We start from the raw sequence: 116,193 nt of genomic DNA on the forward strand, positions 1-116,193 counted from the left end.
TTAGATAATCTGTGAGTGAAAAAAATTTCTCCTAGGGTAACTATTGCTTTACTCTCTTATTTTCTTTCCATCTAAGATACATTTAGTGTAAAGAATAAATAGAAAGCTGCCTTTTATTTTCACTGATTGAGATTACTATGTATGTGAGCTCTCTGAGACTAAAACCTCCTTTGAGAGAAATTGATTTCATGGTTGCAGTAGCCATGAAAGAAAAGTGCTCAAATGAATTTTGTCATTGAATCAGCTCCACATCTTCAGATCTCTTACCACAACCTTGTCTACAAGTCTGAAAGGTAAGGGACAAATATCTAAGAATTAGTGTTGAAATCAGCCTTTTTCTGGATTAGAGGAAAGGATTATGATCAGATCTTCATTTTATCTACTTTAAATTGTCTATTTCCTTGATCTTGACCTTTTGTCCTAAAGTTTAACTGTCGTTTATTCAACAGAACGTGAATTAGGAAAGAAGAACAGAAAGCAGAATTTGAACAGTTTTGTTTGGTTTAATTTTTTAAAATAATTCTAACAAAGATCTCTGGGGAGATAAATTTCCAAATAATAAAACTTCTTAACTATGAGTATTGTATAGTGTAAGGAATAATTGACCAAGAATATTAGACCCAAACTCTAGCTCTAGCTCTGCCACTCATGAGAAGTGTGATTTTAGCGAAGTCTTTCCATCTGTGCCTCATTCTTTTTAGTTAGGAAGTAAGTTGGATTAGATGATTTCTAAATTTCCTTCCAGCTCTCAAATTATTAATTGTAATTACTTAAGGCAATTCTCCATTTTTATATATTCAGTTTTCATAAATTAATACCTGATAATTGCCTATTATATTCCAAAGATAAGTTTTTTATATCAGGAGGCAAATATCTCAAGTTATTTCGTGATAGCAATGTCTGTGAGTCAAAAGTTCAATTCAGCAGAGTCACACTGTCTTTGTACAGAACAATTCTTGTAATCACTGTAATAGTTATTTTTGCCCTCAGTTTGTAAAAATGAATAGAAAAAGGGAAATATAATTATGACTAAGGTTGGAAATCCAGAGATGTGGCAAATCAGATGCTCATTGGACTCGAGTTGATGTGTTCAGTTGATGGTGAAAGAATAAAATTGCTAAGTATTTGCAAAATACTTACCACCGAAGAGTTTTTGCTTTTGGGGAATAACTTCTCCCTCTTCTCCCCAAAAAATGCAGTGTGGTTCTTTGCCCATTTAACTGTAGTCTCCGTTTTTAGGAACAAATAAATTTAATGTGAGGAATTGCCTTTTAAGGTTGACTATATAATAGCAAAAGAGAAAGTACTGAGACTGTCAGTATTGTGTAAAATCTAACAGATTAGGCTGACTAGAAAAGTGTAGCACAGCTCTTTACACTTTTAAAAATGAAAACCTGGGGCCGACGCAGTGGCACAAGCAGTTAAGTGTGCGCACTCCGCTGCGGCGGCCTGGAGTTTGCAGGTTTGGATCCCGGGTGCGCACCGACGCACCGCTTGTTAAGCCATGCTGTGGCGGCGTCCCATATAAAGTAGAGGAAGATGGCCATGGATGTTAGCTCAGGGCCAATCTTCCTCAAGAAAAAAGGGGAGGATTGGCATCAGATGTTAGCTCAGGGCTAGTCCTCACAAAAAATAAATAAATAAAAATGAAAACCTTATAATTTTGAAAAACATCCAGTTATGGAAATTGTACTTTATTTGTTACTAGTTATGCTTTTTTTCTGAGTAGAAAACAAGCCATAGCTTTCTGGCTAATTTCTTATTTGTGTTTATTGTTTGGTTGTTCTCTTTTTCAGTGAGAAGTTAAAGATTATTGGTTACCCTCGTTTGTGTTGAGGAATACTCAGTTTTGCAGATAATAATAAACTTGCAATAAATCTCAGAAATAATCATTTTTTGTTATCATTTAAACCCAAAAACCAGAAACTCATTGGTAGAAACTATCTTCCTGTTTACAGATCCAGTTCCCTACAAAGTTTACAGATTCTCTAAAAAATAATCAATTATTGTTGTAATATTGCTGAGATACTGCATCTTGAAGCAATGGGTGACTTAAAATTTATGAAAAGGAACTAAAGGAAAGTAGTGGTAGGGATGATCCTGGTCTTTCAATATTGTAAAAATGTTGATTCGTTATGATCTGTACTAGTACTAATAGACTGTAACCTCTACCACTTGAACCATCTGGAAAGGAAGAGCTTGAATGAATGAATGAATGAATGAATGAAAGAAAATCTGGTGTGAAGCATATGATTTTTCATCTTTCCATTCTATTGGGCAACACACTTTTAAATGTCTTTTTCACAGCCCCAGTATTTCAGCATTGGCATTGTGATATATTCTAAATGGAAAAAGCTATACAGTTAGGTTTATATCAGAGCAAATGGAGCTCCAGTTAGAGCTCTAGCTGTTCAATGGCTGGGAGAACCAAGTTGTTTCAAACATGACATAGCATCCAAGGTGGTGGTGTCATGCCTGAATCTTGGGCATAAGTCTAGGGTAAAAAGCCATCAGTTTTGCCTTGTTTGATGATTTAGTGATGGGATTCCCACTGAGATTTTTTTTTTCAAGCTACATTGAGGCAAGAATGGAGTTATTGCTTTCCTGCTACTGTCTTGCTTATTGCTAGGCAACTAGGGACCTCACATGTTTGGGAGAAATGCCTGAGACTTTTTTTTTTTTTTGACTCACTAAAAAGTGCTGGGAAATTATTTACTTAGAGATCTGGTTTACAGATTCTGGGGGCTTCTAGTGCTACCAAAGAATTGGAAAGTTGCCCCAAAGGCAAGAAGAAAAGAACACCCATGTTCAATATTTCTTTTGAAGTAGAGGATTACAAGTAAGAACATTCTTTTAACCAATTTATTCAGTCTTACTGCCCCCAAAAGGTAATAATGTGCTTGTACTTAGTGTACTATATTTTTAAAATCCTTTTCATATATAAGAAACAGATTTTAGAAAAAGATCCTACAATCCTAACCAGAATTCCAACTGGAAGACTTTGAATAGTCATTGCATTGTAATGCTTTTCACAATAGGTTGATGCTCTCAGACCTTTTGTTGGACTTTAGATGTACAGATTCTCTTTCTGCCTGCCATGTTCACAATTTCCCAACTTCTTAAAGTTCAAATAGATTTCAGGTATTTAAGTTTTCACTATGTAGCTTCTAGCCACTGATAGTTTCAACACAGCCAATCAGAAATCTTTTACAAACTTTTCTAAAATTACAGTATTTTGTGTTGTTAGTTTCATAGCAGGAATCTCAGTTTTTGCTTCTTAATATTCCATTACCAGTTCCCAGTCAGAGTATGGAACAGCTTGCATTCAGGTAAGCTTTCAGAAAGGTCTGTTTCACTTTGTGAGGTCATTTATTCAGGTCTCTGGTAATGTATTATCCTGCCTCTCTTTTAATGTACTTGATTTGGTCAGAAAGCTGTGGGGCAGTGATTGTGTAGGGTGTAGAACACACCTATGTGGTGCTGAGCATGCAGAGACCTGACTCTGTGACTCTGGAAATCAGGTATACCACCGCTAAGGCTTTGATGGCAAGTAATTTTATCTTTTGTGAATTTTTGTACTAGAATTTTTTTTTAAACTTTTTTTCCTGAACAAAGCAATGGAAATGCTTTGGAACAAAATCTCTTATACTTAAGGGTGGCCTGGTATACAAGAAAAAGAACACTGGGCTCAAAAGACCCAGGTTCTATTCTTGATACTTTCATTACCAGTAATGTCACCTAGGACAAGGATTAGTATTCTCATCTGTTAAGTGAGGAAAATATTTGCTTTCTGTGATGATTACATGAGATATTGTATATGTGAAGACTTTTAAAATTATAAAGTACCACACAAATAAGAGCTTTTCTTTTTTTTTTTTTTTTAATTTTTTGTTTATTGCAGTAACATTGGTTTATAACATTGTAAAAATTTCAGGTGTACATCATTGTACTTCTATTTCTGCATAGATTACATCATGTTCACCACCAAAATACTAATTACAACCCATCACCACACACATGTACCGAATTATCCCTTTCACCCTCCTCCCTTCCCCCTTCCCCTCTGGTAATCACCAATCCAATCTCTGTCTCTATGTGTTTGTTTATTGTTGTTATTATCTACTACTTAATGAAGGAAATCATGTGGTATTTGACCTTCTCCCTCTGACTTATTTCACTTTGCATTATACCCTCAATGTCCATCCATGATGTCACAAATGGCTGGATTTCATCGTTTCTTATGGCTGAGTAGTATTCCATTGTGTATATATACCACATCTTCTTTATCCATTCGTCCCTTGGTGGGCACTTAGGTTGCTTCCAAGTCTTGGCTATTGTGAATAACGCTGCAATGAACACATGGGTGCATGTACCTTTACAAATTGGTGTTCTCAAGTTCTTTGGATAAATACCCAGCAGTGGGATGGCTGGATCATATGGTAGTTCTATCCTTGATTTTTTGAGGAATCTCCATACTGTTTTCCATAGTGGCTGCACCAGTTTGCACTCCCACCAGCAGTGTATGAGAGTTCCCTTCTTTATTTCTTTTTGATTTTTTTTAAAACAAGAATGGAGAGACCATTTTGTGTAACCATCTGGGCACTGTAACAAGAGCTCATATTCTAAGAATTAAGTGGCTTGGTGTTGAAGAAAATTTTTTTTTAAATCTAAGATATCACATCACAATTTGAACCCTCAAATGTTTAGGAGTAGCAGTGCACTGAGGGAAAAATACTAATTGCCCTTAATCAATGATACTTTCCTAGGAATGTTTTCTCTTATTACTTTCTATGGTAAAATTACAAATTATGCTAGTGGAAAAAAATGACCCACTCTGAATTTCCAGCCTAAACTCAGCTGTTGCTCTTATGTTAGCTACATATAGAACATGGATTGTGATATCTGCAGTCTTAGGAAAGAGGAGGTGGAACCCCTCCTTCAAATCAATGAGAAAACAAACTTGGTTCAAGACTACCCAGCTACTTAGTAGCAAAACTGGAATCAGTCACTTTCACAAAAATATGAGGAACAACAGTTATTTAAGTGTTACAACTTACGTAGTACTGTTCCTTCTTCCCTAGGCTCAGTCCCCTTGGAAATAATATGTGCTCATCGTAGGAAGATGATCACTAGAAGGAGGAGCTTCGGTCCTTGGGGGCCTATGTGTGGCCTGTGTGTGGCTGTCAGGCTTAGAGGAAGCTCTGAGATTAGTTATGCAGGAATAGCTTTTATCTAACTCACATCTGGATTGCCAGATCTCTGCTGATTCATTGTATCCAAAATTTGATTTCTGGAAGTAAGTCAAAACCTGACTTGTTGGGCCGGCCCCGTGGCTTAGCGGTTAAGTGCGTGCGCTCCGCTGCTGGCGGCCGGGGTTCGGATCCCCGGTGCGCACAGACGCACCGCTTCTCCAGCTATGCTGAGGCCACGTCCCACATACAGCAACTAGAAGGATGTGCAGCTATGACATGCAACTATCTACTGGGGCTTTGGGGGAAAAATAAGTAAATAAAATCTTTGGAAAAAAAAAAAAAACCTGACTTGTTAATGAATACCAATTGAGCAAGAAACTTGGTAAAATGACTAAGCCCTTCCAAATGGGCCTCATTTCCAATAATTTTTGATACAATCATGAATTTGTCAGTACTTTGAGGGTCATTAGATGGATTTGGAGGAAGCTTCATCTTCCAAAGGCAAAAGAAATGGCCTAAGCCCTCCTGAAACTCAGTAGCTACTTGAGTAGAATTTGTATCAATTGAGAAAAGGACTTGTGTATTTTGTGTTGCAAATCAGATAAGGAGTACAGTGTGATTCATAGAAGACTGCCCCTGGGTTTTCCTGCTCTTCATCTTAGCTGAGTCCTTCATCTCTAGACCTTCATCCTCTCTTGTAAAATGAATGCTGCAGTAATATCAGTGTTATAAGAGAATAACTCGAATAATACATCCACATAGATCAAAAGCCCTAAAAGGCTAATTCAATATGAAGATGTCGCACTTTAGTTGATATCAACTGAGAGAAAACAATTGACTACAAAAATCCTAATGTTTTGTTGGTAGATAAACCCCTTGAAAACATGGTGGTCCTGAGATTTGTATTTCTAGTTCAAAGTGTCTTGGACTTAGAGTCAAGTTGTGTTACAACTCAGATAACCATACCTTTGAGAAAATATGGCTTCACTGCTGTAAGCTTATTTCCTCATCTACGACTTCACAAGGCTATTATTGAATTAAGCCAGAATATATGTGAAAATGAAGCACTATACAAATATGAGGCATTGCTTTTATGGGAGGTGATGAGTAAATAACCTTCAACAGGTTGAAAAACTGCTCTTCAGTAGCTCCTACAAGTTTATCGGCTCTCTCTCTTCACTGTTAGAGGTTAAAAACAAGCTCTTACAAATTCAGAGATCTCTGCTGACACTTCTGCTTTTACCACACAAGGCTTTCTGGCTTGACCAGTTAGGATTCCCTTCTAATCTTATCTTAGCTTTTTTTTTGCTTCCTCTACTGGGATAGACCAGAAAACCCAGTATAAAATAAGTTTCAAAGAAATAGAATTGGGAAGATCTACCCAAAGATCTTGCACCGACACTTAGACTTAATGTGTGTCTCTTGTTTTCAAAGTTTATTGTTTCCTCTGCCTTATAAAGAACTATCCTTTGTACATTCTGACCATGTAGTATTAATAACTGGTAGCATTTATTGAGCGTTTGCTAAATTGTTATATATACAGTCATGTGCTGCATAATGATGTTTTGGTCAACAATGGACCACATATACAATACTGATTCAGTAAGATTAGTACCACATCGCCTGCTTGTGTACAGTAGGCTATACCATCTAGGTTTGTGTAAGTACACTCTGATGTTCGCACAATGACGAAATTGCCTAACGACACATTTCTCAGAATGTATCTCCATTGTTAAGCGACACATGACTGTATATGCATACACATAGTCTCATCTATCCTAGCTCCCCTATAATGTGGGAACTATTCTGATTACTAATTTACAAAAACAAATTTGAACCAATTTCTGTGGGCCTGATTTGTAGGCAATTTCCATGGCGTAAGTGTTCCCACCACGGCCAACGGCAAACTACCAATGTGATGTCACTGAACGTGGAGTTGGGAAGATACACATATAATGGGTTCTTACTGAACTAGTGCAAACCAGATCCAGCATATCACTGGGCTTGGGGACATTAAGTGACTCACAATCTAGGAACTAAACCCAGGCAGTCTAATTTTAGAGCTGTGTTCTTAAGCACTATACTACACTGCCTCTATGATTTTAGTCAACCAACAGGTCAGTTTTTTGTTTGGATAAGCCTACATACAGTGCCACATGCTTAAACCACCATAAAGCAACTCTAAGAAGCAGAGGAATTAGGATTAATCTTCTGGCTTCTAGGAACCTACACAGTGATTATAGAACTTTCCATTATTCTTCTGGTTGACTCAAACTGCTGGAAGAAACAGGTTAGATACGGGAATGTAAGTTTCCACTGGCTGAAGAAGATGGCAGTAGCCATACTTACCTACAACTGAGCAGGACTCCCTTGTGGCATCTCTATTAGCAAGGACTCTGCCTGAAACCCACTTAGAAATCACTACCTTTTTCCTTCCTAGGCCCTCCCCTAACATTTGCAGGCCCTGAAGCAATAGGTCAAAATATTTCAATGTTATAAAATCAAGCTAACAAGCTATTAAATTATGTTTACAACATGCAAGTACAGCTTGGATTTTAGAATTTTCAGACGTCTCAGAATTCCATGTCAGAAGGTGGCAGCCAGGGGAGAACCAGCCCCCAGCCCCACTCCTCTCCTCTTCTAGCAGCTCCATCTGTTCTATGACAGGCCTCAAAGGAACACTTGTGGATTCTTCGGCCTAGGTGCCTAAGTTCTGTTCCCCTGCAAATAGCCATCTCTTGGCCACCCCTTAGATTTTGGGGTGTATTTTGGGGAAGATGGACCTGGTTGAAGAGGCTCATGCAGGCCCTGAAAGCTGAGCTGTTTAGGCAGGAAATTTGAGTCCCGGGTAACTTGAACATGATCTGGAATGGAACGAAATGGGCTCCAGGTGGGCATTTCCTGTTGGCCCTGCAGATTCTGTGCCCCTTAGAGAAGGGCACAGCTACAGGAGGACCGGGGCATAAAATTCTTGATTTAAGAGGCCCTCTGAAATGAGGCAGCTAAGGATAGTGTTGGGCCTTTTCTCCTAAAGTCAACTGAGTAGTTTTTTTTTTAATTTGTTTTTATTGAGGTATAATTAATGTATACTATTGTGTAAGTTTAAGGTGTACAACATTAATTTGATACATTTATATATTGCAATATATAAGTAGCATGTAGCATGATAGAGGTGTAGCATTATAATAATTTTCCATTGTGTATATATACCACAACTTCTTTATCCATTCTTCTGTTGATGGACACTTCCATATCTTGGCTATTGTGAATAATGCTGCAATAAACGTAGGAGTGCATATATATTTTCCATATCCTGTTTTCATTTCCTTTGGGTATATAGCCAAAAGTGGAATTGCTGGATCATGATAGTTCTACTTTTAATTTTTTGAGGAACCTCCGTACTGTTTCCCATAATGGCTGCACCAATTTACATTCCCACCAACACTGTACAAGAGTTTCCTTATTCTCGCATCCTCACCAACACTTACGTCTTGTCTTCTTGATAGCCATTCAAACAGGTATGAGGTGGCATCTCTTTGTGGGTTTGATTTGCATTTCCCTGATGATTAGTGATGTTGAGCACTTTTTCATGTACCTGTTCGCCATCCCGATGTTTTTGGAAAAATGTCTATTTAGTTCCTAAATGTCTATTTAGTTCCTAGCCCATTTTTTATTGGATTATTTTTATTGGATTATTTGGATTTTTGTTATTGAGTTGTAGGAGTTCTTTATACATTTTGGATTTTAACCCCTTATCTGACATATGGTTTGCCAATATTGTCTCCCATTCCATAGGTTGCCTTTTCAGTTTTTCGATTGTTTCTTTTGTTCTGCAGAGGCTATTTAGTTCCATGTAGTCCCACTTGTTGATTGTTGCTTTTGTTGCTTGTGCTTTTGCTGTCATATCCAAAATATCATTGCACAGATCAGTATCAAGGAGCTTTTCCCCTATATTTTCTTCTAGGAGTTATGCTGTATCAGGTCTTATGTTTAAGTTTTTAATCCATTTCAAGTTAATTTTTGTGAATAGTCTAAGTTGGGGTCCACTTTTCATTTTTCTGCATGTGGTTGTCCAGTTTTCCCAACACCATTTGTTGAAGAGATTATTCTTTCCACATTGAGTGTTGTTGGCTCCCTTGTCAAATATTAGTTGACTTTATCTGCAGGGGTTTATTTCTGAGCTCTTTATTCTGTTCCATTGGTCTGTGTGTCTGTTTTTATGGCAGTACCATACTGTTTTAATTACTATAGCTTTGTAGTATACTTTGAAATCAGGAAGGGTGATGCCTCTGGCATTTTTCTTTCTCAGGATCGCTTTAGCTATTCGGGGTCTTTTGTGGTCCCATATGAATTTTAGGATTGTTTTTTCTATTTCTGTGGAAAATGCCATGGGAATTTTAATAGGGATTGTGTTGAATCTATAGATGGCTTTGGGTAGTATGGACATTTTAACAATATTAATTCTTCTGATCCACAAACATGGGATATCTTTCCATTTGTTTGTGACTTCTTAAATTTCTTTCATCGAGGTCTTGTAGTTTTCATTGTACAGATCTTTTTCACTTCCTCGGTTAAATTTATTCCTAAGTATTTTATTGTTTTTGATGCTATCATAAATGAGATCGTTTTCTTTCTTTCTCAGATGTTTCGTTGTTAGTGTGTAGAAACGCAACTGATTCTATGTGTTGATTTTATATCCTGTAGAACTTTGAGCATGTATGTCCCTTAAGCTGAAGTGAGTATTTTGTAGGCAGCATATAATTGGCTCTTTTTGTTTGTTTTTATACATGCAGCTACTCTGTGCCTTTTGATTTGGTGAATTCAATCTATTTATGTTTAGAGTTATTATTGATATGTAAGGACTTACTAATACCATCTTATTAATTGCTTTCTGGTTGTTTTGCATTTCCATTGTTTCTCTTTCCCTCTTTTTCTGCCTACTTATGTAAATTGGTGATTTTCCATGGTGGTATATTCTGTTTCTCTTTTCTTTATCTTTTGTGAATCTACTCTAGGTTTTTGCTTTGTAGTTACCATGAGGCTTACATAAAACATCTCATAGATAAATCAGTCCATTTTAAGCTGATAGCAGCCTAACTCCAATCATCAACAAAAGCTTCATCCATTTGCTTCCCCCTTTTATATTTTTGATGTCATTGTTTACCTCTTTTTATATTGTGTCTTCATTAACAAATTATAGTAGCTGTAATTATTTTTAATATCTTCTCCTTTAACCTTTATACTATAGTTAAGTGATTAACAAACCATCCTATTACAGAATTAGAGTTTTCTGACTGTATATTTACCTTTACCAGTGTATTATATACTTGCTTATGTTTTCATGTCACTGATTAGCATCTTTTCACTTCAGCTTGAAGAACTTTCAGCGCTTCTTGCAAGGCAGGTCTAGTGGTGATGAACTCCCTCAGCTTTTGTTTAGGAAAGTATTTATTTCTCCTTCATATCTGAAAGATAACTTTGCTGGATAAAGTATTCTTGGCTGGCAGTTTTTTTCTTTCAATACTGAATATGTCATTCCACTCTCTCCTGAACTATAGGGTTTCTGCTGAGAAATCTGCTGTTGGCTTAATGAGGGTTCCTTTGTAGGTTACAATCTTTTTTTCCCTAGCTGCTTTTATGATTCTCTCTTTATCTGTGATTTTTAACAGTTTGATTATAATGTGTCTTAGAGAAGGTCTTTCTGCATTGAGATCATAGGGTGACCTGTTAGCTTCACGAACTTGGATGTCCAAATCTCTCCCCACGTTTGGGAAGTTCTCAACTATTATTTCTGAAATAAATTTTCTGCCCCCTTCTCCCTCTTTTTTCCTTCTGGAACCATGATTATTCTAATATTTGTTCTTTCGGTGGAATCCCATAGATCACGTAGGCTTTCTTCACTCTTTTTCATTCATTTTTCTTTTTTCTGCTGTGTTGTTTCAAAATTCCTGTCCTCTACTTCACTTATTCTGTCTTCCATTTGCTTTATTCTGCTGCAGAAGCTCTCTGTTGCATTTTCCATTTCATTCATTGAATTCTTCAGCTCCAGAATTTCTGTTTGGTTCTTTTTATGATTTCTATCCCTTGGGTAAATATCTCATTTTGTACATGTATTTTTTGTCCTGATTTATTGAATTCTTTGTGAGTTTTCTTGTAGCTCATTGAATGTCTTCAAAACAGCTATTTTGATTATCAGCTAGATTGCAAAATTCCATACCTTTGAGCTCAGTTATTGGCAAATTATTTTTTAGTGATATATTTCCTTGACTTTCACATTCCTTGTAGAAAGTGTTGCTGCTTTCACATTTGAAGTAGCTGACATCTCCTTAAATCTTTACTAGTTGCCCTCAGACGGGGTATGCTGTTGGTTGGTGCTGTTATCTGGGGTTTTCTCTGCCTTTGTATATGTATACCTGCTGCACTCTTCTTGCTCCCTCTTGTGGCAGAATTCTTAAGCTTTTTTGTCTTTGGTTCTTACCAATCATCAGACTGGCTACTGGAAGGCCCTCTTTTGTTTTCCAGAATGTGGTGCTATAGCTCAAGTTTGTGTTTCTCCTTTGCTCACCTATCCTGGTCTATTTTTGTGATAATGTTTACTGGACTTGCTCTTGCAGCCGCACTCTGAGCGCGCACAGGGAGCTGGCCACTGAGTGAGGGGAGGTGTGGGTTTAGCATTTGGGGCATTGGGGGTGCCTGTGGACCTGGTGGGGTGATCTTTGTGTGAGGCACTCCCAGAAGCTCATGGGCAGACTTCCTGCTAAAGTCCTGAGCACCATCAGCAGGAATTGCATTCCTTTAATATTCTTATCTGCCTCTTTCCCACTCTCCCCCTAAGTCATGGAGGTCCCATCTCAGTACTCCGGGTGCCACTGGAGAGAAACAGGTTTCTCCAGCTGCGTAATGGCTACCTCACCACTCTCCTTTTCCCCCCTGGAAGCAATTGCCACTGCTGGATAATTCAGCCCTGTGCAGTGTTGCCTTGGAGGTGGGGGGACAGCCCTAAGAAAGTTGCTCTTACCATCTGTACTGCAACCAATCTTGAATTTTTTTTTTCTGCTCTGATGGTGTGCTAGAATTTCCCCTTGGGAAATCTGGATTTCTGCAAATTCTTTCTTATGCATGTGTATCTGCCCAGGTCTGCACTCTCCAGGATTTTTCCCAACCACGGCAAGATAGTTTGGGGCAGCTTCACTGGTTCCACAGCCTATACCAAGGTCTGTCTGCCTATTATTGGATGCATAGGTAGGCAAGACTCCTCCTGGGTCCCTTGGCGTATGATTCTTGTTCCCACAACAGCACTTTTGTTTGTAGATCGCAGTCTAATTCGTTGTTTAAAAAGGAGGAACATTGGGGCTGGCCCAGTGGTGTAGCAGTTAAGTTCCCACGTTCTGCTTCAGTGGGCTGGGGTTTGCCGGTTCCGATCCTGGGCACAGATGTACTCACCGTTCATCAAGCCATGCTGAGGCGGGGTCCCACATAGAAGAACTAGAAGGACCTATAATTAGGATATGCAGCTATGTACTGGGGCTTTGGGGAGGAAAAAAAAGAAACAGAGGAAAGATTGGCAACAGATGTTGGCTCAGAGCCAATCTTCCTCAAAAAAAAAAGAAAGAACATCTTATAGTGCCATGATGCTGACCAACTGAGTAGTTTTTAAGATAGCTCTATTGTCCCTAATCTTTCAATGCAAATAAAATAGGTTATCACTGAATACTATTTTATGACACTTAAGAGTATTCACTGATAGGAATTGCTGTTTAGTATTGATAGGTTCATCACAAAACTGCATGTTAGGAAGCAGAGAAAAGAGCTGATATTTCAATCACTGCTTGTAAACAATACTTTCTGTGAATGTCTAGTAGTACAGCACATTTTGTAACTATAGGACAATCCCAGGAGCCACTGCAACACTAGTTCTTTTCAAGGAAATTAACTGGAACAAAGGCTGGGAATGAGTTTTTGTTCTGTTTGCTTGAAGTGGTATTAGTGAGACTGGATCAAGATGGCAGACGGAACAGAAGCATCTACTATCTCTCTCAACCCTAAATCCTGTAAGGTGCTAAAGCAGAAGAAAAATAAGAAAATATGCTACAGCACTGAAAAATGAGAGGGCTAGCAATGGAATAAAAATTTTGAGGAATGCCAGAAAGATAGAAAGTAGATGAGATCAAAGCTATAGACAAATAAAACGAAATCACAACACAAAACAGGTAACCATCCCATCCCCCAACAATGGGCCAGGTGGCAGGCAGAAGGGGTGTCTATACCCAGCCCGTAACATAACAGTAAGTGAAGCCACTGGAGCTAGAGAAGAAGGGCAGTGTCCCCCAGGTACTTGCTTACCCAGAATCAAAATATTGGCATATCCTCACCTGGCAGCACAGGCTGCCACCCCTCCCATCACAGGCTTTGATAAACAGAACTTCCACAAAAAGAGGCTCTCGAATACAAAAATGAGCAACTAAATAAGCAACTAAACAAATTACAACTATGAATCACCAAACTATTACAAGAGTGCCAATAATATGAAAAGCCAAAACAAAAAACTTCAAAAATGAAAAATCCACAGAAGGCAGTAAGTAAAGTTTATTTACTATCCCAAGGGCATAGTAGAGGATACAGAACCATAAAATTAAAAAAACAAACAAACACAGGCTGAGTAGTAGAGGGATAGAGTTGAAGAGCAAAGCTGTGAGCAGGATGATCACAAGGTGAGTCTCCCATTACTCAACCTAGAAGTATAGATGGAGAAAGTATCAGGGAAAGCTAAAAGATACAGAGATAGGTCCAAAAATTCCAATCTCTTAACTAAACAAAAAGGAGATAAAAGAGGGAATGTAGAGAGACAAACAGAGTAGAGTAGATTTCTCTGGTCTGAAGAGTGTTAGGATTCAAGGGTTCAATCACATTCAGCATAGAACCAGATGAATTTTTAAAAGGCAAAGTTTCAAAATACTAAGGATACAGGACAATCCTAAAAGCTGTCAGAGGCCAGAAAACAAGTTACGTACAAGTTAACACTATTGGCATCAGGCCTCTCTTTGATGATGCTGCATGAAGACAAAGCAAGAACCAAGCATTCTAGACTTTCAGTTTCCATTCCCGCATGTAAAAAGCTTAGAAGTTGCCACTCTGCCCCGACAGCAAGAAGCTGAACGAACTGAAAATAACTCTTCCTAAATCCATAAGGGAAGTAAGGTCACAGGGCAAATTCTAGGGCAAAATAAGAGAGACCGACAGGCAAATACAGAGAATCACAACACACTGGAGCAGTAACCTCGTGGGAACCAGCGCCAGGGGAGGAAAACCTGAAATGTAATTGATAAATTGCTGGAGATTCAGTGTAGACAACTCAGTTAAAAACTCCAGGGGGACTCTATCATGTGGGCAGGGGAGGAGGACACTTTTATTTATGAGTTTTACTTGCTGCATTTCTACCAGTTTCTCACAGTGACTATCTGTGAGTAGTCCCCTCGTGGTTCCGGCAGGAGGAGGGGAAAAGCCACCATTTTGAAATATGCCAGAGCATTCTGTTTTACTTAATAAGGTCTGCCCTCAAAAGAAACTATTTAACCAGAGCCTAACTTGCTGGGGTTTTATCAGAGCCTAACTGACCTGGGGGAAAGGAAATACCCAACTCCAGCCTACTTTAGTCATCCTGTCCCACCTAAGGAGGGTGGGATGGGGGACTAAGAAGCACATGTGTAATTCACACTCCAGAGGCATAGGCTCACTAAAAGACTGAGATCTGATCACAGGAATATAAAATACTTCTCCTTCCACACTTCACCACCACATTACCAAAGGCCTATTTACAGCAATTCCTTTGCCTGGTTCATCATGCCCAGTTATCAGGAAAAAAAATTACAAGACACACTAAAAGTCAAAAAACACAGTTGGAAGAGACAGCGCACACGTCAAAATTATGTTATATGGCATCTATGTCATATGGCAGGGATGTTGGAATTATCAGACTGGGAATTTAAAGCAACTATGATTTAATATGTTAAGGGCTCTAATAGAGACAGCATGCAAGAACAAATGGCCACTGTAAGCAAAGAGATGGAAATTCTAAGAACGAACCAAAAAGAAATGCTAGAGATAAAAATACTGTAACAAATGAAGAATGCCTTTGATGGGCTTATTAGTAGATTGGACATGGCTGAGGAAAGAATCTCTGAGGATATCTTATTAGAAACCTCCCAAACTGATAAGCAAAGAGAAAAAAGACTGAAAAAACAGAACAGGATATCCAAGAACTGTGGGACAAATACAAAAAGTGTAACGTGTAAAGAGAATACCAGAAGGAGAAGAAATAAACAAAACAAATATTTGAAACAATGACTGAGAATATTTCCCACATTAATGTCAGACACCAAACCACAGATCCAGTAAGCTTAGAGAACATCAAGGAGGGTAAATAGCCCCCGAAAAATAATAGTAAAATAAAGTAAAAACAAATAAATAAAAACCTACAGCTAGGCATATAGTTTTAAAACTACAGAAAACCAAAGATAAAGAAAATTCCTGAAACAAGAGGAAATAAACACCTCACCTATAGATGAGCAAAGATAAGAGTAACATCCAACTTCTCAGAAACTATGAAAGCAAAAAGAGAGGACTGAAATATTTAAAGTATTGAGAGAAAAAAACCCACCAACCTAGAATTCTGTATCCTGTGAAATTATCCTTCAAAAGTGAAGGAGAAATAAAGATTTTCTCAAACAAAAATTGAGGGAATTTGTTGCTAGTAGCCCTGCCTTGCAAAAAAAATGTTAAAAGAAGTTCTTTAGAGAGAAAAAAATGATAGGGACAGAAACTGTGATTTACATAAAGAAAGGAAGAGCATCAGAGAAAGAATAAGTGAAAGTAAAATAAAACCTTTATTTTTCTTATTCTTGATCTATTGGATAAGTTCAAAATAACAACATTGTATTCAATTAATGTATGTATGCTTTATGTATGCATGTGTGTGTGTGTATGCATATGTGTGCTTATGCAAGAGTGAAATGAATGACAGCAATGATACAAGGGATGAGAGGGAGAAATTAGGATTATTTGGTTATTATAAGGTACTCTCACTACCCATGAAGTGACATATTACTTGAAAGAGGACCTAGATTAGTTGTAAATTTATATTGCAAACTCTAGGGCAACCACTAAAAAAAGTAAAAGAAGAAGTATAACTGATATGCTAAGAAAGGAGAGAAAATGGAATAATATAAAATGCCCAATTAAAGCCAAAAAGGCAGGAAAAGAGTAGAAGATAAAAATAGGAACAAAGAAAAAGGGCAAGAAATAGAAAACAGTAACAAATATGGTAGATATTAATCCAAGTATATCAATAATCACTTTGAGTGTCAGTGGTCTAAATAAACCAATTAAAAGACAGAGATTGTCAGAGTAGATCAAAAAATAAGACCTAACTATAAGGTGTCTGTAAGAAACCCACTTTAAATATAAAGACATATATATTGGGGCTGGCCTGGTGGTTAAGTTTGCGTACTCCACTTTGGTGGCCTGGGGTTCACAAGTTCAGATTCCAGGCACGGACCTACACACCACTCATTAAGCCATGGTGGGACAGCATCCCACATACAAAATAGAAGAAGACTGGCACAGATGTTAACTCAGGGACAATCTTCCTCAAGCAAAAAGAGGAAAATTGGCAATGGATGTTAGCTCAGGGCCAATCTTCCTCACGAAAAAAAAAAAGACACATAGATTAAAAGTAAATGGGTAGAGGAAAATATTACCACGATAACACTAATCAAAAGAAAGCAAGAGTAGCTATATTAATTTCAGACAAAGGAGACTTCAAAGCAAGAAAAGTTATCAGGGATTAAGAAGGGTATTTCATAACGATAAAGGGGTCAATTCCCTAAAAAGACATAACAATCCTTCATGTGTATACACCTAACAAGAGAGCATCAGACTATGTGAGGCAAAAACTGATAGAACTGCAAGGAGAAGTAGATGAATCCACTATCATAGTTGGATACTTCAACACCCTTCTGCAATGGCATAGAATCAGTAAGGACACAGTTGAATTCAACAGCACCATCAATCAACTGGATATAATCAATATCTATAGACTAGTTCACCCAACAACAACAGAATACACATTCTTCTCCAACTCACATGGAACACTCACCAAGATAGACCACATTCTGGCCATAAAACACACATTAACAAAATTTAAAGAATAGAAATCACAACAATGTCTGCCCTCAGACCACAATGTAATTAAACTAGGAATCAATAAGAAAAAGACAACTGGAAAATCCCAAAATATGTGGAGATTAAACAATACACTTCAAATAACACATGGGTCAAAAAAGAAATCTGGAAAATTTTTTAATATTTTGAATTAAATGAAAACACAACTTACCAAAATTTGTGGGATGCAGCAAAAACAGTGCTCAGAGGGAAATTTATAGCGTTGAATGCATTTATTAGAAAGGAAGAAAGATCTAAAATCAGTCATCTAAGTTTCCACCTTAGGAAATTAGAAAAAGAAGAGCAACTTAAATCCAAAGTAAGCATTAGAAAAGAAATAATAAAAATTAGAGCAGAAATCAATGAAACTGAAAACAGGAAATCAATAGAGAAACCAAAAGAAAAATCAATGAAACCAAAAGCTGGTTCTGTAAAAAGATCAATAAAGTTGATAAGGCTTTAGCCAGGCTAAGAAAAAAAGGGAGAGATTATTAATTACTAATATCAGAAATGAAAGAGGGAACATCACTTTGGATACCAAGGACATTAAAAGGATTATAAAGGGATACTAGAACAACTCTATGCTCACATATTTGATCACCTAGATGAAATGGACTAATTCTTTGAAAGACACAATTTGTCAAAACTCACAAAAGGAGAAATAAATAATCTGAATAGGTTTAAATCAAAGAAATTGAATCAATAATTAATAACCCTCCAAAACAGAAAGTGCCAGGCCCAGAATTGTTCACTGGTGAATTCTACTACACATTTAAGGAAGAAATTATACTAATTCTCTACAATCTCTTTCAGAGGATAGGAGAAGAGGGAATATTTCCTAACCCATTCTGAGGCCAGCATTACCTTAATACCAAAGGCAGACAAAGACATTACAAGAAAACTATAGACCAAGTATCTCTCATAAACATAGAAGCAAAAATCTTAAATAAAATATTAGGAAATCAAATCCAACAATGCATGAAAAAATTTATACACTACAACCAATTGGGATTTATCGCAGGCATGCAAGACTGACTCAACATTCAAAACTCAATGTAATCTATAATCACATCAATAGGCTAATAAAGAAAAATCACATGATCATATCAATAGATGAGGAAAAAACATTTGACAAAATCTAACACTCATTCATGATAAAAACTCCCACTAAACTAGGAATAGAGGGAAATTTCCTCAATTTAATAAAAAGAAAACTCCACAAAAAAACCCTACAGCTAACATCATACTTAATGGTGAGAAACATGAAGCTTTCCCATCAAGATGGAAGAGGAAGAGCTTTACTACTAAGAGGAAGAAGGCAAGGATGTCCCCTCTCACCACCCCTTTTCAACACTGTACTGGAAGTAGTAGCTAATGCAATAAGACAAGAAAAGTAAACAAAAGGAAGGAAGAAATAAAACTGTGTTTGTTTGCAGATGACATGATTGTCTATGTAGAAAATCTGAAACAAGTGACAAAAAGACAACTGGACCCAATAAGTGATTATAGCAAGGTTGAAGGATACAAAGTTAATGTACAAAAGTCAATTCCTTTCCCATATTCCAGCAATGAACAAGTGGAATTTGAAAATAAAAACAATGCCATTTACATTAGAATCCCCCAAAATGAAATATTTAGGTATAAATCTAACAAAATAGGTACAAGATCTATATGAGGAAAACTATAAAACTGATGAACAAGATCGAAGAACTAAATAAACAGATATTCCATTTCCATGGATAAGACGACTCAATATTGTCAAGATGTCAGTTCTTCCCACCTTGATCTATAAATTCAATGCAATCCCAGTCAAAATCCCAGTAAGTTATTTTTTGAATATCGTCAAACTGATCCTAAAGTTTATATGGAGAAGCAAAAGAAAAATAGCCAACACAATATTGAAGAACAAAGTTAGAGGACTAACACTACCCGACTTCAAGACTTATACTATAAAGCTACAGTAATCAAGACAGTGTGGTATTGGTGAAAGAACAGACAAACAGACCAATGTAACAGAATAGAGAGCCCAGAAATAGACCCACATAAACACAAAGTCAATTAATCTTTTATAAAGGAGCAAAGGCAATACAATAGAGCAAAGATAGTCTCTTCAACAAATGGTGCTGGAACAACTGAACATCCACATGCAAAAAAATGAATTTAGACACAGACCTTATACCCTTCACAAAAATTAACTTAAAATAGATCACAGAATTAAATGTAAAATACACAACTGTAAAACTCCTAGAAGATAACATAGGAGAATACCTAAGTGACCTTGGGTTTAGTGGTCACTTTTTAGATATAACACCAAAGGCACAATCTGTGAAAGAAATAATTGATAAGCTGGACCTCATTAAAACTAAAAACTTCTGCTCTGTGAAAGACAATGTCAAGAGAATGAGAAGATAAGCCACAGACTGGGAAAAAGTATTTGCAAAAGGCACATCTGACAAAGGATTGTTATCCAAAATAAACAAAGAAGACTTAAAACTCAACAAAAAGAAAACAAACAATCCAATTTAAAAAATAGTCCAAAGACCTCAACAAACACCTCGCCAAAGAAGATATACAGATGGTAAATAAGCATATGAAAAGATGCCCCACATCATGTGTCATCAGGGAAATGCAAATTAAAACAACAAGGATATACCACTACACACCTATTAGAATGGCCAAAATCTGGAACACTGACAACACCAAATGCTGGTGAAGATGTGGGGTAACAAGAACTCTCATTCATTGCTTGTGGGAATGCAAAAATGCCACTTTGTGGTGGTTTCTTATAAAACTAAACATACTCTTACCATATGATCCAGCAATCATGCTCCTTGGTATTTACTCAAAGGAGCTGAAAACTTAACGCCCACACAAAAACTTGCACATGGATGTTGATTCATCAAAACTTGGAAGCAACCAAGATGTCCTTCAGTAGGTGAATGGATAAATGAACTGCGGTATGTCCAGACAATGGAATATTATTTAGCGCAAAGAAGAAATGAGTGCTCAAGCCACGAGAAGACATGGAGGAATCTTAATTGCATATTACTAAGCGAACAAAGCCAATCTGAAAAGGCTACATACTATGCGATCCAAATATATGACATTCTGGAAAAGGCAAAACTATGGAAACAAAAACATCAGTGGTTGCCAAGTATCGGGGGGAGAGAATAGATGAATAGGTGGAGCATAGAGGATTTTTAGGGCAGTGAAAATACTCTGTATGATACTATAATGATGGCTATATGTCATTATACATCTGTCCAAACCCATAGAATGTACAATATCAAGGGTGAACCCTAATGTCAACTATGGACTTTCAGTGATTCTGATGTGTCAATGGAGGTTCATCGAGTGTAACAAATGTACCACTCTGGTGGGGGATGTTAATAATGGGGGAGGCTATGCATGTGTGGGGACAGGGGGGTATATGGGAAATCTCTATACCTCCTCCTAATTTTGCTGTGAATCTAAAACTGGTCTTGAAAAAAATTAAGTATTTTTTAAAATAGTAAAAACAAACAAAGGAATTAAAATGGTACACTACAATGTATCTATTTGACACAAAAGAAAGCAGTAAAGGAGGAAGAGAGGAACAAAAAAAAGAAATGAGACATACAGAAAACAAAACTGAACTATCAAAACTAGCAAGTGAGTTCAGCAAGGTCATAGGACATAAGATCAATATAGAAAAATCAATTATATTTCTATGTACTAACAGTTAACAATCTGAAAATGAAATTAAGAAAACAATTCCATTCATAAAAACACCATAAGCAACAAAATACTTAGGAATAAATTTAACAAAAGAAGTACCAGACCTGAGCCAGCCAGGTGGCCAGCAGTTAAAGAGCATGCGCTCTGCTCCGGCGAACCAACGCGTTCTTGTCAAGCCATGCTGTGGCAGCATCCCATATGAAGCAGAGGAAGATGGGCATGGATGTGACCCCAGGGCCAATCTTCCTCAGCAAAAAAGAGGAGGACTGGCATCAGATGTTAGCTCAGGGCTGATCTTTCTCACCAAAAAAAAAAAAAAAAAAAAGAAGTACCAGACGTGCATACCAAACTACAAAACATGGCTGAAATTTTAAAATACCTAAATAAGCAGAAAGAGATTCCAAGTTTATGAACTGGAAGACTCAAGATTGTTAAGATAGCAATTCATCCCAAATTGATCTACAGATTCAACAAAATCCCTATCAAAATACCAACTGGTGGGAGTGACGTCAGCATCATGGTGGAGTGAGCTTTCCCGTGAACTCTTCCCCCATAAGATACAACAAAAGGAATAGTCACAGACCAACAAGGGAATCCTAGACAGTGAAAAGCAGGATCGGAAAGATCCACACTGCCACACATCTGAGAGTGGAACGTGCTGGGCCCCCGGAGGAAGTGGGGAGAGGTAAGGAGAACTCCTCTCCCTCCCCATCAGATCAGCGATCCATGTCCCCAGGGCTCCCAGAGAGGGAGGAGGGGCGGCCCTCTGCAGGGAAACCGTAGCTCATCGGGCTCTCTCAGCCAGTGGGAAACTCCCACACAGAGGACTCAGAATTGCTATAGGGTACCATCAACATCTGAGCACCCCAGAGAGTGGATTACAAGGGGCGAACGAGAGGCCCCCCTCGCCAGGGACCCAGCAGGCAAAAGACATTCAAAGATTTAATACCCATCCTTCTCAAACTATTCCAAAAAATAGAGGAAGATGGAACACTTCCTAAATCATTCTATGAGGCCAACATCACCCTGATACCAAAGGCAGACAAAGACAATACAAAGAAAGAAAATTACAAGCCAATATCGCTGATGAACATAGATGCAAAAATTCTCAACAAAATATTGGCAAACCAAATACAGCAATACATTAAAAAGATCATACACCATGATCAAGTGGGATTTATACCAGGGACGCAGAGATGGTTCAACATCTGCAAATCAATCAACGTGATACATCACATCAACAAAACAAAGAATAAAAACCACATAGTCATCTCAATAGACGCAGAGAAGGCATTTGACAAGATACAACATCCATTTATGATAAAAACCCTCAACAAAATGGGAATAGAAGGAAAGTACCTCAACATAATAAAGGCTATTTATGACAAACCCACAGCCAACATCATACTCAATGGGGAAAGACTGAAAGCCATTCCTCTGAGAACAGGAACGAGGCAGGGCTGCCCACTGTCACCACTCCTGTTCAACATAGTACTGGAGGTTTTGGCCAGAGCAATTAGGCAAGAAAAAGGAATAAAAGGAATCCAAATAGGTAACAAAGAAGTGAAACTCTCACTATTTGCTGATGACACGATTGTATATATAGGAAACCCTAAAGAATCCATTGGAAAACTATTAGAAATAATCAACAACTACAGCAAAGTTGCAGGATACAAAATCAATCTACAAAAATCAGTTGCATTTCTGTATGCTAATAACGAACCAACAGAAAGAGAGCTCAAAAAGATAATACCATTTACAACTGCATCAAAAAGAATAAAATACCTAGGAATAAATCTTACCAAGGAGGTGAAGGACCTATACAATGAGAACTACAAGACATTATTGAAAGAAATCGATGATGACATAAAGAAATGGAAAGATATCCCATGCACGTGGATTGGAAGAATAAACATAGTTAAAATGTCTATATTACCTAAAGCAATCTACAGATTCAATGCAATCCCAATCAGAATCCCAATGACATTCTTCACGGAAATAGAAAAAAGAATACTAAAATTTATATGGGGCAACAAAAGACCTCAAATAGCTAAAGCAATCCTAAGAAAAAAGAACAAAGCAGGAGGCATCACAATCCCTGACTTCAAAACATACTACAAAGCAATAATAATCAAAACAGCATGGTACTGGTACAAAAACAGACACACAGATCAATGGAACAGAATTGAAAGCCCAGAAATAAAACCACACGTATACGGACAGCTAATTTTCGACAAAGGAGCTAAGAACATACAATGGAGAAAGGAAAGTCTCTTCAATAAATGGTGTTGGGAAAACTGGGCAGCCACATGCAAAAGAATGAGAGTGGACCATCTGCTATCACCAATCAAAAAAATTAACTCAAAATGGATCAAAGACCTGAAGGTGAGACCTGAAACTATAAAACTCATAGAAGAAAATATAGGCAACACACTATTTGATATTGGTCATAAAAGAATCTTTTCGGATGACATGCCTACCCAGACTAGGGAAACTAAAGAAAAAATAAACAAGTGGGACTTTATCAGATTAAAGAGCTTCTACAAGACAAACGAAACCAGAATCAAGATGAACAGACAACCAACCAGCTGGGAGAGAATATTTGCAAAACATACATCTGACAAGGGGTTGATCTCCATAATATATAAAGAACTCACACAACTGAACAAGAAAAAAACAAACAACCCAATCAAAAAATGGGCAGAGGAAATGAACAGACACTTCTCCAAAGAAGATATACAGATGGCCAATAGGCACATGAAAAGATGTTCAACATCATTAATCATCAGGGAAATGCAAATCAAAACAACACTAAGATATCACCTCACGCCCGTTAGAATGGCTATAATCACGAAGACAAAAAACAACAAATGTTGGAGAGGATGTGGAGAAACAGGAACTCTCATACACTGCTGGTGGGAATGCAAACTGGTGCAGCCTCTATGGAAAACGGTATGGAGATTCCTCAAAGAATTAAAAATAGAGATGCCCTATGACCCAGCCATCCCACTACTGGGAATCTAACCAACGAACCTGAAATCAACAATCCAAAGAGGCTTATGCACCCCTATGTTCATTGCAGCATTATTCACCATAGCCAAGAAGTGGAAGCAACCTAAGTGTCCCTCGACTGACGATTGGATCAATAAGACGTGGTATATATATACAATGGAATACTACTCAGCCATAAAAAAAGACAAAATCGTCCCATTTGCAACAACATGGATGGGCCTGGAGCGTATTATGTTAAGTGAAGTAAGCCAGAAGGAGAAAGACAAACACTGTATGATCTCACTCATATGTGGAATATAAACCAACACATGGACAGAGAAAACTGTATTGTGGTTACAGGGGCAATGGGGGTAGGGGGTGGGCACAAGGGGTGAAGGGAGACATATATATGGTGACAGACAAACAAAAATGTACAACCCAAAATTTCACAATGTTAAAAACTATTAAAACATCAATTAAAAAAAAATACCAACCGGCTTTTTTGAAGAAACTGACAAGCTCATCTAAAATTCATATGCAAGTGCAAAAGATCCTGCCAAAACAATTTTGAAAAAGGACAAAGCTGGAGGATTTACACTTTCCTATTTCAAAGTTTCATATGAAGTTACAGTAATTAAGACCTTGTGGTACTGGCATAAGTACAGTCACATAGATGAATGGAACAGAACTAAGAGTCTAGAAGTAAACCCTTACATGTATGGTTAATTCATTTTTGACAAAAGCACCAAAGCAATTCATTGGGAAAAGGACAGCCTTTTCAACAAATGGTGCTGAGACTATTGGAAGGCCACATGCAAAAAGATGAATTTAGACCCTTCACACTATACACAAATTTAACTCAAAATAGATCATAGATCTAAATGTAAGAGCTAAAATATAAAATTTTTCAAAGAGAACATAGGAGAAAATCTTGACCTTGATTTAGGCAGGGTTTTTATATGACATCAAAAGCATGATCCACAAAATTAAATAACTGATAAACTTAATCAAAATTTAAAACATTTGTGTTTCAAAAGACACCAGTAAGAAAACAGACTAGGAGAAAATAATTGCAAATCTGATATAAGACTTATTCTAGAATATATAAAGAACTCTCATAATTCAATAATAAAAGGACAAACCCCAATTAAAAAATAGGTAAAAGAAACACAAATGTCTAAGCACATGGAAAGATGCCCAACATCATTAGTCATTGGGGAAATGGAAATTAAAACCACAGTGCAGCATCACTTCACATCCACTGAATATAAAATAGATAATAATATAAAGTGTTGGTGAGGATATGGAGAAACTATAACATTCACACATGACTGGTGGGAGTACAAAATGATACCTTTTACATTTAGGGAGGTCATGGAAATGTACTAAAATTGGATTGTGGTGATGTAAAAGAATACTCCGTAAAAGCTGCTAGAAAGAAAAATTAACTGTACCATTAGACTAACTTCAAGTTTATGGTATTGGGACAAGTTAGACAATACCACAAGGAAACAATCAGATAAACAAAGTGGGACATTCTGAAAGACAAATGACTTACAATGTTAAGGGCAAACAAACAAATAAAAAAGCAGGGACTATTGCAGAATTAAAGACTACAGATGCACAACAAGCAAGCATAATGCATCAATCTTGATTAGATTCTGCATCAGAAAAACAAAGACATTTCTGGGGTAGTTGGGAAAGTTTGAACTTAGACTGATGATCAGATGATATTATGAAGTTATTGTTGATTTTTATGTGGGATAGTGGTATTGCTTGGTTGCAGAATGTCCTCTTTCCTAGGAGATGTATGCAGAAATAGGTAGGGATGAAGCACATAATGTCCGCAACATACTTTCAAATGATTCAGCAAAAGTAACTGTGTATTCATAAAGATAAAGGAAATATGGAAAAATGTAAATAAGTGAACCTAGTTGAAAGGTATTCAAACAGTTCATTTTACCTCTTCAAACTTTTCTGTAGGTTTGAAATTATTGAAAACAAAAAGTGGGGAAAAACTCAATTATACTCCTGTATACCAGGAACGACATTTTTAAAAAAGATATAATTTATAATAGTATCTAACTATATGACATACCTAGGAATGAATATGTGTATATATATGTACACAATGTACAAGACCTCTTTGGTGTCTATAAAATTTTATTAAGACATTAAAAAGACTTAAATAAGGAGAGAATCGTGTTCATGGATTAGAAGTCCCAATATAATGAGGTAAATTCTCCCCAAATGGCCTATAGAGTCATTGCAACTCCAATCAAAATCTCAGTGTGTTTGGTTGGTTTGTTTAGTTTTGGGGAGGAAATTGATGAGCTATTTCTAAAATGGATAAGGAAGAGCAAAGAACCAAGAAGAGCCACAAGCTCTTGAAGAATAGCAATAAAGTGAAAGGACTTGATATACTATATATCAAAACTTTTTTAAAAGATAAGACTATTGAAGAGAGTTTATATTAGCACAGGAAAAGACCAATAAAACAAAATAAATAGATCCAGAAATAGATCTTTGCATATATCAACCCTTAATATAAAACAGAGAAGGTACTTCAAAGCAGTAGGGAAATAAAGGTCTTTTTGATAAACAGTGCTGGACCAACACACTAACCATATAAAGAAGCAAAAATATTACCTCATACCATGCCATGACAGTTCCAAGTAGCATGAAACTTCAATATAAGAGGTCAAACTATAAAGCATTTAAGAAGAAAATATCAACCATATTCATGACCTAGAGAGAGAATAATTTTTGAAAACATGAAATATAATACACGCTAACCACAAGGGCAAAATTGATATATTTGAACATATTAAAATTAAAATGTTAGTATATCGAAAACATTATGGAAAGACAAGCCACAAATTGGGAAAAGATTTTTCAACACAACTCATACAGGAGTAGTATCCCAAATATATAAAGAACCTCCTGCAAATTATTGAGAAAAATGGACAAAAGACTTTAACACATACTTTAGTCACCAAAGATGAAATCCAAATAGCCAATAAACATATTGGCATTCTCGTATGCTGTCAGTAGGAAAGTAAATTAGTAAAGTCTTTTTGACGAACAATGTGGCAATACATATGAACCTATGAAAGGTGATCAGCCTCATTTGATATAAGGAAAAGGCTAATTAAACCCACAATGAGCTAACATTACACACCCAACAGACTGGTAAAAATTTAAAAAGCCAATACGCCCTTGAGGAAATGTAAATCAGTACAAGAATCTCTGGAAAATAGTTTGGCATGACCTAGCAAAGTTGAATCTAACAAACTCTGTGCCTCTGTGGCTCTGCTCTTAGGTGTATATCCTCTTAAAAACGCATACTCCAAAATATGAGTACAAAATGTCCAGAGCAGCACTGCAATATCCCCAAACTGGAAACAACCCAGGTGACCAAAATAAAATGGAAAAATAAATTGTAATATATTCATACAATGGAATAAGCAAACTATAGCTACATACAATTATATGGGTGAATCTTATAATGTTTAGCAAAAGAAACAAGTCTTAAAAGTATACAATATCATTTGATTCACATAAATTCAAAAATGAGAACTAAATATTGTGTTTAGGGATGTATATATGGGTGGTAAAACTATACAAAAAAGCAAATAAATGAGGATTAGTGACGGTATTAAGGAGGAAAGAGGGGGTTGTGATGAAGAGGATCATATGGGGAACTTCTGAGGTGTTAGAAATATTCTATTTCTTGACCTGGGTGGTTACATGGGCGTTCACTTTATGACTATTTGTTTAAAATATATATTTGCATGAGTGTGTGTCTGTGTATACATACATACATATACGTTTCATGTACTTTCTGTATATTCCACAATGATAAGAAAATACACAAATGGCCAATAAATATGAAAAGACATTCAACCTCACTAGTAATTAGGAAAATGAAAATTAAAACAATAGTGATCACCTATCATGATTTGCCTAAAATGTAAAAGACTGATATCTATTTTTTGTAAGGTTGCAAAAAAATAGGCATTCTCATCTGCTGTCAGTAGAAAAGTAAATTAGTAAAGCTTTTTTGAAGAACAAGGTGGAAATATATATTTAAAAACCCCATATATCCTGTGAATTATCAATTCCAATTTTAAATACCTATCCTAATGAAACACTAGCACACGTACTCAAAATGTGCATGCAAAGATGTTTACCATTCACTACAGCATTGCTTGCAATAGTGGGAAAAAAAATGAATAACTGTCAATAAAGGAGTATTTATGAAATGTGTCATAACTCATACAATAGAATACTATGCAGCTATTAAAAATTAAGATAAATCTATGAAGTGACACGGAACACCCTCAAAGACATTACGTGAACAAAAGCACGTCACAGAACAACACATAGCACAATCCTGTTTTTAAAACATGACCATGTACATATATTTATATATATATAGATGTATGAAAAACAGACTATGACTTGTTCTCTAACCTCAACAGTGATTACCTCTCAGACAGGGAGCGGTGAAAGGGGAAGCAGGGTGAAGAGGGCACTTTCACATCTTACTCTACAGACATACATATTATACGAATCTTCTATAAGAACATAGCCATGGACTACTTGCAGATTTTTAACAGGTGGTAATAGCAAAACAACTATATTGCTCTTTATTCCATTCCAATGAGAACAACTGAATACATTTGGAAATAACTTGCTTTCAAAGCTAATTCTTTTGTTCCTAGAGGTCCCTGAGAGAACCTATAATTGTGTTACAGGGCTGTCAGCCATCAACTGAAGAGCGTTGTGTAGGATACTAAGTGACTAGGTCCATCTCCAGGCTCTCCCCTTGAAAATATTTGCATATGTTCTCATATCCCGGCTCACTGGCAATAGAAATAATGTTTTCCCAAAGCACTTTGCTAAAGTAAATAAATTCTGATGCTACACATCAAATCACAACCTTAGCAAAGTGTAGACGTGGCTGTCAAGATGCATGTTTAGATCTGAATTAGTAATCACACCCTTGGTGAGTGACTTTTCGAATAAGTAGTTTGTATTTGGATTCATAAGGAAGAACCTAGACCCACTAAATCACAAGATAGAGCTTTTCTCTTTCTTCTTCCCTATCTCACTCCACCATAGCCCTTTCCAAATCACACTGTCCATCGCCTATAAAAGTGGGAGAGAGGGAAACCTGATCATGAGTTATTTGGAATCGGTGGTGAATCAAAACAAAAAGTTCTATCAGTATATTGATGAAGGAAAATCCGACTACATGCATACATTTTGGTGTGCATTTTATTTTTGATTGGAATTATATCCGTATGAAGGAAAATTGCCAAAGTATCCTTTACTCTTGAAAGCTAGGCCCTTGCCTTGCTGTGTCAGAAGAAGACAAAAGTAAGCCAGTAATGCTGGAGACGTCCCTGTTTCCATAAGCACACTGACAGGAGAGGAGCTGTCTAGGAAATGCTGTTTGATTGACGAATAGAGGAAGATCTACACACACTTAAATAATACAAATGGAAACACATCAGCACACGCGAGTCACGAGCCGGGTGCCCCGGCATCCACGGGCATGCGTCTTTTCCAGAGGATCTCTTACTCGATGGTGTCAGCACTTGGTCTCGTTATGCCTCTTATCAGCAAATACCTTTTCATTCCAGAATGGAAAACAAGCTAGCAATTAAATACATACAATATTGATGCTTTATTTCCATAAGTCACCAATAAAAGAATGGATTTAATTTTAATACATTTATTTTCGTGTGATTCTTAATAAAACACTTTCAACACATTCTGTACATTTCAAGCCACTCAGAACTGCATTACATTCTATAAATGTGATTTTTTGGGATGAGGTGCCAAGATGTCTCTGTACAAAGATGTACAATATGTACAGTCACTGTAAGTGCAAGCTGTGCAAAGCAGTCTAGAACACTAATTCATGCCAAGGCTTAGAAAACATTTCAACACATAAGACTAAAGCTTGAAACTGCGTTGTTTTTTTTCCCCCCGGGCAAATGATTACTTTATAAACAAATATATGTATATGTCATAGAGAAAGAATAGTTTGACTCTGCAGCTCAGTCAGCACCATGCAGCTGACTGGATACATTACAGGTCTGCTCTCCTAGGCCTCTCTCCTCAGGGAGCCATTTTGCCACACTCAACGGTCTTCTCATCACTGAGCTGCTGCTGCTGCCTTTGGCTGAACCACAGCAACACCAGGAGATTTAAATTTGGGGAGATAAAGGCCAAACTTGTTTTCAATGCCAGCAAAAGTGGCTGTGGCGAGTCTGTATCCACCGATGTGATCAGGATTGGCAGGAGGAAGGTCTGCAATGCGTGACTTAGGTGTTGGTTCTGAGCCAGAGGGTTTGCTGTTGACAGGAAAAAACCAATGGTTAACGTGCTCAAGATTGACGGGGATGGCATACAACTAAACGTTTGTAGTCTGACTCATGCGCCACAAAGAAGAGTGTTTGTCCAACTACTTCCTTATCATCTATGCTGCATTCGTCATGATTTATAGCTGCTTTGCAAGCAACACATTCACATATTTGATTTAGAAGAGAAATGGCCTCAATTTCAATGCTTGTATACATATACAAATAGATCCACAGAAACAAGATCAGAAGAAAACACACTCAAATATTAACACTCTCTGGGAAGTAGGATGATGGATGATTTTCTCTTATACTTTTCTGATTTCCAAATTTTCTGCACTAAGCATAAATTAATCATAAGAAGTTTACATTTTTCTTTTATTTTGACATAATTTTAACAGCTAACTTTTTAAAGAGTAGACAGATTCATGAAGGTTATTACTAAAATTATTTAAAGAAAAATAGACGTAATTCTTACTTTTACAAAACGTGAAAGCGTAGAAAAGCCTGGCTTTGCTAGATTGCTGTTCTTACTTTGTTTGTCTAAGTCCTTCCACCTCTTGGTTCAACAGCTAATTTGCTACTTGGCCTTTGAGCAGGAAAGGGGTTCACAGGTTTATGAGCTGAAGACTCAGATACGGGCTTTGACTTTCTGCTGCAAAGCTGATAATTGCCTGCTTTGGGTACAACCTTTTCCACCCAGAAAATTCAACAATTCCTCTTCTCCCCAGCACAAGCTTCAAGTACCAAGCTTCAAGAGGCCCGGTTTCTGGCCTAGCTCTCACCAGTGATTATGTCCATGGGCATAATCTCTCTTTGAACCTCTTTTGGGGGCAATAAATTAGCTCTAAGCACATCTATACCTATCTAATAATCAATTATGGTGAATAATGAAATCTCGGAGGTGTGAAAGGGCTTGATTGAGTCTTTGAAAGAAAGTTCACAAAAGTGTTACTAATACAAATTTACATCACTTCTGGCAAAAAGGCCATAGAATAAGAGCCAAATGGTAAGAACCTAAATCCGTGAAGCTCAGTATTTGCTTACACTAAAACAATCATTCACACCACATTTTAATTTGCTGCCTCCCTAACCCTACCCTAAGCAGCTGCATATCCTGTGCACGGCGTCACCCATCGAGGTCGTACTCTGCTAACCCTGAAGCTTCTCAAGCCCACTGTTTGATCTAAATGCATTGGTCCTGCAGGATTCTCTGCCCTATCCGTTTCTGAGAGTTCCAAAAATGCCTCTGTAGGCTGAACGAAGACTTGTTTTGGTTTGGGTGCTCTCCTTACAAAGGAATTGAATAGCTGCACTTACAGGCCTCCAAAATCAATGTAAAACCACCGCTGGAGAAGTTCATAGGTGACCAAGGTAACGCCAAACTGGGGAGAGGATCGAAACACTCGAGCTGAAAAAGAGAGACAGGAGTGGGGGCACTTAACACCAGGATGACTGTGGCAAAGACCACAGGTGAGTAACGGGAGCAGGACCCTAATGCCAGCCGGCCATTCCCTACGACCTCAGTCCCTACCTGCAGCCCCTTTCCAAAACGCTGAGGGCCCCTCTTCCCGGAGTATCTTCCAGAAACAGTCGATGACACCGCTGTATGTCGTCTGGCCGGCGCGGGCGGCCACTTGCAGTCTTGTCTTGATGACATCAGCAGGAGTCACCAGAGAAGCGGCAGGCACACCTTCCAGGAGAAAGGCACGTTCAATTCACCCAAAATACCTTAAAAAGGCTAGAAATACTGCTAACATGTAACAACACAATTAGCAACTTTGCTGAACTCAGAGCTTCTTAAATAGATGCCTGGGCACTAATGGGAAAAAAAGATATATAAGCCTGCTAGCTGCTTCAGTGTGGTCACGGCAAAATTCTTTTGTCTTTCTGAATTAGGAAGATCACCCACATTGCATGATTCCAAAGAACTGTGACAGGAAAGAAGTGCAGCAATATCACTAAGACAATTCCCACGTGTTCCCTTTTAGCATTCAATGATTTTACCTCCTTTTTTTTCTTTCTTTTTTCTTTTTGTGAGGAAGATCAGCCCTGAGCTAACATCCACGCTAATCCTCCTCTTTTTGCTGAGGAACACCAGCTCTGAGCTAACATCTATTGCCAATCCTCCTCCTTTTTTTTTCCCCAAAGCCCCAGTAGATAGTTGTATGTCATAGTTGCACATCCTTCTAGTTGCTGTATGTGGGACGCGGCCTCAGCATGGCTGGAGAAGCGGTGCATCAGTGTGCGCCCGGGATCCAAACCCCGGCCGCCAGTAGCGGAGCACACGCACCTAACCGCTAAGCCACGGGGCCGGCCCTCTCCTTTTTTTTCTTAAATAAGATACAAACATTTTCATGGACAATAAAAAATAAGAATGATGTCAATTTAATGAGCTGCTAAAGGCATCTGACACCAAGCTGTAGCGTTTTTTTGCTGATTCTTGTCACCTCACTGTGCGAGGTGACTATCAATACTCACCTGCTTGAGGGGCTAACGAGAGAACTGACTGTGACTCCTTTCAGACAGAAGTCAACACAACCAGAGCAGAGGAGGCCAGGCAACCAGTGAAGGAACAAGAAGGGAACTGATCATCAAAAGGCCTTATCTCCCATCCCTGTGCCCAGCAGTAGGACAAAGAAGATGGATTTCACAACCACACCTTTTACTTATAACCGCAAACAGGGAACACAGGAGCAAGATAACCTTTCTGGGGGGTTGAAATTCCATTTGGCCTGACTATCACTGAATCATCACTAGGCAGACAGAGCTGGCGGACTTGGGGTGCTGGGGTCTGCCAGAGAATGAAGCAAACACCTCCCCTCCACACAGCCTAGCACCTTATTCAGATGAAACTAGGTAAACTGCCTGCCTTTGGAATGTTCTGAATTCTGAACGTTCTCAGTACCTGCCAGCAAAACTTTACTGGTAAAAATTAGAAAAATTCATCTCTCATTCTGAAAACTGACATCAAACGTCTGTGGGCAAGAAGTTGGTGCTGACAGTTCCATGGAAACATTTACTCGGTTCCACCAACCACTGCCAAAATGCCTGTCCATGGTTAGACTGTTCTTTGGCTGTTTTTTTGCTGCTGGTTGGAAAGCACAGACAAGGACTAGAGGGAAAACGTGCTGGCCCCCATTTAAAACTGGGAGATTTTGGAGTACTAGAAAGGGGCTGGACGAGCACCCAGTGCCAAGACTGAGCAGGTAGCTTTATTGGCTTTCAAATGTGCAACTGACTTAAGGTACAGATGCCAGAGGACAAGGGATTTTCAGGACCCACAATAAGGGCTTGAAGCTCCCTGAGAGAATTTCTTAATCATCACAAGTCATTCTGTCCTCATGGGCAAGAACAACAACGTGGTCTACCCCAACACCCTCAGAACCAAAGGCTCCTGCCACACACCACACACACCACACTTCAGGAAGTGCTCAGGATGTCCTGCTATGTTTAGTCAGGGCACCAGAGGAGAAGGAACCCAGTGAGAGCTACACAGTACCATGAGCCCAAGTGGTCAGAGCTACACCAAGCATTTGGGGAGAGCATGTGGGTTTGTGTTCACCCTTCACATTTCTATCTTTGACCAGATGTAATGGAGAGCAAACACGTGCCCTTTCCTTCCTCTGTCATTTCGGAGTGCTGGTGCAGCAGGGACGCCTGGCTCTCCCCTTCTGTCCCAAGTCAGCTCCTTCACAGCTTAAGAGACAGGCCAGACCCGTGAGATGAGAAGGAAACATCTTAGCATCTTCCTGCGTTTGTTAGGCTCCTCTTTCAGATGGAATCCTTTCTGTGCCTAATTCGGTATCTTAGACCAGATGAAGGTCTTCATTTGTTCCATTGACATTTAGTGAGTTCCTATATTACTATGCTGGCCACGTAGGGAAGGCAAGGACAAATGGAATGAGCTCCCAGCCTAGTACAGAGGATAAAACTGATGCAAACTACCACGAATAAAAGACAGAAAGTGTTAACAGACAGAGAAGAGATGCCAGTGAAGTACAGGGTGATTTGCTGGGCAAGTATCGCTTACGTGGTCTAATGAGGACGAAGGTAGAAGGAACGCAGCTTCTTTTCATGAAGAAACCTCAATTTTTAGCCAAATCATGTAGATTCCAATATACAGAAATAGAAAGTGAGGGCATGCTAGATCTGTGCATCAGCATGAGGTATAACAAAGCAACTGATTTGATGAAGAACTTTTTCACCTTAATGCTTAGCTTGGCTGCACCCAAAGTTTCAGGGGCACAGGAGGCTAAGAAACACGTTAATGATGAAAGCCCAATTTAGATGGGCAGATCTAATTTGGCTCTGAGTTGCTAAGCTGCATTAAGCTGTTTATCCACATTATGCAAATGTAATTAACTCTCATCAGAATTACAGCACATCCCACAAAGGAGAAAAAGCGATCATATTTAAACTAAGTCAGATACAAACAATAACCCTTCCAGAAATAAAGGGGAGAAGTACATAGAGATTCTGTACTTCTTAAAGAGAAGGAGGGAAGGATTCTTTTGGTTTAAAAAAAAAATTCTAATTACCTGCCATGGCTCCAGCTGCAAGGAGATTTAAACCTCCCACGTGTCCGTTTTCATCAGCCAGAAGTAGTTTGCAATGAGCATAAACAGGAAAATAGATTGCAGAGAAGGGAATGTCTCGGAGGAAACACGCTTTGGCACCCTGTCACACAGTGAGGAAACAGTACAAAACGGTTGTGTAAACAGTGTGAATGCCCGCTAGGAAGCCAGGGTGACACGCCTGAGGTATCCCTCAAACAGCATTGGGACTGGTATGGAAGGGAAGTGGGGAGAACAGAGAAATATACATGGCTCAAAGTTTGAGAAAAGCTGGTGGATCCTGGAGTCCTAGAGTTGGTTAATTGGGTAATGATGTTATTCTGACAACTAAGAATTTTCTGGTATTTCCAGTATAGATTCAGTTTTTAGGGTTAATAAAAATTCAGTTCTCAAACCTCCAGGCTGCTTATTCTGTTTGGCTTTGGTGGGTGTGAGGGAGATGATGTGTGGGTGGGAATAGACTTGGAAACCCAAGATTAATAGCTTGATTCTAAAAGCAACCAGCAAAGGCAGGCCAAAACATGAACAAATTACCAACTCAAACCACATCAGCTTAGAGGCCCTGAAGTGTCAGGTCAGAAGCTATAGGCAGTGGCAGTGGAAAAGGAGGTGACTATTCTAGGGAAGGGGAAAAAGAAACCATCAATCTTCCCTCCTCATTCCCCATATCCTAAGTAGCAGAGGACTGGGGGGAACCCAGACAAAATATTTTAGCAGGAGGTTCCCATGGGAGTAGAAAACCACCCAGGGACAGCTTGTCTCAGTGACTGAAGCCACAATGAACACCTTCCTCAGCTGGTCAGGAGCCCAGGCCGTTTTACTGCCCAGGGCTTTACCGATCCAGGCGAATACTCCATCTTTGGCACTTGTTTCCCTAATGGCTCTGTTTTTAAAAGACAAACTCAAACATTAAAAAAAAAATTCCAAGGACTCTCTGAAGGATGATACAGAGAGAAACAATATTAATAATTTCAGCTCTCAAAGGGAATTCCAAAAAGGATGGAAAGTGGAGGTGGAGGGGAGGGAATGTGTACAAAACTCTCTCAAGATAGGCATCAGTGGTTTACTGGTCTCCTAAGAGCCCGGTAGCTGTGTGATTCTAATCTAGAGAATTTCTAATTTCTAATTTGCTGCTACAGAAGCCAATTTACACAATTCTACAGTGAAGGATCTATAAATAAATCAGAAGATGCTGTGGAAACACAGTTGTCTATAGCAGCTAAATTTACGTATTCTCCCCTTATACCAAGCAGAAGAATGGAAAGAAATACTCTTGCTTGTTTAAGAATAATAATAGCTTCTGCTCCATTACATCCGATCTGTAATGACGGGAGCAAGTATACCTGCAGGGAAGGAATCTGTTGACTGGCATTTTGCTAAAGTACAGTAGTACACTCTGGTTTTTTTTAATGGAATTCATTATTGACAAATCCCACCACTTAACTTCTTAAAGACCTGAATCCTACCAAACTCAGCTACTGTTTCACTGTGGTCAAATTATTAAGACAAAGAGAAGCCCCTGCTGGGAAGATAACAATAGAGATAACTCAACTCAAAATAAACATAAGACTATTTTGAAGTCCTAAACCAGTCCAAAGAGGACACCAAAGAAACTTTTCCCAAACCCACTATCAAATAAAAGGCTGTGAACCTGAAGCCAGCAGGTCTGCAGTGCCGGCCTCCCTGCTGGCAGCTTTATAAAAGCCTGAAGATGACAACAGGAGAGCCTGTTTGCATATCCCACTGCCTCTAACAGAAGTGTCCTGATTGTTTCTCTTTGTTTGATTTTCTACTCCAGAGACTACCCTGCTGGACAAGATTGCTTTTCCATTTGCCAGGGAGAAGTCTGGTTTCCACATTCTTTCACATTTCTATTGAGTACATTACAACCTCTCTACCGAGACAACCCGAGGGAATCGACTCACCTTATACAGACCGAAAAGGCCCAGGTCCCGGAGCACGTTCAGGGCACTGACCCTGGGTCCTGTGGTGATCTCTCCAGCTACCTGCAGACGAATCTTGACTATCTCCAGGGGGTTAGTAAAGATGACCTGAGAGCCGCCAGCCTGCAGGCAAGGGAAGAGAGACAGAAGATTTCCAAATCAGAGCCCAACTGGCAGCGTAACCAAGAAAAATCCGGAAAAGCCTCCACATTATACCACTTTACACCTCCCTCTTCACGGGGAATGACAGTCTGATGCTTTGGCTTGGCTGATGCTGGAGGGGCTCACAGGGATGGTCCCAAACTCTGTCTCAAGCCAATATGGCTGGGTGTGTTTCTATTTGAAATGTCAAGAGTATTTCTCAGACCAGTCTTTCCAGGGTCAATCCAGCCATATCCAAAATGGCAAAACTAATAAACTCATTTGGAAAACAAAAGTGAAGCCAGATGTGGCAGTGTGGAGCTATCCAATGAAAGGGAAAGAGATGGCAGAAGGTTGGTTGGTATCTTCTACACTCTGGACCTAAAACTCGGATCGACGATGGTTTCTTTCCTCTTCTTAACAAGCGTTCTCTGTAGTTCAGCCAACTGCTGCCGCTTCCTTGGACTGTAGAGCAATTAACACAGCTTTGCCCCACAGAGGTGCCTTAAGTAAGAGGGAAGAAGTCTCCTCTGGTTCAAATTTTAAAACGTATTATCCTGAGCAAAACTCTGAGACAGATACACAGCTACACCCACACAAAAAGAGAGAATTTAGAAAGACAATTTCAGTATCATTTTAAGACAAAACCAGAAAAACTCTTCAAGGCAGAGCTGAGAAATGGAACATCTAGTTACCATGAGTATAACACCAACAAATCACAGCCACACTCCACACTCTCTACTGGTGAGTGACAGAGATTTGAATTTGGATAATGAGAGTGTATTTGCATCCGAAATCTGTTAACTAGTAGAGCGAAAAGAAAAAAAAAAAAAGAATGTTTAACAAAACTGCTACCAACTCCAACTCCTTTTTTGGTTTTTGTATGAAAGAAAAAAATGTGTGTTGGTGTGTATGCGTGTGTGTATATGGATACATAAAAATAAATAATTTTTTTAAAACATATACATATATTTACCTCCATTCATGAAGTGAAAAAAATCTCATTTGCACATCTTCATCTCAACTGTAGCTGTTTACATTATATAATCATAACCATATTCACATAAGCATCTTCATATTATATAATTATAACTTCACGGCAATAGCATGTCACATGTGTAACAGGAAATGTGTGCCTCACTGGGGCTTTGTAATTCCACAGGTATAGAAAGACTACAAACAATACCCATAAAACTCACGCACAGCATTCAATGCCACTTCAATACTTGGCCCTCGCCCAAATCCCTGTTCACTTTTTTAAAACCCATAGTCCTCCTAGACCCCCTTCCAAGGGGCAGCAACAAGTTCCAGCCCATTCTCCTAACAACCTGTGGCTATAACCCCCCACTACTCCTGTTCCAATCCTGACCCTTTACTCCTATCAACATCCACAACTGCCAACACTGACACAAGATTCCTCTTGTCTTCGTGGGAAGCCTATTGTCCTGGGTTCCCTAGGACCCTAATCCGCTTTTTGTCCACCAAGCACAGGGGTGCAGCAATTTGCTGTCTCTCTCCGGGTTTCCTGCAACTCCCAACTCCAGACCAGGGCCACACGGGTCCCCAAATGACGACTGACCCAATTTTACATGTTGATTTGCCTGTGTTTCTCTCCCTTTTAATCTGTTGCACTGCAGGCAGGAGGAAGCGTTTCAATGTTTCAATCTAAGCAAACAATACTTTCAAAAGGATTGCTGGGTGAAAAATTATGTTAAAATGATAATCCAAGTAATTGCTCCTGTAGCTAGTATTAAAGACCAAACCAATTGAAAAAGTTTACTACTTCCCTGAAATCTCTTGTTTGAATAATGGTTGCAAAGACTATCTTTGGGAAAATATGCTTTATGTTCTAAACTAAAGCAGATTAAAAAAAAGAATAGAACCACAAATTTTGATTATAATCCCAAAAACTTGCCACCACCAAACGATGTCAACCCCTGGGTGCTACTAGTTAAATGTGGATATTATGTTTAAATAAATGCAAAGTTCTTTCATGTTTTTAATCATTAGTAAATTATACCACCCTGCAGAGCAGAAGTACCCAACCAGCATCCCCCACCCCACAGTTCTCTCCGCCTTCCTTCTCTCACGGACCCTTCTGGAAGCAGTTGCCAGTTTATTGAGATGTACTCCTCTAACAATGCTTCAAATTTCTTTCTGAGTGTACACATAACAGGCTTTCTATTAAAACAGTACAATTGAGAGAAGTAAATGACATTTTAAAACACAAACACACTGACTGCTGTATGCTTTAACGATTTGTTACCCCGCACACATACTAAGTCCCAACAATGCACTGGACATAACCACAACACTAAATTTATATATATATCACATATCATATATATCAAGTGAGAGTGTAAACAACACAACAATGACACTACAGCAAGGCACATTTCTCTGAGTTTGTTTCACACGTATGTACTCTACTATATTTGAAGAAGGAAAAATCCTAGCAATTGCATAATCTATATATGCTTTAAATATATTTTTTTAAAACTTTATGATAGGCCTATGAATATGTAGGTAAATACTATTCAGAAACACTGAGTAATTTTAGAAAAAATAAACATTGCTATTTAATTTGTCTAAAACTTGGACTATTTTATAACACTTAAAGGGAATATACATGGCAAATATGCACTGCCCTTTTTGAAACTCTGAGGTTGACCACTATCTCACACATATTAAACTGGGGAAGAGAGAATAAAATTGGCAATTAATTCAGTCATTCTGGTAAGAAATCTAGCGACATAGAACAAGGATTATGATGTTATCACATCCTTAACTGAGTGTTTTTCCTCTGAGAATAATACAGGAAAATATCATTTCTCCACTATTTTCAGACTCCATTAATTATAAGTGATATCATTAATTTAATAACACCTTTTCAGAGGGAAAAAACACTGCTTACAGTAAATATAATCATTGAAGATACAGAATTTCTGAAGTGCTAAACTGTGAAATAAAAATATGGTAACTTTTCAATGAAAAAAAAGTATCTCTAATTTTACAAATATGCTAATGTTTGCTATTTTAAAAAGCAACAAAATTAAACAGAAAAAAATTTTAAAGGCCCAATAAGGAAACAGTTAAGTGAAACAATTATATGCTCTGTCAGGCAACAAGATTAGGTAATAAAATCATGCCAAGTGACATAAACGGAACATAAAATATTAGGTACTCATTAATCACAAATACATCAAAATTTACCTAAGTTTATCAAAATCAAAATGGCTTAGAGATGAAAACATTGGTTGCCTCCTGGAAAGAGAAATGAATAGCTAGGAGAAAAAATTTTCAAAGCATACCCCATTGTACCTTTTAAATTCTGAATCATATGAATGTATTAACTACTCAGAAACAAAAACAAATTTAAAACAACAACAACAAGAAATAGCTGTGGTCTTAGAAACAGTGGCTTCTTTCACAGACTAGGTCCTCTCTCACACATTCTTCCCCATGGTAAATTTGGTAATTTATATAGTTTAAGTGCATTTTTAAAAACCAGTTAGCACTAGTTATCTACGGATCCAAAACTTTAAAAAGGCTTATCTACCTGTATATACAACTAAATGAACATCAAAAACATCTAACCAAATATATCTAGTGATCTGAAATAACAGACACAAGATATATAAAGGTTCAAACTAAACCGTGATGATACACAGCTATATAGTCTTAAACAGACACTGTCTAATTTGACATCTTGCTGTTTCTTGTACTGATGCTTATTTTAGATAACATACCATTCCATACAATACCTTTGGTGAATTTTTTCACTCACCAAATCACCAAAATGAGCTTCTAACCCTCTAATTGCTCAATCTCCCTCTTCAAATTTGCTTTTTATTTTTAAAGAGAGGCAAGCATTAATATTATAACTGACTTAGATATTTTTATTTGTCAGTATTAAGTTGTCATTTCTTTGTTCTAGAACTGAATTACAAATGACACAATAAAAGGGAACAAATCTCATTTTGAACAAGGGTTACCTATATACAACAGAAATGGGGAGAATGTAAAAACTTCCATTTAATCTTGTGTCACATAAATTTTTTTTTTAATGAGAAAATAAACCAACTAAAGCTGACAGCAAAAGTTAGGAGAAAAAGGGTGTAATATTGAGATGTCACCACGCCTCCTGATGTGCCTGAGGCCAAGGGGCTGCACACAGGATTAGGCCTGTTGAACCTCCTGCCCTCACAATCCCACCTCAGGGGTAGAGTCCACAAAAGGGCTGGGGACCCGGCCCTGCTTGCACCAAGTCCCCTGTTTATGTCCTTTGATCTGTTGTCTCCTGTAGCTTGGAACTATTTCCCTTTAACCACAAAAAGTCCAATCTGAACAATTCATTATAAAAAAGTCTTCTCTTACAGAGACTTATGAAAATCTAACTTAAATTTAAGGCCACACCAGCCCACTGAACAGATGTACAAAATAGGTGCATTTAAAACAACCAGACAAACTGATAAAAGTCACAGAATTAGTTGTCACTAGGACTGACTCAAGAGGAATGGGAACAGACAGTGACTCTGCCTCATACACCATCAACCAAACATTCTTAGATATTTTATAAAGCAATGGGAAATGCTCTGGTTCTTTCTAAAATAGTCTAGGATAGTGACAGTTTAAAAGGAATCAACTGCAATTTTCTCATTGCTGAGTGATGATATATGCCAGGGTGTAAGGATGTGAACAGATAGAACCACACATACCCTCCACTAGGGTAAGGAAGAGTCAAAATCCCTGTGTACCTATCATAAGCCACTTTGACATAAACATATATGGACTTTTTACTTGTGTTCACATTAGTATGCAAGCATAAAGTCAGGACCACACTGACTCCTGGGGATGGGAGTTGGAGAAACTATTTCCAAACAAATCTTTAGAGATGTGTGAGCTCAGCTTGCTGAGGAAGACATCGCATAGGGAGCTGCTCAGCTAATATTTCTTGGCTCCCAGGGTTAGTAAATGCTCCAACTAATAAGTCGGCCTCTTGCTCACCCAAATAGGTGTGTGTGTGTACGTGTATGCGTGTGTGCATGCACACACATGGGCTGAAGGGAGGAAGCATGGAAGAGTGGAAACATTCTAGGTTTGGAAGGCTGTTGACCTATATTGTCACTAACTTTGTAACCTTGGATAGGTCATAACCTTTCATTCCTTGGTTTTGTAATGAGACAATAGGGATCCCAACAACTGCCCTATCTACCTCACAGAACTCTTGTGCACTAATGCAAGACACTAGGCAGATTGAGAACAAGACACCAAGAGAAGGGATGTGTTCTCCAGAAGGTATGCTCACAGAGGGCCAAGGAAACACCTACAACACGATGGGATTACATTAGCCCTTTGCTGAGAAGTAAATATATTTTGAGTTTTATGACTTCTATCCATTCCTAAATATATACTCTCTGAAAGAGGTAATGTAATCAGGTAAAAGTGCTCTGGTTAGAGTTTAACATAAAAACAGGTATCTACCAGAGTGATGATTAGAAAATACATGTAGGTCAGTCCTATAAGTATAGACTTTTAAACTTTCTCCTTGGTTGACTTGGAAAGGCAAATTTTTTCTCACTTAAGTTTATGGATATGTCTAAGAAACTCTACATAATCTTTTTCTTTTAAAAAACTACCAAAGACACCATTAAGATAATTAATAGAAAAGTCACAGACTAGGAAAAATATTCATAACACATATATCTGACGAAGGACTATATCCGTGATATATTAAGAACTCCTACAAATCAATAATAACCTAATAAAAAACAGGCAGAAGACGTGAACAGATACTTCACAAAAAAAGATATATTAATAGCCGATAAACACATGAAAGGATGCTCAATATCTTTAGGCACCAGGGAAATGCAAATTAAAACCATAAAAAGATATCATTTCACACCAATGACTAAATGACTAAAATAAAATAGCCTAAGACTTTAGACTAGAATGACTAAAATAAAATAGACTAAGAACATCAAACATCGATGAGGATGCGGAGTTCCTGGAATACTCGTACACTGCTGATGAGACTGTAAAATGGTCCACCCACTTTGACGAACCAACTGGCAGTTTCTTTTAAATTGAACATACATCTACCCCATTCTACTCGTAGATCTTCACCCAAGAAAAATAAAAGCACATGTTGACGAAAAGATTTGTACAAGAATGTTTATAGCAGCCTTATTTATAACAGATAAAAACTGGAAACAACCCAAATGTCCATCAACAGAAGAATGGATAAGCAAATTGTGGTTGATTCACACAATAGAATAATGCTCAGTAAAATTAAAAACAAAAAAAAACAACTACTTGATACCCACACAACAATAAGGATGACTCTTGAAAATGTTATGTTAAGCAAAAGAGGCCAACCATGAAAGAATGCATTTTGTATGATACCATTTATATGAAATCTGAGAAGAAACAAAACGAGTGAGAGAAATCAGAACAGGGGTTGCCTGGGGGTGCAGAGGAGTGATTGACTGGAAAGAGGCATAAATGAATTTTCTGGAGTGAAATGTTCCATCTTATCTTGGGTGGTGATTTCATAGTTGTGCACAATTGTTAAAACTCACTGAGCTGACATCTAAGATCTGTTCATTTTTTTATATGTTAATTATACCTTAATAAATTAACATAGATATGTTAAATTTTGATTATATATACATCTATAATAAAAAAAAAAAGAAAGAAAAGCCACTACAAAGTTGAACGGGCTCATCTAGATTTATTTTGACACATGGAGAAGGCCCTGATTTGGTTCCTTAAGAGAGCATTATAGAATAAAAGAAGCTGGTCTTAAAATCAAAATACTTGGGCTCACATGAAACCTGCAGCATATATTAGCTGGGTCACTTAGAGTGAGTTAGTCTTTCTGAGCTTCTATTCCTCATCTACTTATTTCATAGGAGGTGACAATAGTGAATATTAAAGTACTTTGGATATTCTAAGTTGACATTATAGTATTATTCCTGCCCAAAACAGATATCATAATTAAACAGTCAATTATATTTATGTCTGATATGGACATGTAATATGTGTGTATATACATATATTTATGTATTCATACATATATAAAGAGAGACTTTCTAATAGAAAAATAAAAACATGTGGCCTGATAAGAATGGCTCAGCTCTGAGAACGGGAATAAATTATTTGAAACACTACACATACGGCATTCATAACAGATATTTACTGAGTAACTATATACACACAGATACTCTCTTACCCCATCTCCACTTAAAGAAGGGTCAAGCAATTAATAAACCTAAAGTTCAATTTATAGATACCACAACAAAAAAATTTATGTTAGCACATCTAAATTAGCATAAATTCTGAACTAGTAAGTCTTCTTTGAGAAGGTTTTGATATAAGTATAAAACAAAAGTTTGGTTAATGTTCACAATGAAGATTTAAAATCTGAAAATGCACACCCTGTTTATACTTGTATTCCCAAAGGTTATATTCTATTTCTAAAGTGAAAAGTTCCACTGTGATTCTCTGCTGCCCTTAGAAAGTGAGAGCTGCTTGCATTTCCAATCAAGAAGTCAGAGTCAACAAAACTTCCATCTGGTTTAAAAAAGAATGTATGCGTGTCTGTGTGTGTGCACATGCCTATGCATACGAGCATGTGCACATGTGTATGAAAACATTAGAAGGTAATATACCAGAATGTTGACAATGAAAAAGAAAAGTGTCATTTAGTAATATCTCTGTTCAAGGCAAAAGACTCTAAAAATTTTAGGTTAAAAATTTGTGTGAAAGATCAAAGACCTAAATGTGTAAGAGCTAAAACTATAAAACTCTTAGAAGAAAACAGAAGTATAAATCTTTGAGATCTTGGATTAGGCAATGATTTCTTAGGTACGACACCAAAAGCACAAGCAACAAAAGAAAATATAGATAAATTGGACTTCATTAAAATCAAAGTCCAATTCTTCAAAGGACACCGTTAAGAAAGTAGAAATATTTGTAAATCACATATCTGATAAGAGACTAAATATATAAAGAACTCTTGTAACTCAATAATAAAAGACAAACAATCCAATTAAAAAATGGGCAAAGATTCTGATAGACATTTCTCCAAAGAAGAGATACCAATGCCAATACATTCATGAAAAGATGCTCAACACCATCAGTCATTAGATCACAATAAGATACCACTCCACACCCACTAGGATGGCCATAATGAAAAGACAGATAATCACAAGTGTTGACAAGGATGCGGAGAAGTCAGAACCCTCATACATTGCTGGTAGAAATGTAAAATGGTGCAGCCACTTTGGAAAACAGTTTGGCAATTCCTCAAAATACTAATTAGAGTTACCATACGACCCACCAAATTCCACTTCTAGGTATATACCCAAGAGAAATGAAAGCATACGTCCACACAAAACTTTTTACATGAATGTTCATGGCAGCATTATTTATAACAGCAAAAACTGGAAAACAACCCAAATCTTCAACAACTAATGAATGGATAAACAAAATGTGGTGTATCTACATAATTGAATATTATTCAGCAATAAGAAGGCCTGAAGTACTGATTCATGCTACAACGTGGATGAACCTTGAAAATATTATGCTGAGTGAAAGAAGCCAGACACGAAAGACCACATACTGTATCATCCCATTTATATGAAACGTTCAGAATCGGTGAATCTGTGAAGATGGAAAGTTTATTAGTGGTCGTCTAAGCCTTGGTGGCGGGCGGGAGGGAAGACTGTGGCAATAGTCACAGGGTACCAGGTTTCTTTTTGAAAATAAAAATATTCTAAAATTGATTGTGGTGATAGTCACACAATTCTATGAATACACTAAAAACTGCTGAATTGTTCACTTTAAGTGGGGGGAATTGTATCGTATGTGAATTATATCTCAAAAAAGCTGTTATTCTAAAAGTTTTCCTGAAACATAGCAGGCATTCAGTGAATGAGAGAATGAGTAAATCAAAGAACGAATGAATAGAAACATATACCAAATATGAAAGAATATGGATTTGGAGACAGAAGTGGTTTGAATCTCAATTTTTCCATTTACTAAGTGCTAGATTTCACTGAGCTTTTAGTTTCTTCAACTCTAGCTGAGAATAATAATGAGATAATGCCTATAAAGTGTTCAATTCAGTGCAAGATGCTCAAGAAATGGTAGCTATTATGATGAATTATAATGATAAGCAGATATTTTCTTTGATGATATGTAAAATGAAGCAAATCACGATAACAAATTCTACTTTCAAATTACCACAGTGGAATAAGATTAGATTTAAGATTAAGTTTTATCTGGTGAGTATGATCAGAAACTGCCCCTTTTCTATGAGATACAAACATAGCCTAAGTCTGGTTCCCTTCACAGGAGGAAAAAAACTCTAAATTCTTCTCAGCCTTGACAGCTTGTTCAATGAGAATGAATAAACGAAAGAACGAATGCATGGAAACATACCAAACATGAATGAATATGGATTGGAAGACAAAAGTGGTTGAATCGCAACTTTGCCATTTACTAAGCCCTGGCTTAGTAAAACCTCACTGAGGTTTTATTTTCTTCAACACTACTTGAGAATAATAATGAGATAATGCCTATAAAATGTTCAGCCCAGTAGGAAAAGTCCCTACTGCTCATTAGCAATCTAGCAGATTAGAGCTACATTAAAGTAAAAATCAGTGTCAAGGATAGTGCTAATATTTTAGCTAAGTTGAGCAGTAGGTTCATACATGTTCATTTTATTATTACTCTTTATATCTATATAGTGTATACTGTTTTGCACGTATCAAATATCTCATACTTGTAAAAATGAATCATAGGGGCCGGCCCCATGGCTTAGTGGTTAAGTGTGCGTGTTCCGCTACTGGCGGCCCGGGTTCGGACCCCGGGCGCACTCGTGCTGCTTCTCCGGCCATGCTGAGGCTGCGTCCCACATACAGCAACTAGAAGGATGTGCAACTATGACATAGAACTATCTACTGGGGCTTTGGGGAGAAAAGGAGGAGGACTGGCAATAGATGTTAGCTCAGAGCCAGTCTTCCTCGGCAAAAAAAAGAGAGGAGGATTAGCATGGATGTTAGCTCAGGGCTGATCTTCCTCAAAAAAAAAAAAAATGAATCCTAAAACAAAACAAACAACAACAAAAAACATATAATGTCTAAGGAGTGGATATTTTTATTTCTTGGTCACTTCATGATCTAGTCTGTGCACACCATTTTTCCTAAAGGGCAGCATAGTCATTTTCATAGCAGTAGAATTTCCCTCCCTTACATAGGAAACTCAAAGCCCAGGACCTAGCTGTTCTTTCTGCTGAGGAAAAAAAACCTATAAAGCCAATACTGACTGCTCAGTTTGAGCTTTTCTTCTGAATTAACCTGCATTAGGTTAGCACACTAAGTACATCTTTAAAATGGAGTGATCTTTGGAAGAACAGCAGCACTCTTGTCACCTGGTGGCTCTGACAGCATTCAGCCAAACACCCACAGGGACACTGCGCATTACATCACCACCACCGCCCAGGACGGTGAGGGTTCTCGTGAGCAGGCTCATGGGCAGCCACTCTTCCCAGTGTTTACCTGGTGGCTGCCTACCAGGCTTCACTCAGTAGAGAGAGTATTCCTGTACTCCACAGTGCCTGACGGTCCAGAAGCAGAGACGCATCCTTTCTTTAAGGTTTTATTCTATGTTGAAATACATAGAATACATAGAAACTCAATAATTGCATATTTTTTTCCTCCCTGAAGGAAGAGGTTTAGAGGGAACAGGGAAGCAGAACATGTTCGAGGTGCAGGACGGCAGACAACCTAATCGTTCTGCCTAGAGCCCAATCTGACTATTTTTCATGCTGTCAATTTCCTGCTAGACAATCCATCAAAGCTTCCAGAAATGCGTCATGATTAAGGAAGAGATTTAGAGTGTCAGCACAACCCTCAAGGCACCCCAGACTTCAAAAGAAATTCCCAAAGTTCAAACCCAGAAACAGGGTCCATAACTAGGAAGAACAAAGGAACCACATATCTGATTATGGTTTAACGACTTAGGTCACATGTCAGACATGAGAACAGGTCAGCTTCATGGGCAAAAACCTCTAGATATTACAAATGGAAACAGAAATAATTAGCTACACAGAAGAGAAAGAACATCACTTAGGAAATGTTTGGCAAATTTATGCACGTGCTGTGGCAAAACTGAATCAGGAAACTTCTTAACCAAACTGAAACTAAAACCAAGGAGAAAAAGAATAGTTATGATTTGAAAAGCTTCTCTCATTAGAAGAGAAACAATTACAACGTCTAATTGGCATAAAGGAAGAGGAGAAACTACATTTTTGGTGATCTGCTGAAGCAAAGGTTTTATTCTATGTCTATTATTTGTCCTTCACGAACAAAGCAAGTCAGCCAAAGAGGTGAGTTTTCCTCCTGAGAATGCACGTGGGGGCATGCATGCAGGCATACACGCAAATGCATGTACACACCCACACCCCCACACCCACACCCACACACACACACCTAGCCACCTCTTATAGGAACTTCGGTTACAGAAAGGTGAGGACGCAGGTATGTGCCAGGCTGACAAATCTCATCAAGGAGAATCCAGAGCAGCCTCTCTCTCTGACCCTGAGGGCATCTTCTCCGAACTAAAAGCTGCAAAGGTTATCGACCTCATCACCTCAGGTTCCACAAGCAACTGAGGAGGGTTTAGCCAAGATTGTCAGCCAATTCAGCTGGAAGTTATTAAGGGTTTCAGGGACAAAATAGACTAAGTCAGGCTTAAACAAATCACATATTACCAAACGTGAAATGAACACCACAAATAAAATTAGTTGAGCAGCACACTTAGATTTAAGAATTGATCTAAATCCAACGTCACGCTCACACTTTAAAGATAGAAACCTTTGTGCTCTAAGTAAATATAATCTGAATCTCTGCATTCAAATTGTCAATAGCCTCAACATAGTTATGGTTCTTTGCTATACCTTCTGGTCCCTAAAGAAGGAAAATTATAATTATAACACAATGGCTTACTCAGTCCTACACCTAAAATATAAGGTCCAAATCAGCCATCTCACATTTATTTTAAAGTTCCAGTCAATATAAATGTAGGGTAACTCTACCTACTACTCTATTTTCTGTGATATTTAAGAAGAATCAGAAGTAGAACTTTAAAAAATGTGGAAGATAAGGGATCAGGAGCTTCTAAGAGACTAAGCTGACAAAAATACTACTTCTTTTCTGCACTCAGAAGCACTTAGATGATGCAATGAAATTAAAAAATCATTCCATATGATCACTGAGAAAATCTGCTTAGAATCCCTTGAGTTCAGGGAGAATGTCACTCAGATATTATATCTAACATGTATAAAGGTTAAAAGAACATATTTGCCACAAGAAATGCCCAGAATTAATACTTACACAACCTCCAGCAAGAATTTCTGCTAAAAGTGGAATGGAGCCATCTCTTCTGGTAAATTTGTCCCGGACAAAATCATTAACCTAAATAGAAAGACAACATCAGTTAACCAGAATTCCCAACCATTTCCTCTACTGGCATGTTATTAGTTTTCCAAGTCAGCAAAATATTTGTCTCATGATAAAATTAAAAATTATCAAAAGTTTACATATAAATTTAAAATTTTACAAATGCCTTGATAGTGGACCAGTCTCAGTAGCATCATTTTTCATTTTTGGCTTAATGATAATCTAAACCAATGACATAAATTCAATGAGAAAGACACTTACAGTCAGTTTAATGGCCTTTTCTGGAGCAACCCCTATAAGCTGTGGTATCAGACCTAGGTAAACAGAGAGAATCGTTAGCAACATAGATGTACTAGACATGAATATACAAGCCCAACAAGGGATGGTTTTCCCCATATTATTTACCCATCAAACATTTTAGAGTTTTCATTAAAATGGGAAAAAATGGATTATCCTAAACACTCTGTATATGTATGTAATAATTATTTACGTGAAATATAATGTTATGCTTCCTCAAGGCTAACAATTCTTTTCTTAAGTATGCTTCCTTTAAAGCCTAGTTATCTAACACCTCCCAAAAAGTACATGAGGAAGGAATGGAGCCCATGGATCTTCCCTATTCCAGGAACACTGTCAATAAAAATGTAACCAAATTCCCTCTCTTTACAACCAACACCATACAAACATACACAGACACTTTAAAGAAGTCAGTGTTATATGCTTGGAAAAGCTCTGCAAAGCGTGCTGTAAAGTAGACCCAGATTTTGCCACAGATGATGCTACCTGTGTAACAGCATACAGTTGCTTTGTTATTACAGAATACCAACTCCCATAATTTTCTCCTTAGAGAAACTCAGAATTCAGTACTCATTTATTTAAAAGGAAGCCAAAACTGCAAAGAAAAATGCAGTTTAAGTATCATTTAATGGGTATCTTCTACAAGCAAAAACATATGCCTATTGTATTATTTACTAATATATGTCAAACTTAAGACATTTCAAAAGAACCCTCTTAAAACAAAGGAAATCATTATTCTTAGAAAGTTAAATTTCCCAGGCTGGCTGCAAACTGGAAAAGAAAAAAACATATAAACAATTCAACATCTGTAGATATTCATAGAGCTCAGCTTTCTAAAGCATACAGATTATCCAAATTGTTAGCACGTTTCTTGCATAGATTTTTTTAAAGATGCTAACAATAAACATTTTATATCCTTTAAATCACCCAGCCAAGGGGGAGTTATGTATGTGTTTGCACGCTCACTGCTGATCTTAAGCCCTACTTTGAGGATACTGCTGAGTGATTTTCTATGAGTTGAGAGCCAGCAAGTAATCATACATACAGGCTACTGTCAGTCAAACTGAATTATCAATGACAAACACAAATCTGAACACACCTTTAATGGGTAGCAGACTGTTAAAAGAATAAATCAGCAGATGGCAGTCTTAACTTGCTAACCCTCATGATTATCAGGCCCTATTACTTTTAATCTAACTCCCATACAACCATGTCAGCATGTGTATTTGTTTTACAACTTGCCTCCATAAGGCTCACGGAATTTTAATAAAGTACTGATTTATGTCATTTTATCATTATTTCCTGCAAAGAAATTTAGGCTAATCTGTCAACAATTTTGTCAATCAACTGACAGAATAATGGACCAGTTCTAAGCAATATATGACAATCTCAATAATCATAGTGTTCACATACAGGACTCCCACAATCTTCTCCCTAATACAAGAGTCTCTCATTTAAAGGACTGATTTTATTAGCTCACATCCTGAATAAAGCTAGCAATCCCTCTGCCTCTCCTCACCTCCTCCCACCAAAATCATTACACTGGACCCATTTAATTAACATGACATTTCTCCCAAATGAAATCTTCTGTAAGCATCCATCCATTGAGAAGGCTAAACTGTGCAGTATATATCTAGGGTCCTTCTAATAGATGACATTCTCTTTAAAAGTACACCAAGGAGGAAGAAAGGTCATCATTTGACAAAGAAAGATTAGAGATGTCAAAGAAAAAAAACAACCTTAGCTCCACTCAACGAGCAGATTCCCTATTAAATAAAATCTAGATATGCAGGGTTTAATACAGTTTAAAACAAGCATTCACATGACAGATCTGCATTCTGGACAACGCACACTTCTTCCCACGGAGTACACGCTGTACAGCTAGAATTTAGAGAGGCTAGAGCTCTGAATATTTGAGCACAATTAATTACTTTCATTCTCAGGAGCTGAGTATTTGAGCCTAGTTTGATTTCAGAACCACCTTCTTCTCTTATGCTACACATACTGCCAAAAATAAACATCCTCATGACCTGCTCCTTCACATATAAGTGTATCCGAGCTACATTTCTCACTTGAATATCTGCACATAATGCTAACCAGAGGTGTTTTTCCTCCTGTCCATGAGCATAAAGCTTTGTTCAGGCCCAGTCTTTCTTTCCAAGGAAGAGGTTCTAAGCCAAATAGTTCAACAGAGCTCAGAAAGAGCTAGGGATTAATGAGACCGTGTGTGCAAACAAACAAGTACAGTAAATTACATAAATGCCCTGGACTTGAGTACGTATAGAGTATTTTCAAAGAATTCCAAGTGGCGCCCAAAGAGATTAAAAAATTAATCTCCCTCCCAAAGGAAACCCTAAATTCTAATGTGAAAACATGTACATGAAAGTCATTCCCTCTCCAAAGAGAACAAGTTGCTACAAAGCCAACGGGGGTGGGGAGAATTCTGCATGGGGCCGCTGCCTCTGATGCCGACAGCACTGTGCTCAGCCAGAGCTGGTGGTAACATTCCCAGCAGAAGAAAATCTCTCTGCTTTCACTCAGTGCCTCTGAGCCAAGGGGAGGAAGGAGCAAGAATTAGACTTGGAGCCAAAAGGTTTTCTTTTATTTTTTGTAAACTTTGGATGACTCACTGGAAAAGACTTATGAATGGTCTCCTTGGAAGAGACAAAAACATTTGATATTTCTTTCAGTTGAAACAAGTGGGTAGAGGGCAAACTCACCTTCGAGTGGCAGCCTGGCTTCTATTTCACAGAGAAGAGGTGTATTTCTCCTCTCTAATTCTTTGAGAAAAGAAGCTCTCTATTTCTTAGCTGTCGTCCTTGATTTCTACCTGCAGACACGTGCCTTAGTTTGTAAGAGCACGGTGACCACAGACCCATATTGGGACACACAGGATTTGGATTCCAAGAAATATAAATAGCAGGAAGAAGAAATGAAGACCTTGTTTGCAGACTAATATTGCTAGCTATTAGCAAGAATGTAAAAAGGGAAATGAGCAATGAGAAAATAGAATGAAACAGCCCTAATCTGACTGGACAGGCTACGCATTGATTTTCATAACGTGCAATTTAAAAGCTGCTGCTGGTGAGATAAAATCACTAACTTCAGCAGCTGAGATTTGCTTACTCACCCCGGTAGAGTCCAAAGAAGCCCTCATAACGCAAGACTTTCTTAAAGCAGTCAAAGCTGTTTTTGTACATCAGCTCCCCCACAACAGAGCCAGTGCCACGTTGGTTTTGCATGCGGGTCTTCACCAGATCTATAGGATATACTGCAGTAGCTCCCACAGCTACAAATAAAACAATTTTTAGGCTTAAAAGAGAGCACAATTAAATGGAGAATCAATAAGGACAACAAATCCCGTCTCAAAGGACTAGAAAATAAAACACAATATCTATTCTCACAAAAGACTATGTTATTTTTCCTTCTCCCATACACAGCTGAAGGATGACAGGCTTGCAACTGATGGGAGCCATAAATACAGCTGTTTCAGAGAACAACTGTAGTGGATTTTCAAATCATCACCAACATTAGATAATCAACACTCAATTTTCTATGACAACATTAAACTATTATATATAAAACTTATTTCTTTAGATTTTCCATTAAATGCCTAAATATTATACAGTTATCCCTTAAAATGACTATATATGTATACATAGGTGGCTGTAATTTTAAAATTTAGTTTACTAAATTATTTAGATAAATGAATCTTAGTTGCAACCATAATATTGGAACCAAATCTCAACACGACCCTATCCCTATGTACAGAATTTGGTTTCAAAAAATGAAGTCCAGGCTTTAGAACTTCTCAGGGACTGAAAAATTTATAACATGAACTAGAGTATTATATTTTTCAATGTTGAAAATCAAAACATGCTTTGCAACTTCTAAAACTGAGACTCAAAAGAAAAAAAATAATAGTTTCATCAGTTCAGGCTTGTTTTGAAAACTCCTAAGTATTTTAATCACACCTGCTAGGTTCTTCTCAAAAAAGCAACTTCAGATTCTACACATTTTCTATGGAGAGATTTAAGCAAAAACAGTCTCAAATTTTGCCCAGGAGCAGGGAGGGAAGGTTCATTTTAGCAAATAAACTACAAGTCTCGATACTCTTCAACCAGTAAAAGGGGAGAGGAAAAAATACAAGCAGAAAAGCAAAAGTGAATCACTTTGAGAGGTTGTTTTATTTCATAAGGTTCTGGGATTTGTACCCCAAATCTTGATTTCCTACCTGCCCCCACCCAACACCATAAACACAGTTTTATTCTCCATTTCCTCCACCGGCTCTAACCAGCATAATTAAGGTGAGTGCAGCACAGCATCCAAGACTGTCACCTTACTACAGAGGTTTCGTCCTGAAGACAGAGTGGAGCCAGAGGGGCCATGGCCATGCTGGGACAAGTCCTCTGATCACAGGTGAAAATAAAGAACACTTCAGAAAGCCCCGTAGTCGTGACCCGTGCGAACAACGAACTGCACCTTTGCTGATCTGTCCCGGTCTAGTGAGATAATATTACATTAACACAAGCTTGAAATAGCACATAGACATGTCACTCACCTCCAGCAATTGAGCCCAGAGTGAATCTGTAAGCGGACTCGGCAACCTGGAGCCAGACAGTCCTGCCTAAACCGAAAGATTGCTGTGGGGAGGAAGAAAACGTAAAAAGTTTTGGAAAAGCATACAGCAAATGAAAAAAGCTACAATTTGGCTATTTTAAGATTTCTAAATAGATACCTTTATTATTAGCATTGAAAAACCATATCCAGCCAAACAGACGCAGCAGCTTTTCTCCCCCCACTTTTTTATAAGCCTAGTAATGCCTCATTTATCTGCTACTATTGAGAAAGACACTATCATTCTACAGAAACAAATCTTTCAGGTAAATAAACATTTCAGATATAAAATCTTTCCCTCTTCTTTACTTTAACCAACTTACAATTTAAAAATCTTTCTCAAATGTACAAAAACTATCTTGATTCCTAAATCAGAGAATGTTGATCATAATCTACCATTTCTAATGACTACAGGTCATCATATTCATATGTCCATCAGTTACTGCACCAAGATCTAACGCAGCTGTTTGTGCTATTTTCCCATGCCTGACAGCTAGTACTTCTTTTACCAACAGCCTCCTAGTTTGATTTTGCTGCCTCTCATCTTTCAGGGCCTGAAAAATCACATAACTAGGATTGTTAGGACTATACGTAAAGCAAAGTCAAAGGCTTCTCTTTTGGTCTAAAGTGAATAACTTTAATAACTACTATTTCAAGGGTTCAGAACCTTTGTCCCCTTATTTCTGGCTTTGCAGCTCAACCACTGAGGATATCGCTAGTATCTGTGACCGAAGCTACTGAGCATTTGCTCTCCTAGAACTATGTATTCCCCAACTCTACCCGGGCAAAGAAAACAGCTGAAGGGCTTTAAAAACTAAATCCCTAGGGCCTCAGGCTTATACATTTTTAAAAGGCTTCAAATCATTCTGCTATGTAGTTAGGCTGAGAACCACTGTCCTAGCCACATTTATAGTTCTAATGTAAAATCTATTATGATACTAAAGCACAGGGGAAAATCTTATTGTGATTCAGAATGTTATTCCATAGGTATCCCACAGCATAAATGATCTGATTTGCTTTCATTTGTACAATCTCTTCAAAGCTCAATTAACCAAGTTAAACATGGCAAAGCCAGATATTTACAATTTGGAAAGGAACCTATAGAAATGTTTTATCTGCCTTCCTGTTTTGTAAATTTTGCACCACAATAAGCATCATTTCTGTTTTAACCAAAGCATCTGATATCTAAATATTTAATGTTTGATTGTGATCTCTGTAGGCAGAGATCTTTTAAAAGCTCATTATGTTGTGGTTCAATAAATTGTATAGTAAAAAGGAAAATAGGTAATGTTTAATGAAAAGTCAAGATGAAATGCTTGGAGAACCTGGCAATTAGTAAAACATCATTACTTCAAAAAATATCACTACATATTTTATAAATCTCAACTATCCCAATATACCAACTTTATTATAATCTGATTAGGTGAAAGTATAGATCTATTACATCCAAAACTGTATTTAATATATGGGAGAAATCATCATACAAAGGGTGGAAAATTACACGTAGTAGGACATAATCATGGTCTTGTAGGGAATACATTTTTTCCTATCAAGTTAGCCCAAGCAACTGCCTAGCCATCTCTTATGCCTGATTTACATGTTGTAACAAAAGTGAGTAATTAATAATTTGAGATTGGTACTTTTATTTGAAATCTAATAAGGGAAAGAGAAGGATATTTTAACAAAACCTTGAGTATAAGCCTAATTTTGATTCATTCACAGAACTGCAAAAAATGTGTCATCCAAAAAGATAACTACTTTTTGTTCTGTTTATTACTATAGTAGTTATACTAATTTTGGACTGTTTAGAGATTTGCTGTCTCCCAAAAGGTGAAAGTACTTTACCAAGCACTCCAGGACCTGCACCCTAATGCAGCCCATAGGAGTCCTATGTTTTTCAATCTTCTGGAAATAAATTCCCCTGTGAGACCATTAGGAGGATGCTGACTCTTAGCAATTTCTACCCACAGTGAGACCACACTGTACTATTTTGTCAGTCAGTCTACTGCACATACAAAGGTATGATGGTGATACTATGGACAGGACAGGTGACTTGCCAAAGGTCTCACTATGAAATGGGGAAGAAGCAGAGTGATGGCCCTGGTCACCCCAAAGCATTCTCTATTGTTCTTTAAGTCAACAGTCTCCAACAGCTGTTTATGACTGAACACTCCTGCCAGGCAAAGATTTTAAGCACCTAACCCCAATATATGATTTCATTTATAAACTATATGCATGTTTCACAGTACTAATTATATATATATATAAATCTAAATAATAAATATTAGAAAATTACATATAATATACACTTTAAACATATACAAAAATAGAAATTATAAAAGAATGAGATGAAATGAAATGATTTTTTTAAATTTTATTTTTCATTTATTAATGCAAAAATTTGGTATCACTTTAAGGTATTATATTGCCTGAATATGCTTCAGTTAGTTTTTTAAATGTTAATTGAACACAGTGAGGCTAACCAGCTAATTCTGATAACTCTGTTTCAAAGACAACATAGCTGAAAACAAACACAATCTGTACCTTCAAGGTAAAGATGATGTTTAACATCACACATTTTGAAGAAATTCAAGTTATGGCATTTTGCTTAGATTTAAAAATCTTTTAAAATTAACGTGGCTGTTATGCTACCTACTAAACACAAAACATATACTTTTTAACTTCTCAAAACATGCACGTAAAACTTTTTTCCAAAACTGGAGTTTCTCAATCATAAAACTGGGTGAAAACAAACCTCAATCTCATAGATTATGAATTATTTTCAATCATGTCTCCTTCCAAAAAAATATGTTGAACTAAAACTAACAGAATAAAAGGGTGATCCCAAATAAGAATCAAGTAACCACTAATTCCCTTATTCATATAAAAGATCTCTCCTGTGTTCAACTACATATATTTTCTTTATACTCTCTTCCTTTAAAGAATGTTTATAAGCCCTACAAAATCCTATGAAAACTGAAGGATTATATTGTGCTTTAATTCTTAGCTAAAAACATCTCTAACTATAAATACCCAAGTGCCGTTTGAAAGAAACGTCGCCTCTACCCTTATTAAACAGCATTTATTTTAAAAAATACATGTAAAAAAATATATATGGTTACTAAAGGTTTTTTTTTTAGGTTTAGCTATCACTATAACTTATGGTTCACTTGTATTCGGGTATGTAAATTAATATAATTAATGCTATGGATTTCACCTTATGAATATTCATAAGTAGAATGCCACTGTAGCTGTCATCCCTATTAATGACTGTGTACTGAATTTTTAGCATTTAGGCTGAAAGAAAATACTCAGCACTAAGAAGATCGCCTACCGAGAGCAAATAGGCCAAAGGAAAAGGTGCTCTTTCGTTTAAGGTTATGATTATGATCATGAAGGTGATATTTAACAAGATTAATTAAGTGTTTTTCAAAGCAAAATAAGAGCTGAGAATCTTAAATGATTTTTAACCTGCTCTCTTAGCATATGTGTATGAGAGGAAATGACCTGAGATCTCATTTGGAGAGGAGAGACTTCTTTGGCTTTTGTTGTCAAATGTACCTCATCCGATAAATAAGAATTAGATAAAGCAAGGTCATGTCAGTTAACAAGTCAAGTAACTTGCCCAAACCACGCTGCTTCATGCAACATGCCAACCCGATAAAGAGAACTGCCTCTTCCGAACGGCATGCTATTCATGGATAGAAGAAAAGGAAGGAAAAGCTGAAGTCTTTTATACTGAGCATAGGAGGGGGAAAAAAAGGCTAGATTTCACATCAACTAAAACGTATGATTGGAATGGCAAAATAAGGCTAGGGAAAGTAAAACAAAATTCTTTTGTCAGCAAATCACATCTATGAATTTAATATGCCTGGATTCCAATTCAGTCTTCTTGGCTTTACAAAACAAGATTAAAACCCAAAGCTGTGACAGTCAAAGAGACGAGGGTAAAGAAAAAGAAAAAAAAATTCTCCCTAATACTAAACAATACATACTTTTCTCTCAGTTAAGAGGGGAGTTAAATTGTGTTCAAGACTGTAATACGTCTTTAATAATTTAAATGCCTCAATGGCTAATAAATAAATAAAACTCCTAAAATGGCTAATAAATAAATAAATAATATATAAACCCAATTTCCTCCTCTTTGAGAACAGACTTCCATTGATGGTAAAACTATCACAGGTGACAGAGGTAAAAAGTTCCCAAAAAAAGGAACTAGTAAGTGGATTGTAATGTTTTCTCTTTACTCATGAATCCAAAGTTCAAAGAAGATCCACGAGAATGCAAAATACACAATAGAGACAAAGTCCTATGTCGAAGGAATGCTATACACACAATAGAGAGAAAAATCATCTAATCATATTTTGGCAGAATCCAACCCAGCTTATATTCCAAAAGTTCTTTATGTGAGCGGTCTGTAGCTTGAATACATGTTCCCATAGAAACAAAAACTTTTTTAAAAAGTACAAATATGCGCAAGCAGGTCCATTATAGATTTTTACCAAATTTAGCTGAAAAAGTAATTATGTGATACACAGTAAAGAAAAAGTTTGTTTACCCATTCTCATACAGGGCCAAAATTGTCCTTTAACCTGGTTTTAACCTCCAAAGTGCTTCAGGCTCCAAAAACGTCCCATCCTCTTCTCTCTGCAACCCATCTCCTTTTATTTAATTCACTTTCCCCAAATGAAAATTTCCAAGTTTCTCACTGTTCATCTCTATACCACAACATATTTACCCATTCTACTGTTGATGAATATTGGAAAATCATTTCCAGTTTTTTACTATAGCGAATAATGCTGCTATATACATTCTTGCAGGTGTCTTTTAATCAACATATGTACTCGTTCCTGTTAGGGACTACACCCAGGAAAGGAACTGTCAGGTCACTGGGCATGTCTCTCTTCAACTGTAGTTGATACTGCCAAATAGTTTCCAAAGTTGTGATAGAGCTTTATGACAGTTACCATTCCTCCATCTCCTAACCAACACTTGTCATTGTCCGGGTATAATTTGGGCCAATCTGGATAGTATAAAATAGCACTGAATTGTAGTTCTAATGTGTATTTTCTCTGTTTACTAATGATACTAAACTTTTTTTTCTTTCTTCTTTTCTTTCTTTTTTTCTCTCTCTCCCTTCCTCCTTCCCTCTCTCCCACTCTTTCTTTCACCATTTGGATATCCTTTATCTTTACCTTTTGTGTAGCTTGTCTTTTCATCCTTTCAGTGATACATTTTAATGAACAAAAGTTCTTAAATTTAATGAAGTTCAACTTATTAAGCTTTTTCTTCACGACAGGTATTTTGTACCCTGTTATGAAATCTTTGCTTATCTCTTGATCATGTGTTTCTTCTGTTATCTTCTGTATAATTTCATATGTTATCTTCTGTAAGCTTTTATCTTTCACATTTAGAATATGCCAACTGAAATAGACTTTTGTGTATGGTGTGGAGTAGGGATTTTTTTTCTATATGAATCCATCAATTAAGTTTTTAAAAAATGTAATGTAGAATTTCAGCCAGCACAAAAAATTTAAAAAGTTAAATATTTCAGGCAATAAAGAAGAAAATATGAAGATATAATTCTTCCTCACTTCCCATCCCCTCCCACCTAAGGAAAATAGATGAGGGTGGATGAAGGAGTTATGTCATATATACATTTGAGCCCAACTTGGAGCTTGCTCAGATAGGCTTCTCATATTCAACAAGAGGAACAACCACAACAATAATAGTGGTTAACATTTATTGCATGCCAGTGTAAGTGCATTTTTCATGTAATTCTCACAATAATCCTATCAGATGGATACTAGTGTCTCTATTTAATAAATGAGGAAACTGAGAAAGGAAGGATCTTACATTATCAGTGCCCAAGTTCTTAACCTCTGCCTCTTTCATAACTTCTATTTCTGAGCTCACAGATTCTCTACCATGCACATGTGTTTTCACAACTTTCATAATTTGAGATAACAACAAAATATGCCGTCCTTCCTATTTTATACCTAAGTTTCAAGTAGATTTCTATAGGGGAATACTCTACATATGAAATGTAAATAATTATGTATTCCTAGTTTGGTAATATAGGAAAAATTATAAGAGAATAAAAAATATCTTCCGGAAGTGACATGAAAATAGTTATACTTAGCATTATTGTAATTCTGCGGTCTAGAGAATTTAAAAAACTGAGTCACTGGGGCTGGTCCGGTGGTGCAAGCGGTTAAGTGCGTGCGCTCTGCTGCAGCAGCCCGGGGTTCGCCGGTTCGGATCCCAGGCACGCACCAACGCACTGCTTGGCAAGCCAGGCTGTGGTGGCAACCCATATAAAGTGGAAGAAGATGGGCACGGATGTTAGCCCAGGGCCTGTCTTCCTCAGCAAAAAAAGAGGAGGATTAGCAGATGTTAGCAGAGGGCTGATCTCCTCACACAAATAAATAAATAAATAAATAAATAAAAACTGAGTCACTAAATTTGTAGTCTACATGGCTGCCTTAGAATGCTTGACAAATCTAAAATATATTAACTGAAAAAAGTTTTTTCTAAAAATTGCAGAAAGTTTATTACTTTGGTTGCTGTAAGAACTTAGGCATATATTTATATTATTCTACTTGGGTCCTAGCCTGTATTCCTTACAAAGTTTTAATGCTACAAGGAAAAAGGAGGACACATTTAGAATTTTGAAAGAAAAATAAAAATAAAAATCTCTTGATTCACACCATTTTTACAGAATGCAAGAGCTTGAAGGAATCTTGGAAATATTTAAAGGTACTCACTTTACTGTAGGAGAAACTGAGGCCCAGAGAAACTTGTACCAGATCCCAAGGATAGAGAAGGTCAGATTTTACAGTGGATGTAACTAGGGACATTAATTTGAATCCCTCTTAAATAATCTTCATAAATCTGTTTCTATGAAATTCTAAAAATTATTTATGATTTCTACTGAGTTTTATTTTCTTAGGTGTTGTTTTTACAGTAATTTATAGGGGAAAATAGATTTTAAATCTTCATTTTTATTTCTCTACTCCTAACTCTCAGCAATAAGACTACCCAATCTAGCTGATATGTGAGAGGAAAAACAATGCAAGCTCTGAGGTTTCTCCTTTGGGGACAATGCAAGAATACCCAGGATCTCTGTCTGCTCTTTGGAGATTCTGGATCCCTGTGCCATCCTACTGGTTAGGGAAAAGGCAGAGAAGGCACTCCACCACCACTAGACATGCCAATCAGAAACCCAGGGAAAGAGGAAAAAGTGATGGTTTTTATTACTGCCCATTTCCTAAGTATGTGACAAGAGCTTTGAGGCCATCCACGCCAGCATAAAGCATCAGTGCTGCTACTGAAGGCAGGCAAATCATCTTCGAATCCGTCTTCAAGAAAATTTACACCAGTAAATTACATCACCCTCCTAAGGACTAAGAAACATGAGAGATGTAGACTTCAAGGCACCGAAGATTACAAAGACAACTTTCAGATACAGCCTCTAGGAGGCGGGTGAAACGAAAAGTAAGAGCAGCAGAAAGGCTGAGAAAGGAGGAAATGAGTTGGGACTTTTAAATTCATTACATTGTTTTTAATAAGCTAGATGAAATATTCCCCAATTACAAAATTAAGGACACTCCCAGCGAAAGCTATATTAATAGACATGTAACACTGAAAAATACCGCCTTCTGAAATGCAATTTTTCAAACTTCAAGAGCAAATTTTTATAAATGTATACTAAAAACTATAAAATTAAATTCAGTAAGAGCTCTTTAAATATTTCAATATGTCTCAAATTTTTAACTTTATTAAATTTCATTATAAATCAATGAATTGGAATAAATGCATCTATTTTTTAAAGGCTCTGAGAACTTATAATGGAAATAAACTTTGATGGCCACAGATAAGAGTCTTTTGCTACTTAAGAAGCTAAATTGCAAGCTAAATTACATTTTAATCTGCAGGAAGCTCTATTACACACCAAGCAAAGTATTAACATAAAATACAGATATAAAAGCAGTATTTTCCATTTTCAATTTACACACCTGACTACAAAAGTTCTCGTTTATTATGTAAAATAAAACTGGAAATTCTAATTAGTTTCAGAGGCAGAATCATCATTCCATGGAGCCCAAGTAGAAGAAAGATTTCCTACCGAAATTTCCCAAAGTGAACCACACTATGCAACTTGATTTTTCACTAGCACATTTGGGTATTCACCAATGTGGCAGCAATGAAGAAAAAGTAGACTTGGGCTCTTTCCATGGCACACTCATTTAGCTTTTTTCCCTCTCTCCTTGTCTCCTGTCTTCTTCCCTCCTCTCCCCATGACCTCCCCATGTCTCCTAAACTCATAGAGCATCAGTCTCCTAAAGAATCATAAGAGACACAGGTCTCATGTCTATTGAATATGAGAGGTCTCGGGAAATACCAGGAGGACGAGGACTAGTCCTCTTAACCCTCACCCACCCACACAAAGCTATGTGACCATCACTACAACTGAGGCTTCCTCCAAATGCTACAGAAATAGGGGTTTCAGTTTAAAACAAGATTTTTAAAAAACCGTTCCATTCCACTCTTCAAAGTAACATCATGAGGTTTATTTTCCTACCAAAATGGTATTTTTGAAATCAGAAATAGGACTGCATTAACTTTATAGGACTCAGAAGCTATCGTTTAGTCATCCTTAACATTAAAAAAAACAAACTAATATTTTATCAAAAAGGTAATAATAGTTAAGATTTTCTTTCTGGTTCATTAATTAGTTTTCCTGTGTTATTGTTGTATTCTATGAGGAACAATCTCAGTGAAAGATTTATTTCATTAGAGGAACGTTTTGTATCTTAAAAAACCCTATAAATATCAGTTTAATGACACAAAGTGAACTTAATACTAATCTTTAAATGTGACTAGACAAATGAAAGGAAAAGACTGCTAATTCCAGGGGGAAGGAAGCCAAGCCCATATATGTCTGCCCTCTTATTTTCCTTATCTTAATAAGCTAAAAGAAAAAAAACACAAACATGAATCTAGTTACCCCATAAAAATATTCTATGAGGACAGGGGTAATGATTCTATAAAGGTAATTTTTGAGCTAAGTAAAGTCTTTTTCTGGAAAGTTGTTTTAATTTTCATAGCATTTGGAAGCTCTAGGCTGTCATGTACATACTATTTCAGCATTTTTGAAGGTGATTCTATTTATGAGACTCCTCCTACCTGTCTCTGAAGTTCTGCCAGGTTGTAAGGTAAGGCCCCCTCAGCCAACGGGGCTATTCTCTCAATATCTGCCAAAGTCAAGCGTCTTCAGGCAAAAATATGGGAAAGAAAGAACTGTCAGACACCAACAAATTCCTCATACCAAGATTATCTTTCTTTACAAAAAAGGGGGAAAAAAAGAACTATGATTTAAAAGCAGTATTTCCCTATTCACACAAATCATTTTAGTAAGAAAAAAAATCATTAGACTCTGCTTGCCACAACAAAAAGCAAAAGATTCCAGAGAAATAATGTGGAGTACACAAATTTAATAAGACTCCAATGATAGATATTAAAAGTAAAAAACTAATTTTTGCCATAAGCAAAGTATAGATGTTGACAGTTCATACATACTAAATGTATTCCCTCAGCACACATATTTAATGCATAGGTGCAAAGTATCTTGAAAAGGATAAACACAAAACTGATAAATACTGGTTATCTTTAGAAAAGGCACAAGGGTAGACGGGAGACTTTTTTGCAGTATGCTCCATTAAACTCTTTAAATTTTGAACCACATGAACACACAAATGTTTCAAAAAAATTTACTTAAAAATAAGTACATTCCATGAACCAGCTAGAAGGTCACATCAGATCCAGTTCTGAGAATCATTTTTTGAAAGCATTTAATATTATGAAGGAGACTCAAACCTTTTGCTAAAAATGTGAATTCTACATGGATGAGGCACGGCCTGATATTTCATATCAATCACCAAAGATGGGCTGGTATATTTAGTATCATCTCCAGCTCAATTATGTAAAACAAAAGCAATATATTATCCATGTACACTCAACTTCTATTGGCCCTCAGTTCTAGGGTTAAAAACCATTTTTCTGATATTCCTACACTTAAATAACTACTAGAGACGACTGGAAAAAATATGATCACTTAATAGATCATAAGTTCCCTATCCCACAGGTCCTGCTGGGTGCCCATAGATAAGGGTTTTTCTTTTGTATTTGCATAAGATTTTGCAAATTAACTACCCTCTACGTGCTTTGGTTATTTTAGTTTATAAAACAGAGGCATAAAACATCTGAGCTTGTCTGTGACAGTAACTATGATGATAATGTCACAGGCATATTTCAAGAAAATGATACTCTCCAACACAAAATGGTATATACTGTTTAGTAAAATGACCATTCACAATGAACCAAAAAGATTACAAGATTCCTGAACATGTCCTCAGTTTATTTTATAAATTTAGGCAAATTTCCACAAATCTCTAAAATTCCTAACACCTCCACACAGTCCAGATTAAATTGATTTTTTCCAACCCTCTCTTACTTCTCACTTCCCTCCCCTTCTCTCTCATTTTTCTTCCTTCCCCCATTTCCCTCTCTCATGCCCCCCAACCCCTTAATCCCTTCTTTTACCTCTCTCTCCATCTCTTCCCTTCCTTTTTCTTCCTCTCTTCTCTCTCTTTTTCCCCCATCTTGTTCTTTCTCCATTTCCCTCCCTCCATCTCCCATCTGTCTTCCTCTGTCTCTCCCTCCTCCCCTGTTTCTCCTATCTGCCTGTCTCTCTTGGAATTTATATACTGAATAAATGATTGTTAAAATGAACTGAAAGCACACCACTGATTCACATGTTAAAAGAACTGTCTTATAATAAATATCATGAAGAATTATTGGAATAGTTACCCTGTAGCATTATATAAGTCTGAAAGCTGGTATAGGATATCAATTTCTAGTGGGGTGACTTGTCCATAGCGTATGGCACTCTGGGCAAATTCCTCTGAAAGAAAAAGAAAATATTTCAAAACCTTAAAAGATTCTAAATATACAACAAACTTCTACCTTAATCAATTATAATCTGAAAGCTAAAGGCATTTTAATACTATTTTAGAAATCTAAAACTGAATTTAAATACCTAAGTTCAACTATATAAGAATAACTACCAAATTCTGAGGGCTGGCAAAAGATAAAATGTTAAGATGATAAAACAGATAAAGATAAATTAACTTTAAAGATGAAACAATCTCTTTAGAATCCTCTCGCTTATCTTATTTATTCGCTTTGGTCTCCAGAGTCACAAGATAAAAGAACTGGCTATTCTCCAGTCACCTAAAACCTCCTACTACAATTCAACGAAAGGAGTGGGCTTGCCCATCCTTCTGTGGCAACTCCTTCCTAGTACAAACAAGCTGCTGCCACAGTGCCACTGACCTGTTTGACAGACTGGGCCAAGGTTCTTTTCAAAACTGTCAAAGCCATTTTTTCATTCCTGACCTCAGCATCCCATTAAATCCACCTGGATTTTGGAGACCATTATGGCCAAAGTGAAGCATATACACATGGTAACATGCTTTTTAAATCTGGCGTCAGAGTAGTAAACTTAGATCAACCTCATGCCCTAGATAAAGAAAAGTGAAAATGCTTAGATTCAAATCAATATATATTTTTTAAATCTTACCCTTTGTGACTTCAACATCTTTCCTCGTGCCAGCTAGAGTGCTATATATCTTACGAACAAGCTCCATGTTATTCAGTAAGGAGTTAAATGCATTGAAGTAGGAGAAGCTAACCTGGTGTGAGATGCTTCCTCCAGCTGCCTAAGAAATGACAACACAAAAAGTTAAAAAATCAAACAAAAACAAAAAACACGTTTACGGACACTGCACTTTTCTCAAAGAAGATCCAAAGGAGTCTTCATTATTAAAATGATTAACAACCAGTCAATAAATAGAAGGAAAGAATCGTATGAAACACTCAGTGCATTTCATGCCCTCAGGGAGGTCTATGTAATTTAGGTTTTAAGGAAGAAAGCAACATCTGGAAGTTGGACTTCATGGTTCATCTACCTATAAGGTCAGAAACAACGAATATAATTATCACAGATCAAAAACAATGGTTATTTAAACAGGATTTTCAAGACCCTCAACTATGGAACTCCTGATAGTTCTGGATAACCCAAACATCAATGTACAATATAAAGGATGTACAATATAAGGAGCATTTTTTTAAAGTTGCTTTTTTCCCCCCCCACACACACAAAAACCAGTGGTAACTTTGAATTTTAAGACCATTTTACTATATCAACTTTCCTAATCTTTTTTTTTAAGGCCATTGTTATAATTAAGATATTTAACAGCCTGTGCTAGGCTCTAAATCTGTATCATGAAAGATACAACTACCAAAACTCCAAAAAGGTAGAGAAAATCTAGGGAGGATTTATTTGCTATAAATTATGTCTTTAGAGGAACAGTGCAAAAGAGGCTATCTCATGCCTGGAGAGGGATGGCAGGCAATGTGGCCTTCATGACCTCCACAGGGTGAAGAGGTAATTTCTCCCTCTGCCCACCACTTGGACATAAACTCAAAAAAGAATATTTTTCATAGTTTGCAAAAGCCTAATTTCTAAGCCAGGAGTCAGAGGAACCCATATGATTAAAAGCATTCTCTATTAAAAAAGCAGAGAAATATTTATGGAAATACCAGTGTGACAACCTTAATCATAAAGGTCTATTAGGAATAGTGTAGGTAATGATGGGCAAATGTACCCACCCCCACCACCTCTCACACACATGCCTTAGGCCCAAATACACATGATATTTGTATTAGCCTGAATTTGGATACCAGTGTTCCAAAAGCAGGACTCAAATTATTTAATATATTCCTCCAGGGATTGAAATGGCATTTGGTAAATTGAGGCTATAATAGGTCTATCTAACCCAATTGGAAAGATTAAATGGGTCTTTTAATCACCCAAGGCACTGAGTGAGACCTTCTCTCTAGGATTTTCTTTCCTTCTTCCTTCCTTCCCTCCCTCTCTCCCTTTCTTTCTTTCCTTCCTTTCATTTTCTGGCTGGGGTATGAGGTGAGGGTAGGGGAGTGGGAGATGTGTGTCAAGGAGGTGAAATGTGTAGGAGAAAGTGACATGCTCCATGTTCAAATTCACTGAAGAAAAAGAACAGAAGTTGATCTTTCTACCCCAGTCTAAATCAGGGATAATGATCTTCAGCTGAAACAACAAAAGCACTCATTGGCTTCCCTCCATTTAAAACAAGCAGCAATCAAAAACTTACACATAAGTACAACACATGAACAAGAAAACTGGTGAGGAAAGTTTCACCACTCTTTGTGAGGAAGTGGATGACATCAGTTTGCTATTGGTCCAGATGATTACTTTACAGAGATTTGCAGTTTGACAGAACAAAAAACTCTCTGGTCCATGCAGACTGAATGCACAGGTGAAGGGGCAGAGAGAGAAGTGAGCCACAGAGGCTGATGCCCTCATATTTCCTCCATACCTTCTGCCACTGCCTTGGTTATTAAAAGAGTGTAGAGGTCAGTGATGATTCCTCTAGCAAACAGCACCCTGCAGGCAACAAAGGGAAAGAGCCATCCTTATAGCAAGGCTTTGGGAGCCTGGTGGGATGGAAAGAGGCCAAGGTGAAGGCAGTTGTGTCTGGGAGAGGTACTGCCCACTGGAAAAAGTAACTGCACACCCTTGTCTACAAACTCCCTTGTTTTCTTTAGCTGGACTCTGTAAATGGAAATAAACAATTTGGAAAAATACATGAGAGCAAGACGGCGGCTCTGAAAAAAGCTATGATGTGGGGAAAGACTATTCACCATCACTCCCACCTCCCTTATACACACACCTATTTACCTTCTACCAACCAAGCATAAAGTTAGAATAGTTGAGAGTCAGATGGGTCCAGGGAGGCAATCCAGGACCCAATGGTTCAAAACGTTTAAGGAAATAAAAAGTTGAAGTACTTGCTTTTTACTTACTGAAACTAAGTTCTCCTCCACAAAGGGAGTAAGCATGTGAGACCTAATGGTAACCATGATGTCACTGAAATCCAGACCAGAAATCAGGCCACTTTTGTTTTTGTCTTTCAGTGCAAAGGCTTGTCTTGCATGTTCCAACTGTAGCTCCTGGAGGGAAAAGTTAGAAATAGGGCATTAGATTGGTTAAAGCACATCCCAAGTGTAAGTTTTAGAAAGGAGGGACAGACCTCCTTCCCCTACATGCACTTACTACAGAAATGAACAATGTACGGCTCTGACTTTACAACAAAACTTTTAATTTCTTTTAAAAAGCACGTTTTCTGAGAAAATGCATTACATACTACTCCTCACGAAGAAGAATGAATCACAGCATGGCAACAAAGAAAAGGGAGGAGAAAAACACCACTTACTTGAAAAGTTTTCATCACTGAAGAGTATGTTTTCAGTGCTTTATTTCAACCTTTAGAATAAGTAGTAATTTATTCTCTCCTGTTTGGAGGCATTCTTGTCATCTAAAAGTACTTTCTGAATTATAAGTTTAGATTCATTTTCAGTTTTCAATTTTTAAATGTTGCAGTCAAAGTGTTTCTCGCTCTCACACTCTCTTTCTCTCAATGAATTAGACATCATTTTTCAAGCAATTTTTAAAAATGAACTTAGTGAGAAACTCTACTGACTAGCAAGTGCAATACTTAGTAATCATAACATGAATGTTATGAACAACAAACTGCACAACTAGTGTTCAGCTAGCACTCCGTCCAGCTTTGGGCACAGTCACTCATAAACTGTGAAACAATCCAGATCTCTGAACTTTTGTCAGCCAAACTTTGTAATAAGTGATATCAATAAAAACAACAAAATATGCCAATAATACCCTAAGTACTATACGAAAGACAAAATCAGAGTATTTCTGCCCTGAGGACCCACCACATAATCCAAATAAATCAGTTATCACAACAAAATAATAGTGCTATTGGATGCCATTTTCACACTATTTGCAACTCTGGAAATAATATTCATATCTAAATATATAAATATTATTCACAGATAAAATTAAATATTGCAATTTTCAGTACTATTTATGAAAGCTACAAATCAATGTTGCTTTACCTTTGTCTGACATTTAAAATAGTTTTTGGTGGAAGTCTTACCATTTTACTAATTTATTTAATTATATTTTCCTATGGACTTGTGATATATCTCAATGGTAATTCAAAGACATTCAAATTACCTCAGCAGGAGTTCGTCTTATAATAATTCATTAAGCTATACATTTGTTTTACATGGCTTTCTGTATTTGTATGATATTTAACAATAAAACAAGTTTTTAAAATATTTTTTCTTAGCAGGTTGATAGGCTAGAGACAAGTATATCAAACCTACTAAATCTTTCAACAGTCTTAACTTAAAAAAATTAAATGATAACATTGAGGAAAACATCTAAACATTTTAACATATATCATCAAACATCTAAATATTTGGATTTTCTTGAAAAGAGCAATAGAAGTGGAGAAACTAAAACCCTGGTTTTAGCTGGTAAATATGTATGAAAGATAAAGAGTACAAAACAAACAACCAGTATGATTTGACAAAGTTTTCTCACTTCCCTCCCCTTCTACTTTTTTAAATTTCAATTTTATTGAGGTATAATTGACAAGTAAAATTGTAGTGTACAACGTGATGATTCGATATATGTATACATTATGAAAGGATTCCTACCATCGAGTTAAGACATCCATCATCTCACATATTTATCTTTTTTTTTGATGAGGCCACTTAAGTTCTATTCTCTTAGCAAATTTCAATTATACAATACAGTATTATCAACCACAGTCACCATGGTATACGTTAGACCCTCAGACCTCATTCATCTTATAACTGAAAGTTTGTACCCTTTTTCCAGCCTCTTTCTATTTCTTCCACCTCCCAGGCCGTGGCAGCCACTATTCTACCGTTTCTATGTGTTCAACTTTTTTTTTTTTTTTTAGATTCTACACATAAGTGATGCCATGCAGTATTTGTCTTTTTCCGTCTGTCTTATTTCACTTCATCCATGTTATCGCAAATGGCAGGATTTCCTTCTTTTTTTTTAAGGTGAATAATATTCCATTGTGTATATATACACCACATTGTCTTTATCCACTCATCTGCTGATGGACACTTAGGTTGTTTCTATACTTTGACTATTGTGATAATGCTGCAATAAACATGGAAATACAGCTATCTCTTTGAAATACTGATTTCATTTCCTTTGGATATATACCCAGAAGTGGGATTGCTAGATCATATGGTGGTTCTATTTTTAATTTCTTGAGGAACCTCTAAACTGTTTTTCATAGTGGCTGTACCAGTTTACATTCCCACCAGCAGTGTACAAGGGTTCCCTGTTCTCCATATCCTTGCCAGCATTTGTTGTCTCTGCCCTTTTTGATAATAGACATCCTAAGAAGTATGAGGTGATATCATGGTTTTGACTTGCATTTCCCTGATGATTAGTGATGTTGAACAACTTTTCATGTACCTGATGGCCATGTGTATGTCTTCTTTGAAAAAACGTCTATTCAGGTCTCTTGCTCTTTCTTTTTTTTTTTTTTTTTTTGGTGAGGAAGATTGACCCTGAGCTAACATCTGTGCCAATCTTCCTCTATTCTTTCTATGTGGGATGCCGCCACAGCATGGCTTGACGAGCAGAGTGTAGGTCTGCGCCTGGGATCCAAACCCGCGAACCTCGGGCCACCAAAGCACAGTACGCAAACCCAACCACTATGCCACCAGGCGGTCTCTTGCCCATTTTTTAATTGGGTTATTTGGGGTTTCTTGCTACTGAGTTGCGTGAGCTCCTTGTATTTTTTGGATATTAACCCCTTATCAGATACAAGGTTTGCAAATATTTTCTCCCACTCCATAGACTGCCTCTTCACTTTGCTGATGGTTTCTTTTGCTGTGCAGTTTTTCAGTTTGATGTAGTCCCACTTGTTTATTTTTGCTTTCGTTGTCTTTGCTTTGGCTGTCAAATTTAAAAAATCATTGACAAGACTGATGACAAGGAGCTTACCCCCACTACGTTTTCTTCTAGGAGTTTAAAGTTTCAGGTCTTACATCCAAATTTTTAATCTATTCTGAGTTAATTTTTGTCTATGGTATAAGATATGAGTCCAGTTTCATTCTTTTGCACATGGCTGTCCAGTTTTCCCAACACCATTTATTGAGGAGACTACCTTTTCTCCACTGTACATTCTTGGCTCTTTCACCGAAAATTAATTGAGCATATATGCATGGGTTTATTTCTGGGCTGTCTATTCTGTTCCATTGATCTATACGTCTGTTTTTATGACAATATCATAGTGTTTTGAATACTATAGCTTTGTAATATAGTTTGAGTTCAGGAACTGTGATGCCTGTTCTTTCTCAAGATGCTTTGGCTATTTGAGGTCTTTTGTGATTCTATACAAATTTTAGGATTGTTTTTTCTACTTCTGTGAAAAATGTCATTGGAATTTTGATGGGGATTGCATTCAATCTATAGATTGCTTTGGGTAGTATGAACATTTTAACAATATTCTTTCAACCCATGAACACAGAGTATCTTTCCATTTATTTGTTTCTTCTCAATTTCTTTAATCAATGTCTTATAGTTTACAATGTACCAATCTTTACTTCCTTGGTTAAATTTATTCCTAAATATTTTATTCTTTTTGATATTATTGTAAATGGGATTGTTTTAATTTATCTTTCCAATAGGTCACTGTTAGTGTATAGAACTGCAACTGATTTTTGTATATCGATTTTGTACCCTGCAACTTTCCTGAAGTTGTTTATTAGTTCTAACAGTTTTTGTTGTTGTTGTTGTTGTGGAGTCTTTAGGGTTTTCTATATATAATATTATGCCATCTGCAAACAGGGACAATTTTACATGTTCATTTCCCATTTGGATACCTTTTATTTCTTTTTCTCGCCTAATTGCTCTGGCTAGAGCTTCCAATGTTGTGTTGAATAAAAGTGGTGAGAGTGGGCATCCTTGTTTTGTTCTGGATCTTACAGGAAAAGCTTTCAGTTTTTCACTATCAAGTATGATGTTAGCCATGGGCTTGTCATATATGGCCTTTATTATGTTGCGGTACAGTCCATCTATACCTAGTTTGTTAAGAGGTTTTATCATGAAAGGATGTTGAATTTTGTCAAATGCTTTTTCTGCACCTCCATCTATTGAGAAGATCATATGATTTTTATCCTTCATTTTGTTAATGTGGCTTATCACATTTAATGATTTGCATATGTTGAACCATCCTTGCATCCCAACAATAAATCCCACTTGATCATGGTGTATGATCCTCTTAATGTACTACTAAATTCAGTTTTTTGTTGATGATACTTGCATCTACCTTCATCAGGGATACTGGCTTGTAATTTTCTTTTCTTGTAGTGTCCCTGTCTGGCTTTGGTCTCAGGGTAATACTGGTCTTGTAAAATGAATTTTGAAGAAGTATACCCTCCTTTTCTGTTTTTTGGAAGAGTTTGAGAACAATTAGTATTAATTCTTCTTTAAATGTTTGGTAGTATTCACCAGTGAAGCCATCTGGTCCTAGACTTTTGTTTGTTGGTAGGTTTTCGATTACTGATTCAATCTAGTAATTGGTCTGTTCAGATTTTCTATTTCTTCATGATTCAGTCTTGGTAAGCTGTATGTTTCCAGGAATTTATCCATTTCTTCTGGTTATCTCATTTGTTGGTGTATAACTGTTCATAGTAGCTTCTTATGATCCTTAGTATTTCTATGTTATCAGTTGTAATGTCTCTTTCATTTCGATTTGAGTCTTCTTTTTTTCTTAGTTGGTCTAGCTAAAGGTTTGTCAATTTTGTCATTTCAAAAAAACAGCTCTTAGTTTCATTGATCTTTTCTATTGTCTTTCTAGTTTCCATTTCATTTATTTCTGCTTTGGTGTTTGTTATTTCCTTCTTTCCACTGACTTTGGGCTTCGTTTATTCTTCTTTTTCTAGGACCATGAGGTGTAAAGATAGGTTGTTTATTTGAGATCTTGTTGTTGTTGTTAATGTAGGTGTTTATCACTATAAACTTCCCTCTTTTGGAGGGGGCTGGCCCTGTGGCATAGTCGTTAAGCTCACACACTCTGCTTCAGCAGCCCAGGGTTCGCAGGTTTGGATCCTGTGTGCGGACATATGCACCACTTATCAAGCCATGCTGTGGCAGCATCCCACATGTAAAATAGAGGAAGATGGGCACAGATGTTAGCTCAGGGCCAATCTTCCTCAGCAAAAAAAGAAAAGGATTGGTAATTTGCTGCATCTCATAAGTTTTAGTATGTTGTGTTTCCATTTTCATTTGTCTCGTGATATTTTTTGGTTTTCCTTTTAGATTTCTTCTATGACCCATTGATTGTTCAGGAGCATGTTGCTTAATCTCCACATATTTGTGAATTTTCTCCTCTTCTACTGCAGTCATTCTCCCTAACTCACTCCATCCTCCTATCACCTCAGCTCTAACCCTATCATCCTTCAAATAAAGCAGGAATTTTTGGCCTTTATTTCAGCCTTAAAATATGGTTGAAAGTGTTCTCTATGGAAAGGATATTCCTGAGCAGCATCAGAAGCAGACACAGGTCCACTCCCTCTCTTATATATGTTTTCCCTTCCTCATTCCTCCTTTTTTTCTCCTTCTTTATATCTTTCTTATGTCTTTGTTTTCTCCATGCATATGTTTTAGCCTCTCAGAAATATCCAGTGGCAACCATGGGCATGATTAAGCCTTATTAATGACATTCAGTATGAAAAAAAATGTGAACCTTTATCTTAAAGACAAAGCAGAATCCTCAATGCAAGAGTAATGTTAGAAGAATATATTTTCTATTAGGTCAAGAGTCAAAAGACTCTTACGTACCTTTTAAAGATATATATTTGAATTATCACAGATGAAACTATAGGGTATAAGAGATTGGCTTCCAAATGATCCAGTAAGGAACGGAGTGGAATATACAGATAAAACAAGATTGGCCAACAGTTAATAATTGTCAAAGCTGGTTAATGGGCACATGGAGGTTCATTATACTATTCTATTTTCAAATATATTTGAAGTCTTTCAAGATAAAAAGCTTGAAAAATTAAAATTAAGGACTTCAAAATGAGAAGCAAAACAAAGAAAAAAAGAAGCTCCATATTTAAAGCTCTCAATTCACATAGTATAATTAAAACATCAGAATAGAATAGATATTATAAAATATCTTCAATAATGCAAGGGAAGCAACAATGAGAGTGAGCCATCTTTAAAGAAATCTTAAAAAAACACTAATGGGAAGGACATTTCCTTTTTTAAAAAATCATCTCTCAAATGTATAATATTTTCAACTTTTTAAGTTTGAGCATTTTACAAGGTCAGTCAGGTAGCACTAACAGTGAGAGTGTTAGAACAAGCACTGGGTTCTACAAATACACACATCTAAAGGATATAGTTTTCAAACTGTGATCACACTAATGAAGAAAAACAATATTCTGGGCTTATAAAAGATAAAATAAATAAAGATACTCTAAAGAAAGACTTTGTCGATAAAGATACTCTAATAAATAAAAGATAAAATAAATCTGCTTCTGGATTGAAAGGGTGGGTAGGGGAACTGAGGGAAAGGGCAAAGAAAGGAAGTTATGCTGAAGTGAAAGATCTTATGTACTTGGAAATACATTTCACCTAAATATGAGATGAAAACAGCAGAGCTTCAGAAATAGCATGGCTTTGGATGAGACTGAACTAGTACATTTAACTCTGTCTTCCAAAACCCCATTCTTTATTAAAATCACAGTAAACTCAAGGACAAAGAGAACAGAAAAGGAGAAGAGAGCAACTACATTTTTAAGGTTAGAGAGCAGGAGGGCAAGTGACAACTGACTTAGCAGACCCAAGAAAACTAGAAGTGGAGAAAGCCTAAAAGCAATCCAATGTACATGACAGAACCCCTCAAAGACTCAGGAATTGGCTACACTAGTACCCCTGGAAGTGACAGTAGAGGTGGAAATGAAAACAGGAGGCTTAGATAGAAATCTGTTTTTAAAAAGCAGGTAGTTACCTGTCCTACTCCACCATAACCAGGCCTCTGCCCTTTCCCAACCCTGGCAGAAGACTAGAGGTTCACTGTCTGGAGAGTCTAACAGAGGATCTCTGGACTAGGGGAGACCAGGCACAGTTGAAAAGAGGTAATTAAATGAAAGTCCATCTCCATACTGAACGTTGAGACCTCCAACCTTCCTGTCTTACTCAGCAACCAGAATGTCAAAAGACAGATCTAATACTCCAGTGGGAGGCCAGATAATTATTCTCTGATTCTCCAATCCAAAAGAAAAGACCTGACCATACAGACATTAGAGGGTCCCCAATAAAACAGCCCAGCCAGAGAACTTTACAGTAAGGTCCAGAGTTAATAAGTCCTACCATGATCCCAAAGCTCCCAATAAGCCTCAATCTTAAATATGAACAGAGGACCAAGGACCATCAGACATACCAGAAAAGCATGAAAACAGAGATCCAAAGAAAGAGAAACTTGGAAGAAATAGGCACTTTTCAGGGAGAAGAAAATTAACAAAAACAAACAAACACAAAACTCTGTCTTGAACATCTTTGGAGAAGTAAGAGAATATAGTACATCCAAGAAAGAAGAACAGTATGCTATTTTTAAAAAAGAAATATTCAGAAACCAAAAAGAGGGCCGGCCCTGTGGCTTAGTGGTTAAGTGCGTGCGCTCTGCTGCTGGCGGCCTGGGTTCAGATCCCGGGCGCGCACCGACGCACCGCTTCTCCGGCCATGCTGAGGCCATGTCCCACATACAGCAACTAGAAGGATGTGCAACTATGACATACAACTATCTACTGGGGCTTTGGGGGAAATAAATAAATAAATAAAATTTAAAAAAAAAAAAAAAAAAAGAAACCAAAAAGAGCTCCTGAAAATTAGAACTACAACAAAAATTAAAAACTTAATAGAAGGTTCAGAAGGGAAACAGGAGAGAAAAGAAAACTAAAGGATCATATATTTAATATACTTACTAGTTCTAGGAAGGAAGAAAATAGAAGTAAATAAGAAAAGTAATAAGAATATTTTCAAGAATTAGGGCACATAAGTTTTCAAATTAGAAGAGTCCACTGACTGTCCAGCATAATGAATAAAAATAAACATATATCAAGGAATAACATTGTGAAATTTCAAAACATTAAAGAAAAGAAAAAAGTCTTAAAACCCTCCAGAGTGGAAAAAAAAGTTTCAAAACAAAATCAAGAATGAGAATGGCACTGGACTTCTCAGGGGCAATACTGGAAGCTAGAAAACAAAAGAGAAATGTTTTCAAAATTAGGAGGAAAATAAATTCCTACTAGAATTCTATACCCAGCCAAACTAAGTGTAATGATAGAGGTTTTCAGATATGAAAAGTCTCACAAAAAATTATCTTACTTTCCTCAGGAAGCCCCTGTAGGAAGTATTCCACCAAAAACAGAAAGTAAACCATAATAAAGGAGATTCAACATAACAGAAAGGCAAATGGATTCCCCAGGATGAACGTGAAGGGAGATCAGACTGACAGCCATGCAACCAGTATGAAATCCAGCCTCCAACCATGAAGCAGGTCAGAAAGTTTCAGGAAAATGGTGCAGGGGATATGGAAAACAGTCTGGTAGTCCCTCAAAAAGTTAAACATAAAATTACCATATGACCTAGCAATTCCACTCCTAGGGATATACTCAAAAGATCTGAAAACAGGTATTCAAACAAATACTTGTACACCAATGTTCATAGCAGCACTATTTACAGTAGCCAAAAGATGAGAACAACTCAAGTGTCCATCAACTAACAAATGCATAGACAAAATATGGTATATCCATACAATGGAATATTATTCAGCCATCAAAAGGAATGAAGTACTAATACACGCTACAACACGGATAATCCTTGAAAACATTATGCTAAATGCAAAAAAGCCAGACAAAAAAGTCATATTGTATAATTCCATTTATATGAAATATCCAGAATAGGTAAATCTATAAAGATAGAAAGTAGATTGGTGGTTGCCAGGGGCTGGGGAAAGGCAGACATGAGGAGTGACTGCTTGATGGGTACAGGGTTATCTTTGAGAGAGATGAAAAAGTTTTGGAATTAGATAGAGGTGGTGGTTACACAACACTGTGAATAGTAAATGCCACTAAATTGTGCACTTTTACATGGTTGATTTTATGTTAAGTGCATTTTACCTCAATTTTTACAAAAAAGAAAGCTCCTGGAGAGCTCCAAGAAGATGAAATTGATAGAATACCTAATGTGTTTTAAATATATTAAAATGAGATTTTAATAACTGAGGCAAAGTTTGAGAATGAATTAGCATTAATACATAGAAAACTAAACAAATAAGAAAAACTAGAAACTCTAAGTAATCATTTTAGTCATGCATAGTGTTTAAAAAATTATAGTAATTCAAATATGATTATTGACCTAAGCAGAATCATGACATAATTCTATGGGAGGTGGGGACAGAAAATGTCCAAGTCTGCAGTAGAGAGGGAGAGGTGAAAGAACTAGCTCCTAATCTTCCACAGTTAGAATTCAATCAATAATATCTAAAAGTGAAAAGTTAAAAAGTAGAAGTGCGGGCTGGCCCCGTGGCTTAGCGGTTAAGTGCGCACGCTCCGCTGCTGGCGGCCCGGGTTCGGATCCCGGGCGCGCACCGATGCACGGCTTCTCCGGCCATGCTGAGGCCGTGTCCCACATACGGCAACTAGAAAGATGTGCAACTATGACACACAACTATCTACTGGGGCTTTGGGGGAAAAAAAAGAGGAAGATTGGCAATAGATGTTAGCGCAGAGCCGGTCTTCCTCAGCAAAAAGAGGAGGATTAGCATGGATGTTAGCTCAGGGCCGATCTTCCTCACAAAAAAAAAAATGAAATAAAATAAAAAATAAAAAGTAGAAGTGCCAGCACAAGTTTATTATTTAAAGCTATGGAAGTAAACACCAAAAGAAAGAGTTTAAGGAAGTTCCCCTGAGAATGGGAAATGAGAAATGGGGGTGAAATGCTACAGGGGATTGCTATTTTTTTGTAATAAACTTAATAAAAGTAAAAGGGAAGGAAGTCGAGGAGGAATGGTATATATTTACACCAATTATGAAAACCAGCGAGCCCTGGTGGTCTGGTGGTTAAGATTCGGTACTCTCACCACTGCAGGACGGGTTCGTTTCCCACTCAGGGAACCATACTACCCATCTGTCAGTTGTCATACTGTGGTGGCTACATACTGTTGTGTTGCTGAGACCTATGCCACCAGTATTTCAAATACCAGCAGGGTCACCCATGGTGGACAAAGTTCAGCAGAGCTTCCAGACTAAGATAGTGTAGGAAAAAGGACCTGGCCACCTACTTTGGAAAAAACTGGCTATGAGAACCTTATGGATAGCAGCAGAGCATTGTCTGACCTAGTACCAGAAAGCGAGAGGATGGCGAAAAGACTGGGCAGGGTTCAGTTCTGCTGTACAAGGAGTCAGAGGGTCACCAGGAGTCAGAATTGACTTTGACAGCACTAACAACAACAAAAATGAAAACTAAGCTCACCTGGAGAAACTGTGTGAACTCTGTGTAGTTAAGATGCTTCTTCCGATTATGCCCAAAATGCAGTCGGATAAATTCACAGTCCCAGTTAAAAGGGATATGATGATGAATAATAGTCTGTCCAAAAATTTCTTTGACATTTTCTTAAAAGGGAAAACAAAACAAAAAAAATTATATCTGGAATAAGTAGTTTAGTCCACTGCAATGTTCCTACAGAAAGAAATTAAGAGAAATTTTAAAAGTCAATATTATCTGCTTCTGTTAAGATTAGCTGCAAATTTTTTTGTGCCCAGAAACCCATGCACAGGAACACAATTGATACAAAATATAATTTTACACTTAAGATTGTGTACCATTACACATAAGGCCATGAGATTCTTAATTTCTCTTGATTTAGTTTTAATTAGGAAGTGATTTATATCTTGCACTATAAATGGCTGCTACTTTGCATTCCAGTATAAAATCAATAGTGTTTTCCCGGTTCCTCAAGGAGTCGAATTAAGCCCTTTATCAGAAGCATGAATACCTAAATTACAGTATAATGCAATATTTGTCATACCAAGTATGGTTTGATTGAGGCTTGATTATTACATTCACACTAGCCTGAATATGTCTATTGAAGATAGGTATAAGACATACTACCAAAAGCATATCATTAGCTCAGCAGCAAGCACCTTATTAAAAGCTTCTGATATTGTCAAAAATACGGTCTTGACACAAAGCTTCAAAATCCCCATAAAAACCATGATTATTAGTCTCAACTATTAAAATATTTTAAGATAAGTGAAATTAGTGATTCACTTTTAAATAAAGAAGGACTAAACACGGTGTACTAACTTTTAGATAGGAACCAGTCACACTGTGTAATATACAACCAAAACCCTCTGACAGCTGGTCTTCATGCACTAACAATGTCATTCATTTTCTTCCACAGTTCTACGCTTACAATAAAAGTCAATTCACAAATGACTGGTACTTTAACAAGCATAGACTGGATAGACTAATTTAGAAGCTCATGCCAAAAAAAAAAAAAAAAATTTAACAAAGTTAAGAAAGCAGGAAGCCTGTTTTACCGATGTCTTAAGAACAAAATTATTTTCAAATTTAAGCCAATTATATTAGTGAAAGGGTTTTACCATTGATAGCTATCAATTATACTAGGGAATTAGTAAACAGAAGTTTAATGTTTTATAATCTCCAACTATGCTACTTTCTCTAATTTCTGCAAATTCTGTGAATTAGATACAGATCTCATATTGTAAATGGTTTAATGGATTCCCTTTAGTTTTATATACCTTTTTTTCTTGATAAAAGCATTGCTATGGGGGAGGATGCATGTGAGTGTGTATACGTGTGTCTGTGTGTGTGTGTAAGAATCCTAATCTAGAAATCCTACAGTCTGGACTCAGTATAACAGCTCTGAACAGGTCACAGCAATCAGTAAGTTGGAAGAAGGCTTTGGATGTCACTGGGGAGATGGGATTCTCATCTTTTCTTTTAAATGGAATGTAGCATTTATTTCTTGCTTAAGTAGCAACAGTATTTCAGAATTTTCAAACCATGTCAAATTATTTTCACCTCCCATAAACACAAATTAAATATATATGGGTTTTTGTTTCTAAAAGCAAAGAATTAACTCAATATCAATTCATGAGATGCTAGCTTCTAACCAACACAAAAGAGTGCCCTTAAATCTATATGAAACTTCAACAAGTTGTAAAATATGTTAAAGTTTACAAGAAAATTAAAATTATAAGGGTTGCAAAACATATTTAGAGCTAAAATATTATGGCAGATCAGCAAAGATTTTTTAAGATCCTCCTAATTAATTAGCTGCTTCTATTTCCAAGTTAATTAATTTGATTTCTTATTTTTAAGGTCTAACAAATAAAGTGTTAAACTAAGGAAATATGAAGAAATTAATGGAAAGTAGAATAGGATAAATTACTATATATATTTAATTTAAGTAATATTAATTATTAAAAGGAATAAGTTATTTTATGATAACCTTCATTGTAAAGGTCACAACTCCCAAAACTCAACTATTTGATAAGAAATATACATATTGCTACCTAGATAAGTTTTATATAATGGTGGAATAAAGCTGAATTCCCTCTATATGATCAGAAAATATCAGAATCTCCAGTGTGAAACTATATCAAATAAAGTTAAAGATTCAAAAACTTTCAAACTATGAAAGTTTAATTATCTATGAAAATTGTTTTTTATTATCACAAAAAAGATATTTATAAACCAAAATTATAATGTATAATTTACATTCACAGAAATGGCTCTATAATAAAAACTGTAACTGAAATCCTATTTTGTAAACTTCCTAGCAACCTCTAAATAAGATCTTAGAATATCTTTGAAACAATTAAAATGATGGCCTAAATTATGCATAATGGGCCGGCCCCGTGGCTTGGTGGTTAAGTGCACGCGCTCCGATGCTGGTGGCCCGGGTTCGGATCCCGGGCGCGCACCGAGGCACCACTTCTCCGTCCATCCTGAGGCCGAGTCCCACATACAGCAACTAGAAGGATGTGCAGCTATGACATACAACTATCTACTGGGGCTTTGGGGGGAAAAAATAAATAAATAAAATCTTTAAATTATGCATAATAATATCCCTAAATATTGAAGTATCATTTTCCATAAGTATTTGTTTGAAGGTTTCCTACTTCTCTCAAAGTGGTCACCTGACAGCTTTGTATATGGTTTTATTATGACCATTATTATGTGCTGTGGTTTATTGATTACCCCCAGACACTTTCAATTATTTTAGCCATGTCACAGGCTACAACTATAGTTATTAGGACTAACAAAACTTCAAACCTACTTTGGCACCTCTTGATGTACCCCACTTCCCTTCTGTTGTTATTTACACTACAAATTGCCTACAGATAATTCAGGAAGCTTACAGAAATAATTTGTACAATTATTGTCTTGAAGTCCAATTCATAATTACCACTTTATTTTTACCAGGATATGCTTATCAAAGAAAAAGTTATACAAAAGCTGCAGAACTGGAGAGCTTATCCTTGTGTGAGGCAATAGCTCAAACAGCTGATGTTCTTCCTATCAAACACGGTTTTATCAGATTTTGCACAACATGAAAAGGAACACCAATAATCTTAAACATATCCAATACATTTAACTGAAACTACATAGCAAGTTTTCCCCCCAGAGAGAATCCCGTCTTTCCAGTGGCAAACAAGGGTCTTTAGCTTTAAATAGCACTCCCCGGAGTGCTATTTTAGTGGCCACAGTTCTGGCCTGGATGAAAGGGATATGACAGTCACATCTTATTGGCAGCAAGATCATGATCTAGTGTTTTATAGTAGGTTGGCATTGCTAAGGGAAATAGGAATCCATTTGTTTTCTGACATATAGAAAACAAAAGACCACTTTTTCACTTCCTGCAGAGCATGGGCTTATGAAAGAGATGGTTTATAATTCCTTTGAAGAGGGAACTGGGGCCAGATACAAAAGTAGCCTGTCATTATGTTCTCTTTGCTCAAAGGAGAGGAGTACAATGATTTGTCAGGAAGGCAGGTAATGGTGACAACTGTGATTAAGTAAAAATGTTCACAGACGTACAACATTAGTCAGTTTAGCTGTATCAGTCACTTATGATGATTGGACTAGATGAAATACACATTGAAGCATATATATTATGTAAATATGTCTTAACAGAGGTTTTAATTTCCCCAGCAGCCCACACTGTGTCTCCCCATCTCATCCACCCTCATCCCTCCCCTGGTCCTTATGGGAGCTTCCTACAGGTCTCGTTCACCTTTCTGCAGTACAAAATTACCTCTGACCGGGGCTGGCACTCTTCTCCAAGACTGCCGCCATGCCTGTTCCATGAATGAGCCTGGAAGGAGCTGCTGTACCAACGGTGTGGCCAGAGAACTCCTCCTGTAGGTATACAAGCCATCAGCCCTGTGACACAGCCCACCTACCATCAGCCCAATGACATCCTGATTCCAAGGATTCCAGCCCAGCAGGAGCCACTGCTTCCAACTTATAGGCTTGAGAGCAAACATTTTTATTGTCAGGGGAAAAAACTCCTCAATAGCTCAGTTTCACCAGCACAGTTCTCAAAGTGAAGTCAGAGAGGCTTTTAGAAGGACTCCCATCATGAACAATGAATATCCTTGTGCATAACTGAACAAAAACAATGGCGAGACTTGTGGAAGTAAAGAGTTTTTCAATGAAGGAAAACTTGGGGGGAAAGAAGAGGAACAACTAAGAGACCAAAAAAGAAAACAAAGGAAAACAAACAACAACAACAAAAAGATCAACATCAGGAACTTGCAGAGGAAGTCCCAACCAACATAGCATGTTGACTCAGGCCCAGACTTCCAGGTGGGTATTAGTTTCCTGGGGGGCCTCTGTTTTTCTGAGGAAAAGTATTCTATTAACCCTTTACCTACCTCCAGAAGGGACTACTGTACAATTAGTTAACAAAGTGGTTCTGCTGCCAAGGATGTGTAAAGGTCCATTTCTCAGGAAAGATGAGTTTGCATTTAAAGAACATCTATTACTATAGAAGCTAAAGGCTTCAACAGTCTACCACCAAATAGCATAAAAACTAATAACACCATGTCCCTTTTTTTACCTCAAACTATAAGCTACTCTCGTAGTCTTGAGTATTAAAATGACCTTCTCTGCAATATCTGAAAAGAGTCTCAAAAATTCTTCCTGATTTCATTTGAATGCCCAGGTGAAGCTCTAATTCTTACCAGAGTAAACTAAGTATTTATTACCATTAGAATTTCATAATTTGCCATATCTATAGCTTTGTTTCCACTGAGAAAGGTACGACATTTTTCACATCTACACTTCCATCTCCTGAACCTTTTAATAACAGCAATGGTTATGCCTAAATCATCCCAATCTATTCTTCTGTTTAGGGAAACAGAGTCTATTTTAGAGGCACAAATGGAATACATTTTTATTTGCTGTACATATTGATGGTCAAACACAGTATAAAATCAAAAGGAATGCCTGCTTTTTAAGGGTTCTACAGTCAGCGGCTGAAGATGTGCCCTTGGAAAAGTTCACTTTGGAGAGTTCCCATTCCTAGGCAAACACTTTGGAACACAATGTTGATGAGATTTTAATAGAAAACTTAGAATGTATAACATGTTTTATATTCACTTAGTTAATGGATAAGGGTTTGGGTTTTGTTTTGTTTTTATTTTTTAGAATGATTACATCTTTGTTAAAGCAAGAGGCTTTTATTTTTTTAATTTGCGACACATGCATGGCAGCTATTGACAACACAATGTAGTATAACTGGTTATTTAGCTTACCTTAACCTAATTCTATTGAGCAGAATATCCAGTATACCAGTGGATAATAGTGAGACTAAGGCAAGTTTATACTGTATCTAGCACACACCAGTCATGCAAGGGCCTCTACAAGGCTCATGCCACCAGGCAGTAACAGATACACAAGCCATCAAGTAATTATCCACAGCATGCATTAGAAGTTTTATTAAAGGAACATCAAAGAGGAAACAATTAACTAATGGCTCTATTCACTCCTTTAAAAACTCCAGAATCCTCTCCTGAGCTTGCACATTCTGAAATGGATTACCAAGGTCTCAATGGTAAGTCCTCTCCTCCAGAGTAGAGGCATCCCTAACAATAAAAAAAAAACTTGTCCAGCACTCAAGTAAATGTTGTTCAATATTGCTATTTATATAAATACTTGTAAAGATCCACACAATTTAAGTATATAATTTGATGCGTATAAAAAGCATATCTAAAAAAACAAAGGCATAGATGAGAACAATAGATACAAGTACACAGATAACATCATCATCATAGTCCACAAGAGATACCGATGACATAATAGTCTTTCCCCACCCTATTACACTTTGTATCCAATATTCTCTCCCACCTTTCTCTCCTGATGTACACAAGAGAAAATTACACTTTAAATAAGCTCCAAACTAGAAAACATAAGGCCATTTGGTGAAAAAGATTTAGAGTTAGAATGGATCTAAAATTTCCTTTTACCTAAACATATGTCTATAAATACATAAGCACAATTCATGTTATTAAGTGGGTACAAACATGAAAACTGACCTTTATCACAGATCCAAAATCCTATAAAAATAAACTCCAAGTTAATTATTTCCTTATGCTGAAATTCTGTAGTCTTGAATATGGCCTGAAATGAGTGAGTCTTAGAAATCTTGTTAAATTGCACTTGTAACAGTTTCAATATTTTTCCTCTTTTCTTAAGAATATAAAATTAAACCTTCCTTCATTATGATTCTTTTCATTTTAGCTAAGAAAATTTATCTAAAAATGGATCCTCAAAACTAAGGAGGCAGGGCAGAAAGGGGAAATAGTCAAGGTCCTAGGAAATAGGCGAGCACCATCAAGAGAACCATCCAGCTGGGCAGGGACCCCAGGAACAATGTTGAAAGTGGGGTCGGCTTTATCCTATTCAGTAAGAATTGTCCTGTCTTTAGATTATGGAGCAGAAGAATGAAAGCAGGATTCTGGAGGATTTACATGTTATTCAGTTCATACCAGGTGCTTTAAAAACTAAAACTGATTTGTTTTGCTTTCAATTCTAATTCTATTTTCTTGAAATTCTAACTCATAAATCATAGTCTGAGGGAAAAACAAAAGATCTATGAAATGCTCAAGTTGGGGTTTAACTACAAGCTTTCATTTGCATGAAATAATAAGGTGTGTATAAACCACTCAGCTACTTCCTACACTCATTTTAATCTATTAATCAACAATGGCATGAGTCTCTATTGTTAGTCTGTTTGGTGAACTGACTTGAGGAACTTACTTCTAAAAATAGAAATTGGGAAAAGCAATCAAATGGAGGAGACACAAAGAACCATGATACCAGGGTAGGAGGAACAAAATAAATTAAACTTTGGTTTTGGGAAATCTAATTCTTAAACACTGGACACATGATAGAAGCACAGGTATACAGTCACTAATGCAGATATTTGTATCAAGTTATTTCCCAAGCATTTCTGCACCACATTTGGAGGTGAGATGTGAGCAATTGAAACTAAAAAATGCAGCATTATGAGGAGTAAAGAATTAATGTTGAATGATGCAATGATAAAAGTTTTATGCTTTAAACTATAGAATCTAGGTTTTTCTGAGAAAAGTCAACATTCTTTAGGAGGCAGAATGGCCAGAGCTTGCTCCAAAGCAGGGAGAATGACAAGATATACACAGAAACCTATAGAGCTCTGCATAGGTATTTATTTGGGAAAACCTTCTTATACAGAAGACAACTGGGTCAATGGGCAGAAGGAAGGAAACAATCAATGCCAAGCTAGAAAATGTGCCCACTAAGAGCCCAGCAAAGGCACCACTGGTCCTTCCAAATACCTGTACTCTCTCATCATTCTTACCATGGCAATGATACTTTTTCCTTTGGGTTTAACTAAAAGATATTTGTTTTATAACAAACACTACAGTGAATAAATATGTAGCGCTGTGACTCAGGGAAAGCCTGATTTTTAAGAGTTTCTCTACCACATATTGATGCTGATTCACACCATAAAAGGGGCTCAAGTTCAGACTTACAAGACAAAAAAGTTCTGGAGATCCGTTTCACAACAATGTGAAATACTCAACACTACTGAATTGTACACTTAAAAATGGTTAAGATGGTAAGGTTTATGTTATGTGTTGTTTTACCACAATAAAAAAAATCCAAATGTAAAAAAGGGAGGAGGGCTCAAGGTCCTTGAAAACACTACATTGTTTTTAATGACAAGCCTGTTGCAGGAAAAATTAGCTGATACTTTTACTAAACATAAACTAATTTCTACAAATAAGCATCTTTAAAAACTAATACATGGCTATAAATAGAAATCCTAGTTTATATGCTTGTGAGACATGACAATGTGCTAGATTACATGGCTACTGAAGGATTTAAATCAATTTCTACATCCAACTCAGACGGTAATTTTAATATTCTAGCCTTGTTTCCTAAAGCCAAAAATCTAAAACGGGGGTTCAGAGAATGCTAACCATTCTTGCCTTAACTCCCTCCTTTAGTTCCATTCTTGGTGTTAAAATGACATAGCGGCAATTTTCCAAAGATGCTACAGAGAAGCTCTGAACTCTACTCAAAAATCCCTTAAAGAATGAGATTATTACTCCACATTGTTCACAGTCTATTTCATAAAGAATTTTGCCCAGGCTGGCCCAGAACAATAAAATTTTACACTACCTATTTTAGGAATGTGAAAGTGTCAGTGACTCAATGAGCTGAAGCAACAGCATTCCTAGATTCCTTCATTTTTTCCAATAGTCTAATGCTTTGAAGAAAATAAAACCGTTTTAATTTTATCTGTGTAAATCCTTTTAGGAAATTAATACTTTACTTATTGACGAGCTCTTAAATAAGAAGCAATCTATATGCAGTTGCTAGATTTACCAATTAAAGATTGGACCAGCCTCACTAACTTCACTTATCACTTAGAATCTTTTTTTCTCCTTACCAAATGTCACCTCTCCATTTCCACTCTTGTCAAACAATTGGAAAGCCACTATGAACATGGAATCTGGAGCACATAAAACAGATTCAAATGCCAAAAACTCTTGATAGGAGATCAACCTGGAATAAAATATAAAATGTTATTGGCTGGTAAAGAAAGCGAAAACATCAGGCACTTAACCTGTCTTTACTGTATGAACTGTAGCTCAGGGTAACCAAATAATTGATGAAGGGAAGTTCTTCTTTATAGAGGTATTCCAGATAATAAAGAAAGAAAGAAGGAATGACAGAATTAGAATATTACCCTTTGGTAAACCCCTAACAAATTAATGGATCTGGGCAATAATCAATAGCCCCTCACATCAAAAAGAGAGAGAACAAGATCAAAAATAATTAAACCTGAATCTGATCAAGTCTCTGAATCAGAGTTTCTCAACCTTGGCACTCAACAGTGCCATTTTAAGCTAGATAATTCATTGTTGTGAGGGCCTCCTGTGCATTGTATTAAGTTTAGCAGCATCTCTGGCCTCTACCCACTAGATGCCAATAGCACCTACCACATTGAGAACCGCTGCTCTAGTTGTAATCAACAATTTACAGAAAATTAAAAGGACAAAGGAACACAGTAAACATCACCACAGAAACACAATCAGCAAAAATGCAGTCTGTAGGAAACCACAGGGCAAACATTCTATCGTTGCAAAAAAAACACAACTTGTAAAGATATGGAGCAGGGGCCAGCCCCATGGCTTGGTGGTGGAGTGTGCGCGCTCCGCTGCTGGCGGCCCGGGGTTTGGATCCCAGGTGCGCACCGACGCACCGCTTCTCCGGCCATGCTGAGGTCGCGTCCCACATACAGCAACTAGAAGGATGTACAGCTATGACATACAACTATCTACTGGGACTTTGGGGAATAAAATAAATAAATGAAAATTATAAAGATATGAAGCAGAACCTCATTAAAGACATAAGAGATATAGCAATTAAATACAAGACAGATCTTATTTGGATTCTGATTCAAAGTAAAAGAACAATTTTTTTTAATTTATAAGGAAATCAGGAAATGGACATACTGATAAAACACAAATACTTGATGATATTAAGAAATCAATGTTAGTGTTCTTGAGGAGGTTTGTTTTGCTTTGGGCAATTTTTCTTATCTTTTAGAGATACACACTGAGACTTTTACAGATGAAATATGTCATCTAGAATTTGCTTCAAAATAATCCAGGGGATGAAAGAATGGGTAGAGGAGTAAATGAAACTTACTTTATAATTACTTTAATAATTATTAAAAGTGGGTGATGAATTCACTACACTATTCTCTGTTTTATACATGTTTGAAACATCAATAATAAAAATTTTTAGGGCGCGCCCGGTGGCACAAGCGGTTAAGTGTGCGTGCTCCTGTGCGGCGGCCTGGGGTTTGCCGGTTCGGATCCCGGGCGTGCACCGATGAACCGCTGGTCGAATCATGCTGTGGCGGCGTCCCATATAAAGTGGAGGAAGATGGGCACAGATCTTAGCCCAGGGCCAATCTTCCTCAGCAAAAAGAGGGGGGATTGGCAGATGTTAGCTCAGGGCTGGTCTTCCTCACAAAAAAAAAAAAAAATTTTTAAAGGAAACTTCAAAACAAAAAGGGGAAAATTAAAGCTTATTGAGTCCTATTATACTCAGGGTTGTGAAATTAGCCAGTGGCCAAAATTACCTTCACTGACCTTATGGAGCTGTCATATGCTAGTTTAGAGTCATCTTCCATAGCAAGCTTGCTGCAAAGATTCCATACCATGTTGCTGCTATTGGTAAGCGACTAGTATCCAAGTAACAACATTATAAAAATCTGTTTGTATATATATAAATATAAAGTATTATATATATATATATATTTATATTTATATATTAGTAGTAGTCTTGCCTTTTATTTTCAAATGGCCTGGTTTGGACAATACATTTACAGTCACCCTATCTAAAGGAACAGACCTAATCCTTAATGTGGCTTCTAGACTCACAGGATTGGACCTTTACACATCTCCTCGTTGCTCTCTGCACTCCAGCCTACTCATTCTCAGATCCTAGAATGATCCATCCTCCTTCTGCTCAGGGATATCACTCAGCAATTCATTTTCCTTGGAATGATCCCACCATGTTCAAACCTTTGCTCATTTAATTGGCACCCAATATTTATATAGCTCAGCTCAAATATCACTTCCTCAAGAGAACCATCTCAGAGTCCCCAGATGACTTCACATCCTCTTTATACCCTTACGGCAGCACACTGTAATTTTTTAGTGCCCCTTGCAAAATTCTTATTAAAATAATTATGTACCTCATTGTTTAAAGTCTAATTCCCCACCAGAAGGTAGGCTTGTCACAATGCACAGGCTTGATTCAGGGTAGGAACTCATAAATATTCTAGAACAAACTCAATTTAGGATATACGACTTTTTAGAGAGACATGTTTCTTAACACAGTATTAGGAAAACGATATTTTACATTTCATTTTATGCCCCCATTCATCTAAGACATATTTTACATTCAAAGCTACATTTTCTATTACTTAAAACACTTTGAAATATGTTTAAATGACACAAGCTACATTATATCCAAAGCAATGATGTATACTATGCCTTTGCCCTTTATTGAAGGAAAGGCTTTTGTGGTGGTGTTATTCAGGGCACTGAAGACTATGCCCCCACTATGCCCACGCTGAAGAATCCTTCGTGAAATTAGGAACTTCAGTGCCTAAGGAATCCTGGGAGGAATAACCCAATAATCAAAACTGTTTATCAGGCCACATGTCATAATACACCTTATACACTGGTGTACTACTAAAAGATATAGTAAAACTCAAAAGTGTGGTTATCATTACACAAATTTTAGGGTAGTAAAAACAAATGAAGCTGTAACATATCAGGTATCATCATGACCATCCACAAACTCCTAAAAAGCAGTGAGTAATATGTGGTTTTAAGCTCTGAACAAAACTAAAGCTGAATGGCATGGTATGGTCTGAAAGTATGAGAACGTATAACACAAATTGAGCAGCAGTCTAGGGGAGGAGTTAGAGAAGACCTTCACTTTCTACATTATATATTTCTGAAATGTTTGAAATTTTTATAATGAAGAATTAGCATTATTTCTTCTGATTATAAGAATAATTTTAAAAATAAAAAGTAGTTAGGCTGATTATGGGTAAAAATTAAAAAAAAAAAACCATCATAACATTTTGGTTTTTCCAAAACAAGTCTCAGGAATTAGACATCAAAAATACAACTACCCTGAAATACAGAATATGTAGCTTTAAAACACATTTCATGCTCAGTAGTAATACTTTCTGTATTTACGAGAAGAGGTCAAAGCCTTCCTCCTTAGCTAGCAAAGGTCATAAACGATCAGCTGGCAGACTGAATTTGGCCCACACATATGTTCTCTTTGGCATGCACAGGATTATTTTTTTAGTTACATTAGTTGTCAACATTAAGAAATTAAAAGATTTCACATAAATATCCAGTTTTCTGGTTTTTCTAGATAAACTGCAAGCTTGGGCAACAGGTTTCTGGTCCCAAGTAACACCAGGCCCCTGGAGCCAAGCAGAAGTTGCCTCCTTCAGAAGGACCAGGGGCTCATCAGTTATCTACACCCTGCCCCTGAGGATTTGAGACTCTTGTTGCATAGGTTTCCAACTAAGCAGCCCTTTGTTTAAAATATAAAGTCTATGGATTTTATTAAATATCTACATTTTGTCTATCAGTATACTTAAAATGGCAAATCCTATATTCACGCAACTTTAGATCCAAAAGGATCTTTAAAAAGTCCAAAGAAGTGATCTGCTTCAAGACATCCAGGAACTCAGTGGGCCTACTCAAAGACTTGCAAATCCTGCCTTCACTTTAGTGTACACCTCTCTGCCCCCCACCCCAAATTTAAAGTTATAGTTGAAAAATAGAACGGGCATCTGGCATCTATAGTAGGCAGACAATTATTAGAAGGTATTGGGGGACTACTCTGCCAACTCTCAATACTCAGAGTTACCTTTGTCATATAGAGTAATTTATTTAAAGAAAGAAAAGTCAATTAAGAAACACAAAAGTATCGGCAACTTAAAAATAAGTCACTTCATATTATTCAGCCTTAAAAATGAATGAAATTCTGATACATGCTGCAACATGGATAAATCTTGAAAATATTTGCTAAGTGAAATAAGTCAGACACAGAAGGACAAATATTATACTATTCCACTTATATGAAGGACCAAGAATAGTCAAATTCATAGAGACAGAAAGTAGAAAAGTGGTTACCAGCAACTGAATGTTGGCAGAGAATGGGGACTCACTGTTTAATGGGTATGGAGTTTCAGTTTGGGAAGATGAAAAAGTACTGGAGATGGATAGTGGTGATGGTAGTACAACAATGTGAATGTACTTAATACCACTGAACTATACCCTTAAAAATGGTTAAAATGGCAAATTTTATGTTATATATATTTTAATACAATAAAAAAAAATGCGTCACCTGAGGTTACCCAAGTGTGCGCCATTTGTCAAAACTCAGCAAATATACCTTTAAGATTTATATTTTTCACTGCATATAAATTTTACATCCAAAGAATAAAACTCAAAACAAATATTAAAATCCAGTTAATAATATGCATGCTAAAATATTTAAGGTGAAGTTTATCAATGTCTGCAATTTACTTTGAAATGTCTTTTTGTAAACAAGCTTATTTTGTAAAAAAATAAGATGGATTGATGCAAAGATAGAGGGACAGATACATAGAAAGGAAGTATAGAAAGATGTTAACGGTAGGATCCATATAGTGGGCATATGGGTGTTCACTGTAAAATTCTTTCAACTTTTCTGAATGTTTGGAAATTTTCATAAAATATTTGGAGGAAATATGCCACTCAGTCTCTCTGATGTGCTCCTTACCTATTTTTAGCCCACAGGCATTTTATACCACATTATAATGTAATAATACTTTTCATAAAGCAAGAAATAGTCTGCTTATCTGCTAACATAAAGCAAACACGTTCCAGAATAGTTTGTAAAGCTCTTTTTTCTTCATCTTGTCATGGATTCCCCTATTGATAGAAGGACCTGATCAAGACTTTAGCAGAACAAATGCAAACTATAAGCCACTAACTGTGGAGTGAATAAACCATTTAATAGTTTGTCTTCTTCTGAGGATGAGGGGACACCTTCACTTTTTACCATATCTGCTGTTTGACTTTTTACAAAGAACATGTATTCATTTTATAACTTTGAAATAATATATTTTATGAATTTGATGTGTTTTTTAAATTTTTTACAAAGTTCCTTTTTAATTTACTGAATGGAAACTAATAAAATTTCAAAATATTAATATATTAATTTTGTAATTTTAAAATAGCCAAGATATCTGCATAAAAAGTTTTTCTATAAGCATATAGAATATTAAAGGAAAACACTTGTGAAAAAGTAAAAGAGAGGAAAACTATAGTTTTCCACATAATAGGAGAATAGAGCCTGCAGATGAAATTCTGACTAGAGCTAAACATAGAAACTACAGTTCTAGAAGTTAGTTTCAAGCAAGCAACTGTCTAAATATTTTAGATTAGATCACACAATAACAGTCCCCGAGATCTGCATTTAATGCATAAAATCATTGTGCTTTTCATTATATTACCAGAACTTCAAAGTTTAAGCCACAATCTCACAAACAATACTTGGTTAATGGCTTTTACTTTTAGACAACCCATCATGCTATTTATACCCTATAATGCTGCTTCTACATGGCTTTCCACAACAAGCACCTGCATCAAAACAGTCCTGCTTCTATATACTAATAACGAGCTAGCAGAAAGAGAAGTCAAGAATATAATCCCATTTACAATTACAACAAAAAGAATAAAATATCTAGGAATAAATTTAACCAAGGAGGTGAAAGACCTGCAAACGGAAAACTATAAGACATTATTGAAAAAAATTGAAGAAAGCATAAAGAAATGGAAAGATACTCCATGCTCATGGATTAGAAGAATTAACATGGTTAAAATGTCCATACTACCTAAAGCAATCTACAAATTCAATGCAACTCCAATCAGAATCCCAATGATGTTCTTCACAGAACTAGAACAAAGAATCCTAAAATTTATATGGAACAACAAAAGACTCCTAATAGCCAAAACAACCCTCAGAAGAAAAGAAAAAAGCTGGAAGCATCACAATCTTGGACTTCAAAATATACTACAAAGCTATAGCAATCAAAACAGCATGGTACTGGCACAAAAACAGACATACAGATCAATGGAACAGAATTGCAAGCCAAGAAATAAAACCACACATCTATGGACAGCTAATCTTCAACAAAGGAGTCAAGAACATACAATGGAGAAAGCAAAGTCTCTTCAATAAATGGTGCTGGGAAAACTGGACAGCCACACGCAAAAGAATGAAAGTAAACCATTATCTTACACCATACACAAAAATTAACTCAAAATGAATTAAAGACTTGAATGTAAAACCTGAAACCATAAAACTCCTAGAAGAAAATATAGGCAGTACACTCTTTGACGTCGGTCTTAGAAGGATCTTTTCGAATACCATGTCTACTCAGACACGCAAAACAAAAGAAAAAATAAACAAGTGGGACGTTGTCAGACTAAAGAGCTTCTGCAAGGCAAAGGAAACCAGGAACAAAACAAAAAGACAACTCACCAACTGGGAGAAAATATTTGCAAATCATATATCCAACAAGGGATTAATCTCCAAAATATATAAAGAACTCACACAACTCAACAACAATAACAACAAAATAACCAGATCAAAAAATGGGGAGAGAATATAACAGGCATTTTTCCAAAGAAGATACATAGATGGCAATAGGCACATGAAAAGATGTTCAATATCACTAATCATCAGGGAAATGCAAACCAAAACTACACCAAGAGATCACTTTACACCCATTAGAATGGCTATAATCACCAAGACAAAAAATAACAAATGTTGGAGAGGATGTGGAGAAAAGGGAACCCTCATACACTGCTGGTGGGAATGCAAATCTGTGCAGCCACTATGGAAAGCAGTATGGACATTTCTCAAAAAATTAAAAATAGAAATACCATGTGACCCAGCTATCCCACTACTGGGTATTTATCCAAAGAACATGAAATCAACAATTCAAAGAAACTTATGCACCCCTATGTTCATTGCAGCATTATTCATAATAGCCAAGAGTTGGAAGCCATCTAACTGCCCATAAACCAATGAATGGACACAGAAGATGTGGCATACATATACACAATGGAATTATACTCAGCCATACAAAAAAGATGAAATCTTGTCATTTGTGACAACATGGATGGACCTTGAGGGTATTATGCTAAGTGAAATAAGTCAGACGGAGAAAGATAATTACCATATGACTTCCCTCAAGGTGCAAAATAAACAAACACATAGATATGGAGACCAGATTGGTGGTTACCGGTGGGGGGGGCAAAAGGAGTAAATGGACACATATGTATGGTGATGAATGGCAATTAGACTTTTTTGGTGGTGAACATGATGCAGTCTACAGAAAAGTCAAAATATAATGATGTACCTCTGAAATTTATGTTATAAACCAATGTGACTTCAATAAAAAAATTTTTTAAGCATTAAACCACCTTAACAATGATACTTAACCTTTTTGAAGTCATAGACCCTTTTGAAAAAATGGGATTTCTCCCCAGAAAAATGCAGATACAAATCCATTCATTTTGCTTTGTGTTTTAGCAGGTTCAGGAGCCTCTGAAGACCATCCATGAATAGGTCATGAATCACTGTGTTTCTAGAAACTTCCTCCTTTCTCTGCTTTTAGAAATAATCTATATGTTTCATAAACTTGTTTATAATTTTTATGACCTAACTCTATGAATCAGATTTCCTACCCAATCCTAATCTGACTCATTCCAAAGAGAGAGAAAAAAGAGAAGTTTAAGAAGTTCTTAAAATTTGAAATAGAACACATTTACCTTTTAAAAAGAGGAAGAGTTTTGTGCTTTTTAAAAGTAAACACTATTCAACATCATTAGATTCTTTACTAGCCAAAATTCATCTTTGATCTATTCTACTTGGGCAACTTAAACCCTTCATTCCACTTGACCACACTTTAACAATGCAACTGAGTCTGGGAGAACTGCATGAAGCTTCAAAAAAAGACACACTACTGAGATAGACCAGAGCAGATGGTCACAAAAAAGGAAGCATCTGAAAAGATATGGATCTGAGACTCTGAAAGCAGGTCTGAGATCAAATTAATGACAATAAATACTTTGATAGTTTCTAAAAGAGCTAAATGTAAATGTTACCTTTAATAAATCAGAAGAAGTTCTGATTAAATATAATTAATTTTCATATGCCTTACGGTCTAATCACTATTGAGAGACCCAATGGCTGAATGGTCCACAGTAACTTATCAGCTGATTTTACTTTTTTAGAGACTAGACACAAAATGTATACAAGTTCCCCAAGATCTGCCACTGATAAATCAAATAAAATCTTTCTAAGATATAAAATACTCATAGTAAATTTCATGCACTGTGCTAGATTCTGTGGGAAAATATAAATTTATACAACACCAACCCTAGACTCAAAGAACTTAGATACCAACATTTCCACTTTAACTATTACAATAGCCTCCTAAACGGATTCCACTGCATGCAAGTCTTGTCCTACTCCAACCCATCATTTTTATAAAATCTGATCCCATTTGCGGTAATGGAAATAACTTTTAAAGATTCCATATTGCCTAGTTTTTCAAAGTTTTTCACACAAACAGCTCTACAGGTAGGAGAAAGAACCTGGGCCCTTGAAGGCCTGGGGATGTAGCTTGGAACTCACAAAGCACTCAAATTTTTCTTTATAATGCATGCAAATATTCCATTCACTCTATAACACAGTCATTTTTGATTTTAATATAAAAATGGTGTGCTTTCCCCCCGATTTGAGTAAACGGGCACTCTAGTAAGATGCTTTTTGTTATTTCTGTGACTGCACACACCCATACACTGCCAGGCTAAAAATACCTCCAAGACAGAGAGTCAGGGGCCTACAGGACACAGTCAAAGCTTAGCACACAAGGTTCCCAGCTCCACTCCAACCACAACTTAAACAGCAACAAAGCAACACCATAGCCACACCAAAAGTACCTGTAACACAACCTTCCCACTGTCGCTCCCCAAAACACACACACACACAGACGTACACAGCTCCATGATGTTCCATGCCAGAGCTGTTCCCTTTCCTGGAATTCTCCTCCCAACTTGTCCAACTAACAGCAAGATCCTATTCATCTTGCCAGATTTCACTCAAGCATCACCTCTTCTATGATACTGTCCTGACCGCTCAAAACAGAGTTAACCATGCTTTCTTGGGTGTCCTATGTACCTTTTGTATACATCTATTTTAGCACCTTAATCCTGAAGTATTACTTCTTTTTCTTTGTTTACTCATCCTCCTTCTCACTAGGCCATGAGCTGCTTCTTAAGACCAGGAACTCCATTTTATTCATGTTTGTATTTCTAAGGCCCAACAGTGCCTGGCAAATGGTGGTTGTTCTATAAATGTTTGTCAAATAAATGAGTAGACAGATAAATGAATAAATAAATACCACTCTCTAAATTCTTCCCTGATTTATTTTTCCTCATAGCACTTTACAAGGAGGTTACAATTTACTTTTACTCTGTTATAGTTTTGTAATTTACTTTTAAATTTTGTTTATTGTTTTTGCACAGTTTATTCACTGATGTAATTCTAGCACTTAGAACAGTGCCTAGTAGGTACTCAATATTTATTGAATAGATGAATGAATGAAAGAGATACACTTAGTATGTCTGAATGAAATGAAATGAAAGAATACACTTAGTTATCTGAAAAGAAATACACTTAGTTATCTGAAAACCATTCTGCTCAGATTATTCAATATAAAACATGGCTTTTCACAAGTAATTTTTTTTCAAAAAAAAAGAAAGAAATGCTAGTATCCTTGATAATGGCAGTAAATAATACTGTTTTTATAAACTTCTAAGAAAAGATATGATTTATTAATATTAAAATTCCAGATGGCCATAGGTAAACTTAAGGTTTTCCTATTTTTTTAATAAGATATTGCAGAACATTAGTTTTCAAAAAATGTATAAAGGTTCTTACCCATCCTTGGTTTGATCAGCTACTCCTGCCAAGAGCTGCACAATCTTCGGATTGCTATTTGGATCATTATACAGTCCAAGATAGCGCTGGACAAAGTCTTCCGGCGTCATGTAACGTTCTCCATCGACCTCAGCACTGGCATACTAAAAAATACATAAATAATGTATACTTAAAAATTAAAATTATTCAATATCATTTTGTAGCCAACAAATGTTTTGTGAAAAGGTAAACTAAAGGCCAGTATCAAAATCAAAATAAGGATGATAAATGAAGAATTTTTCTCTGGATAGTGAAAAAACAAACACCCAGAGCCTGATTTAATAACATTGGTAAAGTACTGATACACGCTACAAGCTGGATAAACCTTGAAAATATTATAAGTTAAAGAAGCAAAAGGCCACATATCGTACGACCCCATTTACATGAAGTATCCACAACAGGCAAATCCATAGCAATAAAAAGTTGAAGAGTTGTTACTGGGAGGTGGGAGGAGCGGGGAAAGGAGAGTAACTGCTTTAACACGTATATGGTTTCTCTTTGGGGGTGATGAAAACTCTCTAGAATTAGATAGGGGTGATGGTCACACAACATTGTAAATATACTAAAAAACACTGAATTGTATACTTTAAGATGGTTAAAATGGCAAATTTTATGTTATGTGACTTTTATCTCAAATATATATTTAATTATAGAATATATATAATGTAAGATATGTATATATATTATGTAACATAATATATATATCATTATATATATGTGAGAGGAGAAAGATGAAGAAAAGTGAAAGGGTAGCCAAGGAAACCAAGACCTGAAAGAGAGAAGATAACATCAGTAGACTCCCAGAGGCTTCCTGCCTATGGTGGGGGTGGGGGGATGACACACATATAACCTGCCAAATCTTAAAAGTAAAGCGAATGAGAAAAGCATAACAAACAAGAACTTGCATCACAGGTCTGTGTTCTAAGTTCCAGTAGCTGGAAAAAAGAATCAAAAATATTCTACCTTTTATGTTGATAATTTTTAAAAATACAATAATACCTGCCTATCAAATAAATGCCTCATTATTTTAAGGGTTTTATGTACTATGGCATGACCAAATATGAACCAAAGCCCTCCTCTTTGGGTTGCAGCTGATCAATTTAGCTACTTCAGTCAACTATTAAAGTAGTAATATCAGAAAATTTCCCAGAATTGAAGAATACAAGGGCTCACCAAGTGCCAAACACAATAAATTAAAACAAACAAAACAAAAACCCACATCAGGGCCTGGCCCGTCATCATAAAATTATGGAACATCAGAATAAAAAGAAAATCCTAAAAGTTTTCAGAGAGAAAAAACAAGTCACATATAAAGAATTATGAATCACAGGCATCAATGCTTCCTCAACAGAAACATTGGCAGCTTGAAGACAACGCAGTAAGGCCTTGAAAATTCCGAGAGAAATGATTTCCAACCTAGAATTATAAACTGAGCCAAACTTTCAATCAATTGTAAGGGTGTGTTAAAAGTACTTGAGGTATCCATGTTCTCAATACTTTTCTCTCCCTTCATGTACGCTTTCTCAGGAAGCTATAGGAGAATTTGCTCCATCAAAAAGAAGACACGAACACCAAGTGAGAGGAAGATGTGAGCTCCAGGAAACAGATGATCCAACCCAGGAAAGTGGCCAAGGGAAATCCCAGGACAACAATTGTGCTTCAGGCTCTAGAGTACCTCATCCTGGCTGGGGCACACAGAGGGCTCCAAGAAGGAAAGCCACTGGGGAAAATGGATTGTCAGATTATCCACGGCATTTGGCTACGTAGAAAATAACATTGGGAGGAGTTTAAATCTTTGCTCAAATGTCACCTTGTCAATGGGACCTACTCTTATCACCCTAGTTACTGTTACAACTCATGCCTGTATCTGTATTCTCAATCCCCTTAACGTTGCTCTGCTTTTTTTCCCCTTGGCACCTATCACCTTCTAACCTACTATACATTTTACTTCTTTATTATGTTCAATTGTTTATCTTTCAACTAGAATATAAGCGTCACAAAGGAAGGAATCTTTGTCTAGTTTGTTCACTGGTGTATCCCAAGCACCTAGAATAATGTCTGGCACATAGTAGGCACTCAGTAAATATTTGTTAAATTAATGAATTGGTAATAGGTACACAAATTACTAAGTAAATAAAAGAGTAATTTTTAACTCCATGAAAAAGTATTTTTGTTGTACAAAAATAGGAAATATTATCATAATACATGATTTGGCTCAAAATACACATTATAGTCATAATAATGTAGATATTAAATATTAATTTAAAAACAATTATAAATATACTGAGAGGAACGGAGGGAGAATAACGGGGAAAGAAGTAGTATAAGGAAGCTAAGTTCTCCACTACTGTAATAGAAAGTCAATAATGTCTAGAAATAGCAGTAAAGAAATATGAAGGGAAATACCCAAAAAAAAATAGCTGAAAGAGTTACAAGTGGTTGCTCCCGGGAAACAAGACAGGGATGGGAAGAATCAGATCAAAAGACTGTCGATTTGCTTTCTGATTAAGCATTTCATACATCCTCATTTGTGACTCTGACTAAATCAAGCCACCAGCTCTTTCAACAAGGAGAGAATTAAATCAAAAATGTTTCCTTTGTCATACTCTGAAAAACACCACAGAAGCTATTACAGCCAATGCTCTATCAGCCTACACAAGAAGTAGCCCAAGGCAGACATATTTTTACTAGCCGGTGCTACCAAAAGCACCTAATAAATATTACCCCAAAATAAAGTCATGTTCTTTCCACATGCTATAAAAGTCATTCCTGATAGGGTCCTGGTTTTAAATCTTTGCTGTACCGCTAACTTGCTTTGAGTCCTTCAACAACTCCATTCTCCTCCCAGGCATCTAGATATATCATACATCTATAAAATGAAGACTAAATAATCTTTGATGCTTCAAAACAATAGGTATGCAAACAGGATAAAGAAAAAATAAACTGTATGGTATTGATACTAATAGTGAGTGGACTCTACCAATTTCTGACAATTGCTTCTTCTCCTCCTCATTCTTCAATGTATGATATAATCTGACATGTTTTACCAAGACCAGAAAACCACCAGAGTTTAAGGACAGGCAGGCGCAGGGAAGGCAAAATGTCAGAGAGACTACTGCAATTAGAAAGAGGAATCAACACAAGGAAGTCTAAAAATAGAATTTAAACGGACTGACAAGTCAACCACTAACCAGAATATGAGTGCCAAACAACAGTATGAGAAATGTGCCATGGGAACCAAAAAGCAGTGGTTCAATCTGAGGACAGGTGGGATGGGGTCTGCGGGAGGAAGGAGAAAATTTGGAATAGGCCTTGAAAGTAAAATTCAATTTCAACTGCAAATGGAGAGAAAGGGTATTTCAAGCTAAAAAAAAAAAATGTGAACAAATATAGAAATTAAAAAATAAATTTTTTTCTCTTTTGGTGGGGTGGGAGAGTTAGTTGGAGAGAGAGATGGTAACAAAGAGAGGGTATACAGGGCCGGCCCCGTGGCTTAGCGGGTGGGTGCACGCGCTCCGCTGCTGGTGGCCTGGGTTCGGGTCCCAGGCGCACACCAATGCACCACTTCTCTGGCCATGCTGAGGCCGCGTCCCACATACAGCAACTAGAGGGATGTGCAACTATGACATACAACTATCTACTGGGGCTTTGGGGAAAAAAAGGAGGAGGATTGGCAATAGATGTTAGCTCAGAGCCGGTCTTCCTCAGCAAAAAGAGGAGGATTAGCATGGATGTTAGCTCAGGGCTGATCTTCCTTACAAAAAAAAAAAAAAAGAGAGAGAGTGTATACAAAGATAAGTAGAAGAAGGTGAAGCTGAAAAGGCAGTTTGAGACCAGATGGTGCAAGACTTTGAATGCTAAACTGAATAGTCTGAACTTTATTCTGTGGGCCATGGGATATCACTAAAAATTTTAAGGGAAAAGAGAGACATGATCTGACCTGTGCTCTCTCGGGTGGCAATGTGAAAGATGGATTGGAGAAGAGAGAAACTGACTGGGGGCAGGGAGACAAAGTAGTGGCTACTGCAAAGATCCAGGTGAAAGAGGCTGAAGCCTAAACCAAGGCAGTGGGAGGGAAAACCAAAAACCAATGGTTTATCTATTTCTCTTTTTTACACAAATGATAACATACTATTTACATCATTCTGTACATCTTGCTTTTTTCAAATTCAGTCCTTTTGAAAAGCGATTTAGCAATATATATGTACATATGCAAATATACATATATATCATATACAAAAAAACATAAAAATGCTCACATCCTTTGCCAAAGAATCCTGGGCCAGACTCCTATGAAAAATTTAAGATAAGGAAGAACTAAACACAAAACACAAAATAAGAAAAATACAAGACATGGGTTATGGTGATCTTTGTTTTCTCTCTTCACAATTGTTTGAGTGTTTCTTTCTTCTTTTTTTTTTTTTTTGGTGAGGAAGATCAGCCCTGAGCTAACTAACATCCATGCTAATCCTCCTCTTTTTGCTGAGGCAGACCGGCTCTGAGCTAACATCTATTGCCAATCCTCCTCCTTTTTTTCCCCCCAAAGCCCCAGTAGATAGTTGTATGTCATAATTGCACATCCTTCTAGTTGCTGTATGTGGGACGCAGCCTCAGCATGGCCGGACAAGCGGTGCATCGGTGCGCCCCCGGGATCCGAACCCCGGGCTGCCAGTAGCGGAGCGCGAGCACTTAACTGCTAAGCCACGGGGCCAGCTCTGAGTGTTTCTTTAATTAGCAGATGTCAATTTTCAAAAGAGAGCGAATATGAAAACATTTCAGTTAGTGTTAACAAAATTTAGCAACTAATTGTCCATTTCTTCTTGCCACAGAGGTGTCAAATATCTAATACCTGAATTTGATTGCCAAGACTACCATCACTACACACACATAACACACACACACACTGAAAGTATACTGTACTTACTGAATCACCAGGATTTCCCAACATTCTGACTTTCAAACTATCAGGAAATAGAGCAGGCTTAGCACAACTGCCAAGGACACAGCAGCCAACAAGAAAAACGAATGCTTTTGTTGTACTAGAACAGACTGCCAGTATCTGCGGTTATAAATGATGCCAGAGAATCACTTACCCTGAGGTATTTTGCTAGTGTTTTCCCCAACTCTCCCAGTCTATTTTAACTTGATTTTAACTGAAAGATAAAGTGTATAGCTCAGAGGAGAAAAACACAAGTCTTTTCATCCACAAGGAGTCAGCACTTGACTTCTGCAGGAGACAGTTAACTAATTAACTCATTAAATTAGAGACAATTACTTGGCAATGCCAGTGAGCCTGTTGCCTGAACAGACAGAACAGAAGAGGGAGTTTAGAACTGAAACTAGAATCTACCCACAGTCAGTCAAGATGCTAAAATATTTTAGATATTATGTTAACAAAGAAAAGCAGTTACCTCAAAAACAGGTGATATATTTAAACCGAAAGTATTTTTTGAAATACAAGACCCATTTATTTTAAACAACTTCATTACTTTTAATGCTTCTTATTTTAACTGACTGGATAATAAAGTTTCAGACAGACAAAAAAAAAAAAAAGTAAACATGGCCCACAGTAACAGATAAGGCTAGAAATAAGAAAAGATTAAGTGGTCTTATTGAGACCTTCTCTTTCTGCTAATCAAAACAACTCACGTGTTTACACTAAAAATGATAAAAGGCAATTTAACAAAAAGTTTTGAGTTTCCTAGGCTAGCACTTATGCTAAAAATTTAATATCTCAAGTAACTTAGTAGTTTCACAAAATCGTTTCCATTTTATTCCTATCATTTCAAAGGGTGAACTAAAACGACTTTAAATGAAATTAACCAAATATTATATCCATACTCCAAATAACTTTAAGAAAAGCGATTAAGATGTTAAGATGATTAAGAGTTAATCGTTTGCAATTTCAAAGATGTCTCTTATGCAGTTGTAAATCCCTCTTGCGCAAGAAGTCAAGGACGCATGAAAGACATAGACAAGAAGAAGCTGACAGTATCTGAACAAAAATAGGTGGTCTATTTTCTTGATTAAACTTTTTCCAAACCCAACTCAAGTATCTAAATGTAAAAGTACACATACCTTTGACATTTCCAGAAATATTTAAATTTACATTGAGTATAGTTCACAGGTGCTTGAAAAAGCCTTGACATTTTGAAGCTTGAGAAATAAAATAGATCCTAATGGAAGATTAGAATCTTTATACATTTAATCAAAATTATTGCCCATAAAAGATGTAGGGTTTCATATACAGATATATATTGTACTTACACTGAACTACCTCTAGCTCCAAATAACATCATGTTGTTTAGAAATGTTTTGCCTATCAAGCCAACAGATCAACATACCAAGGCCTCACTTGACTGGAGTAAATTGGATAGTAGTAACGCCTTTGCAATTTACCAAATTTAACCTTACGTGACCTTTAGAGTGTATGCAACCTATATCACAGGTTACCTATAAAGTAGACTTTACAAAGAGTTTACCCACAACCCTAAATTTCCATTGAGTAAGGAAAAAAAAAAGTTAACTTAAAATTCAATGACATGAAAGAGTAAAAAACCCAAATAGTTTAAATGATACAAATTACCTGTTTAAATGGTTTAAGTTCAAAAACAGATCCTTTTATGTTTTATATTTCTAAAAGATTTTCCAGAGATTATAAAGGGAAAATTCTGATTTGCTATGACTAAAAAGCTGGTTGCTTTTAAAGTTATTTATTTATTTCATTTAGTGTGTATGTGTGTGTGTGAGAGGAAGATCAGCCCCAAGCTAATATCCACACCAATCCTCCTCTTTTTGCTGAGGAAGACTGGCCCTGAGCTAACATCCGTGCCCATCTTCCTCCACTTTATATGGATGGAACGCCACCACAGCACGGCCTGACAAGTGGTGCATCAGCGCACGCCCGGGATCCGAACCCAGGCCGCCAGCAAAGGAGCGCGAGCACTTAACCGCTACGACACAGGGCCGGCCCCAAAAGCTGGTTACTTCTTAAAAACTATACAGTGCATCAAGATCAAGAATTTTCTTTTTAAGTATGCACACTGAGACCAAGGTAATATATCCAGAGGCACTACTTTTTTGTGTGTGTGTGAGGAAGATCAGCCCTGAGCTAACATCTGCCAATCCTCCTCTTTTTTTTGCTGAGCAAGACAGGCCCTGGGCTAACATCCGTGCCCACCTTCCTCTACTTTATATGGGACGCCGCCACAGCACGGCTTGACAAGTGGTGCGTCAGTGAGCACCCGGGATGCGAACCAGCAAACCCCGGGCCTCCGCAGCAGAGCGCGCGCGCACTAAACCACTTGCGCCACCAGTCCGGCCCCAAGTACTACTTTTTTTAAAAAATTATTTTATTGAGGCCATATTGGCTTAAAACATTGTGTAAATTTCAGGTGTACATTATTATATATCAATTTTGGTATAGACTACATTGTTTTCACCACCAATAGTCTAGTTTTTATCCATCATAGAAGCACTACTTTTTAAGCCAAAAATCTGCTGAAACCAAATCTTTCAGGTTATTTTGCTTTCATTTAAAAATATTTACTAAGCACCAACTGTGTGCTGGGCACTATGCCTGGTACTAGGGATGCAGAGATCAAAAACACACAGTTCCTGCCCTCAAATAGCTCAGAGATGATGCTACCACAGACACCGAAACCAGGATCAGAAAATAGGTTCTAATCCCCTGTGCCATTAACTAGTCGAGATTTCCGGAGCGAAACACAGCTTTTCTGAGTCTCTTCTCTAACAAGAGGTTCCAGAAAGATAGGTGTCTTGTTGTAAGGGAAAAAATGAAATCTTAAACGCCAAAATACTTGGAAATTGTAAAGCTAATGCATATTGAAATAGTTATTCTAAAATGCTTAGAAGCACAGAAAAGCACAGGATCTCAGTTTCCCTCCTTGTCTATTGAATTTTTCTGCTTTTGCCCAAACGTGAAGGAGTTATTGTTCTAACTCTCCTTCTTTCTCCAAACCAAGGTCTCCTTGGGGTTGGCTTCCACTGTTTTGGATTTACCAGATCGGGCCTGACTGGTCTAGGCAGTTTCATCTCTGCTTATCCAACACGTGGCTGTAATATGAGTCAAAACAAACTGTTCTTCCATGACTTTGTTCCAACTGAGATGAACTGACATTTTCAGAGCTTAACATCCTTTCAATTTCAGTAACTCTCAAATGACAATGTCACAAAGTTTGGTAACTATAGATAACACATACAGCATTTCCTATATAGAAAAATTAATTACATGAACAATGGAAGAGGAAGACATGTACCAAGGCAAGAGCTGAGCATATGAAGCTAATCTTCTTGCTGTCCTTCACTATTACTGCTCTTACTCCTAATGGAAGCCAAATTTAGTCAGGAATGCATGCCCTTTCACTACATAAGCACTCTGCATAATGAGGAAAGACCACAACAGACCTGACACACAAACTCAGTTATAGCAGTACAAAGTGGAATTCACCTATCATAATACTATTTAAATGAGAAAAAAATAATTTTTAACACATATGGCCACATTAATTTCAACAACTTTATTGAGCCACACTAATTTTTTAAAACAGAGATTTTAATTAGTGATGCAAAATTTTTCTGATATTTCCTAAAATCAACTACACATGCATTAGGAAAGGCAGTTTTATGCATCTAATTTTAATTAGCACTTTCAGTTGCATATTTCACATACACTAGAAACAAAACCTTCTATTTAATTTTGCAAAGAAAATTCTCCAGAAGTCTGCGTTTCTAATTCAGGCTTATCCCATGAAATACCGTGTGCTTATTTTTCTTTTTGCCTTAACATATATATTTTTACTGTCAATTATGGCAGCTAAATCCATTATATCAGCTACTAAATAATGCAATTCCTAACAGAGCGAGGGTGTACAAGATCCTTGTTAATCACTGAAATCAACTGAAGCTACCATAATAAACTAGGTCTACCAAAACAATTTTCCCCTCAAAATGGCCAAAAACCTTGGAAATAAAATAATGACCCCAAAGAACTCAATAACTGGAACTAGAATGCTTCTCAGGGCAGATTAAGTTGAATAATTAATTTGCATTGTTCTTAAAACAAGTAGTTCAATCTCTTGGTTTAAGTAACCATGGGAACATACAAGCAGCATATATATATGTATAAGCCTGGGCAAATCATGTCTTTGACAATCAAGGTGCAGCTCCTAGGGGGATGCGATGCTTTAATGTTGGTAAGCCTTGATTAAATACCAAGATTTCTGCCACAGAGAAAAGAGGACCTTTATCCTGGTAGGGAGTGGACACTATTAAAAGATTTGAGAGACAGATCAACCATATGTAATGTATGCACCTGGCTTGGATCCTGATTTTAATAAGGCAACTTAAAAAAAAAAATGAAACAATCAGGGAAATTTCAACACTGAATGGAAATTCGTTATTAAGGAATATCGTTAGGTGTGATAATCACATTGTGGTTTGGTTGGTTGGTTTTTCAGTCACCATCTTTTAGAGATACAGACTGATGTATTTATAGATGCAGTGATATGATGTCTGGGAACTGCTTCAAAATAATCCAATGCAGCTGCAATATAGATGAAGCAAGATTAGCCATGATAGTTGTTGAAGTTGAGTGATGGGTTTATGGCAATTCGTTTACACTATTTTCTCTAAATTTATATATGTTTGAAATTTTCCATAATAAAGGTTTTTTAAACGGTTACAGAAAAATAATGAGATGATTCTATATGTACTAACATTCCTGCATCTCCAAACAATATTAAGATAAAAAGGCAAGTTGCTTAAAATATATAAAGTAAGCCTCCTCCATTTACCGTACAATTTGGAGCAAGTTACTCAACCTTTCTGGGGTTTAATTTCCTCATCTATAAAATGGGAATACTAATGGTACCTATCTCATAGAGTTGTTCTGAGGATTAAATATGATGATTTGTATAAAACACTTAGTGCCTGAGACATAACAGTGACTCAGTAAGTAAGCAATAACACAGTTCGAAAAGCCCAGTACTGGTCCTGGCACTGATTTCAGTGAATGATGCTTCAGAAATTTCAGCAGTTCTAAGCAAAAAGAGCTGGACAGAACAGGAATATGATGATTAAAAAAAAAAAGTCACACACATAAAGAATGAATTATAAGTCTCTCTTTCCGGTCCATGTCTTGGTATTTCAGAGCCTATGGCTGGACCATTATTCCTTCTCTGGTCCAGACAGAGTAATTAAATGTTCAAAAACAAACTCTGCACATATCTTCCACCATCTCTCAGGTCTCTCAGTCTTAGACCATGGCTATACCCCTTCTCAGAACCTACAGATTTGAGAGAAATTACCTCTTTGGTGTTATTTCTGAATGTGGAGATTTGTGAAGATCTTCACATGTACGTCTCAAGAATGTGAGTAATTAACTGATTACATGTACATAACCATAAACACACATTAACATGTTAGTCACTTTATGGATCCAGCACAGTTACCTGGGGAAGACCTTATTTAGGAAAGAAAAGTCTTCATCTCATCTTAGAAGAAAAGGAGGGGACAAGGAACTAAGCGTTGTTCGGTTCTCCATGTGTCAGGCACATTTACACATTACCTCATTCAGTCTTTATAACATCTCTATGTGCTAGATGTAGTTATCCCTTCTAAGATAGATGAGGAAACAGGCTCCAAAAGTAATGTAAACACCTAAAGTCACATAGCAAAATGGGATCAAACAAGGATTCAAACCCAGGTTAGACTACAAAGCCCATGTAGGCTCCAGCTACATTCTGCTGCCTCCTGGATGAAAAGGAGGCAACTAAGGCCTAGCTCAAGATATTCTAAGAACTCTAAGGACAGGAGGAAACTTAATTGGAAGAATCACAGTCTAGCCAAAGCAATCACCCATGAGACAGCACAGAAATGTATAAGAAAGTTTACATTTCAATATTATCTATCTAAAATATAAATTGAATCATTCTACTTGCAAGGTAAAAGACCTGCAGTGGTATCCACGACGCTCTTAAAAAAAATCCAAACTCTTCTCCATGACCTATAAACAAGGCCCTGCTCCATGCGGCTACTTGAGTCTCATCTCTTACTGGCCATTCACCCCGTCACTCACCAATGCTTCAGGCAAACTGGGCTCCTTTCTGTTTGTCGAACACACCAAACTCTTACCCATACTGATGCCTTCGCACACGTGAGCCCTCTAGAATTCTCTCTACCCACCTTTTAGTTCTCAGCTCTAACATTCCCTCCTCAGGGGCCTTCCCTGACCAGCCTCTTGAAAAATGATGGCCTTTTCTATCATACTGGTTATTTCCTTATCGGACTTGTCACAATCTGGAGTTGCTTTTTTTTTTTTTTTCATGTGTAGGCTTTGTCATTGTCTGTCTCACCCCTACCTAGAATGTGTGGGCTTTGTCATTGTCTGTCTCACCCCTATCTTCACTAAACTCCTTCCTCTATCTTATCTCTGTAAAGGCAGAACCTAGCTCAATGCCCAGCCTAGAACAAGGAAGCAATTAAAAATATATTGCTTGGTAGTAGAACATAACATGGCATTTAACAACAGCAATTTTCTCATCTTTTCAATTATTTTTCAATTATTCTAGTTGATTCAAGGATCAAGTCTCACTATGCTGCTAGTATGCCCTTAATGCCTAGTGCTTTTTTTAAAAATGAGAACTCTATATAGTTTATGGCAAACACTTTATAAACTAAAGATAAAGGTTATCATCTTCAATTCCAATATTCTGAAGACCTGGTGAAAACTCTTAATCAGTGCGACTGAGAAAACTACATATTCCCTTCTGCGCATCTCATACTGAGTTTATTCAATCCAATTTATGTGGGAAGTCCTCTTTTAACTTCAGGTTCTGAATTGCTAAATCCTTACTTTTTAAATTATTAACATGCTCAAAACTTAATACATACACATTGAGACTTTGTTTTTATTTTCCCCTAATTCTTCTCCCAACCAAGTTAACAACCTAGTATTTATTTTTCCATACCTTTCTCAATGCCCATTAAATCATACACACATATACATGCGTAAATATACATACAACATATATGAAGCGACTTTTATAAAACTAAAATGCAGCTATATACACTTCTTTACATCTTTCTTTTCTCACTAATAGTACACTGGAAATCCCTCTAAATCAACTAGGATAGACCTAACTCATTCTTTTTAGCATCTGCATAATTTCCATGGTATGGTTATCCCATAATTTTTCTACCACTCCCCTTTAATTGCATTTATTTTGTTTCCTTTTTTTGAGGAACAATTGTGTGCTGCAACTAACAATCTTGTACATAAATTTTTTTATGAGTTTTTTATTTCTCTGAGACAAATATCCCAAGGGTAGAATTGTTTGCTCAAACCGGTATCTTCTTTTTATTTTAAACCATTGCCAGATTGCTTTCCAAAGAGTCTTTGTTTCCACAAATACTGTTTGAGAGCACCTTTTCACTCCACATTCAGCCTCAGTAGATGTTATCATTTTTTAATACTTGATAATCTTATTATAACTGTAATACTGTAGTACACATCCCACACTTTTGAAAACATAGCCCCAACGCATATTCCAACAAAGTGGAAGGGTCTCCTGCTAAAAGCCCTGCTTAATTCCAGGGCTACTACCAAAAGTAAATAAATACATAATATGTAAACAAATATTTATTGAATAAAAGGACATTCTTTCCATTAAAATTAATATTAAATTAATTAAAAATTAAAACTTCAATTAAAAATTAAAAATTCAATTAAAAATTATCACTCTTTGCTTTATATTAGCAGCATCTTCTTCTTCTTACTCTCTAATCCAAAATAAACAAGACAGAAAAAAATGCAGTTTCATAATTTTATATGGGATATGATCTTCATCGTTACACTGATAATGAGAAAATAAGATCAAAATAATATTTGAGTTCTACATTGCAGCACATTTTTGGTCTAGCATATATAATGGTAAATACAGTCTCAACATGTGTTGCTTTTACATACAATACATTGATAAAAGAACAGAAAGTCTATCAACTAAAAAAAGAGATCTTGAAAAATCATTCACTTAAAACAGTCTTTGATAACCCAACTTTGCCACAAAGCACAAACCAGATTAACTCTTCGTTTCGAAATTTGTCTGGTTTATAACAAACAGCCTGTGACATTCCTGTTGTCCTCGCCTCACCTCCCTCTTCATTGCTTCTATTGTCTCCTTTTGCTACTGTATACTTCTGATGTAGCAAAACTGGGTCAATGATAGTACATAGGTGAGAAGAGGAAAGAAGAAAGAAATGACAGCTGTAAGGGTAGTAATAGTAAAATCTTAGCTTGACAACTGATCGTAAAATTACAGCACAGTCTACCACATAAGAATTCATTTGTTGTGCTCCAATTCTATGAACTTGGGAAGCAGGAAAAAGCAGAACCCTAGTGAATATTATTATTCTTTTTTTTAACTAATAGAAAATATACCTCAAAATTTCAGAAGCAATGAACACAGAAAAAATAAACCTATTTCCCTATACTCAAAATAATAATGCTCTACTCTTATAAAGCCCTTCTCATGAACTTGCACACATAATTCTATTAACATAGATATACCAGCACATTCAAATAGGAATATTTTGCTGTTTATAAAACAGAGGACTTTTGAGGCATAGTGACTATTTGTGAATTTAGACAGTTAATGCCACAGATCTAAATTTTACAAAAAAGAGCTTTCAATTGTCTAAAATTCAAAAGTAAATTTTCTCTGTGATTTAACTAGTTCAAATGATCCTGAACTAAAGTGACATCAAAATCCTATATATATCCCAAAATCATCATATATCCTTTTCGTGAAACTCTAAACTCCCATGGGACCATTCTCCCTAGTTCTCCTCCTCCTCCTTCCCACTTCAACTGTGGATATCACTTATAAATCAGTTCCTTATTGTCTGTCTTGTTTATTTTATGTTTAATTCCCCTAACCAGAAGGATTCATCTACCACCTACATGAATTTGTATCTGTCCAAACCTGACTTTAATTTATTAGGACACATTTATTTAGCAACCAGACTTAAAGCCCTCCCCCTCCAAATTCCCAAAATAGATGCCTTAGGAATTAACATCTATTCTAAAAATGGCAGATTCACTACTTCTTCCTTTACTTCCATATTTAATACCAAATTCAATAGATTCCTCCCTTTCAGAGTCCCTGGTATTGTCCCTCCTTCCCGTTTCCCTAGCCATCAGCCACTCCAGGTCATTATCTCCCACATGTATTATTTCAATAGCCTCTTAGCTGTTCATCCTACCTACTTCCAATCTCTCTACACTTTATCCAACACACACAAAGAGCTGCCAGAATTCACCACTTCAATTTGCCCCCTCAGAAACCCACAGTGCCTCCCTACTGTTTCAAATCCAAACTCCTCGGCCAAATGTTCTAGTTAGTTACAGCGTAAAGGCACTTTTTTTTCATCACCTGACTAACCAGATTATTTTTCTTTAACTTCTTAACAAACACAGCTACCATTAGCCCTTCACATACCTCTGGCATTCAAAAATTACCCCGTTTCAAGATCCCACAGGCAGTATTAGTGTAAGGGCGAAGAAGAGTATAGGTTCTGTAGTTTGATTTGAATTCAGCCTCTAAAATTTATGAACTAAGTGACATTAACCAAGTCATTTAACTTCCATCTATTTAACAGAGACACTAACCCTACCTCCTAATGTTGTTATGAAAATTAGTATCATACCCTTAAAGCACTAGGCCAATGCCCAGCACACTGTAGAATGATCAATAAATGTTAGCCATTGTCATTATTATCACATGGCCACCCTCCCCCAGGCAAGCCAACCTGATTGCTCTACCAGAGGCTACGCATGTGTCTTCTCTATTCTTGACTCCCTCAATCACAAACTGTTAGAGATGGAATGGGTCTCCGAAAGGAGCTAGTCACATGTCTATTACCATTCAAGCCTTGGCTCAGTCCTCTCCTCTGATTATTCAACTTGGTGTCTACTGCTAAACTAAATACAAGTGCACACATGGCACAACAGCAAATAGTCCTTAGTAAATATTTGTTGGGTAAATATGTTAAGTGCTAAAGAAATATGTAGTTAGTATGTATTTCTATTATCCCTAAATATTAATAAACCATATGCATCTAAAATAAAACTGTTTCTAAACAATGCCCTATAGCTTCAAGTAACTATAGTTTGAAATATTCAAGACAGGAATAAAAAAAATCTAATATGTCACTTGGTAACTGTCCTCAAATTGATTCAGTTAACTATATTGTATCTTTCTAGCTGCTTTATCCCTTCCTGAAGGTATCTATGTTCTATCTCTTTCTTATCTATCAATAATTCTCAAGTCAATGCTTTATAGTTAGTGCTAAATGCAGTTACAAATTCCACAAATTTTCAATATGAAAATAAGGGCATCATCGAAATAATATGTAAAAAGAGAATAAGATTTCAAAGTTGTCAAAAAGCTAGGCATAGTCCCACCTCTCTCTTTATACTTCCATCCCCCCCTCAAAAAAAAACAAACCCATACAGAATCACAGATTTCTTTTTCATAGGATTTTTAAAGCTGGAAGGACCTCAATTCCCCTTCCCATTGAGTCCCACATGAGAAGATAGGCCAGATAATTAGCCTACAGGTACCACAAAGAGATAGAGACAGCACTGGGAATTGAACCCGGGGTTCTTGACACCTAGGTCAATCCTCTTTTCACTACATCACGCATTATTTCAACTGATTTTTTCCACGCCTATTTAATCTAGAAAATAAAATTAACTATATCACACGAACTCCTCAGAAAACAATTGAGTATAATCACATGGAGTGGTTAATATCGACATATTTTTGGCTATTTTCAAGAACGCTCGTGAGGAATAAACATTTCAAGCCATAAATAGAGCATTTCTATTATAATTACTTTTGTTCTGGAACTAATGCTTCCCTTTATCAGATTTTGTAAAATTTAAGATGTCCATTGTCACTAATTCTTTTTCAAGAACTATACATATATATGGTCATCTCTACAGCCTCCTCCCCAACAATAGCTTAAGCAATCCACATATCTCATAAAAATGTCATCTATTCCAGGCTCATCAGCATATGATAGAATCTGTTCCTAATATAGAATCATAGATTTTTGGAGTTGGAACGAACCTTGGAGATCACCTCTCATTTTACAGAGGAAACTAACACCCAGCAGGGACTGCCCAAGGTCCAAGTTTCTATACGAGAACCCAGGTCCAGAACAGAAAGTTCTCAAAAGAAGATTTCAGAAAAAAACACAATATTTAGTGGAACACCTTAGCTTGTCTCCCTTTGCATCTACTTCTTAAGTACAACTTCCTGCATGAGGAACTTCTGAAATTTAAGAAAAGAAAGCAAAGCAAAAAACTAAGCCAACTTTTTTTTTAAGTCTACAGCCAAGACACTGATCCTAAAAACTTAGCAGAAGTTAAGGTGGATCTCTGCAAGAATAGCAGACAGTACATTTTGTAACAAAACCCCAAAAGCCTATGGATGTAATATAAGTAAGTAGAGTGAGAAAAGATGCACAAATTAAGAATAGCTACAATATTCTTACCTCTATAACAAATTATATAGAGAATTGCTTATAAGTATGAAAACTTTATAAACATGCAACTTTCAAGGAAAAAGGAATTTTAATCACCATACCTATCAATTACACAAGAGTGCCACTACATTTTGAAATTCTATTTTGGTCACAGTGCTGAAGAGAAGCTGGAAATTCTTCTTTTTAGTGTTCTTCCTTTACATGTCTTAAATCATGTTAAAGAACAATAATTTGAGGAAAATCTTTTTATCAAACCTTAATAAAAAGGAAAACTTTTATTTAACCCCTAATAAAATAAGAGAATTATAAACCATATTGTCTAGCCATGTCTTTAAGAATACATGAAAATAAAACATTCCTGAAAGTTAAGGCCTGAAAAGTACTAGACTTACACTTTTTTTTCCCCAATGGAAAAGCACACTACATAAGCCAATTTACCTGTAGGAATATGTTTCTTAACTCTTGAGGATCACCTCGCTTGGTTGTCTGCACCGGTAAGAAAAAAAAAAAAAAAAAAAAGCCAGTTAATGCTTCACTAGAGACCACATAATCTCTTCAGATTAGAGTTCACAGATGCTAACAACCAATGTTCTTATCTTTATAAGGGTATTTAGTTTAAAACACACCAAAAGCAACTAATACTGATAACAACTGTCAAATTGGAGATCTGTGGCTACAGCGTAGAAAGACAGGTGTGAAGAGCCGAAGATAACGGCAAATCCATCAGATAGTTTCCTCTGGGCGAAAGGGAAGGCAGTGGAGATCAACCTCTTTCTTTACTTCACATCCACTAGCAACACACTAGCAACCACCCACCTTCAAATCAAGAGGCCAGCAACGGTAGAACAAGAAAAGTTGAAACACTCAAATTAATCGCATGGCCTAGCAGCCTTTCTTCCCGATGGAAAGCAATCCAGAATACAATCATATCTCCGCGCCCCTCTCTTTCTCCACTCAACCTAAAATATGAAAGCTGCTACAACGTTTCCAAATACTTTCGACATCCTGCCACCTGCAGCGCAAATGCCAACCATTGCTCCCCCAGCCCCACTGAAGCCCCAAATTACTCAATTACTCACCCCCTCCCCCACCGCAATACACAGATGCCTTAGGTACACCCGGCTTTACACGCCACTTCCTCCCACTCCCCTTCCGACGCCCTCCAACTCCGGACTCACAATCCCATGCACCTAGGGTAGAACATTACTCTTCCTTCACCGACCGTGGTCCTCACAAGACCCTCCAACTCACAATCCCTCCTTCTTCCCCTCCCCCAGCCGGGCATCCTCTGTCTCCAGTCCAAGCCCCGCACAGCTCTCCCACCCGCGAGCTGGAGTCCCAGGACGTGCTATCTAAGAACCAGGCAACGAAGGAAATGGGAAGAGGTGAGGGGCTGCATGCAGGGTCCCCGGAATGTCTCTTATGCAATAAAGGCAGCAGCAGAGAGTTGGAGTCACCTTGACCGCCATGCTGTGCTCGGCAGCCGGGGACGAGCGAGTGAGCAAGCAGGGCCGAGCTGTCAGGGCGCGCGCGCGCCGCCTCCTCGGCCGCGCCCGCCCTCCCGCTCGCCGGCGCCGCGCGCGTCCCTATGCAAATGAGCCCGGGGCGGGCAGAGGGCCCCGCGGCCCGGCGGAAAGGCTGCTGGGTGGGGCCCCCCCGGCCCGCTGCGCGGAAGAGGGGGACGCGCGTCCCACCGGGAAGACGGGAGTGCTGGCCGTGGGGTTCCGACGCGCCGCGTGGTTGCCGACAGCGGAGTCGCCGCCAGGCAAGCCTCAGGTTTCCTAAGGCCTCTTAGTGGGTGTGGCTTTGGGCACCG

At 37.0% G+C, this 116,193-nt stretch overlaps 1 protein-coding gene across 3 annotated transcripts; it reads right to left on the reverse strand.

Moving 5' to 3' along the window:
- Positions 1-29,384: 29,384 nt before the first annotated feature.
- SLC25A12 (solute carrier family 25 member 12) lies at positions 29,385-115,918 on the reverse strand. 3 transcript variants are annotated; one of them, XM_058549245.1, is made up of 18 exons: positions 115,835-115,918; positions 114,816-114,863; positions 97,767-97,909; positions 87,604-87,719; positions 79,101-79,240; positions 68,504-68,650; positions 66,180-66,318; positions 65,408-65,501; positions 63,725-63,809; positions 54,480-54,561; positions 53,049-53,207; positions 49,883-49,935; positions 49,556-49,636; positions 36,996-37,136; positions 35,035-35,173; positions 32,028-32,186; positions 31,814-31,904; positions 29,385-30,487 (listed from the first exon to the last, which is right to left on the reverse strand). In XM_058549245.1, the coding sequence occupies exons 1-18, from the start codon at positions 115,844-115,846 to the stop codon at positions 30,289-30,291; spliced, it is 2,028 nt and encodes a 675-aa protein (XP_058405228.1). In that variant the 5' UTR covers positions 115,847-115,918; the 3' UTR covers positions 29,385-30,288. The 3 variants fall into 3 exon arrangements, with proteins under 3 accessions (XP_058405228.1, XP_058405230.1, XP_058405229.1); XM_058549247.1 differs by lacking the exon at positions 115,835-115,918 and adding an exon at positions 115,457-115,480; XM_058549246.1 differs by lacking the exons at positions 87,604-87,719; positions 97,767-97,909; positions 114,816-114,863; positions 115,835-115,918 and adding an exon at positions 82,915-87,597.
- Between the last annotated feature and the right edge of the window lie 275 nt (positions 115,919-116,193).

Source organism: Diceros bicornis, chromosome 10, assembly GCF_020826845.1.
Source record: "Diceros bicornis minor isolate mBicDic1 chromosome 10, mDicBic1.mat.cur, whole genome shotgun sequence".
NCBI lineage: Eukaryota > Metazoa > Chordata > Mammalia > Perissodactyla > Rhinocerotidae > Diceros > Diceros bicornis.

Coding starts and splice junctions, on each gene's coding strand:
- SLC25A12 (XM_058549245.1), bottom strand. Junction 54,562..63,724: donor TGGCAGAACTTCAGAGACAG/GTAGGAGGAGTC, acceptor TCCTCCCCACAG/CAATCTTTCGGTTTAGGCAG. Junction 49,637..49,882: donor AAAAGGCCATTAAACTGACT/GTAAGTGTCTTT, acceptor CTTTCTATTTAG/GTTAATGATTTTGTCCGGGA.